Source organism: Conger conger, chromosome 10, assembly GCF_963514075.1.
Source record: "Conger conger chromosome 10, fConCon1.1, whole genome shotgun sequence".
Classification (NCBI taxonomy): Eukaryota; Metazoa; Chordata; class Actinopteri; order Anguilliformes; family Congridae; genus Conger; species Conger conger.
Genome location: NC_083769.1, coordinates 36371301 through 36487217, shown reverse-complemented (window position 1 = coordinate 36487217; position 115917 = coordinate 36371301). Strand labels below are relative to the sequence as shown.

At 43.1% G+C, this 115917-nt stretch overlaps 4 protein-coding genes and 1 non-coding gene across 11 annotated transcripts in view; 3 read left to right on the top strand and 2 right to left on the bottom strand.

The window, feature by feature from the left end:
* The first annotated feature begins 13672 nt into the window (after positions 1-13672).
* LOC133138495 (cyclin-dependent kinase 18-like) lies at positions 13673-56829 on the top strand. 2 transcript variants are annotated; one of them, XM_061257301.1, is made up of 17 exons: positions 13673-13931; positions 24327-24560; positions 27323-27458; positions 34717-34814; positions 35633-35764; positions 36476-36532; positions 39032-39146; positions 41232-41326; positions 41417-41479; positions 42851-42974; positions 43648-43768; positions 47404-47501; positions 50486-50591; positions 51810-51852; positions 53273-53363; positions 53686-53772; positions 54137-56829. In XM_061257301.1, exons 3-17 carry the CDS (start codon positions 27341-27343, stop codon positions 54169-54171), a joined length of 1383 nt encoding a protein of 460 aa, XP_061113285.1. In that variant the 5' UTR covers positions 13673-13931; positions 24327-24560; positions 27323-27340; the 3' UTR covers positions 54172-56829. The 2 variants fall into 2 exon arrangements, with proteins under 2 accessions (XP_061113285.1, XP_061113284.1); XM_061257300.1 differs by lacking the exon at positions 24327-24560.
* Positions 56830-58137: 1308 nt separating this feature from the next.
* Positions 58138-68248, top strand: mfsd4ab (major facilitator superfamily domain containing 4Ab). The gene is given in 12 exon segments (XM_061258598.1): positions 58138-58693; positions 61640-61838; positions 62170-62394; positions 63390-63549; positions 65728-65793; positions 65796-65842; positions 66108-66173; positions 66175-66278; positions 66626-66777; positions 67135-67205; positions 67366-67486; positions 67744-68248. Coding segments are annotated over 12 exon segments (1506 nt in total). The 5' UTR covers positions 58138-58463; the 3' UTR covers positions 67809-68248.
* A 2538-nt stretch (positions 68249-70786) lies between these two features.
* Positions 70787-81406, bottom strand: LOC133139429 (ETS domain-containing protein Elk-4-like). Of its 3 annotated transcripts, XM_061258962.1 has the most exons (7): positions 81306-81406; positions 81124-81200; positions 79455-79666; positions 76907-77698; positions 76397-76606; positions 74351-74470; positions 70787-73690 (listed from the first exon to the last, which is right to left on the bottom strand). In XM_061258962.1, the coding sequence occupies exons 3-7, from the start codon at positions 79659-79661 to the stop codon at positions 73592-73594; spliced, it is 1428 nt and encodes a 475-aa protein (XP_061114946.1). In that variant the 5' UTR covers positions 79662-79666; positions 81124-81200; positions 81306-81406; the 3' UTR covers positions 70787-73591. The 3 variants fall into 3 exon arrangements, with proteins under 3 accessions (XP_061114946.1, XP_061114945.1, XP_061114947.1); XM_061258961.1 differs by lacking the exon at positions 81306-81406 and having other exon boundaries at positions 81124-81276; XM_061258963.1 differs by lacking the exon at positions 81306-81406 and having other exon boundaries at positions 76397-76582; positions 81124-81276.
* Positions 81407-81745: 339 nt separating this feature from the next.
* trnar-acg (transfer RNA arginine (anticodon ACG)) lies at positions 81746-81818 on the bottom strand. The gene has a single exon. It is a non-coding gene; the product is annotated as a tRNA-Arg (tRNA).
* An 8047-nt stretch (positions 81819-89865) lies between these two features.
* The window catches only part of LOC133138647 (transcription factor EB-like), a 30080-nt gene continuing 4028 nt past the window's right edge, over positions 89866-115917 (top strand). The window contains exons 1-6 of one of the 4 annotated variants that reach the window (XM_061257577.1): positions 89866-90083; positions 103933-104198; positions 109421-109711; positions 110801-110893; positions 113641-113758; positions 114001-114057. In XM_061257577.1, coding sequence (XP_061113561.1) covers positions 104007-104198; positions 109421-109711; positions 110801-110893; positions 113641-113758; positions 114001-114057 — 751 coding nt within the window. In that variant the 5' untranslated portion in view covers positions 89866-90083; positions 103933-104006. Of the gene's footprint in view, positions 90084-97386; positions 97696-103932; positions 104208-109420; positions 109712-110800; positions 110894-113640; positions 113759-114000; positions 114058-115917 lie in introns of those variants that run through there. The other 3 variants (XM_061257576.1, XM_061257574.1, XM_061257575.1) reach the window with 3 other exon arrangements.

Below are 115917 nucleotides of genomic sequence, written 5' to 3'. Positions count from 1 at the left end.
TCTTTTCAGGTCTAGTGGTCGTTGACAGTACGTCAGACGACTTCCGGGTACTGAATTCAAGCCACAGTACACTGTGAAGACAGTGTGGCACAAAAGTCATGGTATGAGGATATTTTTCATACTACGGTGTTGGGTTTGTATACCAGGGATCATGGATCAGTTTGAATACATCAAAATACTTGAAGCGATTATGTTCCTGTATGCCGAAGAGGAAATGCCCCTGAAATGGGTGTTTCAACAAGACAACATCCCCAAACACACAAGTAAGTGAGCAGCATCTTGGTTCCAGACAAAAATGATTGAGGTGCCAGCTCAATCTCCCGACCTCAACCCCATTGAAAATGCAGTTTCTGAAGCAAAACCCAAAAATTAGCAGGAACTGTGGAATGTAGTTCATCCTGGGCTGAAATACCTGTTTCTAGGTGCCAGAAGTTGGTTGACACGATGCAACGCAGATGCGCAGCAGTTATCAAAAACAATGGTTATGCAACTAAATATTAGTTCACTGATTAGTGATTTAAAGTTAAATCTTGAAAAATGTACAGTTTATACAGTTTGAAGAAGGTTTGAAGAGAAAAATGTTGACTGTCAGATTAATATTCCTTTTCTTTGCTTCCAGTAAAAGAATAACGCAGACTTGATAAAATGTGTTAATGCTTTGATTTGGAATTGAAGGTATAATGTTTCCACTACATTTGAAATATGGAACTAAAAGCTATTAAAAAATATATGTACTTTTTTAACACAGTGCTATTTATTTGAACACAGTTGTACCTACATGCGTGCATGCACATGGCGTTCCCCCACACCTCCCCGTTAGCTCAACCCTTTTATGTTCTGTGTTTGTATGTTTATTTTATACATTTATTTTATTAAACCCGGTGTCTGTTACGTGCACATGAGAGCCAAGTCAAATCAGAATTGGCAACCTTCAGGTTATCTGAATATATTTGACCATTAATATTGGTAACTTTAATTACATTTCCACATTTTTGGTTAGTTTAGATAATAGTAATTTTATGAGATGGATTACTTTTTTTTTTTTGTTAAAAAGAAAGATGTTTGCTACACCAGATAATTGGTGCCATATGTGAGGATATTCTTTATTAACCCGTGCAATTCTACAAATAGTTTAGGGGCATATCCCTGCTTCATTTCAGATCTGCTAGGCAGTGACAAATTTGCATATACACTCAGTGAGCAATTTATTGGGTAGACATGTGCACCAGCTTGTTAATGCAAATATTTAATCAGCAAATCATGTGGCAGCAAGTAAATGCATAAAACCATGCAGATGTGGTTCAGCTGTTCAGACCAATGTCAGAATGGGGAAGAAATGAAGAAATGTGATCTAAGTGACTTTTGACTGGAATGATCGTTGGTGCCAGACAAGTTTCTAGAATTTGGGGAGAATGGTGTGAAAAATAAAAAACATCCAGTGAGCAGCAGTTCTGTGTGCAAAAATGTGTTGTTAATGAGTGCTCATTTTTCAGTGATCAGCAGTGTGTGTTTGGGTTGTGTGTAACTCAGTGTGTGAGTGCTCATTCTTTAGTGATCAGCAGTGTGTGTTTGGGTAGTGTGTAACTCAGTGTGTGAGTGCGCATTCTTTAGTGATCAGCAGTGTGTGTTTGGGTAGTGTGTAACTCAGTGTGTGAGTGCTCATTCTTTAGTGATCAGCAGTGTGTGTTTGGGTAGTGTGTAACTCAGTGTGTGAGTGCTCATTCATGTTAAGGAAGCGTGTAACAGTGTGTTCTCGCTGTGTCCAGATCACGGCGGTAACGGGCGGTGTTGTGGCGGTAAGATCCGCTCCAGGAGCTGAACATCCTGGCCTGCGACCCCCCGCTGGCGGGTCAGATCGGATCAGAACTCCTGGCCTGCGCTTGGCGGGAGGAAACTCACCCCCATGGCGAGGCCCTCAGATCAGCAGGGCTGCAGCGTGCCTACCTGAGGGGGGGGGGGGCAGGCGGGGGGAGAGGGGCCAGGCGGGGGGAGAGGGGCCAGGCGGGGGGGCAGGTAGAGGGGCCGGGGGGGGGCGAGCAGCGGTCCATCTGTGCGGCTCTCCTGGTGACTGCTTTAATTACACACCCCTGCCCCACAGAGGAGGTCTGAGAGAAGTGAAGGAGAAGAGAGGGGGGGGAGAGAGGGAGGGGGACAGAGGGAGAGAGAGGGGGAGAAAGGAAGAGAGATTGTGAGAGAGGGAGGAAAAAGAGAGAGGGAGGGGGACGGAGGTGAGAGAGACGGAGAGGGGGAGAGGGGGGAAGGAGAAAAAGGAGGGTGGAGAGGGGGGTAGGGGGGAGGGGGGAGGGACAGAGAGGGGGAGACCGAGAGAGAGAGAGGAAGTGAGAGGGAGAGAGAGACGGAGAAAGATGGAGACCGAGAGAGAGGGAGACTGACGGAGACGGAGGGGGAGGGAAGAAGAGAAAGAGAGGGAGAGAGAGGAGAGACGGGGGGAGGGGGGTGTTGAGATTAAGATTCCCCTCACAGCTGTGCTCTCGCTGGTCTCAGGCCTCAGACGGAAGGTGTTGGCTAAATGTCAGGCTTCTGAGATGAGATGGAGGAGTGCCGTTTTTCCCCAGCCTAATGCTCCAAATGTCAGCGGGCTTCCGCTGATAAACCCAGTGTGTGTGTGTGCGCGCGTATGTGTGTGTGTGTGTGTGTGTGTGTGTGTGCGTGCGTGCGTGTGTGTGTCTATACTATAGCATTATGCTGCACTGCTGGTCCGCACTCAGTTATTTATAGCGGTAGTGTGTATTCTGTTGACACTGCAGGGGTCATCCACTTCTGCAGTTAATTCCATATGATTCATTGACTTCATTCAGTGTGAATCATTGAGTTTATTTTAGTGTGATTCATTGAGTATGTGTAGTCTAATTCAGTTTATTAATTCCGTCTGATTCATTGAGTTGATTGAGTGTGGTTCATTGATGTTCTTCAGTGTGATTCATTCAGTTCATTCAGTCTGATTCATTGGTTTTATTGAGTCTGATTCATTGAGTTTATTCAGTCTGACTCGTTGAATAACAGGTGTGGAGGAATGGGGGTTTGTGGCTCTGTGGCAGCTGTAATGTTTCTGACCTGCATGAGGTTCCATTAATGCTAGTGTCCTGGTGTCAGATATGGTATGTTCAGTATATCAGCGCCTTTGTGGGTTCGCCTTTGTCAGGACTTTGCTGTGTTAGGTGTACATGTTCAGTAGCTCGCTGTGTTAAGATGACTGGGGCTCATGTGTTCAGTAGCTCACTGTGTTAAGATGACTGGGGCTCATGTGTTCAGTAGCTCACTGTGTTAAGATGACTGGGGTCCCATGTGTTCAGTAGCTCACTGTGTTAAGATGACTGGGGCTCATGTGTTCAGTTGCTCACTGTGTTAAGATGACGTTGGGCTGCACTGTGCGGTCACTCACACTGCACCCGAGGCTATTTGGCCATTTATACGAGCTCTCTGGATAACCCCCATAGCTATGTGACAGAGTAGAGTCTGGCCACTGTCCAAAGACTGCATCATTATAGAGCCATTCTTCTGCTACGAGCTCAACACTTATTAACCAGCGTCAATTTATCACCCGGCGCTGCGCACACACACTCCTCAACCCTGCAGGCACGGTGACACCTGCGCTGTGTGCACCGCAGGTCAAATACCTTCTTATTGCTCCCGGCCGTCCACGTTGGGCTGTGATGGAGTGGACCTAAGAATACCTGAAACAAAGTTACTGAAGCAAGCACAATATCCATTTTGATATCAGTGAATGATTTATTCATGATGTCTCTCTTGTCTCTGAGAGCAGATTCTTGTTTCTCTGAGGTGTAAATGTTTTTTGTTTTTTTATTCCCCTTTACTGTTGTTTTTGGCTTAACTTGGACTTAATTTGGAGTGTGATTTGTGGATTTTCTAAGTTGAGCGCTGTTTGTCTAGCTTTGTTATTGGCGCTTACTCTGTTAGATGCACGTCCTTAAGTTGAGTATCCACTAAATGGCTAAATTTTCAATGTACAGGAAATAGTTTAAATTGTGCATCGTTGGTTCAGTCGTCTTTGCAAAATCAGAGCGTTTATTTAAATCTTCATGAAACGCCAACCGTTCATCTGTGCTTTTACTGAGCTTGTCTGGTGTATTTGAACCTATGACATAATCTCAAAAAGGCAAACCCCACCTTCTGGTCTTGTTGGTTGGCTGAATTGCGCCCTGCACGACCAATCGAGCAGAGAAAGGTATTTGAATCCAAAGCAATTTCATATTTGACCCAGGTCTGGTACCTACTTATCATCCTCTCTGTGGAAAACATGGCTCAGTAAGAGCAGTCGTCTGGCAGTCGGAGGGTTGCCGGTTCGATCCCCTGCCCAGGCTGTGTCGAAGTGTCCCTGAGCAAGACACCTAACCCCCAAATGCTCCTGATGAGCTGGTCGGCGCCTTGCATGGCAGCCAATCGCCGTCGGTGTGTGAGTATGTGTATGAATGGGTGAATGAGAAGCATCAATTGTACAGCGCTTTGGATAAAGGCGCTATATAAATGCCAACCATTTACCATTTAGATTATTGTGTTTATAGTGGGATACAGGTACTGTGAGGTTGCACTGCACTCATCCCCTTCCCCTACACCAGTGCCCCATTGCACTGTGCCAGTCACGAGTGAGTCACGTCATGTATAAGAGAGGAGAGGCTACATACACTCAGCCAGCACTTTATTAGGTATTTATTAGACGTATTGGTCTTCTGCTTCTGTAGCCTATCCAGTTGGAGGTTTGACATGTTGTGTGTTCAGAGATACTCTTCTGCATGCCACTGTTGTAATGCATTTGCATTTGCATTACTGTCTCCCCCGGCGGCACGGATGGTGCAGTGGGTAGCACTGCCGCCTCACAGCAAGGAGGTCCTGGGTTCGAATCCCCGTCGACCGGGGCCTCTCTGTGCGGAGTTTGCATGTTCTCCCCGTGTCTGCGTGGGTTTCCTCCGGGTACTCCGGTTTCCTCCCACAGTCCAAAGACATGCACGTTAGGCCGATTGGAGAGTCTAAATTGCCCGTAGGCATGAGTGTGTGAGTGAATGGTGCATGTGCCCTGTGATGGACTGGCGACCTGTCCAGGGTGTATTCCTGCCTTTCGCCCAATGTATGCTGGGATAGGCTCCAGCCCCCTGCGACCCTGATCAGGATAAGCGGGTTCAGATAATGGATGGATGGATGGATTACTGTCTCCTTTCTGTCAGCTTCGACCGGTGTGGCCATTCTCATTCAAGTTTCACCTGCAGAAATGCTGCTCACTAGATGTTTTTTGCACCATTCTCTGCAAACTCTAGACTGCTGTGTGTGAAAATCAGAGGGGATCGGCAGTTTCTGAGATACTCAAACCACTCTGTCTGGCACCAACAATCATTCCATGGTCAAGTCACTTCAATCACATTTCTTCCCCATTCAGACATTTGTTCGGAACAACAGCTGAACATCTTGACCACATCTGCATGCCTTTATGCATTTAGTTGCTGCCACATGATTGGCTGATTAAATATTTGCATTAACAAGCTTGTGCACTGGTCTACCTAATAAATTGCTCAGTGAGTGTAAGTACTACTGACCGGTAGAAAGCCTGCAATATACCCCATCTTCACTATGTGTTATATTTAAACTTGTGTTCTGATATAACAAATATCAAATGTATTTTTCATAAAGAGCTTTCTCACATTGCGTTTTGAAGAGGAGGTCTGCGGATCATTTGAAGAGAGCCATGGAGAGGAGAGTCCTCTTTCTGCTTATCTTTTAATGTGAAGAGGCAGTGCCTCAGCTGGGACCTCTAGTGTTGAGACAAAGCAACAGCACCCTATCGCCATTAAATTAAACACAATAATCACATTTTCAGTGGTATTTCTAATGTAACACGACAAACGGATCACTCCCTTCTTGTGGAAGAAGTGAATGGAATCCCAAGGTTTTCCCAGAAACCCCCAGAAATGTATGCAGTTTTATGGTTGTGTGAACGTTTTCACTCGATGATGCAATCTCCTCTTTCTGTATTCACTCACTGTCCATGTCGGAATGCCTTACAGTTGGATCAAAGGCATATGATTTAATACCAGTGCAATCTTATTGGAATCTCTATATTCTTTCCGGAGGAATTAAGGCATAGAAAGGGATGTGTGCATAAGACATTCAGAGCAGTTGGCAAGTGGATTGTTGCAGGAAAAGACATTTTAAATCAAATTTAACCTCACTGGCCAAAGTTAACAGTATATTTGGCAATTGTAGTGGGTGGCTATTTTAGAGTAAGTAAAACTCAGGAAAAGAATAACCCACTATAAACTTTCAGTGAACTATGACCTTTTAAACTTATTGTAGATAACTAGCTGGACAGAATGGAACTTGGAAATTGTTGCTAAGATACTGGGGTTTTGTATGTTGAGCATGCCAAACAATGCTTGTTAATTTTCCCTGAAGTAAATATTATTAGAAAATGCTTGCGCCTCATGTTTTGTAAATGACATTAGAAGAAACAAAAATGTCCGACTCTCTCCTGTTGCCTACAGGTAATGACAACATGAAGCTTTTTGCATTTTCTTGCCAGCTGGTAGCTAAGCCGGCTCAGTAAAAGAACATGCGTTGTTGAGAAACAATGTGCACAGATTTTAGACCTGCCGCGCGTGTGATTGTGCATGCAGTGCAGGTGCGTTTGAGATGTGTGCGAGTGTGTGTGCGAGTGTGAGGGCGCACACAGGCTGTGCATTGTGAATGCGCTTCAGCACTGAGCATTGTTTAATCCCTGCCTTTGAAAGGATGATGTGTGTATGAAGCTTGGAGCTCATTATTTCTCACCCCTTCAGTGGTATGCTAATGGCTGGCGCTATCTCAAACACCACGGAGGGACTCTTAAACATGTTTTGAAACTGAGCCAAATGCTGACAAGTTATTCAGTAATATATACATCAGAGACAGGCCTATCAATCAAATACCAATCGCATGTTAGTGTGCTGACAATCTGCATCATGCCAGAACTGTTATGTGGATGTAAAATGCGATTAGTTTGGAGAAAACATGGGGTTCTGTTCAACGTTGGGGCTCTGAATGACTGTTAAACGTTAGTGGGTCACGTTCATTGTGGGGTGCACTCTTGGAGGGCTGTGGGAGCTTTTGGTGTTTTAGATTACTTTAAGCCAGGGACCCCTACCTAGGCTCAAAGGCATCCAGGGGACCCCCATCATAAGTTAAATATATATTTTTGTAAAGATTTTATTAAGATTGCGGATCGGGGGTTGGGGTGGGGGGAGGGGGGAATGGTACACGTAGACTGAGTCTGAGGGGGCGGGGGTTGGGGTGGGGGGTACCTTCATGGCACCCCGGCTTTAAACCAGTGATTGACTGGACGGTCGTACCTTTTTCTCCAAGGTGGAAATGTTCAGAAAGGGAGCAGCAGAAACTGGTAGGTACCGTGGCCATCCAGGACTGCAGTTTTCCTCCCGTGCATTAAAGAATCACCCAAGGAAGTCCAAGGACAAATCAGCCTTATTTATAAACGCTAAAATGTCAAGATAACATTCGCACTGCAGGAGGTCTGAGTGGAGAACAGGCCCTGAACATGGCGAAGGGATTTACAGAGGAAACGTGGTAACCTGGGAGACCGAGAGCATGTGGATGGATGGACGCATTGACTCTGTACACTGTGTGCTCAGTTACTAAGGAAGGCAGGAGACTGAAAAGGCAATGAGACGCATGATAGGAAATCTCCAGACTTTAAAAACCATTTCCCTCAAATGAATAATCTTAGCATAATTACAATTATATCCTTTTACCAGATATTCATATGAACAAGGTAATAACAATCTGAAGAAGAAGAAGAATACTTCTTGTTTAGTACTGAAGTTCACTTTCAATAGCTGGGGCTTTGCATAATTATGAAAAACAATTATGAACAGGCTGATTGGTTTCATTTTTTTTATAACATTTTTAGAGTTTCTTTTGAGGAAAAGTAACTTTTCAAAGTTTATTTAAAATTTTTCTACAGAGATGTAGCCCCAACAACCAGATTTGGGTCAACATTGCCCTCTATTGACAAACTGGGGTACTGCACTGTTCTCGCATGAATAGGACGCATTGAGAAGACTGCATTTCAGGCGATGATGTCATGCCTAAGTTTCTGGCTCATTGGAAGTGAGGATATATAGATGCTCAAGTTAAGAAAAGGGAAATACAGTAACAGAAAGATTCAAATTTATCTGAGAAACAGTGCTGTTCATTGAAATTTGATCCTTCTCCTTCTCCATCTCCATCGACACACCAGAGGAAATATTTTGCTTGACTTGCTTTGCCTGGAGCCAAAATGGATCCTGGCTCTCACATGCAGCGATGTGTAGCACGCTGTGCTTGTTTGCCCACATTAAAATGCACAGAATTCCCCCACAGTGAAGCAGGCGCCCTCACCGCCCCCCTCCCTCCCCCAAATGGCACAGTCTGATAATGAAGGTCATTACCATCCTCATAATGGGCACTGCACAACAGGTGCAGGGGACAGGGAGACTCTCTGTCTGCCTGTCTCTGTCTCTCCCCCTCTCCCTCTCTCTCTCTCTCCCTCCATCTCTCCCTCTTTTTCTCACTGCCAGTCGTTAGCACACACACAAACACATGCATACCTACATGCAGTCTGTCTTTGCTATCACTCTCCCTCTATTTCACTCTCCTCTTTTCACCGTCCCTCTCCTCTTTTTCTATTTGCCTCTCCTCTGTCACGTTGTTTTCCTTCTGTGTCTTCCCAGCTCCATCTCCCTTCTCTCCCCCACTCTCTCTCACTTTCCCTCCCTCCCTCCCTCCCTCTCTCTGTGAATAGAAGAATGTCCAGTGTCAGAATATTCACATGTCAGGCTTATAACAGCAGCAAAAAAGCAATATTTACACTATTTAAACACCTGCAGAAGGTAGGAAATTGGAGTGAGTCACGCAGACCCCCACCCCCCTGCGTGTGTTTTCTCTTCACCAAAACGAGTAGCTATTTTCAGGGAGCTACCTTTTCTAAAAAGTTGCATGCAGGAAGTGTCCGTGAGGTATTTTTTTTTCTTTGAAATGCTAAAATCCCTTTACTCTAGGTACTGTTCTTGTTCTATGAGTCACTCACTCTTCCCACAGATAAGATGCTAAACCAGGCAGACAAAATCTCTACAGTAGCCGGCAATAATGTCTCTGTATTTAGAGATTTATATTTAGCAGACACTAGTTTATACTCTTCGGCACCTGGGATTTCCTGGCATGCAATGAGTGCGTGATACGGCTTTATTTATTGAACAAAAAAATACAGCACAATAAAAATGTAATTGAGATTCAAAGGAAGAATCCAAGAACAGATATTTCAGGAAGTGCAATCTATCATTCAGTCAGAATGTTCCAATATGTTCTGCAAGCATTCTTTTATTTCCGCCTGAGCAACCATGGGAATTATGATTATGATTATGATTATTATTATTATTGTTGTTGTTGTTGTTATTGTCCTCTGCATGAGACCATCATTGTAAATCCCTTAAAAACCTAAAGGTTTGCATGTATCTAAAAGGAAAGGTCAAGATGGATGTTGACTGTGTACCAGCATTTGGGCTTAATCAGGGGTATATTTATAAGAAATAGGAGTCCATTTTGGCTCAGCCCATAGGGTGGCTGATTGCCATGTACTAATCCCTTGTGTGTTTGAATCCCTGTCATGGTACCTTCCACACTGTAATCCCGTCTCTATCTGTAAGCCTTTGCACCCCCCCCCCCCCCCCCCCCCCCCCACTCCTCTGTGAATAAAATGAAAAAGTACAAAAGGAGGATGGACTGCCTGCTGGTTGTAAAAATAAACAATAAAAAAATAACATTTTCAGCAGTTGAATCCAATATTTCGCTCCGGGACGTCTCATATGAACCTGCTGGGTGGGAGCCTGGTCTTTAAATTGATACCATCTCCGAAAATCTCTCCTTTTTGCCATATTGCAAAGTCTTCAACCTGTAGGGGACAACTTTACTTTTCCTTCAGATAAAGCACACAGTGCACTCTTATCACAATGAAATATGTTATCAAAGCACACTACTAAATCAACTACATACAGCTTGGCTTATTGTTGAAATTTATACATGACAGAACTCTGCTGTTTACTTGAGCTAATTAGCTCAAGTTTTGTGAAAAACACATCAGCACTTTTTTTTGTGGTTCTTGTGATTTCATAAACACTAGAAATCTTCCTGCTTTATTCTAAGTTTCAAAGAAGAATCAATGATGTGTGAGTCACAACAACCATCAATATTCCATCAAGGGGGATGGCGGATTTGAATTAAAAGAAAGTGTTTCTCTCCACTCTTTCGTGTTTCTTAATAGTTTCCCAAGATGAACTCGGATGAACAGCTTTGTAATTGAGGTTGATCCTACTGTGCGTCTATCTCAAGCCATAAAAGGACCCCTGAGAACTAGAATCAAAACAGATTTGCAAAGTATCTATGGCAACCACAGAAGAAGAAAAGACTAAATTAACATTTCCTATAACTCTGACTGTAAACTGGTGAAAAATAAAAATAATTTAATTGTGATCCCCACTGAAAGAAAAAGGTTGTTTGAATCCCTGTTCGTCTCTGGTATGGATGCCCAACCCTGTTCCCGCTCTGTGGAATGGTGGCCAACCAACGGTGATAAAGTGTAAAGTGTAAAGTATACGGCATACAGTGTATTTAAGGCGGTGCGGACAGTCCGTAAGGCGGTCTAATATTAGGGCCACATTCCCCCTTACGCACCTCAGGATTCTCGGCCTACGGCGACACGGCAAACAGCGGCGAGGGTGAGGGGACGGGGAGGCGTGTTCTGCGTTTGCCGTTCGACGGGCTCGGATGGTGGCGAACGCCAGGGGGATTCTGGGCGCGTAGGCGGGCTCGCCGATAAGGCGGCGTGTGGCGGCTCGCTGCTTAAAGTACACATTGTTCTTGGCCAACAGCGTAGACCCTGTTGACCTGGAGCCGCTAAATTCAGAAAGTGTTTATCTCGGCCATGGTAATAGAAGAGATAACCATCAGCGCCTAACAGACAGGCCCTCGCCGCGCGCCGGACGCGCAAACACAGCATAATCAATCTCACACTCCTGCAGGGGAGGTGGCACATTATCAGCACCGGGAAACTAAGCAACAGGATTTTCGGTTGTTTCCACTTCGCCCACTTCAATAGTTTTATTTCTCTGGTTCGTCGACATTTCCTCCTGTTACAGTGGGGTTTGTCCAGGTGTCACTCAAAACCTGTTTTATGACACGTTACTGAAACTGACATTTTGCACAGGTAAGTTCCCCATGCTGTGGAAAGGGGACATGATCAGTTACATCTGGACATCATGAGGCTTTCCCCAGCGTGTCGTGCATGGCTAGTGTTTGACACCGCATCGGTAAACTAAGCCTTATGTAGAGCCTTGCTCATAGGGGCAAGCCTAACCCTAGTATTCAGTACTGTACCTGCAGCCCTCTCCATCAACATATTGTGTTACATCTGATGGTTCCAGTTGGGGTCTGTATTTCTTCAGTTTGTTTAGCAGTAAATGTACAAGGCAATTCATTATGTGGTAACCCTGGCAAAGAGACGGTGATGCTGGAATGTTTACTGTGAAGGTTGTAATGGGGGAATGTTTACTGTAAAGGCTGTAATGATGGAATGTTTACTGTAAAGGCTGTAATGGGGGAATGTTTACTGTAAAGGCTGTAATGGGGGAATGTTTACTGTAAAGGCTGTAATGGCAGAATGTTTACTGTAAAGGCTGTAATGGGGGAATGTTTAGTGGAAGAAGTGATGCATTCCACCTGACCCGCTGCTGCTGTTGGTGGCAGAAGCATTGCGTTGTCATGACAGCAGACGCAGTGAATCAAAGGCGAAGATCTCTTGGTTTGTCCCTTGGTTTGTTGATTTTGCTGAATGGCTGGCCCTAAAAATAGAGGCATGATCGAGGGGATTTATACCATCTTCCCCACTGATGTCATTTCTCCGTGTTTCTCTGATTGGGCAGTGCACCAGCATGTGAAACGTCTTTTTGCGTGAGTCGGGTGAGGTGCACACCGATGGCATGAATATGGCTCATGTTGATTCCCGGGCGCATCTCTGGAGATGTTGAATTCTCCTCTAACCTGGGCCAAATACATAATTGTTTTGGATTAAAATACTTGTCTGTGCTCGATTGATCTTGCCTGCTGCAAGTGAGCTGACCAAGAGGACCGGAAGGCAGGGATGGCCCTTTTTGAGGCTATTTCATAGGTTCCAATACACCAGACAAACTCAGTAAAGCGTTGAACATTAGTCAAACTTAAGGCTCGTTCAAATGAGTGTTGCTCTGAGAACGCTCAACCACTACCGATTCACCCAGCCGAAGGTCTCAAATCCTTGCTTTGCATTGTAACATTGGACGGGAACAGAATTCCAAATTTCGCATTCCAGGTGAGAGCGCGCACCTGGAACGCCCATGATCTCCTGACGGCCTCTGGCCGCCTCACTTTATACTTTAATTGGCTGCCATTTTCAGTCCTTCCCTGATTGGCTTGGCTTGGAGACCCCCTCCCCCTGTTCATTCAGCAGGTGTCAGCACTGATTAGATTAACCGCACTGGAATGGGGAGGGGGCAGAATTTCACTCTGGTTTAATGAGGCCCTCTTCACCTTCAGTATGTGGGCTCTAACTGTGCACTAAAGACTGGACACTGCAGGGAGCGTGAAACTCCCTTTCTGTTTCATGCACCGCCTTTTTTCTTTTTTGCATTGCTACTGCATAGTAAACTGTATATTCAAGAGGTCAATTACATTTTTATGGTGCTTTTTGAAATTCAACATTTGTCCTCAACTTTGATTAATAATTAAAGGCCAGAATTATATTCTAGTTTATTTTGGTTACAAATTGTTAGGTCACCAATCTGAGATTGTGAGGAACTCTAGCTTGCTTCAGAATTCTGCATGGATTGAATAAAGGCCACTGTCACAAAGATGCTTTACAGGAAAATCTGCGCAAGTGATACATCTTCTGAGATATGCTATATACTGTATTGTATCATTTATCACCCTCTTTCTCTCTCTTTCTCTCTGTCTCTACCTCTCTTGCTCTTTCCCTCCTCTATGTCCATTTCTCCCTCTCACAGAAGAGAGGATTCTGTGATGTCAGAATCCTTGGCTGTGTGCTTTTTAAATAAAGCTAAATAGATGAAGGATTCTTGGCACAATGCTTCTCAGATGAACATCCATTAATTTACATGTCAATACCGTTTCCTCTCCTGTGAGGTTATTTAATTGGTCCAGGCGTCTTTTGAAAGTGGTATAAAAGATGAAATTGCTCTGAAATGGGGAATCATGTGCTGATTTGAAAAAGGAAAAGGATCTTAAAGTAGAAAAATAAATATATATATATTTATGACCAGTATGATTTGTTTATAAGTGAGTCAGACACACACACACACACACACACACACACACACACAGACAGCCACTTACACTAACATACAAGCAGGCTGAAATGAGCACAGAACATTTGCCACACAGCGAGACACTTTCAGCACTGTAGCACTGGTGAGATCAGCCCTGCACAATACAGTGCTGCCATTGGCCGTTGCTATAACAATGGAGGCGGAGCAATGGGCAAGTGGAGGTGGAGACAAGTCTTTATTATAAAATACTTCAGAGACACACGTTGGCTTGTGATATATTTTTTTGTTTGTTTGTTAGTGGTATTTTTTATTTTTTTATGAGGAACCTGCATCTCGCACACAGGCTACAGCGAGCGCACACACACGCGCACACACACACACACACACACACTCAGGGAAGACGGAGGAAGACTGATACTGCGCAGACCTGTGTGTGCTCTCTGCAGCCTCAGGCTCTGATGGGTGGAATCCATCGGAGTGAAAATTAGCAGGAACCTGAAGGCCCCTGTCACACATCTGAGACAGAGCTTCTCTCCTCTCCTCCGTCTCATTCCGGCTGTGAGTACCTCCTGCAGTCTTCATACTTGTGCGTCTGTGTATTCGCGTGTGTGTGCATCTGTGTGTGTGTGTGCGTGTGCGCTTGCCCATGTGTATGTGTGTTTGTGCGCGTGTGAAGTTTTAAGAGCATCAGACATGCCGCTCATATGCCGGTGTTGATGTTTTTCTGTCTGTGGGACTCCTGTGCTGATTTAACTTCACAAAAAGAAAAGAAAGAATGGAACAGGAACTCCCTCTTTGAATAATGTCGTGTGTCAAGTCCGGCTGGAACTTTTTTTTCATCTGCAACACACAGACCTGAATGTACATCATTCAGGACTCAAACCTGGTGGTTGCAAACCAAGTTTCCCCATGGCCTTAATTTCCTCAATTCTGCTATCCTGGACAGCTTGGGGGATTTGTACATGTGAAGTTTTTGTGGCATAGGGTTAAATGGTCACTTTTACAGTGTGGTAAGGTGTGGTTGTGTTGGAAGTTTTGGGTGGTTGAAAAGGAATCAAGAGCATTGAGATCCTGTTAATGAACAGTCTGCTATGTTATTCAGGCCACCATGTTAAGTGCAGTTTTGCATTTTGTTTTGAGTGTGTTGAGGCTGTTCAGTACATAGCATTCAGTAACTCAGTGTGTGTGATGCACTGGATCCTGTATGAAAAGTGCATATTGTTCACTGTTGTGATGTGTTCAGAAGCAGCTGAGGCAGCCTGTGTTCATTGGAATGTAAAAAATAAGCTGCATTATTTGGCTTTGGTGTAACTTAATGCCAGCAGATATCTCTGACTGATGCCCTATGGAGGAAACAGCTGCTAGTCAGTATCAGGTGACACAGACATGCATGAACACACACGAACACACACACATGCACACACATGCGCATGCAGACGCACACACACAAGCACATATGTACACACACATACATGCAAACACACACACACACACACACACATGCACGCAGACGCACACACACACACACACACACACACACACACACACACACAAACACAGAAGCAGCTCACAAAGGAGGAAGTGAGAAACTCGTAAACATTCAGTGCCAATGCACTCACACACACACACACGCACACACACAAATGAGGAACGGATCACGTCACTACATCCTCTCTGAACAGCTGTTCTCACCTTGCACATTGCTGTTGGCACATTGCTGTGAGATTGTGGGTACACCTGGGTTTGGGGACATGAGCATGAGTTTTGGGGTAAACCTGGGTTTGGGGACATGAGCATGAGTTTTGGGGTAAACCTGGGTTTGGGGACATGAGCATGAGTTTTGGGGTACACCTGGGTTTGGGGACATTGGGGGCATATTTCTCACCTGAGGAAAAAACTGATGGACGGATATGATGAAGTTAGAACAGTAAACACTCCAACAATGGCAGGGACATGGTTGGAAAAAATGGTTAGTAGTGTAAATTCGTTAGTTATACACTTATTTAGGCTATCGTACCACTCTTATCAAATAAATCTACAATCTCAGGAATTGTCCAACAGTTTATTTCTGCTGTGGAAATTGGGCTACACATTATAGAACTCCTAAAACGTAACTTGATACAAGATTTACAATGATTATCCCAGATGTGAAAAGGGTTTATTCTTTAATCCATATCACGTTTATTCGGAAACTCAAGAATCTTATAAGCTAATTAAAGGAAGTAGACAGGCTATTGATGGGCAGGGTTCAAGAAGCTTGCATTATGTCTGCTACTGTATTCTCTCCATTGAGAATGTATCTTGCATTTTTCATATAGTGTAACTTTAACCACGAAGAAAGCCAGCCAATTAATTTGGTCTCCATCCAGTGAGAAAACCCCAAGCTCCATGGGAGTGTCCCGGAGAGACAAACATTTCCAAGGAGTTGATTGGTCAGCCTGAACATAACCTGCCCTGGACCAGGTCAGTCTCACAGCACACGTTGCTCTGGAGATATGCATACCTGGATTTGAAGTAACTCAGCTTCGTAGTACGGGAAACTCAGGGTTAGAGCTCAAGTTACTTCGCTAACCCCATAATATATATCATAGAAGATAGGTATAGTAAGAGCAAGTACAAAACAAGAAAAATAAACAATGTGTTTTTAAAAGATCATAGCTGGAGGCGGAGCAATAAGATTAAACGATGAAAAGCATTTAAAAAAAGGCTGTTTGAGAACATATTTTTCAAACATAGTGGCTAATCTCTTGGGATTCTGATGGTGTGGTGCCAGTCATCTCGTAGACAGCTTTGAAAGGCCGTTATCCTTGGCAGTCATTTCACTCCATTAATGTGAGTGAAAGTACCAGGGATCAAATCGATGAAGTGTTTAAAAAGAAGTGAACAGAAAAGAAGATTTGAGAGGAATGAGAAGTGTAGCATTGAGCAGAATGGAGCAGGAGTAAAGGAGGGAGTTGAGCAGGAGTAAAGGAGGGAGTGGAGGAGGAGTAAAGGAGGGAGTGGAGGAGGAGTAAAGGAGGGAGTGGAGGAGGAGTAAAGGAGGGAGTTGAGCAGGAGTAAAGGAGGGAGTGGAGGAGGAGTAAAGGAGGGAGTGGAGGAGGAGTAAAGGAGGGAGTTGAGCAGGAGTAAAGGAGGGAGTGGAGGAGGAGTAAAGGAGGCAGTGGAGGAGGAGTAAAGGAGGAGTAAAGGAGGGAGTGGAGGAGGAGTAAAGGAGGGAGTTGAGCAGGAGTAAAGGAGGGAGTGGAGGAGGAGTAAAAGAGGGAGTTGAGCAGGAGTAAAGAAAGGAATGGAGCAGGAGTAAAGGAGGGAGTGGAGGAGTAGTAAAGGAGGGAGTAAGCTCATGCAAATTTCATCCCTTTTTCCTTCAGTTACTGGCATGTTTACACCCGCTGCCTCTGTCATGTATGTGATAGCATTCAGCTTTCAAAAGTCCAACAATGTGCATGTTTGTATGTTTCAGTCCAAATGAGGGCTCTCAGAACTTGTCTGGAGCTTTTAGAGTTTCAGCCATATTCACTGATGTGTGAAAACATACAGTGTGATGGCAGTGCTGGTACGCTCTAATTAATTTGGGTTGGGGGCGGGGCTAACCTTCTGCATTTACGTAACTGGGTACATAGGCACTTGGCCAAAGCCTTTGATAGTATTCCAGCCCCAAATGCATCATGGGTAGATGCTCGAAGAGAGCCACCCCTGGAGCTCTGTCAGCCCAACATCCTTTTACACAGAAGGTTATTAAAAACCGAGGGCAATTACACAGAAGTATACACATTTACGCAAGTAGTCACGTAAGGCCTAGTTTCGGAGCAGCATGGAGTCGGAGGTGGGGGTGGGGGGTATTAGTAATGATTAGCTGTGAATCATCAGCCGAACAATAAATATTAAAATCCCCTTCAACGTGAATGAAAATAACTAAAAATGGCACTGGATTGCAGCCCTATAATTCCGTTTCGTCACAAGTGTTTACAGTCAATGCTGCTCATCACTACGTAGGTGCACTTCCCACCCTCCCCGGGAACCAGTTATAGCCAGTTCTCACCTAATTCACCAGGTCGCATGACACCCTATTGTCAGTAGAACCGAGTGCCAATCCAAAATCACAAAGTTACTGAGCGAGAGACAGATAAAGAGTGATTGAGGGAATCGTGATAGTTTAATAATGGAAGGAATGACGAGTACGGAAAGGGGAAGGATGAAAGAAGACAGGAGAGCGGAGAGATGCAGGTATGTACAGTACAGCACATTCTGACACGGTGTACCGCGGCATGGGACAGGAAGCCGGGGGGAAAGGTCAGGTCAAATTTTCTTTGTGTGTTATTTTGGTCTTTTTTCCCCAAGAGCACGGCCTGTGAGTGCTGTGGTGACTGTAGTGACTACCTCCACAAGAGAGAAAGAGAGGGAAATCGAGAGAGAGACAGAGAGAGTGATAAGTGATTTACATTCCAGCACTGATGTACTGGACTGATGTTTCATCTCGCCGATTTCTAGTTGTCAGCTTCTTTTTCAGGTGTTACACCAAAGCATCACAGAATTTCTGAACACAAAAGTAAAGGCTACAAACAATGAATTGGCTGTACCTGTTAAAGCATACCACCATATACAGTTTACCTGGACTCACCTGTGTCACACACACTTCACCTGGACTTATCCGTATCAGCGTACACACTTCACCTTTATGAAACTGTGACAGTAGAGAGGCTGACTCCATGTCGTCGAGCAGAAACACATATGCAGGTTTTCAGCAGTCACACCACTGCATGCCCTGAAAACAGAAGGGTGACGGAACTGATGGACTGGAGGATGGATGAGAGGATGGGTGGTTAGATGGAGGGAGAGGAAAAAACATGACATTGGCAAGGTGGAAGTGGACAGACAGGGTGAGGAGAGAGGAGGGTGGTGTCAGGGAGATTTGACTGTGTTAAGGGATTTTGGCAACTCTCCTGTCTGCAGAGAGGGAGGATGGAGGTTGGGGGAGAAAAATGAACAGTTAGATGGATTGAAGATGGAGAACAGCTTGATGGATAGAAGAGGTTTGATAAGTCAGCAGTCCTTAGTGGAGATGACAGCTGATGCACAGACAGAGAGCAGAGACTGGTAGGTGCCCAGGTCAGCAGGGACCCTGGATTCACGTCGTTTCCTCTCTGATGTCTGAGGTTTGGTCAGCAACGTCTGGGGATGAGAAAGCAGAAGACAGTGAAGCAGCATCAGTTGAAAGATGACAGACTTGAGAGGTGAGAGGGAAGTAGGAAGGTTGGAGGAGAAGGTGCAGAGTGATAGGTGTGTGCTGTATAACTGTGGAAGAGAGGGTGGTGGGGGGGTGTCTGTACTGTGTAACTGTGGATGAGGGGGGTAAAATGAATGCCTTTTGAGATGCTGCCAGTCCAGGCTAGGTCAGATGAGACCGATGTTAGAATCAGAATTATCGGTATTAGGGGTGGATCCAATGCTGGATAACACGCTCAGAAATGTGCAGATAATACCTTGGATGTTTTCTGCCCAAAGCTGACCAGTGATATGATGAGATTAGTGGAGAAATTAAGCATGAAACAGGACCTGACATAGTAATAGTTTTAATGGTTCTTGCGGCACACTGATATATCCATCTATTAAATAACTGTACAACATGAAGAGATGCACAATTTCCTCAAGCACAGGTTGCATAGGAAACAGTTCTAATAAGATTAATTTCAATGAGATTAATCTTATTTTACAAAGATGATGGTATCAGAAATATTATATATTGCATGCTGGGCCAATTGAAAGCACACAGTTAAAGTGTCTGAGCCAATCAAAAGCATACAGTTAATCTGTCAGAACCAATGAAAAGCATACAGTTAAACTCCCTGGCTCAATGAAAAGCATATCGTTAATCTGTCAGAACCAATCAAATGCATACTGTTACATTACATTACATTACATTGCATTGCAGGCATTTGGCAGACGCTCTTATCCAGAGTGACATACAATAAAGTTCATAACCAGGGACTGTGTGCTGAGGAACCCTGGAGGGAAGGAGAGTTCCAAGTGCTAGGAATGACCACAACGATAAGAACGTGGACCTTGTAAATGGATCTGATGCGACAAACAAAGTGGCAATAAAACCTTTTGTTAAACTCACTGGGCCAATCAAAAGCATGCTCTACAACTGGCCATAAAAACACATATACTAATACTGGAACAATATTTTTTCAGAAACTCCAGAAGGAGAATCATTCATTGAGGTTGACCCACATTGCCGTCACCTTTTGCGCGCCATGTCTTGAGTACTCAGACTTAACAATGACTTTTCTTTGGAAGACTATGAAGACTGATGCATGTCCCTGTAGGTCCTGGCTCCCGGAGGTTTGGTGCAGACGGGGTGATTTGAATATCAGTGTGTACCCTGATTATTCATGAGCCCGCGATGCAGACAGGTCACCGCCAACATCAGGGACGGGGGGATGGTTTCAGGGGTTTTAATCATGAAACGGTGATGTAACATCACCATGGAAACTGGGCTAATTGTGCTCTTTGGAATAACGGGCTTTGATGATCTGCTTTAATGAGAGTGTCACATACCGGGGTTAGGATCCTCAAAAGAGGTGATTAATTTCCCAGCTCACAAGAACAAGAAATAAATAAACATTAGAAACTGTTCCTGAGACTTAAGGATGAATCTTTAGGGAGAGGGAAACAGTATAAATTCAGACTGTTAGTTTTATTTATTTAGATAAAGGTTGTTCGGGGGAGGAGTTCTACTCATATTTTTTGTATATTCATTGTTCTAGCAATAGAGCTGCTTCGCAGTATAAAAATGAAATATACAAATCCTGACTTGAACTTAAGTGATTTTTTCATACTTTAGCTTCACCTGTAACTGCCCACAATGACTTCCCTGAGGTGAGATTTGAACCTGGGCCTCTCACTCGCCAAAAGACTCCAAAGGTCCCTGCGCTATCAGTCAGCTGAAGGCAAAATCGCCCCTAGCCAAGGGCAGGTTATTTTGAACCCGAGGGCTGTGTAGCCGGAGTGTTGTCACGGTAACCTGCTACTAGGCCTTCTCTTCACCACACCTCACTGTGCTTCAGTAGTGCACTAGCCCCGCTACACCCGCTGCACAGGCATCAGAGATACATTAGATTGATACATTAAGCCTATTGGCCAGAGGAGGATGGCCGAGATTTCTTCCTATCGTGGAGTTTTTTCTCGTCACTGAGGAATTTTCTCCCCTGAGGGAGTCGTTTACGTCATATGTTATTGGGGGCTTAGGGCTGATATGTTTAATTCTCTTCTTCTGTGTTACTCTGTAAAGCATCTTTGTGTCTCCTGTGAAAAGCGGTATACAAAAAATAGAATTGAATTGGGATACACCCGTTCTCTCCTGAGATGTGTGCCCATGTAACTCTGAAATGGGTGCTTCATACTGAGGTGCACCATCCTGACACACAGCCTGAGATGGGAAATTTTTATATTTTCATTCTTTATTTAAGCAGGTAATGGTCATTGAAATTGAGAATGCATTTTGCAAGAGAGATCTGGCCAAGACAGCAGCATTAAGATACACATAGAACCTCTTGTTTTTTAGTTATGGATGTGTTGCTTTAACTTGTGGAAGAATCTATGCACTTGTAAATCGCTTTGGATTAAAAGCGTCTGCCAAATGACTAAAATGTATATGTAAATGTAGATGCTACAATGTTGAGGATCAATTTGTACAAGCAACACAGCAGAGAGATACAAGTAGAAGAGTTCAAGTTCCATTGCTTCTTTCTTTTCAAAACTCATTATAAGACACTAGAACATTAGGGTGACTTTAATTATGAAATAGTTGTTAGCAGCCTACGAGCTAAATTAAGCTAAAATAAGCAGTGTTAACTGGCATATAAGAAATAGAACCATGTACTGCTCCATTGTGTTGAGCAAATCATGAGATTTAAAAATGTTTAATTAGTTAACAAATGATCTTTCTCTTTGTAATAATTGCATTGATTGTACTCAATTTGGTTGAGAAATTTGGTAAATTATGACCGTAGATCATTCATTATGTTTAATTAGAACTGTTAGGATTGCGACTCACTTAAATCTTTGTGTGGGCAGGACAGTGGTGCTTGTGTGGGTGGCTTGTGGTCGCACTTATAAGTGCTGCCCCTAACCACCAAAAAGAAAAATGGAAGGTAAATGGGTAACGCCTAACAAAACAGAAAGTTTAAATTTCCAGACTGACATGGCATAGCTGTTTAATAGTTATGACAAGCTGAAATGGAAGTTAATAGCTTCTGCGGTGTGAAGTAGGCTACACGTGAATGAAGCGGCTCTTTTGGGGGGATTTTTGGAGGGTGTGGAGTCGATCGCCTCTGGGTGGAAGAATGCTCACCACTGTATGAAAGGATATTGATTGGTGCTAAATGGGAAACTGACAGTCATTTCATCTAAATACACACCCACTGCTACACAGTGATCAAATCTCATAAAATCTTGTTTTCCATGAAGTGGAGGGTGTAAAAATACACAAGTATTACAATTTAATAAATATGGAATATATGGAATATATATTTAAGACGTGTTCATATGGTTATGAAGAATTTTAATAAATTGAGGATTTTTGATTTCAGCTTGTCTTTTAGGATCTGGGCTCTCTCCAGCAAGGTACTTAAGTTCAACTTCTTATTATACATCCAGCTGTGTAAGTGGATACTAGGCAAAGAAAGAAACATTGTGCAATTCGTTCTTGGATAACAGTGTCTGCTAAATGCTAGCAATTTAATATAATGGTAAGAGTTTGCATTTCCTTAACACCAGTCCATGACTAACAGGGACTGGAGCCACTTAGTTCTGGCAGCACCGCCTGATGCCACGGGAGGTGTGAAACTAACCGGCAGAATTAAAGAGAATCTGAATTATTACATAATTATATATTTTTCTCCGCCCACCGCAGATTCTGGCAGCACTAATTAAGACTCAGACCCCCGTCGCGTCTGTAAATAAATGTAATAAGCCGATCAGCCGCGGCCGGGCGCGGAGCAGGAAAGCTCATCTGTTTCCCTCGCGGGTGGTTATTTTCGTCCCCTCCGCTTTCCCGCGGAAAGGGCGAATGAAAGATTCTCGCCACTTTTTTTCCTTTTTCTCCCGCAGCGTGAATGAAACCTCTGACAGCGCAATATGTCAGCCGCCCCCCCCTGCCGGCCGGCCGGTGCTGTGAACGGTAAACAAGACAAATGGCGCACATCTCCATTTTGGAAAGCGTTCCTGGCAGCGTCCGTGCGGCAGAGCAACAAACAAGAAAATTAGAACCCCCCCCCCATCTCCCCCCACCCCACAGCCCTTCCAGATTCCCCATCACAGAGAACTGCCTGGGAGGTTTTGACGGAGATTAAATCCTCCCCTGCTTTGTTGATCTTTGTCGGGGCTTTGAAAGGCGGATGTGCAAACACCCAGGGTGACAGAGTGATACCGCAAAGGCAAAGAGAAGGACTGCTATTAAAAATACCATACCGCCATCTTGCCAGTTCACTCACACTAACACCTACGCACACACACAAACCCTGGCCTGGATTCAGTCCATGTTTGTTAACTTTAACTTAACTTTCTGTTATAATTAGTTTTTCTCTTTACAAATACAGTTTGGCAAGTTAATTTTGGTGATTACTGAACTTGCTTGATTGAATTCAGAACTCTCTCAGTTGGAGGATGAGTTTCTCATCTCTCTCTCTCTCCCCCTCTCTCTTGCTTTCCCTCTCTCAGACACATCTTCTCTAACCTACTCTATATCTATCTCTCTCTTAAGGTTCACTCTCATTATGTAATATCCACTTCTTTCTCATTTCAAATTGTTCATCCTTCTCCAGATGAGTCTGATCTGTCAGTGACGCTCACTCTAAAGCAAACAGAAATTATTTTAAGAAACAAGAACCTGGCTTCTTCCGCTTGCTTTCATATTTTTGAAACCACTGATTTCAATGTGGTTAAAGCATAAAGGATATGCTGGATTATAACATCATTTTATACACTCAGTGAGCACTTCATTGGGTATTTATTAGACTTATTTTTCAGACGTATTAAGTCTTCTGCTGCTGTAGCCTATCCACTGAAAGGTTTGACATGCTATGTGTTCAGAGATGCTCTGCTGCATACCACTGATGTAGTGCGTGGTTATTTGCGTTACTGTCTCCTCTGACCTCTCTCATTAACGAGGCTCTTCTGGCTACAGAAGAAACTCTGGCTACAGACTGCAAACTCTAGAGACTGTTGTGCATGAAAATCCCAGATGATCAGCCGTTTCTGAGATACTCAAACCACCTGTCTGGCATCGACAATAATTCCACGGTCAAAGTCACTTAGATCACATTTCTTCCCCATTCTGACTTTAAAGTCTGAAAAACTGCTGAACCGCTTGGCCATGTCTGCATGCTTTTATGCATTTAGTTGCTGCCACATGATTGGCTGATTAAATATTTGCATTAACAAGCTGGTGTACAGGTCTACCTAATAAAGTGATCACTGACTGTATGTATAGTATATTAAAAGTAATAAAGTGATCACTGACTGTATGTATAGTATATTAAAAGTGTAATTATAATCATATTGCATATAAGCCGAATGTATAAGCATATGTACTCCCAGTACACACACCATGGAATAGCATGGTCATGCAACTTATAATCATTGACGACTATACTTTGTGCAGTCTATGTTGGTTGGAGTGATAATGAATGTCTATAAAGTGCTTATAAGCCTGTTATACTGGGTTGTATAGTTGGGTCCTATGTACTTATGGAAGAATGTTAAATGTCCTTGTAGTCAGAAGAAGCAGATATCCCAGCTAATACAAGATGCTCTCACAATGTTTCTGAAATGTTTGGTCTATGTAAACGTTGCCACTACATGGCAGTGACATTGTGATAATGTATTGTGTTCGGTGGAATGTTACCGATTGAATATGAAATTACCCACAAGCGCCATTTCTCTTTCTTCCAGCTCCGGAGCCCATTGATGCCCTCACACACTGTCACCGTTGGCGGGAGATGACTGAGGGAGTTTGTGCGAGATAAAAAGATAAAAAGTCGCTCAGACATCAGGCAAAGTAATCTTATCGAGTAGGACATTTAATTCTGTGCCGAACGAGCCCGGCTACCGGCTGGGGTCCCCAGACACCGGGATTCCTCTCCACTCTAATCTCAGTGGCTCATATTACGCCCGCCTCGCAGTGAGGTGAGATGGGAAATTGGACTTCAAACCGCTTTCCAAAATAATAATAAAAGAAACCTGTCATCCCTGACAGCCATTTAAAGAGCACTGTCACACACACCTCAAACACACTCCGGCTGCCGGTGACTGGCAGGGGGAACATTTATTCATTTATTCATTTTTTCTTGCGCCGATATATAATCGGTGAAACGTAGAGTCTGCGGCCTGGCCTCCGTTGGCATTTCACTCTGGGAGCCTGTGGGGGTGCCGATCTGCATGAAGAGCAGATAAATCATTTCATTTAAACGATTGTCTGAGTCACTGAGCTGCTTTCTTAGCTTTCCCAGAATGCCACGAGTGTGCTTCATTATGCAGCTTCTCGCAGACGACTCTCGTGTGATCCGGCTCTTCTCTTCTGTGGGACTCTTTTGTTGAAATACTGCATAAGTCTCCATATTTCTGCATAATCCTGGTTTAAACCCGGCCACCGGATTTGGCAGGGGGACTAGCGATCCCCTAGATATTTAACCACAATATGCTTTTTCCTTGAAACTGAAAGAGAATTGTAAGCAAATGTTATTTTAGGAATTATTGACGAACTGAAAAAAAAGTTGATTCATTAACCAAGGACAAAACCATCGTACCCAAGGTGAAACCCACCGTACATCAGTTCTGGATTATAACTCCATGTTTTCAGATGTTGCTGGTAGCTGTATAGTTTTCTTCAGCTAGCTGCTGAAGTAGACCTTGGATGGGAGACCTCCAAGGAAAACCGTGCTGTATGCTGTTAGTGGAAAAGATTTTGATGGGCCAGTAGGGGGCGCTCTTCCTTCTGAGTTTCTACGTTTGTCCATCACCCACACATCTGATTGGCTACATAATGTTGCACATTTCCTACCCACTTTGAGTTTCATCTCTGTAGCTATCATAAGAAATCAACATGGGATGATTACTGTTGAGGGAATAAACTACATGCTGTAAACTTAACCTCCTCTCCAAAATCCAGGCCTGATCTTGGTGTCTGATGAGTAGAACAGACCGTTGTGCTGTCCTTGGTTAGGCAACCAAATTCTCCTGTCTGAGTAGTTTCCAGAATGACAGGCTCTGCAGGCTGTTAGAATGTGTTTATGGTGGGGTGGGGGGGTAGGGGTGAAGGACTGGGGGGGCTGTTGTTATAACAAGGCACAGCCGTCACTGTTACACTGTCAGTTTCAGCAGAGACAAAGAGATACACACACACACACACACACACATACATACATACATACATACATACATACACTCCCCTCTCCCTTCTCTCTAACGTGGGTATCATTAGAGTCTGAGTTCTGGGGCTGTGTGTTTGGGTTCTCTGGGGGAGGCTATCCCCTTTAATTACTGAATAGGCCACAAAATCCCCAGCCCGTGGCAAACAGGGTGACCTTTGCACCTTCGGCAATGGCTCGGAGAGAGATAGAGAAAAAGAGAGCGAGAGATAGGGTGAGAGACAGAGAGGGAGAGGGTTTGCATGTGCTTTTGACAGGTACAAATCAGTGTCACTGAGTTGTCTTGGCAACACAAAACTACTCTGTATTTATAATGCAGAAATGGACATCCAAGGGGCCCAGGTCATAATGGATCTTAGTATTAGCACAGGTTGGGCCTCATAGCTGCAGGCTATAGTCATTAGCTGACTGTGATTGCCCTACAATGACAGGACTTCATTGGATTGGTCCAGTTAGAGGCAGGGAGGCGGTCACGGTTCCTGAATTAAGTTCCTCCAGATTCCCTCCTGAGACCTTCTGGCTACCAGTTGTCATGTAGAGCAGCATGGTAGCGTGTTGTTTAGCTCTGCTGTTTCATAAGAAGGAAGTACTGGATTGTAGTTAGCACAGCTGCCTTGCGAGAAGGAGGTTCTGGGTTTGAGTCCCGGCCAGCCTGGATCCAGTCTGCGTGATGTTTGCATGTTCTACCTGTGTTTCCACCCACAAGCCATGTAGCCAAAGGCCTCCAGGTGAAAATGAGCCTCTTCTTCTAACTCTGACACATTTACAGAAGTGTTATTAATGTGCATTGACCATGTGAAATAAACAAATAAATGAAATGTGTTTTCCCTCTCTGTGTTGTATTGGGGGAACGTGAAAGTACTGTATCCCAGAGAAGTGCACTCACTTCAACTGCAGGCTCGATGTGTGGATCAGCAGTGACCTGAGAGTTATTCAAAACTGAGGAGGAAACATTTTTTCATGAAAATGTGTCATAAACAGAGAGACAGTGGGAATATAAAACACACAACACTGATGTGAAGAGCTTCAGATGTGCACTGCTGAAGAGTGACAGTCAGTACAGACTTAAGGGTTCCGCGACACTTCACAAAACCCAAGATGGGAGTCTATCTATCTTCTGCTCACTGATGTGAACCAATCATTGTGGTTTGCTGTGAATAGAAAATTCTTTTTGATTGGTTCAAGGAAGTCAAACAAGTGATTGACAGCCCATTGGAGACCCACCCACACTGTAAAAAAAATGTTTCAACTTTAAAAAGTTAGTATCCAGGCTGCTATAAAATGTTAAGTTAAGTGAATTTGAGAAGACAAGTTTTTTTAGGTTAATTTCTTTACGGAGGTATCGTTTAAAATTTTAAGGTAGCCCAGACACTAACTTTTTAAAGTTGAAAACAAGAAGTATTTTTTGTACAGTATTACATCATGGACTTCTCCCCATCTGTATACATTTCTATTTTCGGATTAGAGCACTTGGGACTGTTTTGTAAACCAGGGTCTTTTTTCTCTCCTCTATCCCCCAAGGATCGTTGTTCCCCCGCGATGAACAAGATGAAGAATTTCAAACGGCGCTTCTCTCTGTCCGTCCCGAGGACCGAGACCATTGAGGAGACGGAGTTCACCGAGCAGATCAACCAGCTCAACGTGCGCCACAAAGCGGGTGAGGCCCTCCCCGAAACACACCTCCCATCCTCTGCAATTCGCTGGCTTGGTTCAAAAACCCTTTCATTAGGTTACAGAAGAGACTGATAAAAATGACATGTTGTGTCTGCTCATATTTCCTGGGTAGTGTCCTCCACGTGTGGTTCTCCACCTTGCTTCTGGAGTTCAAACATTCATACCAACCCTAATTTCGCACACCGCACTCGATTAATTAGCAGCTCAAAAAGCTCCCTAGCTGTTGATTGAGGTGTGCTTTGTGCCCATCAGTAGCACTAATTACCTGGGAGAAAAGAAAACCGGGGCCGGATTTGGATTATCCCTGGTGTGATGTGATGCACAGTTAAAGGAGAGGCACTCCTACACCTAAAACACAGCAGGTCTGAATCCCATATTCATTGTATGCTAGAGTGGAGCACTTCAAATGCAATTACTGTGGCAGAGAATATCTGAGATATCTGAGTGTTCCGTGCTCTGCATTCCAGGATAACAGAGATTGCTGAGCAGGGGAATTTTGGAGCTTTGCATGCAAGGCCTCAGTGTCTTATTTTAGAGGATTAGTGTGAATATACTTTATTCACAAAGAAAAAACAATTGTCTGAATGCCTTCCAACCTATTTCTATTGGCTGGATCAACTGGCTTTTAGCCACTGGTTTCCCCACCATTATTACATGCTGCTCTGTTTGAGGGATTTTACGATCTTTCATCATGTCTGATCACGGGCTACAGCACTCTTCATTTAAAACAAAAACAAACAGAAAAACAAGAATTGAGCTGTGCAGGTGTGGGGAAACACATGAGTGTGTTCGTGTGTGACGGGGCCCAAAGCAACACATGCAAACGGCATGCAAAACAGGAAAACCAAACACAGGAAAACCAAACACCGATAAGCCGTTTGTTTTCCTGTCTCATGCCGATGCGTTGTGTAGCACGTCCCCTTTTCACATTCAAATTCTGAGCAGGCGCTGCAAGCTGGACCCGGGTGCTGTGACAAATGGCACTTGAAGTCCATGCTGTTGAGAACATTTGAAATCTATTTTTATGCTACTGCTTTAATGTGAGAGTTATGCAGTAATCTGAACAGGTTATTTTTGCGCAGATTATTTTTACCTTTTTTGTTTGCTCTCAATGTCAAATGATGTCAAACGATTTAGTGCAGATTAGTTTTCTCTCATATTAGCTGATCTTACTTTTGTCCTTTAGAGGACGCCTTGCTTCTTTCTCTGTAGTGGGAGATTTGTTAACCTCAAAATAGATGAAGCTACCATGTGTAACAATAGATCTCTGCTGACTACAGCCAAACTCAGTGGCCTGGATTCAATCAAAAGGGTACTTACATTTTTTTACAATCGTTTTCACACTTGTCTCAATACCATGTCCACTTTTTCAAAACTCTTGGTGTGCTTTTGAAATGAGCACATCAGTTAACCTTTGATGCAAAATGCACTTCAACCACCAAAACACTTAATATTTCACCCAAAGGTGACTCATGCTGCCATAACTATAGCATATGCTTTCTCCCATAAGACTACTTTGTCACTCAATGTTCAATGAACTACAAAACAAAAACAACTTGGAACATTGCTACATATATTACATATATTGTGTGTTTCCCTTTCCTCTATTTTTGCATCCACAAATATTTCAAGCCAAGTAGCTAAAGAAACTTTTGATCTGTTGGTTTGCCTCTCACAATAGATGTCATGACTGAGTGTGGTAAATTTACAGTAAACTGTAAATGAATGAATGTTTTACTATATTGTAAACCCAGAATAACAATTTTTACTGTGTAATGTAAAACAATATATGATAAAGAAACAAATCACGAAAGCAACAGTATTCTTCAGAGGGTTTACAGTATTTTGACGTTTGTTCTCACAATGCAATATACTGTAATTCAGAAAAGAAAAATACAATACTATCAATTACTCAAAATACATTACAATCAATTACTCAAAATACATTACAATCAATAACAAATAGATACCAAAAAGCAATATTTTCACTATATACAGTAATTCACACATATATTATCTGCCTATCAGTATCAGAAGTCTACTGTTGGCCTGGCCCATTCATCCTGTCCTCTGCATTTGGCCATAGATTTTCATCAACATCACTCCGAAATGTTATCTGTTGCTATACACCGAGGAAAACATCTCTTTGCGTGCCTTATCCAGCCCTGGATGTGTTCCACTGTTATGTCCATACACCCAGCATCCATTGCATCTAGAAGTGACATCTGTTCATGTGGGTGGTGGTCCTAAACCTACACATATACCTTCATAAACTTCAAATTGGTACCTGAGTTCCTTGACACCCCCAGAGTTCCTGTTAAAGGGGACAGTGTACAACTGTTTCATCCTGATCTGATGTTTCTGTAGCACTCTTGATGGTTGTAGTGCTTACACTGTCAATGTTTGGAAATATGTTGTTGTCTGCAATTATGTTGTTGCATATTTCTCTTAGCCTGATGCTGTTATTGACAATGACCATCCCAACTATTGTATCCTCCTGTTGAGGCGTAAACATTCTTCCCCTTTCCCCTGTGTGACTGTGTGAGGTAACCACTGGGTCCTGTAGTGAGTCAAAGACAAATGTGCACTGATACATCTGCTTTTTCTGGAGACTTCTCAAATCACAGTACTGCTGTAATATACACATCAATTTATCTGGGTAGGTTGTTCACTGAAATGACAGCCAGGTGTTTCAACAGTACATATACAGCAGTAATAGTGGAAAAATCTCTTCAGTGACAACTACATCTATATTTACCCTATATACATGCACATTTCAATGCAAGTATGATCACTTTTGTATAGATGGTAACAAGGCTGCAAACTAAAAAATTGAATAAACTGAATAAACTTTCTGCTCAAATCAGAATGATCTGTCTTATGTATTTCAAGCATATAGTTTCATTTTTCTGCCAAAATGCAGCATATTTCCCTCCACAATGATCAGAATTTTATTGGGTTTTGAACTGAAAGTTAACTGTTTTGAACAGAGTATCTAAATGTCTGCAGAATTTGCTGTATTTGTACCAACATTTGCTGGTAGTGAACACTGACTGAGAGAGGTATTCATGAATTTTGGAAGAAGTGGTGATTGAATGCCTTTAGTATGAAAGCAATGCAAAAATATCCACAGTTTAGTTCACAGTCTAATGATATGGTGAATGTGTTAAGTGTTTTGAAAAAGTGGACATGGTATTGAGACAGGTGTGAAAACGATTGTAAAAAACTGTAATTTTGGATTACAATTAAATGAAAATTGCCATTTTATTTCTTCACAAACACAAAAAAAGTGGCCAAACTGAGTTTGTGAAGAAAAGCTTTTGATGCTTGTATGTACACATAAATCAAAATTAACGAGATTAAGAGAGATTAATTTATGTAAATCTGTCATGGGCAGTAGTCTTTTTATTGGTTCATTCATTGACAGGCACACATATTTATCCATACACATATAATTCATAGAATATCTTTCTCTCTAAAAAACAACTTTAGACATGAGATTGAGCAAGAAAAAGCAAATTGGCAGAAAATAAGCCTTATAAATAACCTGTAATTCTCAGAAATCTTATATTGCCAGTAGTCGTGGCTTGTTTTCTCACTATTGATTAATGTTGCACAGTTGGAAGTAATCCTTCCAATACTCAAATTTAAATTTGACATGAATCTGCTGGTATTGAACCACCCTGTGTGACACACACTACACTACCTGATTATTGTGACTGAATAGCCACTGGGATCCCACTCACCTGATATCCCAGGACTAAACCAGTCCCTGATTGGTGAGGATAAATGAAACAGGGCTGAACCTGAGTATCCCTATCCTAAATCATCCCGGTGAGGAAATGAATCTCTCCCGGGCATTGTGGGATTCCTGTGGTTCTGGCTGGACTGTGGGGTTTGTCTGGAAATAGCTCACGTGCACACATACACCCAGACACATACACACATACACAGACACACACACACACTCTCACACACACACACACACACACACACACACCCACATATATCACATACACACACACGTATCACATATACACACATGTTTTGCATTCACACACATGCACACAGTGTTAATGAAAAAGGAATGGGGGCTGTGCTTGTTGTGTGCATTCCCTGACACACACTGCATACTGCTCCCTCCCACGTTCTGGGAGAGATTAAAGAGCAATCCTCCCCCCACCGCCAAAGCCCCTCCATCTCCCCATCTGTACCCCCCCCCCCCCCCCCAGCCTAAAGCAGCTAAAAATAGGACACAGAGCTAGAGGAGCCTCAGCTGCTTCAAGTGAACTGAAGCATGGCTGGGAGCACATCATGCCAGGTGCCCCAGTGCATCCTGGGAGCTGCCAGGATGTTCCAGAAACACTTGACTTGTCTGTCTGTCTACCTGTTCCACAGAGCTGTCTGCAGACTCCTAGCACAGGAACTGCAGCAACATGTGCTTTTCAAAATTCTCTGTCCATGTTCTAGAATGTTGCTTTCAGTCACCAGTAATGATCATTACATCAGCATTGGAATGTTCAGTCCAGAGCCTTCTAATCACATCTTTGTGACCTCACATGTTAAAGAGTTAATATATTTCATTCCTAATGCTTAAAGTGCTGTATGATTGTGATCCTCCTGGGCAGAAAGAGAAGGTTTGGCTGTGAGGTTTGGGCTGAGTGGAGTTCCACAGTGACCCTCCTCATGTCTCTCCCGGTGTGTTCAGGAATGACCCCTGTAATGTGTCTCCTAGCATCCATTCCTCCCCAAACTCTCTATTAAACATGAAAGCCATTTCATCCGGTTTCCATTATTAAATGATATATTTCCAGTGCTGTTTCATATGATGATTCTGAGGCCGAGCTCCACATAGGCACACAGTCCAGGGCAATTATCGAATCGGGCCTTCAGACATTCCATCTGGCAGGTAACGGAGCAGAACTCTGGACCCCCTCTCCGCTCCTGGGCTCGGCCCGTTTGACGGGAGGCCATTAAAGGAGATGAAAATGGGTTCATCGCTCTGACCCCCTAATTACCAGCAGGGAAATCAATGTGTCCACCACAGCTGTGATATTTAAATTATAAAACCCATTCATGCCTGTCCCCCCCATATCTCCTCTCCACCGCTGCAGAAACAGAGCGCTGCTGCTTCCTCTGCTCTCATAGAGCACAGTGTCAGTGTGTGTGTGTGTGTGTGTCAGTATGTGTGTGAGTGTGTGTGTGTGTGTGTCAGTATGTGTGTGTGTGTCAGTATGTGTGTGAGTGTGTGTGTGTGTGAGTGTGTGTGTGTGTGTGTGTGTGTGAGTGTGTGTGTGTGTGTGTGTGTGCGTGTGTGTGAGTGTGTGTGTGTGTGTGTGTGTGAGTGTGTGTGTGTGTATGAGTGTGTGTGTGTGTCAGTATGTGTGTGTGTGCCAGTATGTGTGTGTGTGTGTGTGTGTGAGTGTGTGTGTGTGTATGTGCATGTGTGTGTGTGTCAGTATGTGCGTGTGTATGTGTGTCAGTATATGTGTGTGTCTGTGTGCTTGCGTGTGTGTGTCAGTATGTGCTTGTGTATGTGTGTGTCAGTATGTGTGTGTGTGTGTGTGTGTGTGTGTGTGTGTGTGTGTCAGTTTGTGTGTGTGTGTGTGTGTGTCAGTATGTGCATGTGTGTGTGTGTGTGTATGTGTGTGTAAATAAGGTGCATGGCTGGGGGAGGTTTGATTTAGGATGCATAGTAAAAACCCCTGGCTCAGACAGGCTCAGGTTCACAGACCTCTCCTCCATGCCACAGAGCCAACAGCAGTATTTCAGCACCTGTCTGCTTTTCACTGAACTCAAACACCCACGTGCCTCTGCTCTCTATTTCAGCCAATCATGGCGACCGCTGGTATGATTTAACCAGGTGTGAAGGAGGCGGCACATGTCCGTATAAAATTAAATAAAATAAAACGGGCTGTGGAGTTTTTCTGGAAATGGTTTAGTAGGGGCGAGACATTCCTTAAATTGCCCTAGCATTTCCTGACATTAATAATTTAGAGGAAGCCTTTGCCTTTCATTTATCGTGTCTGTTTTAATCTGCCATCCTGGCCAGCCCCCGTGAAGAATTACTTCCCATTCCTCAAGTCGACAGGCACATCCTGCACCTCTTAAATGGCTCATATTACATCCGTTTGTAAAAGTGTATATTTACCACAGCAGAGGATCTTGCTCTGGGTACTGAACTGGCAGCCTCTTGGTGGAGGTGCTGGAGTCTCCACTTATACAGGTGTGTGTGTGACACTGCTGCAGCGGCTGCTTGTCAGGAAATGGTCTTTATTCAGGAAGTGGTGTTCGGACTAACAATTCAATGCCTGAGTGCCAGACCAGGGCTTCCAGCTCAGCAGTTCGATTGGGAGAAACAGCGCTGTGTTTGGCAGTGTGTTTGGGTGCAACAGTGCTGTGTTAGGCAGTGTAATTGGGTGCAACAGTGCGGTATTGGGCAGTTTGATTGTGTGAAACAGTGCTGTGTTAGGCAGTTTGATTGGGTGAAAAGGTGCTGTATTTGGCAGTTTGATTGGGTGAAACAGTGCTTTATTCGGCAGTTTAATTGGGTGAAACAGTACTGTGTTAGGCTGTGTGATTGGGTGAAACAGTATTGAATTAGGCAATTTGATTGGGTGAAACAGTACTGTACTAGGCAGTTTAATTGGGTAAAACAGTGCTGTGTTAGGAAGTTTGATTGGGTATGGAGTGTATTAGGCATGGTCTGGAACACATTATTAAGGGTTTGATTAGGTGTAAGAGTGCCGTTATATAGAGAGAGTGTCCTGGGCATGTGGTGATGTTGTTCTTGTGCAAAAGCAAAATAATGAGAGTTTACAAACCTCTAGTTTCTGCTTCTCTTTCTCGACTCTCCCACCTCTCTCCCTCCATCTGTCTCTCTTTCTTACTGTATCTCCCCCTCTTTACCTCCCTCTAACCTCTGTAATGACTGCAGTGCAGTATTATATATATTTTAAAATTGTCAAATAAATTAATCATCATCCCTCTGTCTGTCCATCTCTCCCGCCATCTCTATCTACCCTGTGTAATGCCCCTGTAATTTGTATGCGTCTGTGCGCGTGTTTGTGTAGGTGTGCATGTTTGTTTGTGTGTGTGAGTGTGTGTGTGTGTGTGTGTGTGTGTGTGTGTGTAAATAACGTGCACAGCCCCTTGTGGCCACAGCTTCACATTAATATTCACACACCGCAGACTGCCGTGTCATTCCCGCTACCCGGGACGTCTGGGTTCTTTATCCGCAGAGAGCAGGAGCCTGCGGACTCTGCACCGGGACGGGGGTGTCACTCCTGGGGAGGAGAGGCCGCACTTCCCTGGCCCACGTCCACGCTTCCCCACGGAGGTCAGTCTGGGACATCTTCACTGCCACTGCCAACGTGTTACTGCTCTTCCCTCAGCTGCTGATGATGCATTGTCCTCACCCTTATGCTCACTACCGTCAACCTTATTGTTACAGAATCACTGCTGTCATCACTGTTACTGTGATTACCTTGGCTGCTGTCGTTAGCATTGTCGTCACATTCAATATCATTGACCTTATTGTTACAGAATCACTACTGTCATCACTGTTACTGTGATTACCTTGGCTGCTGTCGTTAGCATTGTCGTCACATTCAATATCATTGACCGTATTGTTACAGAATCACTACTGTCATCACTGTTACTGTGATTACCTTGGCTACTGTCGTTAGCATTGTCGTCACATTCAATATCATTGACCTTATTGTTACAGAATCACTACTGTCATCACTGTTACTGTGATTACCTTGGCTACTGTCATTAGCATTGTCGTCACATTCAATATCATGAACTTAATTGTTACTGAATCAATACTGTCATCACTGTTACTGTGATTACCTTAGCTACTGTCGTTAGCATTGTCCTCAGATTCAGTATCATGAACCTTATAGTTACAGAATTACTACTGTCATCACTATATTTAGCTCTACATTCGCAGCGTGTTTCAGTGACTCAGTTAGGGGTTTAACAGTGGCCTGTGCAGCATGTCCCTGTTGCATTCGTCTGGAAAAACGGAAGGTTCTGGGTGGCATGCAGGTGCAGTGTCCATGCTATGAAACCTGTGTGTAACGGACAGGATCCTGTGTGCGGCAGACACCGGGTCATGATGTCATTTCCTGTCCTGTGTGTGTGGCTGTTTAGGACGTCAGCAGACGCATGTCTCTGCCCATGGATATTCGCCTTCCTGCCGACTTCCTGCAGAAGCTCAAGCAGAAGATGGACACCTCCCCTCCCAGCAAGCCCGCCAGCAGGATGTCCCGGAGGGCGTCTCTGGTCAATAATAATAATAACAATAATAATAATAATAATCATAATGATGATGATAATGATGATGATCCATAAAAACCTAAGAAAATGTATAATGACGAGAACAGGTGACTGGATGGAGTGGATGGGTTTTAGTTAGCCTGTTAGCCTGGGGGGTTGATTAGATGGTGATTAAATGATTAGATTAGAGCCAAGGTTAAAAAAAAATTTTTTTAAGCAAAAATGTTTCATTAAGAACATTCTAATCAAAAGGGCTAAAACCTAAAATGATTTATAAAGCTACTTAGAACCAGGAAGGCAAATACAGCCCCAATTCTGGTGTATTTGAACATTCATTGTTATACACTTCAGTGTTTGCCGTCTCTGTCCTATTTCAGGTGCGTTTAACAGTGTGCTATGATGAATACTGACCTCCCTGCGTGGGTGTAGAAGGCTTCTCTCTGTGCTCTGAAGAGACCGCAGTTTTAGTGTCTGTCTCTAAAAGCCATTACTTTAATGACACTGTTGCACACCGAGACAATCGCTGATAATTGCGGGCTTGTTAGGAAGGAAGGGAATCAGTTTTCAAGCAATTTTCCATTTATGCGGAAAAGCTTCTAATCACCCACAAATTGTGTTCTGCCGAAATGATCTGTCTGTCAGCGTGACATTATCAGTGATACGGCTGCATCAGCTCATATTGTCTCTGTGCTCTTATTTATTTCTGTTTTGTTGCAGTCCGATATTGGCTTTGGGAAACAAGAGACCTACGTTAAGCTTGACAAACTGGGGGAGGTGAGTTATTATCTCCACAGTTATTATCTCCACATTTCCCATTTAATTAGGTACTTATGTGAGATGATACATTTTTGAACAAAGAATAATTAGTTTTGTGTTTGTTACAGTCGACATTTTGGCACTTTACTCAGCTTACGTTTTATTTACAATCTATATATGCCGTCGGATGTTTCAATGAAGCAATGTTTGGTCAAGTTCCTTTTGCTGAAGGGTACAAGAGTAGCACCCCAACCAGGGGTTCAAACCTGTCGGTTTTAAACCCAGTTCTCCAACAGTTGCACACGCTGCCACGCTGCAGTCAGTGATTTGTATCTGGACTTATCAGCATGTTTATCAAAACTTACTGCTGCACGTCTGCCCAGATCTTTCTTTTTTTCTTTGACTTCCTGGTTAAAGATGTTTTGGGGCTCTGAATAAGAGGATTTCAACAAATATGTAGAGTAAGGGGTGTAATTATTTAGACAGTGTGAGCAGCTGAATGTTAACCCAACAGGAGAGGCAGACATTGTGCCTCTTCAGTCAGCCCACACATTGATTTTAAATTTATCCTAAACCAGACGCAACAAGTGTTTTTAACTCCAATGTCCCTGAGTGGACATATTCCTTTTTTATTGAATCAGAGATTACATGATACACGACAGTCACTAGCCCCCATACTATATTTCAAGTGCACGATTGCACAACCTATTAATATCTTCATTATTCAATATCCAGGTGACATGAGTCAATAGCTGTTTACGATGTTCAAACGATGTACTGTCATTTCAATCATGCTGGCTTTAAGACTTGTAACATCTGATTCTAAGTAAGCCATTAGATTTTATTAATTTCACTCAGATCCAGGTCTTTAAATTCAATGCACTTTTTCCTGATTTTCTAAATTTTAATTAAACAAATGGAAATGCATGTAAATGACATTTTAATTTTTGACATTTAAATTAAAGTTTGAATATATTGAAATGTGTTTTCAATTCAAATTCATTTTCTCTGAAAATGTTAACTGGCCACAAGCTAGCAGTTATCATCAGTAAGAAATATATGCTCGGTGCTAGCTCCTCAGTGCCTTCCTGCGTGTGTCACTGTGTATGAATCTGTGTCTGTGAGTTAGGGCAGTGGCAGAGTGCATGAGCTACAGCACTCTTTTTACAAACTGGGGAGATTAAAGAAGTTTTGTTTTAATTGCTAGAACTTTTTATTCAGACTCACACAAGCTCAACCCCCATTCCCATGCATATATGGATGAATGTGAGCACATTCTGGAGCCACATTCTTCCCCATCTCCCACACTGAGCAGAGTGCAGCTCCACCCCTTGAGTTTCCTCATTGGTGGGCCTGTTAGCAGCCTGTGTGAGGGCTGATCTGGCCACTCTCTGATTGGACCAGAGTGCTCCATGTGCTTCCTCATGTCCCGCTAACCAGAACAGACAGCTGGAGATGAAAGAGCTGATGGAAGCAGCACAGAAGGCTACAGAGCCTGACTGTGGAGAGTAACAGGATTTTACAACTGGCTGATAACGTGAATTAGCCATGTACACCCCCCCCCCCATACGCACATAGACACACACACACACATAGACACACACACGCACACACACACATATAGACACACACACATGCACACGCACACACACACATAGACACACACACACGCACACACACACACATAGACACACACACACACGCACACACACACACACATAGACACACACATACACACACACACACATAGACACACACACACGCACACACACACACATAGACACACACACACGCACACACACATAGACACACACACATGCACACACACACACACACACACACATGCACACACACACACACACACACAGACAGACACACACACACATGCACGCACACATACATAGACACACACACACACATGCACACACACACACACACATGCGCACACACACACACACACACACACACACAGAGACAGACACACACACACATGCACGCACACATACATAGACAAACACACACATGCACACACACATATAGACAAACACACACATGCACACACACGCATAGACACATACATGCACACACACACATATACAGGCACAGACACACATGCACGCACACATACACACAGACACACACACACACACATAGACAGACATATGCACTCACACACACAAGTACACACACAGCTCATTTTCTGTGGCAGCATGGTCAATTTATCTTTTTTCCTGTTTTCTCATGACCTTTATATATCCTTATTCTTGCAGTTTCTCCTGGAAAAAATATCCTTTTTTTGCTTAGTTTTTAGTTTTTAGTTTTTAATAATCTTCTCCATTTATCTAAACTCATCCTGCGACAAGCCTTTCCAATTATCCAGGCTGGTCATTTTGTCCACCGTCTACTTTGATTTTGTCACGGAACATGCTTTTTTCCATCTCCATCTCCCTCTCCCTCTCTCTCTCCCTGTCTCTTTCTCTCTCTTTCCCTCTCTCTCTCTCTCCCTCGCTCCTCCAGGGCACGTACGCCACGGTGTTTAAAGGCCGTAGTAAGCTCACAGAGAACCTGGTGGCTCTGAAGGAGATTCGTCTGGAGCACGAGGAAGGAGCTCCCTGCACCGCCATTCGAGAAGGTAACGGCCTGAGAGGAACACTGGCTGTGACCTCACTCTGTGACTTTGCTCTGTGACCTCGCTCGGTGACCTCACTCTGTGATTTTGCTCTGTGACCTCATTCTGTGACCTCACTCCATGACTTTGCTCTGTGACCATACTCTGTGACCTCACTCTGTGACTTTGCTCTGTGACCTCATTCTGTGACCTCACTCTGTATCTTCACTCTGTAACCTCACTCTATGACCTCACTCTGTGACCTGTGACTGTGGGCTTCACCGCTCAGTGTCACTCATCTGGAGAAGGTAGATGGCCGATTCGCTGGACACGTGTGTGTTTATGCCCTGTACACGGCTGGCTCACTGAACACGTGTGTGTTTATGCCCTGTACACGGCTGGCTCACTGAACACGTGTGTGTTTATGCCCTGTACACGGCCGGCTCACTGAACACGTGTGTGTTTATGCCCTGTACACGGCTGGCTCACTGAACACGTGTGTTTATGTCCTGTACACGGCTGGCTCACTGAACACGTGTGTGTTTATGCCCTGTACACGGCTGGCTCACTGAACACGTGTGTTTATGCCCTGTACACAGCTGGCTCACTGAACACGTGTGTTTATGTCCTGTACACGGCTGGCTCACTGAACACGTGTGTTTATGCCCTGTACACGGCTGGCTCACTGAACACGTGTGTTTATGTCCTGTACACGGCTGGCTCACTGAACACGTGTGTTTATGCCCTGTACACGGCTGGCTCACTGAACACGTGTGTGTTTATGCCCTGTACACGGCTGGCTCACTGAACACGTGTGTGTTTATGCCCTGTACACGGCTGGCTCACTGAACACGTGTGTTTATGCCCTGTACACGGCTGGCTCACTGAACACGTGTGTTTATGCCCTGTACACGGCTGGCTCACTGAACACGTGTGTGTTTATGCCCTGTACACGGTTGGCTCACTGAACACGTGTGTGTTTATGCCCTGTACACGGCTGGCTCACTGAACACGTGTGTGTTTATGCCCTGTACACGGCTGGCTCACTGAACACGTGTGTTTATGCCCTGTACACGGCTGGCTCACTGAACACGTGTGTTTATGCCCTGTACACGGCTGGCTCACTGAACACGTGTGTTTATGCCTGGTAGATGGCTGACTGGATGAACATGTGTGTGTTCACATGCCTTTATGTGCAGTTGATGCACAGGAACATGAGCCAGAATGTCAGCCTCTCTAGCCAGCAGCAGTGCAGCAATGCTGCCCCCTTGTGTGGAGTGAAAATATTACACTTACTGCTCACAATTTTCTGTTCAACAATATTTCTCCCTTTTGGCAGGAAGCAGAATTAAGCTGTGTGTAGTAATGTGAACAGAAAGCAGTTGTATGCGATGGTTTGATTATGTTATGTTGATTGGCTACTTTAAAATGCATTCAGTGGAAAAACAGGCAACCCAGGGTAAGTTTTTGGTTTAATAAACCTATGCTTATATGATCACATCAAATTTAAAACTTTGGTGGTCGCGTACCAGGCAGTTAAGGGATCAGCCCCTGTATATATTCAATCACTTATCAAGACCTATACACCAGCAAGACCCCTCTGTTCTTCCACTTCGTGCCGTCTGGTCCCTCCCCCTCGCCATATCTGCACTTATATATGCCATAGACTGTAATGGCACTTATATAGTTGGATAGATATTGTTGTTTTTTTGTTTTTGTTGTATTTGCTATTGTATTGTTGTACTCGGGGTATTCTAGCTGCCAACTGTGGTATGCTAGTTTGTAAGTTGATGTATTCTTCAAGGGTTCCGATTGTATCTGTATGGTCACACTAGGACTCGGAACCGTACTGTCCTCTCAGGTCTTCTTCACACTTGTACTTGTGTTTGATCTGCACTTCGTTGTACGTCGCTCTGGATAAGAGCGTCTGCCTTGTAATGTATTGCAGTGTAATATGAGGCCTTGCATATAATCTTAGGTTTGACTGATATGTGATATATGTTAAATAGTGACTTTCAGGTAGACTGCTGTGTGGTTTTGGGATCTGTGGGAGAAGTGGTGACATGTATGATGAGGGTAGTGACTCTATCCTCTCTCTTGTCTCTCCAGTGTCTCTGCTAAAGAATCTGAAGCACGCCAATATCGTCATCTTACATGACATTATCCACACGGACCAATCGCTCACTCTCGTCTTCGAGTACCTGGTGAGTCACCACGCCACCCCTGGATCACTGGGTTGGTTAACGCTGCAGCTAACCTGCAGGCTAGTAACCTGTGACCCCTCTCCCACTCAGGACAGTGACCTCAAACAGTACCTGGATAGCTGTGGGAGCCTGATGAGCATGCACAACGCTAAGGTAAGCAGCTGGGAGTGTGGCCTGCAGTCTGAGTGCACCCCACAGGTGATGTGCTGTTCCCCTTCTACAGTCTACTGTGGGCTGCCCAACCCTGCTCCTGGAGATCTACCATCCTGTAGGATTTCACTCCAATCCTAATAAAACAAACCTCATTCAACAGCTTGAGCAGGGCTGTCCAACCCTATTCCCAGACATCTATTGTCCAATAGGCTTTCATTCAAATCCTAAGAAAATAAACCACATTCAATAGCTGGAGCAGGGCTGCCCAACCCTGTTCCCGGAGATCTACCATCCTGAAGGTTTTCACCACAGTCATAATAAAAGAAACTTAATTTAACAGCTAGAGATCTCTTTGAGCTGCTTATCAGCTGTGCCAAATTACAGTTGAAATGAAAATCTACAGGATGGTAGATGTCCGGGTACAAACACCCATATCATGATGCTTTTTCACAACACCGTAACTGTGTTCGACCAGTGAAAATCTCCTGAAAGGAGACGATCAGATCATTTGCGCATTTCAACGCTCAAGGCAATTTCAAGGCTCTTTGTTACTCCACGTCATTAGACGAGACAAGCGCTTGCATTCGCACATAGGCTCGTCCCACATTATTCTCAATCAGCCATTTCAGGTTTTCCCCCTTTTCTGCTTTTCCGTTCCGTTAATCTTGCTTTGTTAATATCGCAATACGATATTGCACAGAAGAATCAACAGCGTAGACGCTGCCTGCCGTGGATTTACTTTTCCCTTTTTTTGTGCTTCATGATGGAGCCGATTGTCTCCATGGTTACAGCCACTTTTCCGGAGACAGCTAAAGGAATGTTCTAAGACACAGACATTACCACTCTGTCTCTCAGGCGTTGATAACTGAACAGATATGTATCAGATATTTTAGATATTTCAGATATTTCTATCAGTAGAAATAAACGCCTGGGATCGGTGTAAGGATTTGCTCTATTTTTGCCGCTTCTGATAGCACTTGTGTAAAGCCATTTTTAACACTGCATGCTTTTACTGCTCCTTAGTTTAAGTAGATCAGTCGAATCCAGGAAAGAAAATGGGTTTTTTAATCCTGAGAGATTTCACAAATAAATCAATCTCATGGCTTATTTCAGCCTTTTGGATCATTGCGTATGCATTGAACTGGCACGCTTATCCACAGCAACTTACACAACTTGTATTTTTCATATTCTTTTGAGGCTAGATATATATATATTTGGGTTGGTTTTTGAGCTTGCTTATTGTATTTTAATTAGTGACGGTATTTTTCTCTGACCCTCTCTCTCTTTGTCCCTCTCCCTCCCTCTCGTTCCCTCTCTCTCTCTCTCTCTCTCTCTCTCTCTTTCTCTCTCTCTCGCTCTGTTAATCTGTAGATCTTCATGTTCCAGTTGCTCAGAGGCCTATCATACTGCCACAAGCGTAAGATTCTCCACCGCGACCTCAAGCCCCAGAACCTGCTGATCAACGACAGGGGCGAGCTGAAGCTGGCTGACTTTGGTGAGAGCTGTGTCACTTGTCTGTCCTTAATTTGTCAGTTTTAGTGGTTTGGGCAAAATCTCTGGTGACTGGTGCTTCAGCTTGCTTTCACACTCCAAATACCGGAGTTCTGTTCGGAAAGAAGATAGCACTGGGAGGGCATTGAGTGCTAGACGATAATCCAGCTATCCATGTATTTTGAAGAACGGAGACCAACAATGTCATCTCACGCGGGAATATTGAGCAGCAATATGAAGGCTAATTTTACCGACAATTTGTTCTTTGATGTGCACGTTCCTGAGCATCCATCACCGCAGTACTTGGTGGGAGTGCTCCACCCGACACCACCAGTTGCAAATAGGATATGTTTCCAGAATAGCAATTATGTGCAAATATATGATTGGATCGTATATGTAATATGTTTTCAGGGGGCAGAATTGGGGTTAGTAACGCAGGGACCGGTTGTACACTGTGTCATCAGCCATTCACATACTGTAAATACTGATGACAACCGTGCAGTAAACACTCCTCCCCTGTTTGCGGTTGCGGGATGCCGTCTCAGCTGAGTGTGCGGGCTGCCGCCGGTCGAGTGCCAGGGCGGGTAAATGACCGTGAAATCGTAATTGCGCTCTCGCTATGCTCGACTGAACTGCCAATCTGTTCCTGCCCCCGCCCCCGCCCCTGCCCCGCCCAGGCCTGGCTCGAGCCAAGTCTGTCCCCACCAAGACGTACTCCAACGAGGTGGTGACGCTGTGGTACCGCCCCCCGGACGTGCTCCTGGGGTCCACAGAGTACTCCACGCCCATCGACATGTGGTGAGTCGACACCCCAAAAACTGCTCCTGTCACATTAGGAAATGCAGAGTGAAAATGCACCGAGTGAAAACTCAGAACGTAAACTCACAGACATACTTATGATCCAGAATTTGGTCTAATGGCTACAGTGCTACTAGCATTATACTAAATGTTTGCACTGATAGGGGAATACATATTTGAGTTTTCCTTGAACTGAGGCTTTGTGAATATTAATTAATTAATTAATCAATTAATTAATGTCTTCTACTTCTGTAACCACAGATAAATACATAAACGAAATATGAATTCTAAAATTCAATTTCATGTTAATAATATACACTCTGTGAGCACTTTATTATGTATTTATTCGACTTGGTCTTCTGTTGCTGTAGCCTATCCATTTAAGAGGTTTGACTCATGTTGAGAGATACTCTTCTGCATACCACTATTGTAATGCGTGGTTATTTGCATTACTGTCACCTTCCTGTCAGCTTCGACCAGTCTGGCCCTTCTCTCTGATCTCTTTCATTAACAATGCGTTTTTGCCCGCAGAACTGCTGCTCAAGTTTTTTATTTTTCAAACCATTCTCTGCAAACTCTAAAGACTGTTATGCATGAAAATCACAGGGGATCAGCATACTCAAACCACCGTCTGGCTCCAAAAATCATTCCACGGTCAAAGTCACGTACCGTATCTCTTCCCTATTCTGACATTTGGTCTGAACAACAGCTGAACCTCTTGACCACGTTTGCATGCTTTTATATATTTAGTTGCTGCCACATGATTGGCTGATTAAACATTTTACATTACATTACATTATTGGCAATTGGTAGAAGCTCTTATCCAGAGCAACGTACAGTTGATTAGACTAAGCAGGAGACAATCCTCCCCTGGAGCAATGCAGGGTTAAGGGCCTTGTTTTCCAGTTTAAGAGGATGGTTTTCTTGGCGATAGCTAGGGCAATGAGTATAGGTTTGGTATTTTGATTTGGTGGGTTGATTGTTGAGAGGTCTCCTAGTAGACAGAGGGATGGACAGAGTGGAATGCTACAGCTCATAATGAGAGATATTTGGTTTATGACTTGTTTCCAGAAATGGTGAGTTGGTGGGCAGAGCCAGGTAGAGTGGAAGTAATTATCTGGGGTATTCAAATAGCAGTGAGTGAGTGTCTGAGTCCACAAATCCCATTTTAAACATCTTTTGGTGAGTGATATGAGTTCTGTGAATGACCTTGTATTGTATAAGTTGCAGGTTAGTATTGGTGGTCATCGTAAAGGTGTTCCTACAGATTTGAGTCCAGAAGTCTGAATTGTAGCTGAGTGATAAGTCTTTTTCCCAGGCTTGGATGGGGAGGGATATTGTTAGGTCTGTGGTTGATATTAGTTTGTATAATTTGGAGATAATTTTTTTGGGGTTGATTATTTTATTAATTTCATCCATTAGCGGAGGTGGTTGTAAGTAGTTGTTCATTATTTTCATTTTATATTTTAAACTGGAGGTATTGCTCTTTCCCAATATTATACTTATGGACCAAATCCTGGAAGTTGATGAAGGTGCCATCCTGAAAGATGTGTTGAAGATGTGTGATACCTTTTTGTTCCCATCAGGTGAAGGAGAGTGGTGTTTTGTTAATCAAGAAGTCAGGATTGTGCCATATTGGAGTGTATTTGCATGGGGTCATTGTGAATTTAAAGATTTTGTTAATTTTCCACCAGGCATTCAGAGTTGTTGAAATGACAGTGTTTTTGAAGCAGTTGTGGCGTTTTATAGAGGCACTGAGGAATGGTAGATCGGAGATGGAAATTTCTTTACATTCTGATTGTTCTATTTCTATCCATGGGTTGTCCTGTTGGTTGGGATGAATCCAGTTTGTGATGTAGTTTAGCTGGTTTGCCAAATAATATTGATAAAAGTTTGGGGCTTCCAGTCCTCCTTGAATTTTGAGTTTCTGTAAGGTAGAAAGTTTGATCTGGGGTCTTTTATTTTTCCAATAGAATTTAGTTGTGATGGTGTTTAATGAACTAAACCATTTTGTGGTGGGCTGGGTTGGAATCATTCTGAAGAGGTAGTTAATTTTTGGTAGTATGGTCATTTTTACAGTTGCTATTCTGCCAATTAGAGATAGTGGTAAGTTTGTCCAACGGTTTAAATCATCTTCAATTGTATTTATTAACGGAATGAAATTAAGGAGGAACAACTGTGACAGAGTGCGCCGAGTCAGTGAACGCGGTGAAAAATGTTGTTGATGATGTCCGGTTGGAGTTTAAGTTCTCGCTACATGAAGTCTTTAATTAATGCTTCTGGGTTGTCCGGTGTAGTTTCTGGAATCCCTGAGAATATTAAATTATCACACATGCTTCTGCTTTGTATGTCGATGATGGTTTCTTTGATTGTTTTATTTTCTTTCAAGACATAATCCATTTGGCTAGAGAGAGTTTTTGCCGTCGTTTGGAGTTCGCTGTTATCTTTTTGAAGCGTGTCAATCTGGTGGTGAGTGTAATCAAGGCTAGCACACAGCTCTTTTATCTCTTGATGAACTAAACCAAGGACATCTAATTTTTTGTTAATAGAAGTGAGTACACTGACCTCGATTTCGGTGGAGATAAGATAATCTGTGCTGATGGAGGAGTCAGCCTCCACCACATAGTTTCCACTGCTGAGGCCTGTTTGTATGGGTGAATCTTGCAGTTTCCTCCTTAAAGAAGGCAGATAGTGCCTTTCAGCAAACATAAACCACGCTGAGCTTTTTATTGACTTTTTTTGGAATATATTGAACGGCGTTGCAATAAAAAAAATGTTGAAATGAACGGAGTTCCTCTCCAAACGTGCGACAGAGGACTTCTCCTGGTCAATCTTTGACCAGGGGCACCGGATGTGTACGTGCGCTTGCATTTCATCTCTGGTTATGCATTATGGAGGAACAGTTGGGTTAAATAAAACACCACCATCCTGTCTGTCAGACGACTCCTCCGGCAGGTGTCTGAAATATTCAAGGAGCAAGCCGTTTAAAGCAGCTTAGCTGCGGGAGACACCTGCATTTACAGAGAATATTCCCTCAAATTAGAGCTGAATCAGTGATGTTCTATCCAGAATATCCAGATATTCTCAGAGGCTTGAGATGAATTGAACGAGGTGACTGCTCCTGAACATGGCTCCGGGCCATAGTTTCAAATCCAGGCTGTGTGCTTCGGCACTTCTTGACATTAGTCAACACTGTTCACCCGGAAGCAATGTACAACAATGACAAACATCAAACCAGATTTTGAATGACGGTTAATAATTAATATGATACGTGATGTGATAGGGTGGTTATTCCTTAGACTCCTTTTCAGAGTTTTTTTTAGGAGTTCTTTTGGGAGGTTATATCCAAATTTTGCAATTTCCTGTTTTTGTGACAGTGACAAGCTATAACCCAATACAAATGAAATGTGCAGGCCTAATTCATTTTATCTCCTGTTGAGAACAATGGTAACTGCCTCGGCTTTAGACTATGTGTAATCAGAGCGGGGTGATATGTCTTGTGTGTGGACAGTCTCTCTTGTTTGCTGTCCCTGAGATGGTGTCTGTGGTCCCGCTTTCAGGGGGGTGGGGTGCATATTTTATGAAGGATGGTCTCTGTGTTGTGCCTAAGACAGTGTCTGTGCTCCTGCTTTCAGGGGGGTGGGGTGCATATTCTATGAAGTGGTGACGGGCCGTGCCATGTTCCCAGGATCCACCGTGAAAGAGGAACTGCACCTCATCTTCCGCCTCATGGGTATGAACACACACCACCTTCTCACACAAAGACACATGCCAATGTGGCCTAATAATAAAAATAATAATAATAATAATAATAATAATAATAATAATGCATATTAAGAATAGCTATTATTATTAATAGCACTTTTCATCTTGAAAGCGAAAGGTCAGTAAAACTCTGCTCAAATAAAAATGTGTAGCACCCTCCTTGGTGAAGCTCAGCAGCAGCATTTTGTACCAGACTGGTCTGAGGCACTTTGCTGCCCTCGCTGAATCAGCCAATGAGCAAGCGGCAAGACAAGTGTTACAACAAAGAATATCTACAGTACATCAAGGTTGCCCAACCCTGCTCATGAACTATCATCCAGTAGGTTTTCTCTCCAACCGCTGGAGATCTTGTTGGCCTGCTAATGGCCTGCTAATGAGTCTGCCAAACTGGGGTCGGAGTGAAAACCTACAGGACGGTCCATCTCCAGGTACAGGGCTGGGCAGCCCTTTACTGGACACAGCTCCTGATTGATTAAGCAGTGCTGTTCTAACACAGAGGCAGTGAGTGAGGTCGTAACACAGTGGAGCCCACGGGCTTAAACTGAATAGCGTCATTACCAGGCTGGCTCTCATACTAATTGCTGCTGTACATGAACCAGATCTTTTATTTGACATTTCTTTCGATAAATGTCCTGCATTTTCCGGCTGTCTAATGGCTGGCTCTGGCTCAGGATACCTTCAATAATTATTCCTTTTGTGAGTCTCCTTGCATTAATTTCCCATCACAGTGTGTGCTAATCACCCAAATTTTCTTCAGTCACTTCATATTTAATAAGGTAACCATATGTTGCAGAGGTTAGGTAAGTGCTCTTGTCATCACAAGGTTGCCGGCTTTAATCTGTGGCAAAGCAAAGCTGTTGTACCCTTGATCCAAGATACTTAACCTGCAGGGCTCCAGCGCACATTGCGCTGTTTTAATGGATATATGTACTAAAATGTGAGAAACTGAAGGCAGCTTGCCCTGGAAGAGAGAGTCTGACACAGAAATGAACGATCTCTTTTAATGTGTGATGCATTCTTGAAATATTGTTGCAATTGAACCATTAGTCTAAAATTAGTTGAATTTTGAATTGTTTGGACAAAGGCCTTTTCCTAATGATGCAAGAGTGCCAATGATAAGAGAGCTGAACATCCTGAACATCCTCAGGTTAAAACTGTGAAGATGCAGCCGGATGTTGCACAAACACATTTGGGAGTTGTTGGTTTTTTTTGGCTGAGTTGCAAAACCCAGACCCCGTATTTCGAGACCGTAACTAGAGACTACATCCGTGTTTCCCGGTGAAAGATCCCAGTTTAATTTTAACAGCTTTGTCGCACTGGGCCCTGGGGGCGGTGGACGTTTCACCGTTTTACCGTCAATGAGTCACCTCTGTGTCAGGAGGTACGCCATAAAGGAAGTGAGAAAGAGTGGAGGGGTGTTAATCAATGTCCTTTATCAAAACAGCCATCTCCCTCAAACCCACGCTGAGGAGGACACAACCCCTTCCTGTCTCCACACTGTCCCATATACAGCCCAACACACTTTTTCTAAATGTTATTTAACCCTTTCAGGTGTGAGATCACACATCTGTGATTTGATATGCGATAGTGTCCTTAACTGAAAGGGTTCACCTGAGACTCTTTTGGAGTGGTGACCTGGGGGATCAGTGTGAGTGAGGCATGCGGGGGATTGTGGGATTGTGCAAGCAGACAGATCTATGGAGGTGATTGGGTGGATTAGAGAGCCAATGTTTCTGTTTAAATCTGGCTAGGCACTTTGACTGCAGATAACACCCACTATTCCTTTGAAAAGTGCTGTGAGAACTTTTCAGACTCACTATTGACAGCAGTGAGTCTGGATCTCAGTTAAATGACGGAAAAAATAAATCTGAAGCCTCCTCCAGCACAGTGTTCCCCTCATAGTACTGGGGCACTGGATTGGCGTTTGGTCCCGGGGGAGAGCGCCCCCCACTGGCTCACCAACTCTTCTTTCAGCTGGACCCTAGTTTTCCCATGCCTCCCATCTGAGCACAACTGCCAGGGACGATTCTAAGTTGAAATGGAAAAGTGCTGTGTTTAACCATCTTGATCACTATCTTATGTAAATTCAGGCAAGCAGACAAACAACAGCTCAGCCTTAATACAGCTGATTCATAATGTAGGCGTCTGGTGCTTTCCGAGGGTTTAAGAGGATAGGGAAATCGAGAGAGGGATTTTCTAATGCGCCAGACTGAATCAGGCAATTCCCCAAAGGACAGACAAGTGAAAATAGATTGCGTCCTTCGTTTGTGATTGCGTCGTTTGTTTGTGCAGATATTGCTTTGGCTGTTTTGTCTTTTGGTCTGTCACGGCTTTGAGTGGTTGTGCCTTTTCAAAGCTTGATGAATACAAAAACACATTAAATACTCATCGCTAATGTAGCTGTGTGACACAGCTGATGCTGTTCCACTTCCTGCAGTGGAGTGTTCTGATTGGTCATCCTGGTGAAAGCCCATGTTCTGATTCGTTAGCCTGGTGAAAGGCCATGATTACAGAAGACACCTCTTACATGTTTGATGAAGTCTCCCCACGCAGAAGCAGCGAATGCCTTTTTCCTCTCTTCATAAGCGAATGTTTATGGAAATACACGGTCACTCAGATATTTGTCTTTTATTCATATTATAATTTTATGTATTTTTATTGCGGCTGTTTTCCGCACTGCAAGTATTTTAGTCTCAATTTCTTACTTCTATTACTTTTTTGCTAAAAAAGCCAAAAATATTGCCAATGAGGTGAGACAGGTTGGCTCATTTCAAGATTTGCCAATGGTGTTAGGACATTTCACTGGCCAAGCAAGCAGTAACTTAAAACAAGAAAATATTTTCTACTTAAAAATAATATTTTAAGTCTTATTACAAGACAAAAAGAATTAAGTTTAAGTCTCAGACGTCTCTGAAGTCTTAAGATGTTTTTGCCCCGCCCCCCGCCTTTCAGGCACCCCCACGGAGGAGTCGTGGCCTGGAATCACAGCCAATCAGGAGTTCCAGTCCTACCGCTTCCCCCTGTACAGAGCCCAGCCTCTCCTGAACCATGTGCCAAGGTAAACCATGCACACAGGGAAAAACCATGGTACACAAACACTCATGAACCATGCATACAAGGTAAACCATGCACGCAGGATAAAATCAAGGTACACAAACACATAAACCATGCATATGGGGTAAAACCATGGTACACAAACACTTATAAACCAGGCACGCAGGGTAAAACCAAGGTACATAAACACTTATAAACCATGCTCACAGGGTAAAACCAAGGTACACAAACTCTCATAAACCATGCACACAGGGTAAAAGCAAGGTACCCAAACTCATTACATTATTGGCATTTGGCAGATGCTCTTATCCAGAGTGACGTACAGTTGATTAGACTAAGCAGGAGACAATCCTCCCCTGGAGCAATGCAGGGTTAAGGGCCTTGCTCAAGGGCCCAACGGCTGTGCGGATCTTATTGTGGCTACACCAGGATTAGAACCACCGACCTTGGTGTCCTAGTTATTTACCTGAACCACTACACCAGAGGCCGCCCCTTAAACGTATCACATCATGTGATAGTTTGGTTGATTTCAGTGTTTTCTACCTGATGTGATCATATCAGATGTATGGATTTTCCCTGCACTTAACCACATCATGTGATAGTTTGGTTGATTTCAGTGTTTTCTACCTGATGTGATCATATCAGATGTATGGATTTTCCCTGCACTTAACCACCCCCCCCCCCCCCCCCCAACACAGACTCACACTTAATCATACACACACACACACACACACCATACACACAAAGACACGTATTCACACACACACTCATACACATGCAGACACGAATTCACACACACACACATACGCACTGCACTGGACTAAGGGCTGCGCAGCTCAATTGGACATTTTTGTCATTTGGCAGACGCTTTTAATCCAACGCAATTTAGTGCATAAAGTGCATAGGTTCTTCCACAGGTAGGAGTTGGAGGAAAAAAGTTGGAGGGAAAAAAAATTTCAGCAATAAAAACTGGTGTGAAAAAGCGCAACAAAAGCACAAATATTATCCTCAAAGTAAACTATCATCCACAAAAAAACTTAAACTTTGAGATTAAGAGCCCCCAGAGGAAGCTTTTCTATTGAAAAGCCGTGGATTGCACATGCTGTTTCTGGAATAATAATAATGGTTCCAGTGACAGGACAGTGCCGTTTCTGCCTCATGGGATTGTTCTCTTCCAGCAGTGATTCAGTACCGTCCCAGCTGCTGTTTTATTCTGTTTCAGGTTAGACACCGAGGGGATAGACCTCCTCTCTGAGCTGCTGCTGGTAAGAACGGCTTTTTTCTCATAATTTCAGTGCATGTGGCCGATACCACGCTTTCTTTTCTCGTGTTTTTATTGAGAAACAGTTTCTTCCACAGTTTTATGAATTCTCTGAGCTGAATAGGGCAGAGACAAAATTATGAAAATAATTATGCACCACATATAGCAGCACCCTAGTAATTCTGCAGTTAAAAACATTTTTCTCTCTTTCGCATATTTGTTTGGGTTTCTTCTCCATGGGGAGCTGTGGCAGGAGACTTTAAAGAAGCAGGAAAACCCAATTTTCTGAGTCGCATCCAAGCAGCTCCAGAGGCTAGAGAAAAAAGGCTTTCTTCTCCTCTCTTTCATCTTCTCTTCTCTCCCCTCATCTCCTCTGCCCTCCTCGCCTTTGCTCTCCTCACTCTCATCTCCCTCCTTTTTCTCTCCTCTCCTCTCCCCTCCTCTTCTCTCCTCTCCTTTGCTCTCCTTGCTCTCATCTCCATCCTCTGCTCTCCTCTCCTCTGTCTTCCGCCATGTCAGCCACAGTCCACCCACCTGCAGCAACATCTCCCAATTAAGTGAAGTTTCCGGAGAAGAGGGCCTGGGTCTCCCACACGCGCCCCCACACACGCCGCGGCAGGGCTTTGTACTGAAATCACTATCCCTCTGGCTGCTCATCTAAAGAATTTAATTGGGAAACTTTTTCATAAAGAATTGCAAGTGCAGCAATTAAGTAAAGATGTGTTTTTTCCCCAAAATGCCGTAGGACGCTTTAGTACGCCCTTCTTCATTTTTTTCCACGGCTCCCTTGACGATCGCAGGGATGTTTTCAGAAGGAAGCCATTTCTCACAATAAAATGGGCAGAATAATTTCAGATAATTTCGCTACAGGGGAACTGGCAGTGTGAAATGGATACTTTGCTGGACACATGCTAGCAGTGTTAATAGACAGGCTTGCACCAAAGCTTCAGGCTTCAGCTTCAGAAGTGATGCCACTGAAGAGGGCCTGTGTTTAATTAGCCCCAGCTCCCAGAGCTCAGTCAGCACGCTCACCAAAATAGCCAGGAGTTACCAAACATGTGTAATGCAGAATTTAAAAAGACATTATTCTCGAAAAATGGCTGGTTTTCTATCTTTTAACACTGTGATTATCCTAATACCTGTCTTTCACTGAAGCATGTTTCTAACAGTAATCTCAAAATACATTTACACGCCTCTATACACACAAATGCACAGTTTAGACCGAGGGTGCTTGTGGTTGCCTTTCAACCAGCAGCCAATTAAGGCCTAGAGAACAAGGCGTGTGGACTCTTTAGCCAAAGTAACAGTGCTGAAACACCTAAAATCAGCCGACACTGCAGCCCTCCACGATATGCACAGGTGAAATGACTGTCCAGTTTTATTGTTTCATTTTTCTCTGTGTGGTGTCTGTGTCTCTCTTGCAGTATGATGCCAAACAGAGGGTCCCGGCCGAAGTTTCTCTCAGACACCCGTTCTTCAGGAGTCTAGGAGAGCACGTACACACCCTGCCGGACAGTAAGACCATGCCCCGGAGGCCCAGGGCACACAACACAAACACACGACTTTCAGAGAACGAGCGAGCGGGTGTTCAACAGGGGGCACTGTGACACCCCATTCAACTGCTCTCCTGTGCAAATACATTCACAGCTTTGTAACAAAAGCTTCATAGATTCTTAGACATTCCAGATTTCATAAGAAATTATTGTCAAGATGATTTCAGCTCTCTCTTTTAGCCCTGCAGAACATGTTATTTTGAGGTTAGATAGATACATATGGCTTTGTTTTTGAATTAGTGACTTTCTCTCCCACTCCTCTCTCTCTCTCCCTCTCTCCGTAGACTCCTCAGTATTCTCTCTTCCAGAGGTGCAGTTACAGAAGGATCCGGGTTTTCGGGGTTTCCGGGGTACAGGGTTTCAGCAGTCTGGTGAGCTGCCCCTCTGATCCACTCTCCTTTCTGATCCACACACACAAAAACACACACACACACTCACGCACACACACACACACATACACAAACACTCACACACACACACATACACACACACACACACACACACACATACACAAACACTCATGCACACACACACATACACACACACACACACACACACATACACAAACACTCACGCACACACACATACGCACACACACACACACACATACACACTCACACTCACGCACGCACACACACGCACGCACACGCACACACGCACACTCTGCACAGTGTCTCTGCATGTACACTGCTGTACAGACATTCATTTGTGTTTTTATTGCTTTAATTCCTCCAGCTCGTGGAAAGAACCGCAGACAGAGCATATTCTAAGCCCTGAGGCAGACTCTGAAGCCTGGGGAACTCAAGCACACAGGATGTTTTTATGTGTAGCGTCAGACCACGTGTCCTCCTAGGGGGGCGGAGGGGGGCCCCTTTGCCTCTTAAAACTGTCTTCTGCACCATGTGACACATGAATTCAATCATAAGCTTGTACATTTTAATTGACTGACTGATTGATTAACTGATTGATTAGAGAGAGAGAGAGTGAGAGAGAGAGAGAGAGAGAGTGAGAGAGAGTGAGAAAGAGAGAGAGAGAGAGGGCATTCAGTCAGCAAAGTACCTCTAAACATTCTGGATTTGTTGAAAAATTTATATTTCTGCTATATATTTATTAGATTACAAAGAGAAATGTGTACTTATTTTTTGTACCACATAATTGACTTAGCTGCAAGGCTGAAAAGCGAAACTAAAAATCGAATGGAGAGCTAGGGCCCGAGTTGCTTTGTGCAGAGAGTAGAGGAGTGTTTATGAGTCCGGACCCGTCACACAGGAGACTCACTGGAGCCACTAGTGACCGCTGAGATAGAGATCCAACACGGCTGCCCTGTATTACACTGGCAATGTCTGGGTTCATAAAAACAGTTCTCTGTACAAACAACTCGTACATATAGAAGCCTACAGCCTGCCTGCAGTCACATGAGGCTGCTCAGCTGACCTATGGCAGAAAGAGGAAAAAAGCATATTTATTGGGACATTAGTGCCAGTGTGCACACCTGCTGAACTGCCATAAGATGCTGTATCATGGAGATGAGCCTGCACATGGGCAGTGAATATTTTAACGTGTGAGAAAAGAAGGGCCACACAGTCAAATATTTATGTATTTATAACCAGGATTAACAAAGAGTGCAACTGTCCAGTGCAATTTTACAAATGTACTCACTTCTGTTGAATGCAGCCTTGTGGTGACCTGTTCTTGAAGCTAGTTCTTTTTTTCCCATTGGTGAATGCATCAGCTTTTTGTGAATGACTGAGTATAAGCATTTATTTCAAATCGAAAAAAATATTTATTGGGTATTTTTTTATTTATTGTGGTCATAGAAAAGGACTTCCAAATAAAAGAGTATTTTGAAAGCAAAAAAAAATAATATATATATATATAAGTATATATATTTCAGCACAAATGTCATTATTCTTGAAGCAATTCACTAGATGACATGAGACTGTTCTGTTTCTTTAAAAAAATGTGTAGTTACCATCCATGGCAACCATACAGGGTAAATTCACAGTAAAGCTAGCCTGGTATCTAAATGTCATATACTGAATACATACTGTAGAGTACCGATCATACGACAATCAGTATCCATAACCTAATTTACCCAGTGTGCGCGAATTAAACATCCAGAATGCATTGTTGCAGCTCCTCTTAATCACAGATCAGTTGCTGATCTTGTTACTGCAGGTTACACAGTCTTTACACAAGTCATCGATCACTTTGCATATTTGCATATTTGCAATAATAAAGATCAAAACACTTTTTCCAATAATAGATATAGTTATCACACCACACCATATTTACATAAGGTCGCAGGGCGGCACGGATGGTGCAGTGGGTAGCACTGCCGCCTCACAGCAAGGAGGTCCTGGGTTAGTATCCCCGTCGGCCGGGGCCTCTCTGTGCGGAGTTTGCATGTTCTCCCCGTGTTTGCGTGGGTTTCCTCCGGGTACTCTGGTTTCTTCCCACAGTCCAAAGACACGCAGGTTAGGCTGATTGGAGAGTCTAAATTGCCCATAGGTTTATATGCACCTACAGTACTGTGCAAAAGTCTTAGGCTCCTGTATAACATTCTGTACAGATAAGATTCTTTCAAAAATAATTCAATCAAAGGTCCTAAATAAACATACTATACATTTTATATTACATTTTAGTCATCTCAGACAGCCTTGATCAATTTTTTATGTAAAAAGTAGTCAATTGTTTACAGTAATATGTTACTTTTTTAAATTAAATACAAAAATGTCTCTGTAAAATTAAATCTTTTGGAAAATGAATATTTGGAAATCTCAAATGTGTTCTTTTATACTAACACACACAAAAAATAAACATACATATAATAAAGTCTAGGGTGCCTAAGACTTCTGCACAGTACTGTACATTCAGTGCATTAAAAGGAAAACAAGCAGCACAATGCATTTTGGGAATTTGAGGGAGACATGAATAAAGTGAGTTTGTTTTTAACTAAAAAATTTAAGAAACATCAAAATGTTCATTTTTAAAAAGCCATAAATGTTTGAGGAACACCAAAAGGGATGAAATTGGTTCCTTGCTTTTTAGAATGTAGAAGCTTTTCTGTGAAGTTACCTTTTCAAATCAGGCACTAACTTACCAGGCTGTGAATCTACTTGGCAACTCAGAACTTCAGCTGGTGGCTATTTAATGTATTGTAATTCTAAGCAAGGTTCAAGGTAGCATTTAAAAGCATGTCCAGCTTAATTTGTAAGTTCGCCTGATAAGTTGTCAAATCTTGAATTTGGTCCTAAATGTTTCATAAATGTAGTACTATATTATTTTTTTTTGTACCAAATGTGGTATGTTAATATTTTGTGCAGCTCCTTCATTAAGGTGTACTGAAGCTTACAGTAGTGTGACTGTAGTAAGAACAACCCTGATTAAAACCGCAAAGAATAAATGCAATTATTTTTGTGCCGCCATATTTGTACTTGTTTATTTTATTTTTAAAATGTTTTACCTGAGCATGCCAACTGGGTAATAAGTACATTACAGAGGGCACTGAGTGGAAAGTGGCTAATCAGATTCAAACGGCTTCTTTTTAACTACAAAACCCATCATCCGAGCGATGGGTGAACTAAATTTATCCATAAAAGCCGTGTCACTCTCCAAATGAAAGTCCCAGTCCCTGGAGCATTCCTCAGGCCACTCACACCAGCTGTCATATTGTGTTAATGTTCATAAACCAATTCCCTAAAAAGAACGGTAAATCAAGCTAATCATCATTCAAATACCACCTATGCGGAGAGTGGACTATATATTATTTTTATTTTTCATGTTTGTGTTTCCTTTTCTCCTGATAATGTTGCGCAATGTGTGTGACATGAATGAAGTATGCTGTGACCATAACATATTTCCCTGTAAACTGCATTTAGTTATATTGCAGCCACAGGAACACCAGCTCATTGAAATTGCATCAGCTAAGGGGGATCTGTAGAATAAGTAACAAGCATAAAATAAGCTAGGTGCTTTCCTGCTGAATGGCACAGGTGCAGAGTGTCTACTATAGAACATATTAGTGTTAGTGCACTACATTGACATCAGAATGATCAAGAGAATCAAGTTCATTTGTATACTTATCATATAATTAAATAGGAGTAAAATAAATTAAAAACCATGCAGGTGTCCCAAGTCTTTTTTTTTGGAACATAATACCATAAGGTTGTAAAGCACTTTTGGAACATGATACCATATGGTTCAACAGCCCCTTCCATTGATCGTTGATCTGTCTTTCTGTCTTCAGGGTCAAGGGGGGGGGGGGGGGGGGAGTATGAAGAAATATGAGCTACAAGGGCCTTATTCTCCAGACATTGTGTGGAATTGGCTGATGTCAATGTTGCCTGATGTCAATGTAATATTAAATATACTAAAATGTATATGTAATATAATATATATTTTTTAATCTCAAGAAATTAGATTTTGAATACACCATTTTGATAAGAACATTTTACGTAAACCTTGCACTGATTAACTGCCAGGAGGACGAACATAATGAATGACACACAAAATAGTGGTTTTCTAACACTCTTTCGACAGAATTTCCTCTGGTGAAATGATTAACTTGTTTTCGAAAGTCTCCTGAGTTTATCAGTGCAAGAGTCTCCGTTTTACGCATTAACTAAGAAATAACACTTTTACCATCAGACACTTCCTAAGGGGTGTGGTGTGAGAACTGGACTGCTTTATAAACCGTGCTCCACGAGATGTCCACCTGTCCCTTTTACGGAAAAACATAACGGTGTGGTAGTACGGTGGAGAAGCGGGAACCGAGAGGAGTGTCCAAAAGGGAGGTTAATAATGTGCCGTTTCGAACAGCTTTGACTGAGAAGACCGGGCTTTAACTGAACAAAATACAACTTAAGTCACGCGTAATTGCAGTGCCAAAAAGTTCCACTCATTCCACCTGAGGAATGACCGGAAGGTTGGCATCTGACAAGTAGAGTACTGTGCCCAGCTTTGCTTTTACAATCGCGTTTCTAGCATCCTTTTTGCCTTTCCGTGAAGAGGGATTCTGCGCCCGCGTTCAAGCGGTTCGGTGAGGCTCTCCGCTGCCAAAATGCTGGTGGACGAGCGGATTTGGACTCTCTTCAAACGGAACTGTCAGCACACTCTGACCTACTGGAGCGTGTTCTTCAGTTTTGGGCTGTGCATAGCTTTCCTCGGTCCCACGATCCTGGACCTGCGGTGTCAAACGCAGTCCACTCTGAAGGAAATAACGTGGGTGTTCTTTTCCCAGCAGTTCTGTTTGCTCATCGGCAGCACGATCGGAGGGGCTTTCAAGAAAACGTAAGTGGCGGTGGTACAGGCTTGCGGGGGTGCGCGCGGTGCCCAAGAATGCCGTAGTCACGAATTCATGCGGTAACACTTCATCACCTGTTATATAGAATCTTAAAAAGTAAAGATGGTCAGAAATGTGTCCTCTGACAAACGTTTTCGTTGCAAACGTAGTTGACGGTTGTGTTTTTAAAACACTGAACCAGTTTCCAGAACAAAATTGCAGTAATAAAATGTCGACGATGGATTCCAGTGTGAGAAAATAACACGCTAATGGGAAAATCGTGTTTTATCTTAAGCGAGTATCCTCCTCAGGCAAATACCAGACCGAAGTGTAATGGAAAGAAGATTAATATGCAGCATGCGTCGTATTCATTTCAGAGTGTATTTCCCCAAAAGACAGATGGGAGGAATAATCATTGACTACTAGATATGCACACCTAGGCGATTGCCAGGCCACACTAGATTGCAAAAATATTATAATAAATATACGATATTTTGGTCTTCTCGAACACTGTTTTCTGAATCAAAATTTTACTTGATCCTTGTAACTCTAAATGTTTTAATGATTGCAATGTTAAACGATTAAAATCCATAATGCACACAGTCTTTCAAGTGGCTGCGTGTTTCGGGTACTTGCGTTGCAAGCATTTGGATAGCATTCGTTTGCTGGGCAAATTCCCCACCGTGAATATATTTAAATCAAATGATCAATTAATCGCACTACTTACCTGTACAGATTTTTCCTGAAGTGGTTACGGTTAAGCACCTTCATCGAGGTCACAACTGTGCCGTGATGAAAAACCCCGCCAAAAAACAGCTCATCCTAGGTTTTGAAACAGCTGGTAGCTGGTTGACCAGTTAGACTAACTCTATACTCAACATGGTTTGATCAGCTGAAGACCAGTTTTGAAACAGCTGGTAGCTGGTAGTTCAAGTTGGTCATAGCTGGATTTTACACCAGGGTAGTACGACAATTTGGTTTTTAATCTGCAAGTTGAAAAAGCTCAACTGTTCATCGCACCAGTTGTACCCAAACTTTGGTTTAAAAAACTACAGAAAAGTTTTTGTTTTCAAATGTTAACCAGCTGATCAAGGAAGGCCCACCTCTTGTTTAAAACTTATAATTAAAGCTATTTAGCCGATGCTCTTACCAGAGGGACATTTACGGAAGTAGCGGGTAAGTAAGTACATCAGTGGCCCACTTGGGAATCTCACCTAAAGCCTAAGAGTAGCCTTTATGCTACCCTGCATCCATAGACATTGTATATACTGGCTATACATCTATCTATCCACAAATTGGGAAATTGAGCATGGGTTTAAAAAAGACAGCTGTGCAGTGTGTATAACTGGTGAATGTTTGATTTCACTGTGAATGGACAGAGTGTCTTACACAGAGAGCACCTGTGGGTCCTGACTGACAGTTGAGGAACTGTTACTCTGCAGCAGACTGCTGTCCCACATTCGTTAGTCAAAATAAGCTCTGCTCCGTGTATGTACATTTTACAAAGCAGTTTTTTCCCCAAGTTACAAATTAGCTTCCTTCTGTCCTCTCGGGTATGTGAGGCTTCTGATGGTTATGGTGTCTTAGGTCGGCGGTTAACCTGTGACATAACAGTAGGTCAAATGTGATTTTGAACCAATCAGATTGCAGCCTATTGGTCACATGGTGCTACAGGACAGGGATAGGACAGGAGGGAGGTGTGTCAGTCACTCATGGGAGTGGGAGACCTGGGGTGACCTAAGGACCCCTGGCCAAATTAAACCCTTATTAGTTTTACTAATACTGAAATAAGAGACTAAACTGCAGGCAGCAAATATCAGAATTAGTCTTATATCGACTATTTGCCTTATTTTGAAAGATCACTTAAATTATCCAAATGCTCCTGTTCACTATTAGTCCATTTCAGTAGAGGTTGTTGTTTAATGGTCAATTAGTACTCATGTCTCTTTTTGTTTGAAATGGGATAATGTGCTCACGCATGCACAGTTAGAATCTGCAGCCCCAGGTCTGGGACCAAGTGCAGGACACCCCTTTTTAATGATAAGTCAGTGTTCTAAAACCCCATCACTTTCAATTGCCAGTTACTTACATTACAGCCTTAGGTAGTTCAGTTAAGAAAATTCAAATGAAATATCTGTCGTCTCACACCTAAAGGGCTACAGGGTTTTACCCACCATGTCGTAGCCTTACTGTGTAAGCACTTTAGCGTGTTTACTGTTCCTATGGAGGAATGAGCTCTCAGTGTATCTCAGTATTAGCTCTCAGCTGATAACGTTAAGAGGAAAAGACTAAAGAGCAAAGGAACATAATGGCCGTGAGCACTCTTTCAGGTTCAGCCTCAGTCTGACTCCTGTTACCTGATTTCTCCCCGGAGCTGATATCAGGAGCGGAAATGAGCTGCAGTCTTTGTGGCTCCCCGGGTTGCCTAACCCCCCCCCCCCTTTCACGCCGCTGACCTTCGCTGATGGAGGGGGCACTTTCTCAGGCACCACTGCCCCCACCCCCCATTCACCAGCCCTGGGTCTGACTAAATAGATGCAGGCCGTATAAAGGACTTCAGTCTGGGGTTTTCTTTGGCCTGATAAAGGTCAAGGTGACCTTGCAGCAGCATTGTGGTGAATTAGGCCCAGTTCAAACACACACCTGGGCACCGGTATCACCTTGGAGGAGAGAGACCAGCCTCTCTCCCTCACCTGTTATCAGGGGCTGTGCTGCAGACGCCAGGTCTAAGGCCAATACAACTCTAACCACGAGTGGATTTGAAACGTCTGTAACAAAAGGAGTATCTGAGTATTTTAGTCTTAGTTCAAAACTTTTAGTAAACCTGTAACTGCAATATAATTTTTTCAATTTGTGTTATATTTTTTAAATATTCACGACATACGTATATCTCTCACTCTCTCTTTATTCCCCCTTTCATTCTCTCTTCCCTCTCTTCTTCTCTCTTTCTCCAGCTTGCTATGCGCCCTGTCTGCACTCTTTCTTTCCTCTCTGATGATTTCGGTCATCTTCGCCATCATCCCATTCTGCCACAACGTGCTGCTCCTGGCCGTTGCTATGGCGGTGGCTGGGCTGGCCATGGGCATCATCGACACCATCGCCAACATCCAGCTGGTCAAGATCTACCAGAAGGACTCCGCCGTCTTTCTACAGGTCAGAGGTCAAAGTCTAGGGGGAAAGCACACTTCAGCTAGGAACGTCCAACCAAGCACTTCCTCTGAGTTAGTTTTAACAACAAGCGTGTGGGAAGGAAACCCAAGGAAACTGATTTGTTGGACAATCGCCATTACAATGGAGATCAGCCAGGAGTGCTATAATTCTAACTATTAGAAAAGTAATAACACCAACTGCCCAATTGCGCACAGACACGTGTTCTAAATCGTATGCAAGGTGGTGGATGTGTCACGTTTTCTGTTCTATTCTTTTCTTTCCCTCTCACGCGTTCCATCCTCTTGTCTCTTCTCTCCTCCACCCTCCTCTCCAGGCTCTGCACTTCTTCATCGGGTTCGGAGCGCTGGTGAGTCCGCTGATCGCGGACCCCTTCCTGTCTGAGGCCAACTGCATGGTGGGCAACGTCACCGAGAACATAACCGAGATCATGCACCACCTGAGGAATGCGCCACCGGGAGCGGGAAGCCATGCCCCCGAGGGGGAGGGGGAGGAGGCCACCAGTGTGTCCTACGCCTTCTGGATCATGGCGCTGATAAACGTGAGGAAGCCGTGCGTCGTCAGCCGGCAGGCCGAGGTGGAGTGTCCACAGGTCAGGGAGTGAAAGTCCTGCCCTGTGTTTCTTCCACCCATTAGTTCTACCTCCTGGCTGAAGAATTCTTGCTAAAGCTAATTAGCAAATCCAGATGGTTGGAACAAAATACTGGGGAGGACTTTTATTTTTTGAACCTGAATTTTTCACCTCTGCCCACGGGGCCCAGGGTGGTGCTGCTGGAATGCAAAACTCAGGGAAGTGTTTGATTGCTTTTGTTTTTGTTCTTTTTGTTGAAGGGGAGGTACATTGTATGAGTACAGTGTGTGCTGCCACACTGTTTGATGCCTCTCACCTAGGTCTCCTGGACAGGGAGGCCGTTCTCTCCTCTTATCGCAGCAGCCAGGCTGTGACTGCAGAATTTGAATACTGAAACAACTGCCGCATTGTCCCCACAGGGGGGAAAGTCCACAGGTCAGAAAATAAAAGTCCTCTCTTGTGTTTCTTCCACCCATGAACCCAGCCAGCTGATTTCACCAATTAGTTCTACCTCCTGGTAGTACTGTGCCATTAGCAAAACCAGGAGATTGGAACAAAATACTGGGGAGGACTTTTACTTTCAGAACTCAGAACTCTGAATTTTTCACCTCTGATTTCAATGTAACATTACATCCTTCGATGAAAAGCGAATTTGTGGATTTAACATTGTACACAACCCCCACACCACAGTAACTGCCCCACGCCAGTAAGAGTGTGGATCTAACTACCCCCACACCAGCACTGTTTTATTGATGCTTTGGTTTGTTTGTTTTTTCCTCAACAGGTTACTGTACAGGTTCCGAGTTCTTATCTATGTGGTCACTTCTGGTACTTGAAAACCCTGTAGGGTTTTCAGCGCATTTGTAACTGATGATGCACTTTGTGTTGGATAAGAGCCTCTAAATGTGATGAAGTGTAATGTAACGTAGTGTGGGCTTAACGGCTTGTGTTGCCCCCTGCCCCAGGTGCCCGTGCCCATTGCAGTTTTCGTGCTGATGTACCGGGAGCGACTGATCCCCTGCTGCGGCAGCAGTGACCCCCGCCTGCTGGACCGGGACGAGCTAGCCTTGGAGACGCAGGGAGGGGTGGTGCAAGAGCCTGAAGATAAGGACACGGATGCTGGGGGTAAGAGAGAGGCTACCCCTGCTGAAAACTGCTCAAGCTAGGTTTAGGTACTAGGTTACAGCTGGGAGCTGGTAATTTCAAGATGGTCAAAGCTGGATTTTGACTGCACCAAAATACAGTATTCGCACTAGGAAATACCAGCCATATTGGCCAGCCATTCCGACTGAAGAAGTGTACCCTTGTCATAATTTAGTTTTGCACAGAGTATTGACATTGTTTTAAGGAACAAAATGATATATGATTTCAAACTCAGTGTGGTACACATACTAAGTGACAGCTGTAATTTGTCTCAGAAAATTGTCGAAAAAGTTGTGGAGCAGTCACAAAGTTGTTGAAAATCATGGAAAACCAGAAATCATGGGGATAAAAGTGGAAATAAATAATAGATCTCATAATAACACTGTAGGGTACGTTGAGGTTGTATTGTCATCCAAAAATCAGTAAAAGCAGTAAAAATAGTGCAGAAATGGCAAAAATTGGAGAAAGTCATGGAACCGCCAAAGAAATCACTGAATTTGTGACACCCATGACTTCTGTAGCAGCCAGCCTTACCTATAAGGTAATAAACAGTACACACTCTCATAGAACAACCATAGATACCACAGAACACACTTCATTCATATTTTCCAAATCTGGGCTCTGAACAAGTTTTCCCGACATTCCCATGTCATCAGTTCCTTCCCTTATTCACCTATCCAAAGACACTGTGCATGTCTCTAGATTATGATATGATATGACATGACTTTATAAATCCCCAGGAGGGGAAATTTGATGTTACAAACAGCATTGACAGAACAGCAATTGAAACACAGAGAAGTAGAAAAATAAAAAAATACAAATCAAATCAAATATACATACAGAATATATATAAATCAAATATACACATATACATGTACAAATCAAATATACAAACATCAAAGAATCCCCTGGACCAATGAGTGTGCACATCCACCTCACCATGGTCCTTCTCAGATGTGCTTTACCTTCAGCAAATGGAATAGTATGGCCTGGCTTTGTCTTATTTATTGACCTTATTTATAGACAGTAGCTGGATTTACTTCCACCTGTTGGAAGCATTACATTAACGGCATTTGGCAGATGCTCTTATCCAGTCCGACATACAGTTTATTAGACTATGCAGGCGACAATCCTCCCCTGGAGCAATGCAGGGTTAAGGGCCTTGCTCAAGGGCCCAACGGCTGTGAGGATCTTATTGCTGCTACACCGGGGATCGAACCACTGACCTTGTGGGTCCCAGTCATGTACCTTAACCACTTCGCTACAGGCCGAGCATGGTGTGTGGTATGCAGAAGGGCAGAAACACCCTTGGCTCACATGCCTGAAGGTCAGACAGGTTTTAAGTTCACGACCTACAGTAAATGCACTCAGGCGGGACTTTTATTGCGGGGAAAAGTCTAATGAAGCAGAACGGGTGTGGGGTTATTCGGGGGTGGCGGCTGCTAATAACTCTCTGAAGGGCCTGACATAAAAAGTTTTACTGCTTGAAAGTATGAGTTGAATTTGAATTGCTTTTCACTAAATTTCTCTCACAGAAAGACCGGAAGGTTTGAGGTGGGGTAGGAAGAGGTTGGGTTTAATATCTTGTAAATCTTTGTTTAAAGATTGTTGTTAAAGATTGTTCTCTGTCAAACTCCCAAACTACCAAGCTTTATTGGTAGCAATTACACCTATACAAATTGCCAAAGCATATAGCAACGCAAACAGAAGAATAATTAAAAGTAAATGTTATCCTGTATATAACATTCTTACTTTCAAAGTTCAAAGAGCTCTCTCTCTAACACACCCCTTAAAACATGTTCTTTTGAGGCTAAACACGTATGATACATATGGCTTGGTTTCTGAGCTTGCTTATTGCTTATTTTAATAAGTGATTCATTGTTTTTCCCAGCTATTAATCCCTCTCTCTTTCTCAAATTCAAATGGCTTCATTGGCATGAATAGAAATCAACCATTGTTGCCAAAGCACATGCACTATATAATATAGTCATATATATATACACATCCTCTCTCTCTCTCTCTCTCTCTCTCTCTCTCTCTCTCTCTCTCTCTCTCTCTCTCTCTCTCTCTCTCTCTCTCTCTCTCTCTCTCTCTCTCTCTCTCTCTCTCTCTCTCTCTCTCTCTCTCTCTCTCTCTCTCTCTCTCTCTCTCTCTCTCCAGGACATGGGGACCTGTTTAGTTGTTGCCAGAATGATAACTTGCGAGGGCTCCCTCCCTCTTTTTTTGGATCCACATTATGGGGGGGCTGGTTCTCTTCATGACGGATGGGATTGTGGTGAGTGACCCTGGGCACAAATTTACAAATTTACTTTAAATTAAATAATTTAAAAGAATTCAGCACACGCTATCTTGTCCAAAACATTAACATGACTGTGAAGTAAGTATATAAACAAAAATATTTAAGTAAAAACAACTCAAAAGTGTAATCATAACCAGACCTGGGTCAAATACGTAATTGTTTTGGATTCAAATACTTTTCTCTGCTTGATTGGTCTTGTATTTCACCCGACTGAGCCTGCATATCCACTCCCGTCCTCCAGGGGGCGTACGCTGGCTTTGTGTACACCTACGCCGTGTCTCCTCCCATGGCGTTAGCGCACAAGACCCGCAGGCTACCTGGCCAGTATCTTCTGGGCAGCCATTACTGCGGGCCGGCTGGTGTCCATTCCACTGTCGTATCGCTTCAAACCTGTTCGCCTGCTCACCGTCAACTGGTAAATCCTTTCTCCTTCATTCTGAGGACAGGATCAGTTTGGCTTCCAGGTGTTAGATTCCATCGATAACATTTCTCTTTCCCTCTCTCTCTGTATCTGAGCACATACTTTAACCACAAAATTATTTTAAATGTAATTTCTTTTAGTTAAATAAAGCTTTAAATATTGAAGAAAACCTGTAACTGCAACTTGTGTTGCGAAATGGGGACTCTCCCTGTTTTTGTCTCACTCTCGACTCCTTCTCTGTCCGATTCTCTCACTCCATCTTCCCCGTCATTCTCTCTCTCTCCACACACTCTCTCACTCTGTCTCTCTCTCTCTCTCCATCTCTCTCTCCCTCTCTCTCAGGCCGGTGTCATCATCACAGTGTTGCTGCTGCTCATCTTCTACACCAGCAGTGTGTTCCTGTTTGTGGGGACCTGCCTGCTGGGTCTGTTCCTCAGCAGCATCTTCCCCTGCATGCTGGCCTACACCGAGGACATCCTGGAGTACCAAGGTACAGCAGTCACTGGAGACAGACCACGCAGGGACCTCGGGGACCACCACTGTATAGTGGCTGCAGTGTCACCGCATTGCTAACCACGTGCGCCGTCTCTCATTCAAAGCTGTTCCCACAATTAGCATGGTGTACCAAAAGCCTCTGCTATCACCCAAACATAAAAATAATGTTTAATGTTTGTTTAGTGAAGCAATTGCTCGGGTTACAGCATTGTCAAAATGATAACATTGGTGCAAACATTGGTTAGTTACTGACCAATGCTGTTTAGGAACATAAAGAGAGATGGTTGTTTGCTGACTTTGAGAGATGTATTTGTGGGATAGGTAATGACCTTTGACCTATCTGATCCCTTAGGATGTGCCACCACAGTCCTGGTCACCAGCGCTGGCATGGGGGAGATGGTGATGCAGGTTCTGGTGGGATCGGTAAGGATGGCATGTCTCTCTGTGTGTGTATTTGAAGAGTGTGGTAACTGGGCTGGAGACAGTTTGATAAAGAATGAATACTAAAGCACCCATGTGAAGACTGGCTATGTTTGAAGGTGTAATTATTTTTTAAATCTTCACTGCCTCTCTCTTTCTCCAGGTCATTCACAGTGACGGCAGCTACAGCTTCCTGTTGTGTGGGATGATCATAGGCTGCATCGGATTCGTACTCTTCTTTGGCTTGCTGCTATTCCACAGGATGCACACTAACTACCTCACAGGTACTGAATATATATATACACACACACCCGCACACACACACACACACACACACACACCACATGCACATACACACACACGCGCACACACACAGGAACTACTTCTCCGATTTTTATCACTGTAGTGACCTCACAGAGAGGCACTTAAAGTCTGATTTTGAAAACATGTAGACGAGAAGCCATACAGCCATACAGTTAATGCATCAAGGCCTACTCACCTCTGATCTCCTGTTTGGGAACATTTTTGGGCTGCCTTACAGGTACCTCCAAAAAGACAGTCATGGTGGAAGAGCCGGTCACAGACTGTGTGAAACAGGCGACATGAAGGGAAGGAGGAGGAAGTGTACAAGTACTGCTGCTTCAAGGGATTCTGTGGAATGTCCGCACTGACCAATCAGTGACAAGATGGACAGGAAGTACTGTAGTCAGTGACACAAACACAAGCCACAGCCACCTCACCCCTCTAGAAGTGCAGTGGGACAGAGGCAGAAGAAAATTTTAGTAATTTATTAAAAAATGATTTTATTTTTTTTCACTCTTAGAAAAAAAAAATGTTGAAACACACTTATGATCAAGCATTTCAGTGACAGAAATATATGTATGTTTTTATTCCAAAGCAAGATCAAAATGAAGAAGTGAGAAAATAAACATTGCTGTTGCTCCATGTAAATGAAAGTACTTTGGTTTTATTTGTATATTGGTGTTTTGCTTTTCACAATGCACTGTTTCTTCTCTGAATAAATCATGAATGGCAGATGTATTTTTGTATCCCAGCTTCATTATGAATGAAACAAAAGAAATTAATTTTGTATTGAAAGTATTAATAAAAGAATTAAAAGAAATGTGTGTAATACTGCTCTTTTTTTATGGATTGAGGCGTTTTCTGAGTCACGGCTGAAAGACACAGGAACTGGCCAACTGATCCTCGCATTTGCATAATTATTGCCCTCACGTCAAAATGCTATGTCATCTATGTCTGTGTTGCTTGGTTACGATGCAGGGCGAGGAATTTATTGTATTAGTTTAAGTCCATGCACATTAATAACATTTCTGTGAACGTGCCAGCGATAGAAGAGGCTAATGTAGACTTTGGGCTATTTGTCTTTGGATTGTGGGAGGAAACCCACATAGGTACGTGGGGCGAACATGCACACAGAGAGGATCCAATCGGGCCAGGACTCAAACCCAGAACTTTCTTCTTGCGAGGCATCAGTGCTAACCATCCCACCCCGTTACTTTATGCTAGGTAGATGCTAGATGCTCCAGGCACAGGGTTGGGCTGCCCTGCTCTGTTTTATAAATCAGTATATGTAAAGTTTGTCTTTATTGATCCAGTACTGTGTTTCAGCAGCACAGGCTCTTTCACACAGGAGAAAAGATCTGGTAGCGATGTGACCCATGGCCTGCTGTGTAGATCACACCACAGGGAGACTGTCACATTCTAGAGCAGCCAACCCGGTTCCTGGAGATCTACTGTCCTATAGGTTTGCACTCCAGCCCTAACAAAGCGCTCCTCGTTCAACAGCTAGAGCAGGGCTGTCCAATTCCTACAGGATGGTAGATCTCCAGGAACAGGACTGGGCAGCCCTGTCATATTCATTCATACAGGAGTCAATTTGTGTACTCATATTCTTCTGCCTGTTACTTCCATCTCCACTAGGTGGGGTAGATGCCTCCTGCCTGGCTCACTATAGCTTGACAAAACATTGATGGAAAAGCTTACAGACTGATTTTGATTAAACATTCTTTGGTGGAGGGCTTAGGAGAGATAAATAAATTTGTTGATTCTATGGCTGTTTTAATAACTGCCAAGGGCAACCAAGTGTCACTATATTTAACTTATTGCTTCCAGCCTATCAAGGGTGGTGTAAAGCATGAAATGGATCAAGCCGACTATTCCAACAATTAATTTGTTTTAATTTTTGTATGGTCTTCTGTAGTGGAAAGATAGGAAATAAATTCCAGCTCTTTGTAATATGAATACAGACTCTCCCTTACTATAGGAAGGTGACAGACACTATGAGTCTGTCATACTGTTGCGACAGCTGGCTTTACTGACAAGTGGCACATTGCTTGAGTGGTGATTGGCAGTTAGAAGAATACTCAAGAACTCATGAAAATTGCACCAGCCCGGGGTGCCGGGGTGGCGCACAGCTAAAGCAATGGACCAGGATGACCTTGGTCCTGCCAAACCCGAGGTTGGCCAGCACACATGGAGCAGCTCCGAGGATGGGGGGAGGGTATCGGCAGGGGCTGTAGGATTGCCCTGATTGCCCTCCCCTTAGAGTCAAACTTCAGACGATGCGGCTTGTAGAAGGCATATCGCTCTCTATTATCCTGCTATTCCTGGGCCGCTGAGCGAGGGGGCCGTTGCGGTGTATCCACAGCAACATGGGTGATTGGAATAATTGGCTACCAAATTGGGAGAAAATGGGGGAAGGAAATCAGAAAAAAAGAAAAGACAAAAAAAAGCATGAAGCATGAAGTAGGGTGAACTCTGAACAAAAAAGGCTCATGGAATCCAGCCACTGGTGAAGACCGAGGTCCTGTGAACTCAAGACCCACAGAGGCAAGCCGCCCCATTCTGAATTCACAAGTGCATAGCTCAGGTCCTACTACTACTGAAAACTCTACCTGAGCCCTTCACCTGTGTGACGGCTCACCTGTCAGTGTCCCTTTATAAGTCTAGAGAGAGAGAGCCAAGGATTCTGCCACCATGACCACTGTGGAATGTTCATTCCATTACTATACAATAGCAGCTGGTTAACACAATCTGAGCCTTTGCTTCATTTCTGCTCTTATACTGATTTTCCCTGAGATTGGAGACACTCTGCTGCAGCTTAATGTAGAAGTGTGAGTAGTGATATTTCTTCATTAAAGCTATTAAAGGTACAGGTCCCATCCCTCTCTACCTCAGTTTCACTCCAACTTGTCTGTTGCAAATATTCTGGAGGAAAATACCTGCCTGAAGTCAATGGTAACAGAGGTGCGTTTAACATCCCTTCACTAAGCACTCGGATCCTGACTGGCGCTATAACATTGTATTTTTTCTCGATTTTACGTGTTACTTATGGAAAAGTGAGGAGGGGAATGTATTGTATTGTATTGTATATTGTAATTAAATTGTATTTTTTCTCGACATAAAAATCAACAGAATATGACAAATGTTAGTAACAGTAATGCATATGGTGATATATGTCGCTATATCAAGGTGTCGGTAAACAATAATGAATATTTATAGGTCTCAGCCATAAAACTGAAAATGCCATTGTGCTGATTACGAAAGAGTCCCCACAGTCAAAATAAAATAAAATATTTTTATTTTTTTCGAAAAATGTAAACACTACCCCTGCACACAGCCCAAAACCAAGATTTGTAAACATTGGAAAGCGTTGCTTTAATGAAAGACAGGGAAATGCCTTTGTTGAGGCTATACATGTATGACTGTGTATATACACATTACAGATAGTTAGTATATAGTCAAACTATATTTTCTGCCTCAAGCAAAAAGTAAATGTGTTTCTGATCATCTTTGTTTAATATTTAACCATTACAAAATTATGAACCTCTCCATGAATGATATGAAACTTGAATTCAAACCCAATTGCATATTACAAGTACCAGAATTTAAAAATACAGATTGTAATTATCTCAGATAAGCTCCACCTGATGTAATCACCTCAGATAGTTATGTCAGTTATATTCATCTTAGAAATATAGTATTCATGGTATTCATGGAACTGCTCAAAACCCATTTAATAAAAAAGCACCTGGAAATAGAAAGCCTTGGAAACATTCCTAAAAAACATGTCCAGTTTTAATTGTAAATTCCACAGCGTAAGAATCCTTGTGCACAGACATCACAATTAATTAAACAATTTGGCAAAAGCTCAGAACTTTGTTCCATTCATGAAAAGGATATAAAATACAGTACAGCAATTATAATGTACAAGAAAATGTATGTTCAACATACCACAGCATACACTGCCTACATACACAATGTATACTTCCTGCATACACAATGTATACTACCTGGTAAAAAATAACACACAAAGTGAGAAATTCTTTCCAGAAAATGGCAGCATTCATGCCATGCCACAAAGCGTCTCCACAGTGGGAGTCATTTTTCATTGCTTTTTCAAGCCACAACCAATCAAATTCCCACTGTCATAGGCATGGAGAAGGGCCAGATAGTTTTGCACAAATTTGTTATGAATTATGCTTAAATCAAAGACAAATGGAGAAGGAAGACTGAAACAATAACAAATCAAGACAAATACATGAACACTGACTATATATACTGATCAGAAGTAGAAGTTGCAGTCTTAGTATTCAGGCAGCAACACATTTTTTGTCAAATTGGGTCTGTTCTCCAGCACATCGGATTTGAAATTAAACAATGAGTTTAAATTGCAGATTTTGAGTTTCTAATTTGAGTCACTTACATCCATATTGGGTGAACCATGCAGTCATTTCTATACATGGTTCCACCAATTACATCACTGTCCAAATACAGACTGCCCTGAAAGTAGCATTTTTTTGGTCACAAGTGCTGTGTTGCAATAGGCAGTACATAGATAGTACACTGGCCTCTAGCTGTAGTAAGCTAAGGCAGGATGGTATCTAAGTCACACATGTACAGCACCTTCCTTTCAACGGCTATATTTAAACCGCTCATCCACAATTGAATAAAGTGAAACACCACCTCTGAACACAGGAAACATAACCTCATGACAATGTGTAAAAATGAAGGGATGAATCATTTTTACTGCACAGTTGTGAAATGATAATAATATTTAGGCGATACTTCAAAAGGATTACCTTCACCAAAAAATAGGATATAACAATACCTATCTATATAACAATACCATGTCCATTGACTTTGTCATCCCAATGTCCAGATGTAAAATATTCATCATACGTAAGGACTAAGTTTACAATAAGCACCATGCAGGTCAGAGTAAATTATACCGAAGACCTCCGAGAAGAAAGGCACATTTTTCTGCTACATTGCCTGACCAATGGATAAAAAGGTTTAAGGCACAAAATACAAACGCATGTCATATACCATATGGGCTTAAATGGAGACCAGGGTATGGTTACAAAACTAATTTTTCACAGCTGAAAAAATATATAGTTATAAAAAAGGCATGAGTTGCATCACTTGGGTCTTGGCAACCATGCTGTCCACCAATTATGACATCAAACAGCAAATAATATTTTATACTGAGAGACCCAACGCTACGCGAAAAGTACAAAATGTACAAAAACTTGAGTTCTTTTTAGAAGTTAGTTAGTGTATTGTTGGATCACTTACTGAAGTAATACAGTGCCAACCACCCACACAACATAAAACAGAGATTAACTAATGGGATAAAAATAACACATGCCGCAAACTCTGAAATGTCATTTGGAGAGCACAGCATGTGATCCTTGTTAGGTGAGGGATTTTATCTCTGTACTACTTACACTTGTGAGAGTAAAAAAGCATTTCTAAATGTACAATATTTTCTTAAATCTTAGACACCGACAGATCCACTTTTAAAGCCTTTGTTGTCTGTTTCATGGACTAGTTGCTAGTACAAGTAAAACATATATACAAAATATGTGGTGTAAACAGGAATATGTTCAGTTTAAACAGTTTGGAACTGTTGCAGAAAACTCACTTTCCCATAATCCTTACATTGAGGGGACCTGATGTTGCCATAGAAATGTGAATAACATCATGCCACTTTTCCCCCCACATCAACTGAAGAGTTCCGACAGCCATTCCGATTCTTGTATCGAAAAGACTCCATAGTCTCCAAGAAATATCAGGTCCTTCCAAAAGCACTTTCCTTGGCAACTTTGAACTAGTTTGTTCTGGTTTTTCATAGGGCAGGTAAGTAAAAAAAAGAAGTTAAAAGCAAAATAAAAAATAAAAAGATTTAATCAGCCACCAGTGTGCATCCCTTTGGCATCTGATTGGCCAGGACAATGATGCCCCCTCAGCCCCCCTCTTGTGTGGGGGCAAGCCCAAGAAGGGGGGGGGTGGCTTGATTTTTAGGCCAGGAACTGTGTAGTGTGTGTTTGTGTGTGTGTGTGTGTGGGGGGGGGGGGTCTGCTCCCCTACGTCTTCTGTGAGTCGGGTGAGAGGGGTGCAGGGGTGTTGGAGCCGTCCACACCAGACATGGGCAGCTGGAACTGCGTGTTGAGCACTGAGGGAAACTAGAGGACAAAAGGAGGGAGAAATATCCACTGAGAACGGCAACGTAGCTCTGGCAGTGATGCAACACATGCAAATGCAAACAACAAGGTCGTCATGCTTTAAAGGCCTGTGATCGACTAGACTTCCTTATCAAAGGATTGTCTCTGGTCTCTGATACCAGTGAACCATGTGACTGCCAACATTATGACATTGTGACCTTGTCGATGAGGTCAAAAGCACTATGACTGTATGGGCTGTGGAGTTGCACTGTTCAATCCCGTCAATTTTTATGAGACACATTCCACATAAATTAAACAACAGTTCAGTCAACAATACTTATAAAGATTAAAACATACTAGCTCTGAGTACTAGCTATAAATGTCTGCTCCTTATGTCTGACTATTCCTGTTAAGTATCAGATCACCCTGTTAATATTTCAGCCTGGTTTGACCTTCCCTCAGAATACGGTAATCATTTAAAAATGGAACCTCAAACAACTGCTCCTAACCTTACAAAACTAATACATTGCTAATATTGGTAAACAAGTGATTTTATGTCACCATTGACAACTCTTTAAGCAGTCATGCCATATCTGCTAAATTGACCAATGGTGCAGGTTCAGTGTTCACTGGGTTTCACCTGTGAACAGAATAAGGGAATGGAGAATGAGAGAGACTCACCTGGAACAAGGTGGGTGTGGCCTGTCGCCAGGCAGGGCTAAGAGGGGCCACTGGACTGAGGGTGCTCCAGAAGTGAATGTTGGACAGGAGAGGGCTTGGCGTGAGCAGAAGTGTGGGGGTCTACAAGCACAGAAACAGACGGACACATTGGTATAATCTAATTCACTGAAAAACACAACAACTGAGTACCAGTCTCAGTACAAGTGGTAACTATCAAAATAAACAATGTATTTCCGTCTGTTTCTATGTGAAGCATCTGTGACAGTTTTATGTTAAAAAAAAAAAGCGTTATACAAATAAAAATGTCCACCTATATGCGCGGCCGCTCACTTCTGCATTCACTTATAATATTTATTCTCTATTACTGTAACCTATATCGGTATAGCTCGCTACGTTTATAACATTTTCTTCCTTCGTCACTAATTGGCCACAGCTGCATTGTGAATCAACTGGCTTGGTACGTTGGTTCAATTACCGCACGTGAGAGAGAACTTTTAAACAAGCCAGCATCACGCAAAAGCTAGATAGATATATAGATAATGAAACCGCTAAATTTACAGATGGCTCCTCGGCAAATATGTACATTAACAGAATATGTTTTCAACAGTAATTGCCCTGCTGTTGAAGAGTGTATTGGCAAAGGTAATGCGAGAGACGAGTCGTGTTCTCCAATGTTAGCTAGCTAACATTACCAAGCTAGGGAAACGACGCTGAACCCTCCATGAGTTAAAGAAACCGTCCTGGGTAAGTAAGTTACTCAAATTATGTTCTGTTGTCGTTGACGAAAATAAACGCAGGGTTTCAGTTCCTCAAATATAATGAGGTTAAATGGTCGAAATGTGATAACGCATTTCACTCTGTAGGTACGTTCCCGTGCGAGTAACATAGCTAGCTAACTTAGCTACTGTAACGTTAGTTAATCTGTAACCATTAGTCTAGGCCTAACAGACTAATTATATCAACATTTCTCCACATTTCCACATGTTTGAAGGGGTGTTCTGCTGTGCATGTAGGGAATGCATACAGCCAGGAGAGGTAAGTTACACCTGGCAGATATATTGAGGTCCCTAGCCAGGCAGAAAAGTTAGGCCTCTATATGGCAGCAGACTGCTCAACGTCTAACACAGGCACTAATGTCATATTCACTTGTGGTCCTGTAATGTGTTAATTAATCAGCAAACTTCAGTGACACTTCAAAAGATTATTTTTAAAATAGTTCATTTTCATAATTGTGTATTGGACATGAACCATCTTTGCTATTCCAGTTCTCCACACTTTCCTCTGGTGTGCACTTTTAAATAGCCCTGGTGTAAGATTGCAATGCTTGAGAGTTGTCACAGGGGAAAAGACAATGCTGCACAGAGTATGGTTCACTGTTGCGTGCTGCTGCCACCACCACCCTGTCATAGAACCTGGTGCCCTGTCTTGCGAATCAAAACAGGGAAAACAGCGACATGATGATATGGACACAATGTAGCCCTTAACCCTGCATTGCTCCAGGGGAGGATTGTCTGCTGCTTAGTCTAATCAACTGTACGTTGCTTTGGATAAAATCGTCAACCAAATGACTTTTAATGTAATGTAATACAAAAATCATAGCAAAGTACTTTAAGTGAATGACTGTTAAACACAAAACTTTTCTTTTTTTTTACAGAATAAGAATGTTCTTACAGATTTGTATTTTCATCAGTATATTTTGTGCATCAGTATAATTCTACAGATTCCCATTAAAAACAATACTACTACTTCTACTTATTGTGGATAAACAGTAAAATCTACAGAGTGGAGATGCTGTCAGAGGTGAGGTCTGAGCCCATAAGCAGAAGGGTCACGTATAAGAAGTAGTACTCCTGTGCATCAGACCTGGGGTCAAATAATTGTTTTGGATTCAATTACTTTTCTATGTTCGATTCATAGTATTTCATAGGTCCCCAATACACCAGACAAGCCCAGTAACGCAATTTGAATCCAAAACAATTGTACCTAGGTCTGGTACATCAGGGTATAAGGATGATGCACAAAGCCAGAGCTGGGGACAGCGCAGACCTGCAGGAACGGAAGGGAGGCCAGGGAGGGGCTGGCCAGGTTCATGGTGCCGAAGTCAGAGCTGGTCAGCAGCAGAGGGGTGCTGAGCTCCAGACCCTTGGGCCTCCTGGACTTCCCGCTGAGGCTGCCCTCCTGGCTGCTCTGGTCTGGAGAGCTTTTGGCCTCCTCCTCGAAACCCCCCATGTCCTGGAGAGAAGAAGATTGGGTCACCTGGGGGGATGGAGAAGGCGCAGAGTTACCCCCAGGGAGCAGACGGTTGTCTTTGGCGGAATGGCGGTGCAGTGGATAGCACCCTCGTGTAACAGCAAAAAGGTCCTGGGTTCGAATCCCAACCCAAGGCCTTTCTGTGTGGCGTTTGCATGTTCTCCCATGCCTGTGTGGGTTTCCTCCCAAAGACATGCAGGTTAGGTTAACCTGTCTGCTCTCTCCTGAATTGACAGGGAAAGTTGAGGATTTTTGATGATTGCTGATTTTTGACTTTATAAGCACATTGAACACATTTTCACTGACCTGCACTGGCTGCAGCTCAGAAGGCTGGGAGGAGATGGACTCCATGTCACTGTCAATTATCAGCTCCTGGGAGGAGTCGGGAACTATGCTGTGGCAAGGCGATTGGTCTGGGAGGGAGTGGCCAGGGCCAGAGAGGCAGAGGATGGGTACAGTCTTTGCTGTGTGAGATTCCTCTTCCCTTTCCTGTGTGCGTGGAACCTGAAGAGCAGGAGAGCTCCTGTGCTCCAGCTCCCCAGCCTGAGGTATGGTCTTGGGTGGCTGCTGTGGTGTGTGTGCCCTGTATGGGGGCGGGGCCCTGGGTGGACACAACTGCTGGGGTGGGTATGTCCTGTTCTGGGGAAGGGTCTGGGGTCCACTCTCCAGAAGGACTAGCTGGGAGTATTTAGGAGGGTTAGTCCCGAATTTAATGACGGACTGGGAGGGGTCGAGGGAGGCCTTCTTCTCAGCCATCTTGCGCCCTGGATTCTCCATCTTGATGGACTTGAAGAGCTGGGCCCCGGCCTGCAGGGAGGTGAGGGTGAAGGTGGTGTACAGGCCGGAGTTGATGTAGTCGTTGCGGTTAGAGGGCTTGTTGGAGCTCTGGAACAGGCCTGGCGGGCCGGCCTTCTCCACCCGCTGCTCCCCGTCCTTTGCTGGGCTCCCCCTCTCATAGGGGGGTGGTGCCACCCCTCCACCCCCTCCAGTCCCCTCCCTGGCTCCATCCACCTTGGCCACAAAGTCTCCGCTGAGGATGTCCGGGTACGAGACAAAGCGATACACAAACTTCTGTCCGTTCACCTTTTTTATAATGTTCTGTGAGGGAGAATAAGGCAATGTTTATTAGCAAGTGATTACCTAGAAAACATCAATCACAACCATTCATAAGCTCTGTTAAGCAAAAGGAAAGGGTGAAAAAGGTTGAGAGACTTCCCTCCTTGCATTAAATAATTTCATACTGATTTAGCATACGCTCTTTTACACGCATTTACCTGAGTTGCATGAGTATCACTGCCAGAGCTGGCTAACAAGATTCCAAAAAGACTAACATGACTAAAACACTAGTGTAACTAAATAAGATGACAAATAACCATATTATTTAAATATCGGGGATGATGCAGGGCAGAAGTGGGGGCAATGCTTGTCACCTTGTTTTTTGTTTTGCTCTCTTTCTGTGAAAGGTGCGCATTGGCAAACTATGCACTGTCATAACCCAGTAAAATTAGCTCTAATCTACTTTGATGGTGACCCAATCCTGGTTAAAATGTAGAGCTTTTCATCTTCTCCAGTGCAGTAGCTCAGGTTGTAGCGGCATTAGCACAAGGCTTGGCTCGCGTTGTTGTTGTTGTAGTACTAAGGCAGGGCGTGCCTCACCTGGCCTGCATAGTGTTGCAGGGGATGGCTCAACTAGCAGTCAGGCAGGGTGCAGCTCGCTTTGTCATAGTAACATAACATAACATAAATGGGGAGAACAGGCCATTCAGCCAAGCAATGCTTGCTTTTTCCTTTCACTAAAGTATATCTACTGCTTAGTCTGCCTAAAAACGAAATGGTATCTAATACCGTATCAAGCCTGGTCTTGAAAACCCCCAGTGTTTCTGCTTCCACTACATGTCCTAGCAAGCTATTCCGCACAGTGACCACTCTGTGTGGGGAAAAAATATTCCTATTGTCTCTAACTTCCATTAATGCCCCCTCGTTCTGCTAACCAAACCCACGCTGAAGAATTGGCTGTAGTTAACTTTGAGGATTTTAAATTCATTAAAGGGATTAACAATGAAATCACCCCTGCATCTCCTTTTACTAAACTTAAAGAGATTAAGCATCTTAAATCTTTCCTCATAATTATTATATTTTATACATGGAATCAATCTGGTTGCCCTTCTTTGAACCTTTTCCAGCTCCTCTATATCTTTCTTATAGTGTGGTCTGACAAGGGTATTGTATAGTACATCTCATCTTGCCAGCACAGAATGTGGCTCACTTCATTGCAGTAGTAGCAGTACTGGGCATGACTAGCCTTGTCATTGTAAGCGAGCTCAACTAAGGGCACATGGTCGGTAAGTGTAGTAATGGAATGGGCAGGATTTTCACTCTGGATTTTAAACTGGTCCCTCCCAGTGGGAGGCTGCCGACCTGCCCGCTCTGATCCAGCGGCAACAGGCTGAGATACCAAAACAAGACCCCGTGCAACAGACAAACAACCTCAGAAGTCGGTACAACACAACTGCAAATTGCATCACAGCATATGAAATTGTTTAACTGGCTACACATTCATCATCATCAAAAATAAATAAATCATAGAATGCCACTGACATCCACTAAACTTGGTTAACTAATGTGTTGAACATGACTTTTTGTTGATGTATTCTCTGTTGATTGGTCATATTTATGGAAGTAGAGAAGCCGCTCATATACTCATTACTGCCAAGTGCCACACCCTTCCTAGCAGGGTACCGGTCGTCCATAAACGAGCGAGCCCAAAAGAATGCAGGGCATGGCTCAGCTTGTCATAATAAGAGCACAGGCCGTGTCTCCACTTGTCATAATAAAAGCACAGGGCATAGCTCACCTTGTCATAGTAATAACGCAGGGCCCGACTCAGCTTATCGTAGTTCATGCTGGGCTTATTCTTGCGAGCACCCCACAGCCTGGCTACCTCCTCTGCCTGCAGCAGCTTGAACTCTCCATCCTCATTGGTCCAGCAGATCAGATGATCATTGCTGCGGTCCAGGAGGAGCTGAAGCAGGAACTGCCATAGAGTCACTGAGCTGTCCATGCCTCCTGAGAACACAAGGGGGGAGTGGAGCAGGAGACCGTGGTACAATGTGAAAGGGGCAGAGATCATAGATTTGGCGGTATATAAGGAAGCAGTGTTACGGACTTAGCTGGATAAATTCAGAGTAAAACCTGCAACCTTCCCAAAATTGGAACAGCCGTTTCCAGGTTTTACTCTGTAACTTATCCAGCTAATTCAGCAACCCTGCTTCGTAGGCTATATTTACTTTATCCTTCAACATTTTGTTGATGTCACATCTTGTCTACACAGCTGACTTTAGCCTTTACCTTTCTTGAGAAAAGCAAGTCACTAGTTTGCATTTTGGCATTCAGCAGATACACAGTACACAGATTACTGATCAAATGACAAATCTGTTTATGGTCAGCCTCAGGCGTAAAATAATGCCCGGCATAATGTATTCTGGAACAGCACACAATTATTTACCACTGCAAAATAAAAAGTTCACATTCACTGTCAGTACAATATGACCGGAGGGTTATTATATATGGCCATCCCCGGGATTACAGTAGGTTTTGTATTTAAGGATTGCAAGGTTATATATTCGTCTATGTAGGCTATATACATTCTTAATTACTGCTCCATAAATTAATACTGGTCTATTTATAATTAAAGAGTTGTAGACTTGTAAAGATTGAACAGAAATACTTGTTGCAAATAACGCATTTATTATGGAGAAAGGCTTGAAACAAATCACCCTACGGTAACATCGTAGCGAACCTTTGCAGACCTTTGGTGAAAAACTGCGCCAACTTGATTGTCACTGTTATTAATTACACGGTCAATGTCCAAAATGTGACATCGTGGAGTAAGTAGTTCGCTATTTTTGGGGAGCTGGGCATGGTGGTATTCAGTGTACTCCAATTTATCGCATCGTCAAATACGCCGCCCGAAATGTCAAAAAGGCTACTTCTTTAAGAGAAAATGTTGAGTTGTAGGACTTTACAGTATTTACCACGAAATCGGCCAGTGGCTTCAAAGTTACTATTACACATTCAAGCCACAAGCCGAAGATACAAAGCAGATCGACTTCCGGTATCGTACCGCAATAGAAGTTTTTGAAAATCATTGGAAGTTTGAAAAAGCTTCACCAAGTTAGCGTTCCCCGTGCATAACCATTTACGCTTGTCCTACTTGCGTATCTGGGCGTGTTGTTGTAAATTTGGGCCTGTTCCGGCCTTGGTTGGGAGTCGATATAGGGAAAACGTTAGCCCAGTAGCATTTTAGTTGTTTCAGAACTAATTTTGCAATAACGCTCCCTTAAATAATTAACGGGGAAAACTAATATTTAAAGTAGTAACTCGCTAAACCGACATATATTGTAAACGTTACCGATGTACAGAATGTTGAAAGTTTTCAACATACTTCATGTTAGTTGCAGAAGATATTGCATGATTTAGACTGTTGCTACTGAAAACTAAACACAAGATCCGGTGTGACTCACCTAGCCTAGATCCTTGTTGAGGATGGAACCCAGAGCTCCACGTTTGCAGTACAACTTCATGCTATAAACGTCCAAGCCTAGTAAAGAAAACACAAACTCATTTTGTGACAATTACCAGGAGCGATTACGTTCAAAACGAAACGCGTACAGAACAGAAACCTTTAAGAACAGGAAATTAATACCTATGAGATCACTTCCTCTTATGTTTGAAACTTCAAAAAATGTATGCCATTTACAAAATATGATGCTTGCTAAGATCGAGACATGTGATATGTTATTCGATAATATTTTCAGTCAAAGTACCAATGTGGAAAGCATAGATTTGAAAAAGTAAGATATGAGGTTTCTGTTTGAAATTATAACTTGTTTCAGTGTATACAGAAGACTGCACACGGATTTCTACGAGTTTGCGTGGGTGGGAGGTGTTGCGTGATGAATATTCATTACGGCCTCTGTACAGACGAGTACAGACATTACATCTCACGGGGTATGTTTTTTTTTTAATCGAGACATGCATTCCCATGTATAAACCCCCGCTTCATATTCTAGAGCCGACATTGTGTCACAACCGTTCATTTTTAATTAGTAATTTTAAAACGGCTCTATCAGTAGGTAAAATCCACGAGCCAGCCAGCAGTCGAACCTGGAATCTTCTGATTCGTAGTCAGACGCGTTATCCATTGCGCCACTGGCCCACCTATATTTTTATATATGTATATAAACGGAGCAAATGCATTGCTTCAGTTCAACACAGTCCAGGAAAGATTGGTTTCTTATTTGTAAATCGGGATTTATTCACATATTTTTGGTTAAAATAATAATTAACTTGAGATGCAATTGTGGTTTTAAGCTACTTCCAAACGATATTGTTCCGTACTATGGGGTAATTATACTGACAGTTGGGGGCAAATATGATGAATGATAAACCTTGAAGGTTACAGTAATTTTGTAGGAGGGCAATACCAAAACAAATGTAGTATTGTTTTATGTGTATATACTTTATGTTCTTCACAAAAAGCACAGTTGATATTTAGCAAATGTTGCAAATAATGACTGGATGAAACCTATGCTTCATCTTAAATGAGATTTACAACATGAGGTATTGTTGTAATAGCATGTTGAAAGAGCATCCAAATAGCTATATTATTGTTTATGGAGTGCAGTGAAAAACAAACATAAACAAAATTGCATTAAATACTATAGAAAATTCCTCAGGGGTGATAGGTATCTTAAAATGCGCAATACAATCAGTATAGTTAAAGAGTTGCCATCGTGATTAAAAATGTATGACTAAAATAGTTTTATTCTCAAACCATCTTTGAAGGACTAATTATTTAATTTCATATAGGAGTTACTATTATTCTAGATGAAGAATTGTGTGAGTTGAAAATGTATTTAATAAAAAATTATTTATTGAAAGATTAGGAATTTTGTCAATGTCATAGTTACATAACAAAGTAAAATTAAGATCAATAAAAGAAAGACCGTAATGAGGGATAAAGTTCCAAATGGAGGTTCGATATTTAAAGTACCTCTTAACCCAATTGATTTTGAAGGTGTAATTTACCATATTGAAGTTCAGAACAGGAAATTAAGGCAACCATTCCCATAGTTCCATAATGACTTTTTTCAAGTAAGGAGTGTGATATTTTTCCATATAAAATCAAAGAGCATGTTATCCATTGTTTTGCAAGTATAATTATCAAAATGTAAAGATAAAACATCGTATGTTATCCTCAATATCCCCCCAGCCTTTAAAAGTAGAACCCTGCCTATTAACAGATCTATTAAAATGAGTGGAACATTTTTTAACTTGTCTTTTATCTTTGTCAGTAAATGATACCTAGGCATGTAACATGATATTTAATAGGAATACTATATATTGAATTACCATCATGGTTTTTAATATGAGTTCACACACACCAAGTTCCATTATCCATAGTCTTCATTTAAACCTGAAGGAGGAGGGAAAATATATTTATTTTTCCCCTCCTCCTTCAGGTTCCCCGCGCGCGGCAGCCGCGGATAGTTAAGCTTAACTTTCCTTAACCTTTCCCATTCATTCTCAACGGAAGTTCTTATCACTTCGGATGTGATATATTCTTGGCCGCACGTTGATATCGCGGCGCTGTTCCGAGATAAACGAATGACGTCTTTGGAATGTTCAAATTGTTCGTTTTTTTATGTGGGAAAATGACAGGTAAACGGGATAATGTCTCTGCATGTCTGTTTCTCAACGTCCTAGCCAGCTACATTAACATGCTATCACATTACGCTTTAAAATATCACCGTCATTTGTAGTATTGCCACTGTATATTCACTGTGTCATGAAGGCTTAGACAAAAAATTATTATTGTTACTCTTATTTCACTGCTATTATAAAAAAAATAGTTTATTGTCATAGGCCTAACTTACTGTCATTCAGACATCTTATTTTGATTCATGTTCCTTTATTTACCATTAATATTTTATTGTTGTTGTTGTTAACATGCCCATATTATGTAGTTGCCCAGCTAAGTACTTAAATAATACAGCAGTTTCCACAATTATATTATATTATACAATGTTTACACCCATGTTACCTTAAATTATATGAATGTGCAGTAAATGCATACTTATTGTTTTGTTTTTTCTTTGTTTAGTACATTAATGACTGTAATGCCAGGCATTGCAGTATAATTAGGCACACAGTATAATTAGTACAGGTCTCTTGGTTAGTTTCATCCTAACTAATGTTACTTTGATATCTCCAGGTGATCAGCATGTGGAGGCGTGTATATTTTCTCCCAGGTAGGCTACAGATGTGCTTCCGAAGAGGTCTGTGAAGTCCTTGGCAAAATCAGAACAATACCCGTACTTAAAACCAGTCCTGAGAAGCTTCAGGAGACCCAGCAGTTGTGGCAGCATCTGTCTGTCGGGAGATGGGCTGTGTGTGTGCCAGTTGTCACCTTCCTTCCTGCCCTGGTTATTCCACCTGCCCCAGTCCCAAGCCCAGTCTCCCGTCATACCTGTGCATATCAACCCTGCTAATATTGTTACAAACAACAATATATAGTTATTTGTTTATATTTTTGTTGCTGTTGTTGTGTTTATACGTTCATAAGAATTGTAATATGCAATGCCCTCCGTAATGCTTGGGACAAAAACATCAATTTAGCTCAGTACACCACAATTTTATTTCATAAACAAACGATTCAAAGTGCAAGTTCTCATCTTTTATTGAAGGGTGTTTTTATACATTCTGGTTTCACCATGTAGACATGACAGCACTTTTTATACATAATCCCCCATTTCAGGGCACCATAATGTTTGGGACATATTTATATGATGTAAATTAGTCATGTTTACTGCATATTTTTTGTATACATGACTGCTTGAAGTCTGTGACCCACTGAGACATTACTGTAGTCTTCTGTGGACAGTAGTCTGACACATCCACGCCTGCCTCCTGAAGAGTGTTTCTGATCGGTCGGACACGTGTTTGGGGATTGTTCTTCATTATGATGAGAATTCTTCAGCTATCAGCTGTAGAGATCTTACTTGGCTTGCCATGCCCTTTGCCCCATTACATGTTCTCTCTGCTCTCTTTAATGCTGTTCCAAAGAGTTGATTTTGTTACACCTACCTCATAATGGCTTCCTTGACATTCATTGGAACAACTCTGGCCCTCATGTTTAATGACAATAATACAAACCAAAGGCAAGAAAAAGCCTAGAAAAAATATGGTGTTCATGGTTACCATGTATAAAACACACTGTAATTTCAATATGGTGACCCAAAGTCTGTAAACAAGCCCTTCAATATTTGCTGAGAGTATAAGTTTTTACTGCATGTCAATTTTTTAATTGTACAGAGTCAAATAAGAAAATATGTCTTTGTCCTAAACATTTCAGATTTCATTCAGGCACTGTATATAACATTGTAATCTTGTTTTGTGTATGTCATGTAATAAATTGCAATAATTGATCTTATGTCAGTACTTTGTAGTATATTGATATACACTGCTTCACATACATACTTCTGTACTACTTTAATGTTGCCTCATTGTGTTAGTGTAAATATGTTTATACAGTTCTGTACTTATACAATATACACTCAGTGACCACTTTATTCGGTATTTATTAGACGTATCGGGTCTTCTGCTGCTGTAGTCTATCCACTTAGAGGTTTGACGCATTGTGTGTTCAGAGATATGTTCACTGATGTAATGTATTGTTATTTGCATTACTGTCATCTTCCTGTCAGCTTAGACCAGTCTGGCCCTTCTCCATTACCTCACTCATCCTAAAGCCATTTCCGTCCGCAGAACTGCCGATCACTGAATGTTTTTATGTTTTTGCGTACCGTTCTGAGTGAAAATCCCAGGAGATCAGCTGTTACAGAAATACTCGTACCTGCCCGTCTGGCACCAACAATCATGCCACAGTCAAAATCACAAAGATCACATTTTTATTTTTTATTCTGATGGTTGATATGAACATTAACTGAAGCTCCTGACCCGTATCTGCATGATTTTATGCATTGCACTGCTGGCACGATTGGCTGATTAGGTAATCGCATGGCTAAGTAGATGTACAGGTGTTCCTAATAGAGTTCTCTGTGAGTGGATGTTTTGGCAATTGTTGTCTGTATCTGTGTGCTTGGTTAGTAGAAAAGTTGTAAATCTTGTTCTCTTTCAGTTGCCATAAAAACTTTCACCCAACATCCAACCAGCTGCCTGCCTTTCATTTTATTTCCTGCTTGTTATTATTCATTTGAATGTAAAGTTTGTCAGGATTAGAAGAGATTCAATTATATACTTTTTTTACATGTCACGACCTGGCTCACTGGCCGTGACAAAGAGGGAGACGCACAGTGACGCATTTAAAAAACAAGGTCAAATTTATTTGAAATAACCAGTTAACAAAAATGTGTAGTGTGAAAGTCAGTTGCATCAGGTGTGTGAGTGAGTGGATGTGTGAAAAGTATGCCAAAGCAATGTTGTCTGATGCAAACCCAAAAAGAACCAACAGGTATGTGGGCAGAGAGTACCCTCCTTCAGACAAAAGACACATTTTAACATCTGGTCACAGGTGCTCCCAATTGCGCAAACGACCTGGTACCTGGTGCCCACTAGGCACCTGTGAAGTAACGCCAGAATAAGTAGCACAGAGCAGGGGGCTGTAACATATCCCTAATTTTATTGTTTACTGTCAAGCAGCAGTAATCAATAGAATAAAAGAATGTACAGTTACAATAACAGCCATTAAAAACAATGTACTTAAAACAAATTGCATATACCATATTGTTCACAGTGAACAGTTGGGGGACAAAGCCAAATACCTTAATTGCAATGTGAGATCATTATTAAGTAGAATGATGGCAGAAAGGATTTCCTATCCATAGTGAAACAGAGCTGGAGATCAAATCTACTGAACAAACATGATTATGGGACAATTCTACAGGAAAATAGTTTCCATTATTTATGTCATGGTTTACCAAAGGGCGGATTCGAACCGTAGTGACCACTGTAGGGCTCTATACCTATACACGGCTGCCCCCGCGAGAAATCTATGGATAATGGAACTTAGTGTCTTCATGCAAGGAAGAACATTCGCTGCAATGCTTCCGTTAAACATCTCAAGGAGGAAGGGCGCCATCTGCTGGGTAAACAATTTATAAAATCTATTCCTGGGCCAAATTATTTTTTAAATATTCCCTGGATGTACTAGCTTCTGATAACTATATAGGTAGGCCACAAAGATATCTTTCCTCTTCAGTAATCTTACTGATGTTTTACAGTTCATTTAGGAATGCCATAGTATCAACTTCAGAACATTCCAAAGTGTATAACTTGCTATAAAATGTAGAGCAAACGCTTAAAATAAGGGTGATCTGTTATGATATAATTTGTAACTGAGTAATACAACTATGTTTGGCTTGATGTCTTTCCAATTTAAAAAAACACTGTATAAGGAGTTTTGTTCTCCTTCCCCCAGCCATCTTCTAGATCTAACACACGCTCCTCCTGTGATCACTTTGTATATTTGATCTTACTTGTTTTGTAAGTCTAATAACAATAATAATAATCTCTTTTATTGTCTGGAGATATCTGACATAGGCTAGTGATGAAATCAAATTTTTTCTCCTCTAATCTTTGGGTTCTAGCGAGATTACTGCCATGCTTCTTCAAGTACTTAACTGCCTCAAACAGCTCCCAAATTATATCATGTTCATTTTTTATTTTGGTACCTTGGTAAATAAATAAATGATGAACTGCAATATCCATGACTTAATTCTTTCATATTTAAGTATGTATATAATTTTTTTCTCCAATTTGTTGCATTGGAGGGAATTCTGTCCAAAGGAAGGTTAATGGATAATGAATAATTGCTGGAGGTAAACAATTCCCTTGCTCCACTGTCTTTCTGTATCCTCAAGGTTGATTTTAAGATTTTACTCCTTGTTTATAAAGCATTAAATGGCCTGGCCCCACTTCTAAGTTATGAGCAGACCAGGTCCCTGCGGATCTGGCACCCGTCTTATGGTAATTTCTAGAGAAAAAACAAGATCTGGTGAAGCTATTTTCTGCTATTATGCACTCAAATGCTGGAATAGCCTTCCCGTTACTTAAGAGCAGGCTCAAAACTTTCATCTGGCCTTTGACTTGTGTGCTTTCTATGCATATTTAATGTGTTTTTTCCCCACATTGCTTTTTTCTCTTGATTTTCTATATATGTACAGTATTTCAGAAACTATTCAGACCCCTTCACTTTTTGCACACTTTATTGTGTTGTAGATTTAATTTTAAATGGATAAAACTGATATGTTTACCCATCCACCTACACTCAATCAAAAACTGAAATCTCTAATTCAGATTGAAGTATTTAGACCCTTTGCTGGGGCATTCCAAAATGTGGTCAGGTGCATCCTGTTTACTTTAATTATCCTTGATGTGTCTAGAACTTGATTGGAGTCCACTATATCATATAATATAAAGCACATTGGATTTCCATGCATATGAAATGTGCTATACAAATAAAGATCTTGTTGTCGGTCTCTAAACACAGGTATTGTTTCTTGTCCTGGGCACTGAGGATTTGCCTCATCCGTTTTACTTTTTCTAGTCCTCCCCACCCCATGGAACCACTTGACTGCAGATAAAAAATGAGACTGAGATTTTGCAATGGTTTACTAATTTTAAAGGTTTCATGTTTTCAATGAAATTTGCGATTCCACGGAGATTTCCTTGCATTGTAAGTATAGGTTGTAGAGGAAGAAATATCTTTAAAAAAACAGGAGACGCAAACTACTTAGTAGTCACAGCGAGCAAGCGATTGGTTTATGCTTGGTAGCGATACGTGTCCTGATGCGCTTGATAAATTATTGTTGGGGATGCATGCTCCGATTAGCTGCCTCCCTCAGTTCTTGGTAGATTCTTGGTAGCGAAGGATTTGATTGGATTTCATTACCAAGAGTTAGAGAGACTCGGGGCTTCCTTGGAGAAAGGGAGATAATAAAATGAGAAAAAATTAGTAGAGGAAACTTTAAAGGTACAATCGGTAATTTCGGACATGCACTGTTTTGGAAAGTTGACAGTGACAAACGCGACAGAGCCTGCCGTCTTTCCGCAGTGTTCTAGTAAGATAATGTTCGCCGAACAAGTGACTTTATGACATGTTTAGTGTGCCGCACAACTATTTATATGTTTCGTCTTTTTGAAGTTTTCACTTTAGCTAACCAACTATAATCAACGTATTTGGCTATAGAACTAGCTGGCGATATAACTAAGATGTGATGGTGTGCCACAAACGATGCAACTGCAATTTTATTTGTTTGAGACAACCAAAGGTTCAGCTAAACACGCATGATTCAACACGTAAAGAGATAAAAGGAACGTGTAGCAACTAGAAAATTTGCGATTAGTTAGCTTTAGGACTATGAACACAGGCAGAGGGTGAGCCAACCTGTCAGTGAGCCTATTTCAATCTAAAGGATTTTACAATAGCCTTGTAAAAATGTTTAAACACAAAAATCTTACCTATTGTACCTTTAAGAAAGGTTAATGAGTTTAGGGTTTTGCGCAAACAGCGAGCTCATCGGTCCAGGAACTTCAACAGTGATTGTTTTTTTTCTTAGAAAATTCTATAATGGCTCTGATCAAATTGATTCTTGGTAGCAATACATGACAGTGATAGACATATGATGCCAATTAAATCTTAGTAGATTCTTGGGAGCGAAAAAAGATTTGGAATCGCAGGGACTCACGACTGCCCTCGTGCCATAATTTACAGATATGTCCCTACTGGTGAAAACGTAAAACAAGCATTTCAAAATGTTGCTTATAACGAAGTGTTGAAAGTATTTCTAATAAATGTCAACCACTGAACAAAACTCGGTTGTTCTGTGGCACTGTTTCAAATTCAAATCACAAATAATATTGAGCAGATTTAAATGTTTTACAAACATGAATAGTCTTAATAGGTAAACTGAATTGATTCATAACTAGATGTATAAACTATACGACAGGTTGCATTCTGAAAACATTTAATATTGATTCTTGGAGTTAGGCTATGCATTTCATTTTCAATGTGTTCAAATACATTGGAATCAAGTCCAATTCCCGGCCCTGTTAACCACAAAAAAATACGATAACCACAATGCACTGCTCAACTGTCATTGGTGGCCGTGTTGTCACAAGTGAATACAGGTGACTAGAGTACTGCAAGCGGTAGCCTACTGTAATTAATATCGTGGAGCTCCCTAAAGTACACAAATAGCTCCTCGAGCGCGGCTTCGTTTTGAAGAATCCGTGTGGTTGATTTATTGAGTTTAGTGGAAAGCTGGGAGTCTGGCTAGCTCCACAGGTGGATATTAATCGGGAGATTTGCACAGGGACACATTATTGCTCTGCGTGATAACTGCAACAAAATTGAAATTCCCTTTACTTGATCTCGGCTCTACTGTCTGACCTTCAGCGGGTAGGTGTTCTCCAAGAAAACTATATAGCCTACTTAGCTAGCTGAGTCCTCTCCATTGGAGTTTGGGCTCTTAAACTGGCTAATTCGATTATTCTAGTTTTTTAGTCTTTGGCGAAATTTCACTTGTAAATGCGAAACTGTTGGGAGCCTATTAGGCTATTTGCTGAAACTTTTTCCTGTTGAGTAAGTTAGTTCACTGCTGCAAGCTAGCTCATTCTGTAATATCAAATCGACACCACTGCACGAAGTGTGTTAGAGGAGCGGAGGCGAACGATTGACACTTGATATAGCTACATTTCTTTTTAAAGTTTTGTGTATCGAGGTGTTGTTACCTTTCCAGTATGCTCAGCGGATCACATACGTTATGAATTGGCGTATAAGTACGATAATTGTGTGATTTTTCTTGCTCGGAAGAAAATCAAACGGGCAAATATTTGTGGCAAAATGTGCTTTCTGCGTGTTCCTAATTACTAAGTCAGGACTAAAGATGGTTCACATTGTAGATTTTTGTCAATGCTATGTACTGTATTACCATCAAGTCAGCTATAGGCAAGCTTGAAATTAAATTACTTGCAGTATCGTATGGAGTGGTTCTGTACAGTCAGGTTCCTGCTCGCCGTACTAATGTCACCACCTAGAAAATCAGCGAAGATAGACCTCTGACCGAACCCCACTGAGGGGTACTCTATTTACATCGCATAAATATAACCCCTCGAATTATTTTTAAGGCGACCGGAGTTGGTTTCAGAAATGCACTGCCGCGCACCAGCTGTTTGTATTTACATGGAGAGCGTGTAGTCTTTGCTACCTACAGTCGGCCTGTTACTGTACGAATGCAAAGGTGTTGTAAATTAGGCGTTGTACTGCCTTACCTGCAGTCTAATGGCTTTCGGAGTCGTAGGAAGTAGGAGTGCTGTGGCACATGTGAACTTGTGCTCCCGAGCAGCATATTATTATTATTATTATTATTATTATTATTATTATTATAATAATTATTATTATCATTGTTATTATTATTATTATTATTATTATTATTATTATTATGAATTGTTATTGTGCATTTTCTCGAAAAAGGCCAGAGAGTTAAAACAAGAAAACGACAGGCAATGTGAAGAAGAAGCTAGATGGAAACTGTTCGATTGAAGTGTTTTAAAAATGTATCTTGCAAGGCTATTTTTGGGTTTATCGTGATGTGATATGCATTTCACTAAAGCATAAACACTTGCAGTTTCAGGCAGGATGTGCAAGTCTTTTTTTAACCTAGCTCTTCAAAGGATGTCTTACTCTAAATCCAGCCAGTTACAGTAACTGCTGGGGTCCTGTGAATGCAATGTTTTGTAGGTGGAAAACAGGACAAACCTTTAGTTTAATGCGGTCGAGAGATATGACCACATCGAAACAGACAACCTGCAACTTTTTATTGTTTTGAAACCAGATCCAATGTTTAAGATGGTGATGAAAAACGGTCTTAAATGAATCTCTGCTAAGGGATATGCTGTGAGCGACAGAATTTCGACTGTATCCTTGGACATACTATCAACGCCCACATTGGTGCCCCTATAAGGCTCTGCTTCTTAGAGATATAAAGATATTATGTACTCTGTACCATTCAACTCTATATTTGATGTGCACCTCATGAGGCCTGTAACAAGGTCCAGCTTGGGGGAAAGTTGAATGGTAAAGGTTAGTGACATGTCTATTTTAAAGTGAAACGGCCATTTTTGGATTCAGAACCCAATCTCTGTGGTCATATCTCTGTTGAAACCATAAAGAATCTGAACCATGTTGCAGTCCACATTTTGAAACTGGCCAGGTACATTTCCTTGGTGTGTGTCTACATTTGTTATTGTTGCTCATACTTACCCAGAGGTTTAGCACTTATCTAGAAAATGTGAAATTGATTTCAAGGAAACTGCTGAATATTTTGCAGATAACGGCTCTAGGTGACTTAAGCTCCTGACCTTACTCAAAATATTGTATACACATTGGATTTGGTGTAGGTAGGCTACATAAACTTTTTCTTGGTTATGATTAAACCAGTTTTTATCATACTTACCATTTACTTGCTTGAAATTGCACTTCATCCTAAATTCTCAAATGCAAGATAGAATCCAAGGTTCTGTTTTTATACATTTGCCCACATTTAGGGCATGCAAAAAAACCTTCATTGTTCATGCATTATGACTGTGCTATCTTTGTGTCATTAAACCTTTTTTTTCTTTAAAAAGAGCTTAGGCTCTTGGTTATTATTCGATATACAATAACTGATCATCTTCAGCAAAGAAGCGTTGAGCAGGTGTGACATTATTGCCATTGTTGGTTCTATTATTTTGCACTCTTTCTATTTTAATTTTGACTTCTTTTTTCATTATTTCCTGAAAATGGTATCATTTACAGTAAATGTGAAGTATAAATTGGTCCCAGTCACATTGTGTATACGTGACATTACATCACAATATATTACATCACATTGCATTGACATTCATGTCTAAGGGGAATTACATGCCTTGTGTTTTAACCACAATCGTGGGGATTGTTGGTATGGAAGATGGAGGTAGAATCCACATGCTGCTGTAGAGCTCCTATGGGATTAATTTAGCTTGCGTGCTCTCCAGGGATAGCGCAACCCCACTCCTCCAGCACAAAAACAGGCAGTTTGGAAGCTGTGGTGCCCTGGAATGAGGAATTGAGACATTTTCATTTGTACACCCTAGCAAGTGTTTTCCGTAATATCTCTTTGCAGGAAACAGGGGTCTTTGTATTTTGAAAAATGACCACAGGAAGCATCGCAAAAAAAAACGGTGGCCGCATTATCTCCCAAATTTCTCCCGAAGTCTTTTGCTGTTGGCTGCAGGTCCACCTAGCGTGTGTCAGCCAAGCTGGACCGTCTTGTTTAATAACACATGGTAGTACAGTATCCTGTTTGTGCTATGATGTGGCAAAGCCTTTAGGCAAGGGCAGGCTCATTAGTTTAAGCAAACAGACGGTGTTTGGCTTTGCTTTGTTGGAAAAAAAAACTGAGAAGGAGCTGAGAAAGTGGACAGATGTTTGGAGCCTCGGACTGGCGGTGCGTGTTGGTAATTGGGCACGGGCTGGTGTGAGCTGAGCTGATGAAGTGGGGCCATTTGTGAGGCTTTTAAGGTGGCGTCTCCGGGAGACGGACTCGGCCAGGAAAGCACGCATCATCCGCTCACGCTTTTGAGGAAGATTTACTCCACTGAAGAGACCAGTGAATCGGGTCCTGAACGACAGAACCGTAATTAGTGTTAGTGTGTGGTTAATGTTTAGTTAAAACAATTCCTACCGTTTTAACCACAACATCCTCCATTATTTCAAAGCACCAGAATATGATCATTGAAAATTACTCGGAGGAAGCCCTTTCATATGCGGCTTCACCTGTAGTTTATCACTTTCTACAAAGTGATAAACATGGACCCCTAACTTTGATTTGCAGTGAAAATGAATGGTTTAGCAGGACGTACAACTCAGCAGCCCCAGACAGGACACATAAGTGGGCAAGGCTTGCTGTAGTTCCGTGGTCATGTCACAGTAGGAGGAGTTTTCAGTCTCCTAATCTTATATTGACATTATAGACATGCAGGGAGGCCTGTAGCGTAGTGGTTAAGGTACATGACTGGGACACGGGGCAAGGTTGGTGGTTCGATCCCCGGTGTAGCCACAGTAAGATCTGCACAGCCGTTGGGCCCTTGAGCAAGGCCCTTAACCCTACATTGCTCTAGGGGAGGATTGTCTCCTGCTTAGGCTAATCAACTGTACGTCGCTCTGGATAAGAGCGTCTGCCAAATGCCAATAATGTAATGTAATGCTCTTCCTTTTCCTGTAACATGGGCTGCTGCGTATCTGAAACAGATATTTCCCTACACTTCTCCTTAGGACTGTGTGTGTGTGTATGTGTGTGCATGTGTGTGTGTGTCTGTAGATTTCTACGCATTTATGTGTGTATATATGGTTCCATGCCTGTGTGTGCATATGGCTCTGTGTTTGCATGGTTTATATTTTATGAGTATGTTCGGTTCTCTTTTATTCGATGTGCGTGTATGTGGTGGTGTCTGTGCATGTTTGTGTTTTTGTTTGTGTCAGTTGTGTGTGTCAGAGGCCATTTGCTGTTGCCATTTTAATGTAGCAAACATAAATCGACTTCCTCTTTTGTTCTCAGCTCAATGCCTTATTTCTAAATCATTTCCTCTTTTGCAGGAGTAAAAGACTCTTACGTTTGTGTCCTCAGGCAGCGATCCTATTCTTTCTCAAAGCCCACTGTGCCAGCCAACTGAAACCTAACACACAATTCACCTTTAAACTGCCTGGCATGCAGGCACCATATATGGAATTCCAGTGCAGCATTGCACAGATGACCAGCAATGGACAGTGGCCACAGCCTTCTAGGCCGCATGCCTTTCAGAATAGTTTCCATCACAAGTCTGAATGCATTATGGGTAATGTAGTTTGTTATACTCTTCGTGCTCTAAGTTTGGTGGCAGGGTTGCTTCACACATTGATTTGTTTTCTAAATCTGGAAGTCTGAAAGTGAGAATTTTACCAATTAATATGTTAAGCCATATGAGTATGTGTAGTTCTAGTTTTTAGTTTTAGCCTGCTGTGGTAAACCGCTTACAGACTTTGTCTTTCCTATTCATTTTTCCAGCCTGTCAGCTTCAGAGTTGAGTGTGTGTGTGGATATGACTGTGTGTATGTATGTGTGAGACTGTGTGTGTGTGAGAGATTGTGTGAGAGATTGTGTGTGTGCCTTCTCATTGAGCCGCAGGAAGGCCAGACGTCCATCAGTTGGCTGCGTTTCAGGTGCACACTGATATGTGTTTTGAAGGCTGCAGCATTTGTGGCCAAGTCAGTGTAAAGTATCGTGTGAAGTGTTAAATCCCTGAGTCCACCATGCGCCCAACCTGGGGGCGCTTTGAGATTCCAGGAATCCATTAAGGATTCCTTCTGAATCCACAGGATGCCTATGCTGACCTTTGCCCCCTGCTACTGTGTCCATGCAGTGTCCAGCCCAGAGAATGAGGCTGAAGTCCTTATTTTAAAACCTTAAACAGCCCCTTTCTGGTCCCAGAGCGTGCTCTGGTCAGGGCCAGCTATCGGAGCCTGGCTGGGTGTGGCCATCAGCTGCAGCGCGTTATCTTAGCCACGCCCCCACCCCCAGCATTCTCACCTCCACCAATCCGGGTCAGGAATGCCGCCCAGCTTGTTTCTGTTGTGGTACTGCACATTCTGAACGTTGCTTTTTAAAATTTGTATTTTGACATTTTTTAAATCTTTTTCGGGAGAGCTGCTGTGCACTATCACAAGGCAACAGTGCGTAACGTGTCCAAAAATGGCAAAGTGGCGCACGTCATAGGCGTTGTGTAAGCACAGGAGACACCCCCCCCGGTGACCTCAGTGGCGAGTGCAGGCCTTCAGCAGTGAATGTACTGCCTGCTGAGGAATGCTGCATTTAAAAAAAAATTGCTCGTTTGAGGAAAACGGTCTGACTCAACCTTGGTGTCCCTCTCCGGGGGGAGATCGTGAGTCTGGAAGCTCAGCCAGAGCATTTTCTGGCTTTCCAAAGCCCATTGTCCTGCTCTCCAGCAACTCTGTTATGAAACTGCCCACCTACAGTCTCTGAAACACAGCAGTGTAGTGAAAGACCCCAATCGAAATGCAAATGCCGTGTCTTTCGGCCCACAAGCTACGGCCCAAAATATTGCTGTTATTCTACAGCACTCTCTCACTGCATCTACAGCAATGCTCAAGCAGTGTAATATCCCCGGTCTGATATTTTATGCAATGTGTTCCATCTGCATTTAGTCACCTTGGTGCATGTGACTGTTGGTGTGTTGTTTCTGGAAAGTTTTTAAAAGTTTCACTCGTACCTTTTTGTTGTTGTTGTTCTTTTTTTTGCCTTTGCTTTGTCAGATCGAAAGCTCCAGAATGTTAAGGTTATGGTAAATGTGTAATTTGTGCAGTGCAGACTGTTTTCAGACTGTCAGTAGCAAACCTACTTTCAGCCCAACTCAACTCCACGGCTGGGGAGATAAACACACAGCCATTAGAAGTCGGGAATGCTGGAGAGAGCAAACTGAAGCAGCAGTCATGTTCACGGATGGCGTAGTGTAAGGGCTCCTCTGCCTGGGGGCTTTATAATGGCTTCCCGACAGCAAGAAATATCAGAGGCAGTACGTCGAGTGTCTGGGAAACAGACAAGACACGGGGAAAGGCTATAGGAGGGCATTCTGCCCCTCAGAATAGAAATAAAAAAATAAAAAACAGTTATATCCCTTTATCTAGGTTCCCACAGGTCCTTGGAATGTTTCACAGTGCTTGATTCTGAATGTGTGAAATTCCATGTTGTGAATAGGGTTTCTTTATGTTTTCTAGGTTTTTATTCAAAAAGCCAGACTCGTATTGAATTCCGCATTGTGAACACGCAGAGCAATATATTGTTTTCATAGATGTATGCATCGGTAGCTTCCAGGTCCGCCCTAACCCCTCCAGCTTTTGAGGGAAGGAAAATTCCAGGACTTTTCACCAGGTGATACCAAACAAGCCGAATGTCTTGTTTACCTTGTGCAAGTCATGCTGACTGGTTAGTGGAATCTGAGCACTTTTCCTGCATGTTCATTAGAAAACATGGAAAATAAGTGTTTCCTTGCAGTATGCAGCTGTCTTCAGCTGGTTTCCAGTATGCTATTGGTGCTGTTGAAAAGCATGTGGGTCAGAAACCTTCAGTGCTTGGAAACAGTGATACAGTGTATGACTCTCACAGACCTCAGAAAGAATGCATGCACACTCATGAATACACGCACGCACGCACTCACACGCACATGCACACACTCTCTCACACACACACGCACACACACACACTCCGATATGTGTGGGGACATGAATTTGAATTTGAAAGAGTGATCGTTTCTGCATGGGACGTTTCCTACTCCCATGATTCCCGGCATGCATCGGCCTCCTCCGCATCCTAATAAGGGGCGGGAGGGGGTGTAAATTATGGACGGGGGCGGACCCGGCGCACTGAGGGCTCCTTGTCCTTCAGATGGAGGCGACTACGACCTTTGACCTGGTTTAGGAGAAACGGCGGAGGCGCGCGGCGTCCCAGAATTCACGGCGGGCAGAGCTGGGAAGCCGCGGTGACTCAGGCTTTCCTCCCCGGTGACATCGTACACCGACATGCGCACGCACGCAGTGCAATCACCACGGCAGCCGGGCGGGCAGGGGGAGGAGCCAGCGTAGGAGCAGGGAGACTGGTGCGCTGATAGGAGCACACAAGTGGGGTGGGGACAGCGGAGAGGAAGTTGCTCGCAGAAGGACGCTGCACTGTGGTTAGGCTACTGAGCACCATGCCGTCTCCTCTGACTCCCCATGCCGTCTGCGCCCTGCCTGCTCGGTGATAAGCAGCTGTGCTCACGCTGACTTTAAGTCTGCTACTCTGTTCGGTTGATCGGATTGGTCCTGTAATTCCTAAATCGACCACATTGCTTTGGGGAGAGTCTGGCGTGGCGTTATCTGTGCTGTGGCTCATAAGCAGCTGGTCCGTGGTCCAGGGGTTGTGGGTTTGACTCCCTAGTGAATACAGCTGTTGCACCTTCAGGTAAGGCAGTCTACCTTAACCGCTACAGCGCCTACAGTGTTCTGCTCTTGAATAATGCTGTGTAAAATGTAGGCTGTTGCATCAGTCATCAAATGTGAAAAAGTACTGTAGATTGCATATCATCAAAGGTGAAATACTGATAGATTATACGATAACACATATGACAACACTTTCAGTTACGGGATGTTATAATTATGCTGTGATTTAAAAAAAATCTTTTTCAGCATTCATATAGAACTAGTTATTTTGTTCTAACTATTCCGGAGGGTGGAAATGAGGAAATGGGACTTTTGTTGGTGTGATTTCAGCACTTTTATGTGTAATCACAGCACGCAGATTATTTTTCTGAGAATGACGCATACAAGACAGTTCTGTTGTCCAGTTCTCTTATTTCACAGATATAAGCAGTGGACTGTTGCACATTTTTATTTTGTATTGTAAGTATTTGTAAGAAATTACAATTGGAAGTTTGTTCCAAAAATATCTCAGACTGTTTACTGTTAGAGGTGTGTTGGGTGAGCCATAGATGTTAGTTTGTGAATTTTGTGCTCACAAATGAGGAACTTTGAATTCCGTTGTCATCTTAACTTGATTGTGAAACTAACACTCTATGGCATCTAGGGCTGCACGATATGAGCAAAATATGCAATATGCGGTAGTGTTCTTGAATATTGTGATGATGATACGACTTGGGATAAATAAATATTGAAGAGTGCAGTTCTGTGTGTTTCTTTCTGCTTTAGGTACACGGCTAACATTGACCCCAGACAATGAATAGCCCATGCCCACTGAATAAAAATAATTAAATACATTATTTCCACCATGCTTTTTTTGAACCAATTGCACATGAACAGGTGATCAATTTAACAGAACATCAGTTTTAATATACGCAGTTCCAGTAGTCTGTTGCAATGTGTTGATATCTTGATGGCGATAAATATACAATTTATCGTGCAGCCATAATGCCTAACACTGTTTTGCCTGATGTGCTGTCAGACCTGAAATAAACTGCTGCTCTGTGAAGCCATGGTTAACCCATTTATAAACCACACCATGCATTATCCAAACACCTGCCCTTGTGTGCAGGAGGCTGGCTTTACAGAGTTGTATATGTTTTAAAATTTGAGTGGCAAGCAAGTCCAAAGCAGTTCCGATCGATGAGTTAAAAATAGGAGAGTAATCTGTATTCCGCACTATCACCACTTCCGTTACTACAGATGTTAATGGGCGCTACTATCAGTACTGCTACTATGGATATGAGTATTTTTACATCCTCTACTCCTCCTAGACTACTGCTGCTCCCACTGCTACTCCCTTACAACTACTGGTGTTATCACCAGCCTACTGGGATTGATCATAAGGTCTCTATTGAGTCATGTGATGGTGATGTAATGATGATGATGCGGTATATTATATTCATTGATCCGACATATAGAGAACTTTTCCCAACAAAAAGTAATACGATTACAATAACGTTTTTAGATTTAGAATGTGCTGATGGTGACTCTGGTGAGGGTTGACTAAGAAGAAGAAGAAGGCGGTGGTGGTGGTAGTGATATATGTGTTTTGTTGCGCTTTCCTTTGGCATTTCTGCTGTGAGAGGTAGAGGCCAGCAATCAAGCACACACTGTTCTCGGTGCTCTCTCATAAATAGGCAGGCCTCAAACCTTGCCATGCTGAGCAGACCTCAGCCGTGTCCCTCAGCGGACCTCAGTAGTCGCTGAAAGACTCATTTCTAATGGCATTATTGACATTGAATAAATGTTACTGGAACTTGATCATCGGCAGCGGGCCCTGTCGGCGTTTCTCTGGGCCCCGCGCGGCGCCTGCAGACCGGTGTTATGTACGCCGTCCTGCATCTGGCGCCTCCAGGTTGTCAGCAGCGCTGAAGGTCATAGCTAGCCTGGGTGGCTGTACGGGGAAACCTGCAGCTATACAGCAGAACTTTGGCAGCTGCGGGAGAAGGGACATCCATCAGGGGGGAAAGTGTGAGAACTGATCTCAGCTCCGGTCCCGCTCACTGAAAGTTGATTGGGGAGGAATATGGAGGTAACGGGAGAGGGGGCTGATGGGTGCGGGCCCGGCTGGACGTCCGTGCCCCCTGCCAGTGCCCCAGCTTTAGGGCAGCGGCCGGGTCGGCCAGCGTTAGAGTGTAAATACGTGGCATGCCTGTGGTGTGAGGCAGTGTGTCTGAAATACAGCAGCCCTGCCGGGGGGAAGGGGGGAGGGGGGGTGTTGAGCGCAAGGTGTTAGGCCTGTGCTCTGACATGTCTTTCTGGGGAACATTTTTACCTTTTATTTGTAGCTACTCGTATAAGGCTTTTTTCTGGGATCGTATTATCTGTGACCACTTCATCAGGTAGATCTGTACATCAGTCATAAAAGCTCATTAATGCAAGTCTCTAATCGGCGATTGCGGCAGCAACTCAATACATAAACACATGCAGGCATTGTCAAGAGGTTCAGTTGTTGTTCAGATCAAACATCACAATAGGGAAGAAATGTGATCTAAGTGACTTTGAGTGTGGAATGGTCGTTGGTGCCAGACGGGGTTGTTTGAGTATCTCAGAAACCGCTGATCTTCTGGGACTTTCACACATACACAACAGTTACCAGAGTTACCAATGGTGCAAAAATACATAAAAAACGTCCAGTGAGTGGCAGTTCTGTGGGCAAAAATACCGTGTTAATGAAAGAGGTCTGAGGAGAATGACCGGACTGGTTCAAGGTGACAGTAACTGAAATAACCTTGCGTTACAACAGTGGTATGCAGAAGAGCATGTCTGAACGCACTACATGGCAAACCTTGAAGTGGATGGCCTACAGCAGCGGTCCAAAAAAGTCAACAACAAGAAAAGGCTAATAAATATTCTTCTCAGAAATAGAAGACAAATGCAACAATAAAACAATTTTCGTGAGAGGTGAAATTTTGTATACTACATTCATGTTTCAGTGTTCAGCTAATACATGCAGCAGATAAAATACATGTCTACAGTTTTACTGTAATTCAGTATATCTGTAATTATCAGTAGCAACCCAGCTGGTAGTCAAACCCACTTGAAGTTACCGGCCCATTTCTCTTACTGGTTGTCATTTGTGAAGTTGAAATTGTGGCAATTCCTAGATATTAGGAGTATTTTCTTCATGACGGGGAACTTTCTGTGGCATGGGTGCTGATCCATTGCGGTTGTGTGGGGTGATGCACTAAAATCAGTAGTCACCCCATGCAAAACACTTCCCTTTTCTAAATTCCTGTGAAGATGGTTCATGTTGCATTGACAGTGCAGATCCAACTCCAACTCCACACGTGTGTTCCGTGTTCCTTTAGCTCTGTGACCGGCATATCTGTAGTGCAGATGCTTTTACCCAATGCAACGTATAACTAGCACATTTCACCTGATAAGCACCACAAGAGCTGGATAATGACTTATATTCCATCAGTGCTGCCATCAAGGTGCATGCCTCCAGACCTGCAGAACACAGGCAGGCTTCATATTTCTGCTTCTCTGCTTGGCAGATCACCTTTCCTCAGGCCATGTTTTACACGTTAACCATTTATACCGCTGGGAATGTACCGTACTGTTCACAAGGGCGACGAAGGACGCGACAACAGGACCCACCCCAGGGCTGCACCCTGTGACCCCCGCACCTTGTCCCAGTGCCCCAGTGCCATGGAGACCGTGACCACCTGCAGTCAGCCATGACAGCTCTGGGAATGACTCGGGCGGGAATACTAGGGGCAGTGTGGCTGCTTTGCTAGCGCATTTGCTACGGTTACCAGGAGAGAGGGGGCTGACTCTGATTCACTCGGCAAGCGAGCAGGGGAGTTACTGGAGGAAGCAGATGCATAGAAAATAGAGGAAGAGCCATGACTCACAGTTTAGTAACCCTCCTGATGTTTTTCTGTCTGTGGGGGATGGGGGGGGCGGGGGGTTGTGTGTTTGTATGTGTTCATGAGTAGCACAGGCCTCTTAAACTCTGTAGCCTTGTTATGAATCAGTCAAATAACCTTTAGTGTATGTTAACACATGGCGTGTAGCTCTAGCTCATGTAGACTGAAAAGGCCCCAGCCAAAAAATAATGCACTGCAGTACTTATACAATATACTGTCAGTTTAATACTTTCTGTATTATCTGTATTAGGGTATTCCTTTGCGATTGGGGTATCACCGGAGAGCTTTGCTTTTAGTTGAACTTTTGGGCGTTTACCGGTTACGACAGTTTTGAGATTTTGGGCTGTTACGACTGAGTTGGGGTGTTAGCATTGTAGGTTTTGGTTGAACTGCATAGGAGGGGTGTTCCTGCAGTTAAGGGACAGTGGAAGCGTAGAGTAGCTCTCTTGTCAGAGTAGTTCATAGTAGCTTTAGCTCCTTTAAGGTACGCTTTGTATCTTCTAAGTCATTTTGGCTAAAAGGGTGTGCTAAATGTAAGCTGTAAGTTTAAATTGAGTACTGGTGCTTTGGGGTGGTGTCGCTATGCTCAGTACCGTGGAGAACAGACTTCTGCTAAAAGGGGAACAGAAAGAGAAAGGGCTATTTTAATCCACAGTGTCTTACTCTGTAGAGCAGAGAGCTCTACCTGCACGCACTGTCTAATGCAGTGCTTTAGAACGCACAGACTTGTATATGTTTCTGTCAAACATATTGTATAAAGATGAATTAGGCTTGGCATCATCATGATATCAAACATTTGTTTCCTAGAAAGTTTTTAGGAATGTTTTTTTTAACAAATGTACACTCACTTAGCACTTTATTAGGACCACCTACTTATTCATGCGATGATCTAATCAGCCGATTGTGTGGCAGCAGTGCAATGCATACAATGATGTAGATATAGGTCAGGAGCTTCGGTTAATGTTCACATCAACCATCAAAATGGGGAAATAATGTGATCAAAGTAACTTTGACCGTAGAATGATTGTTGGTGCCAGACAGGGTGGTTTGAGTATCCCAGAAACCCAGAAACTGCTGATCTCCTGGGATTTTCACGCACAACAGTCTCTACAGTTTACAGTAAGCTGCAGTTCACCAGGCAAAAGGTGCTGTTCATGACAGAAGTCTGAGGAGAATGACTTTGACTGTGTAACTTGGTTTGTGTTGAAATTGAACTTCTACAATGTGGCTGGCTGATGTGGCTGTTGACTGAAAATAACCTTTTCCATGGTTGAAAATATTATCTTTTACCAAAAATGTGATAGACAGAATTAAAATCACTTCATATCCAATGTCAGCCGCATAACGATATATTGGTAGTGCAAAGTTGAACTTCTGCTGAGATGAGACTGGTTTGGCCCTCTGAGCTCACAGCTTTGGGCATGCCTGCTGGGTTTTCTCTCTGACACTTCCTAGTACTCACCACTTGGGGCAGCATGCATTGCCAGGAAACTCTGAACAGACTGTGACCCCTGTCATGTCTGAGCTAAATAAAGTGAGAACAACACAGGCTGTTGGTAAACAGACTACAGTGACATACTTTACATTTCTGCGACAGATCAAACACCAGTAAAAATACACGCATACAGAAATACACATGAACATGAATACATGTTTATGTACTTGCATGCATTCATACTGTGCATACATACATGCACATACACTCACATACATTCATACACATGCATAACATACATACACATGTGCATAAAAATGTGGACACAGCATACGCACGTATGTTTGTTTCTGTTTTCTAGTCACAACAGACCGGCCTGCTCGTGGTCTGTGTTCCCTAGTGCTGTCTGTGCTGCTCTACCTCTGAGAAAGGGGAAGCCCTGCCGTGGGACTGTCCGAGAGGGAAGGGGGGAGTACGCGACACACGAGTGTGCTCGGTGGAAAAGGTCACCCACGAGACGCGGCAGCACACCACACATGACCCTGCCGTCAGTTCCTCACTTTTACCACCGACCGTATGCTGGCACACTCACGCAAAACACTGTTTGAGCAGACGTCCTGTGATGTTCGCAAATGTTTAAGCACACACATGCCGGCCTCCGTTCAACAACATTGGCTTTTACTTAAACTAAAACTTAAAATAAAATAGGTTGGTGAGTTAACTCTGGCGATACGAATGGCTGCTGTATTTAATCGTCAGTATTGACTAAGGGCAGAGCCGAGTGATTCCCGGTCACGTTTGAGTCAGCGTACTGTAGGCATATGGGGCTGCGGCTGAGGCACGAGCCCCAGACGTATCAGGGCCCCTGTGTGGAATTCATCATGCTGAAGGTGTTCTTCTCTCTCCTCAGTGACCTCCAGGGCCTGCTGAGGACCCCCGCGCCCCTCGCCCCGCGCCCCTCGCCCCGCGCCCCGCGCCCCGGCCATGGCCTCCCGGATCGGCCTGCGCCTGCAGCTCATGCGGGACCAGCTGCAGCAGGAGGAGCAGCGTGAGCGGCAGCAGCAGCAGCAGCAGGCCGCCGCCCGCCAGTACGCACAGCAGCGCATGCCCGCCCCGCCCACGCCCGCCATCAACGCCCCCGCCCACTACCAGGCCCCCATGCAGGTCCCCGTGGAGGTGCTCCGGGTGAGTGTCCACACCAGCGGCCAGGGACTCTGTAGTGTCGACGGCCTGCGGGCGGTCTGTAGCGCAGTGGTTAAGGTACATGACTGGGACACGCAAGGACGGTGGTTCAATCCCCGGTGTAGCCACAAAAAGATCTGCAGAGCCGTTGGGCCCTTGAGCAAGGCCCTTAACCCTGCATTGCTCCAGGGGAGGATTGTCTCCTGCTTAGTCTAATCAACTGTACATCGCCCTGGTTAAGAGCATCTGCCAAATGCCAATAATGTAATAATGTAGACTACCCAGAAGGACATATTTGTGTGGTTAGTTTCATGTCCAGGGAAATGTAAGTTTCTTCCTCTTTCTAAACCAAGTGTGGCTGGATTGTTAATCTCAATATTACTCTGGATGTTCTCTGCTTGGGTATTTATGGGTATTTCTTACATGTTACATAGCACCATAAATTCCTATTGCCAACTGTCCTCCTACTTCTGAGAGAGCAAACGTAGGGAGGACTTAAGGAGCTGACCATCTTGGGTACCATAGAGAATCTGTCTTGGTAGCATTTGGTACATGGGGAGGTATAATGGAGTTATCAGTGTGTAGGGGCTGGGGAAGGGCTTTGGATAGATTTTGGACTGAGTAACTGTGGCTTTCATCTAATCCTCATGGCAGCCTCATCACTGAAAACTCCCCAGTGTGCTCCCAGAATAGACTCCTCTGTATGGCCACTGTACTCCTGAGACCAGTGAGCAGGGGGCGGAGTTACATTGCATTACATTACATTATTGACATTTGGCAGACGCTCTTATCCAGAGTGCCGTACAGTTGATTAGACTAAGCAGGAGCAATGCAGGGTTAAGGGCCGGATCTTATTCTGGCTTACCTGAATACACACCCTAGTGTGGGTGGAGCCCTTGCGCAGACCTATCACAGAGCAGTGATGCTCTAGCCCTGCAGGAATGGTTTTAGCCCTGATTCTGGCATGGCGTGGCCGTCGATCACGAACAGAGGCAGGTAGGCGTGCTGTAGGCGACTGTGCAAAAATGTGGAGGGACAGCTCACTGGCGCCTCACAGAAACGCAGATAACATCCATAGATGGTTAACAGCATTTATTTCCTCATGCAGGATGATTTAGGTAAAGTTTTTTTTCAATTTGTTCCCACCCTAATTTGGAATGTCCAGTTAACTATTTAGAGCCGTATTCATGCAGCTGTCCACACTTCTGATTCAGTGCAGTGTAGAAATCTGTGGTTCTCCTCCTGAAACATGCTGCTTCACACACAGCAGTCGCCAGCCAAGCTCACACAGAGGTGAGTCAGAGGAAGACCTTTCATGTGAAGCTGTGCCTAGGAGAGATCCCACACACAGCACTACCAGCCATTCTGGCTGAACTGGGATTGGTCGCTTTGGGCCTTTGGGTTGGTAGTTTTAAATGAGCTTGTTAGAAACACTATTCGGCTCTGCCTGAATGATCAGATTAAGAGTAGTGTGCCAGAAGAGTGTGTTGTTTGAATATGTAGATATAGCATATTTATTTCAGCAGAGTTCTCTTTCAGTTTGTGTGGATAGGACATGGGGCAGGAAATGAAATGAATAATGATGAATGGTTACCATGGCTGTGATGTTCTGACATATCCTGAGCTACCTTTTGCTGATAGTGGCAGTGTGTTTTTCCCCTGGCACTAGTGTTTAAAAGAGCAGGGCTCGCTACCGCACTACTAATTTCAAGATTTGAGGCAAGTTTTTCCACCTTATCACTATAAGCACTTTGAGTGTCAAGAGTAGTGTGAAAAGCGCTGTGTAAATGTAAAGTCTATCTGTCGAACGTTTGCCAATATGGTAAGAAAGTGTCAGTAAACGGTAATGTAGAACAAACTAATTTTTCTGCTTGAGATAATAACTCTCTAAGTACTTGTTTGACCTTCTGTTCAGACGTTGGGATGTGTGTGCTGTTCTGGTTTTTATTATGAAAGGAATGTGCCAGTCATCCCTGACCCAGTATTCGACCCTCCTTATATTCCACAAGATGTATCTGACACCTCCTCTGATACCCTGTAAAATTGAAGAGGGATCATTTTAGTTTCCATAAAACACACCCATAATTAGGCCTAGAAGGAGAAAGCACTATATTTTATTGTGACTATGTGTGTGTGTATCTACTGTATGGTAGCTTTAATATTTTCATGGGTTGAGAAATGAAAGGCAATCAAATGATAGCAGGACAATATAGTTTATGATTCACACAATGACCTGTGAGAAACAGTCATTACTTGACATAACTCTGACAAGCTGCGCTGATTAGTTTGCTCTGAAATCTCTGAAAGAGGCAGCAAGGAAGGAGTTCAGAGAGAAAGACTTTGAACAGCATCCAGTGTGGTAGTTGAAGCCACTCAATAAACTGAAGGGTAGGTGGGGTTGAGTGTTCTTTTAATTTTTGTTTATGTAATCAGTGTCTGTGTGGATCACTGGTCAGAGCACTAAACCCAGCCTCAGGGATTTAGGTGAACGCCTTCCTGCTCTACCGGTGACAAATAGATTTTTCCAGAAAAACTCCCAGCAGTCCCACTGAGGTTCCTGCTCTTAGTGTGGCCTGCTGATGGCCATATTGTCATTGAGAGAGGGAGGGTTCTGGTCCATACTCCATTACACACCAGTGTTTTTCTCATAAGTATTATTTAGATATAACCTTCAGAAGAGGTAAGATGTAAAGCATGGAGTGTGTGCTAGGGGCCCTTCTGAGCGTAGACAGACACACAGGTGTAAGGAGACACTGCTGATTTGTTTTTGCATAGTTCTTTGGGACTCTATGTTGATGAAAAGAACAGACAGCACCAACTGAAATGGGAGGTAACCGAACACTGTTCTGCCCTTTTAACGTGGCGATTGCTCATGTTGCTGTGGCGATGCCTCGAACCCTGTGTCATTGAGGGAATACCCTGTCAACCATCCCTGGACACGCGGTTGGGTGAGGGATTTCAGAACTGTTTGGCCTGGTTAAAGCGGTCTGCCCAACTGAGTATCAACACATGGCTATGGCTGACCTCATTCTCATAGGAATCCAGGAGTCTCAAGGTGAAACGTTTGGTTGGTTTTTATAGTATTATATATTTGGGTAGGGGAATTCATACGCACACAGAGAAACTGACATGTTGGGTTTTTTTGGCGACCTGCTGTATGAAACTGCTGATGGGGTTTCCCCCATGGCTTGTCTCATGCTAGCTTTGCCCTGGCTGTAGAAACATCTTGCATATCCTTTGTAAACACCATCCAGGCACTACGCCTGCCTTAAAGCACCTGGCACCACGAGCGGCTTCTCTGCAGTCTCATACACATTATGCACACACACATGTGGGCTCCTGAATTATTTAAACAAAAAGGGCTGTATTTAGTGCGCAGCACAGGTAATAATCACAGCACAGGCTATTTTCAAATGTATATGAAACGATATACTTTTATTTAAATACATTTATTGTCATGTTTCAGTGGGCGGTTTTTTTTGTAATGTAATTTTTTCAGAAAAACATCTCAAATAGGTCTCAAAATTATTGCCACCCCTAACAACTATTGTAAATTGTAAAGTGAAATTGACAATAAAATTTTACTTGATTTAGTTCATCTCAGTCTAAAGGAACTATGTGTCATTCCATCACTTCCTGTTTCACTGGAGTATAAAAATGAGGTAGAAAGCGTGCAAAATCCCTGTGTCATCAATCAGAATGTGAAAAGAAAAGATAACAGAAGAGAGATATGGTAATTGACCATCACATGGAAATGGGTACAAAAAAACCCCATAAAATTATCTACACATTTTGTCCTGCACTGGATAAACTTTTACATGGCACCAGATATATGGATATTGCCACATGCAGTGAAGATATTCAATGCACTTAACAGGTGTATTAACTTTGCTGTTTCAATTGCAAAATGCAAATTCGTAGGCAGTCCCATTGGCTGATTGTGAAATGAGCTGTAACCTGTTGCGTAAATAAGACATTCATTTTTGTGTTCTGCTCTTGTGTTACAAGTCCATTGTAAATCTCTTCCTGTCATTGAAAAAGGCTCACTAACATGTTGACTCACCCTCTGCCTGTGTTTATAGACCTTAAATTCGGGTTTCAAAATATACAGTTGACGGCCCGACACTGTACCAAAACATTGTATAGCTGTACAAAAATTGGTTCTGATTACCACACTCAATGGCATTTCAACATCTGCCCATTTATAGAGAAGGAGGAGGGATAAACAGTGTTGTGGTTTGAAGGTGTTTGTTCCTCTCTTGTCCAAAATTACCCATTTTACCTTTAATTTTCATATCGTAAAAGCGTCAATAATGAATACTTTTTTTTTTTCGTAACTTTTTTTTTGAGTTACAACTTCACCAGATAACTGGAATGACCCGTGCCAATGATAAGGATGCGGCCATGGTGCTCTTTAGCAAGGTTCCTGAACTGCTTCAGTATATATGCAGCTGTATAATTTACTGTGTATAAAAAACCTGTGTATGCTGCTCTGAGTACACCTTCTACATGCCTGTAAAACTCTTCATTCTGAAATGAGATTGTGCGCATCACACCTTTTATAATGAACTTAATTTTAACAGCATAGTGTTTGAAAATCATCAAGTGTCTTTCCATTTTTAACATTTACAGAACATTTACAAGACACTTTCTTCCTGTGAACTTTAAGCGATGGTGGATTGTTTTTTATTGTTTGCTAAAGTAAGACAGTCCTTACTGTTGTTAATCATTTCAGTGATACAATGTGAATAGCCCTATCATCTTTATGAGATGTGATTAGCAGGTTGATGAAAGTTCTGAGGTGTACTGTAGTGGAAATACAAAGCTCATTTTGATGTGAGCTGATAGGAGCATCATGCTGTTTAACAGACTGATCGTGAGGAAGAAATCCTTGCTTTCTGGAGAGGGAAAAAAATATATGTTAAATTTCTGGATTATTGCTCAGCACAACATCCTCAGTGTCCAGGCTGTGGTAACCTATTGCTATATTAGCACACTCTGATGAGCTGATTTGAGCAGATTTTTGTTTTTTGTCTTTTAAATGAACACGACATTTCTTGTTAACGAGTAACCAAATACCCGTTAAAATTGAAACGGGCTCACTGAATAGCTGACTAGCTATTGCTAATTTTTTATACATTAGCTAGTCAATGGGTAGAGCAGTGAAATGAACCCCCCCTCCCCCCTTTCCGATCCCCCCTGGTGTGTCTCTACAGGTGCAGACCCACCTGGAGAACCCCACAGACTACCACATCCGCCAGTCGCAGCGGCAGCAGCTGAAGCAGTTCCTGTCCACCACCTACGCCACCAAGCAGGCCGTCCACGCAGTGACGGGGGTCCAGCCCTCGCCCCCGCCGCCCCCGCTCATCCAGCCCGCGTCCGCGCCCTGCCCCGCCCTCGTGCCCTCGCCCCGCATGCGCACCGACCAGCTCATCACCTCCGCGGGCAACAGCGCCCCCAACAGCCCCATGGCCATGCTGAACATCAGCTCCAGCCAGGAGCAGGAGGTACAGGAAGGAAGCGCTTGTGTCCGTCTCTCTGGGTTATCTGAGCAGACAGCGAAATCAGTAGCGCCTCTCGTAGCGTTTCCTTTCCTCCCTTTTGAACATCGCTGGCGGAGGCGCTCCAGCAGTAAACACATCACAGTCCTGTAAGGACAGCACTTACATTAAAGGAAGCGGAGGGCCCCTCCTCTGACAAAAGAAGAACACCTCAGCATGTCACTTCCTGTACTGGAGGGCAAGAGGGTCTTCTTCCTCAGCACTTTCACTGGAGCCATTGTTTGGACAGGAAGTGACCTCATCTGACATTCCGTGTGTAAATGTGGCTCTGATTGGAATAGGGGAATGTAAAACTAGTTATTTTATTGCCTCCCTCTGTTTTAAGTTACATTAGGGCTTGAAGCTGAAGTTTTACAATTATTTAGTGTAATTGGAGTAAAAATAAAGTACATGATTGGATGCATCCATCAGACACAAAGATGACCATGACTGGGGGGTCTGGTTAATGACTCCCTGGTTCATAAAAAACATTTTTAATTTCATATGTGAAAGTGAGCAGTCTGAGATGGCCTTGAAAGACAGTGGAGACCTTCCAGAGTGTTAACTTCATTGCCATGGCAGTTTAACTGCGCAATTACTGCACGTGGGGTGTAATTATGGTTTTAGGAGTTACTGTGCACCCAGCCATCACTTATGAGTCCTTTTTAAATGCTGCAGACTTTGATCCACTGAACTCTTACACCCTCAACCACCACCCCCCCCCCCCCCCCGTCTCTCACACTCTCTCTGTACCTTGATGCTGGTTTGGCACTCTGTGGATGCAAGTTACAGTGCTGAGGGACCTGCATGCACACACAGAGAGTAGCCATCAGAAAGAATGAATGTGAACATTGCGAGAGTCAGAGGGCTGTATGCAGGTCCATTCCTAACTGAATGTGTCTTTGCTCATTGTGAAGTAAGGATTGTTTCAGCAAGCACCATATTCATTTATGAATATGATGACTCTGTTGTGACAAACCTTTCTGTTATACAGTGTATTGTGAGATCTGCCTTCTGAACAATACTCATTTTATTTTCTTCATCTTCTGGTGACAGATGGATGAGGTCATTGATGACATCATCAGCCTGCAGTCCAGTTATGATGACGTCTCTGCCTATATTGACCCTGTGGCTCATATGCCAAACACAGTGAGTGCTGTTCCCTGCTGGAATTAACTAATTAATGAATGAGTGAATGAATGAATGAATGAATGAATGAAGAAAGGTTCATAATGAGACACGCTGGCAAAGGCATCATTATGCAAACCCCCCCCCCCTTCCCAAAGGATGTGATACACTCTCTGTCTAACTGAACAAGTACGCTTTTACGCTTTTATCCAAAATGACATGTCAAAGTGCATTTAACACAGTAATTATAGAGACTGGCAAAGTCACAGGCATATACTGTAAGTGCCACCATCAAGTCGCATACCTCAAGACCCACAGAACGGGAACAGGGATCAGTTTTAGCAGCTGTATTTGAATTCGCCAGGCTCTATTCTTCTCAGAAGTCTTTGATCACTGGATAATTGTCACTGTACAGTAGGTGCTACAGACTTTTTCCCTGCACTTGCATTTTGCACTTCTGCAAAAGTAACTGTAAACATATTTAACTCATGACCCTGAGACCAGATGTGAGTGTGGAAATGTGATGATCTGTGCTGATGTGTGCACAGTTGAAATAGCCAAACAACTTGAGTTTCTCTCCACAATGTGGGGGAATGGCTGTGGGTAGCACTGTCAGAGCGTTTGAAATACCTCGGTGTAAAATCATCAGAAAACATTGCTCCTCACAGGGCTGTTTACGCTTCTGAGAGACCGAGAGGGACGGACTTCTGCTACTGGGTTATTTCAAGCAACTTCTCAAAATTAACAATTAAACTGCAGCCAGTTAGAGTTAAACTTGTTTACAAGACATTTTTGAAGGGGTGGGGTGTGTGTGAGGGGGAGGGGTGTGTGTGTGGGGAGGAAAACAGGCTGAAAGTCCAGTGGGAGGAAAGTTCAGTGGATGGAGAGACACAGCGGGGGCCAGGGCTATAGGGGCAGTGGGGGGAGTCAGTCTCTTTCCTGGGATATGATGTCGCCGGAGGTGTACAGCGACAGCCACATGCGATCAGACTGCACGCACAGGATGAAAGACTCAGGGAAAAAGTATGCCATCGTGGAGCTGGTCAACGGAGAGCAGTTTCATCTGGTAAGAAGTCTGAAACTTCTACTGACATTTTTTTTTAAACGTGAGAACTGCTTTACCATTCAGCAGAAGGTTCAATCCTAAAACTTGGACCATAAGAGGCCATCTTTGAGTTGTGAGAATTGCTTCACCATGCAGTATTAGGCTGGTTGCGATATTTGTTTTGGCACATGGTAGCTTATCCTTGGTGTAGGCTTCCGCTGCTCAGTGTGGTCCTGACCCACTTCTCGGTGAGCAGTCTGATCAGGTCTTTAGCTCTTTGATCTACGAGTTGCTCACTGTTGTGTAATTAAGCAGAATCAAAGGCTTTGATTGATTCATGTCATTGATTAGCCCTGTAGGTACTCTGTCCATGTAATATCCTCTGTCTCCCAGGCTGAGTCTCCTGCTCATGATAACGCTATGAATGAGAGACGGGCGTCATTAGGAAGAGAGAGCAGTTGAATCCTTCCTGTCCACCTTTAAATGCACTCACAAGTGGGAATTAACTTGGATAAACTGCCAAAAAACCATACCCTTTTCCACTTGCAAAAGATGTGATTTTCTGATATCCTACTCTTATTTTTGTTTGTACACTGTTTTTGGCAGTTATTTTCTCTTTAAATTGAGTAGAGCACTGTGAGGATTAAATACAATCCAGGCGTATTCAATTGCAGTGGAGGATTCAAGCAGATAAAAACCCAGGAATCTGAACAATGCGTCTCTGAAGGAAGCGTCGGTCTTCATTTAATAAACTTCAGCACTGAGTCACTCAGTACAGTAACTAATCTCAGTGCCTAGCAGAAATGTTCCCACCATTTTTGCTTTGTCAGGACAGTGCGGTCTGCTCGTAAACACGCTGACGGTTCCTCTAATACACACATATCAGCGGATTTTTCAGGTCTTATTGATATCGCAAACAAGCGTCTCATTTAACCCCAGGCCTCTGATGCTGCATTATCATAATGGAACATTCCGGAACATTCAGAAACTCTTCCCTGCTGCAGGAGAGAAATGTTCTTTTGGAGTTTTATTTACAAGAAAATGTCATCTATACACAGACTGCAAGGTTTTTATACTTTGCCTAAGAGCCCTACCTCAGTGCGTGCAAAACATTCTCATTACAGGAGAAATGAATATACATTTTATTTTTGTCTTGTGTGATTTCGACTTTAAACGGTGAGTAAATGTTTTAGTTTTATGCATTTTTTTAGAGCTGTGGTAGCATTTTGTTTGAAGTCTTTTAGAAATAGTTTGACTTGTTTTCCTCCCCTTGGGTCTTGCGAGTGGCTGCTCAGTAGTCAGAACAATAAAGTACTTGTTGGTAGATAGGAGAGCTTATCTTTGCAGGCTCATTAGAAGCTCAAAAGGTCTCTGCAAGGTAACATTGACGGTGAAATACGCCAGGATATAGCAGGGATAAGACCAGCGATAAGAGATCCTCTGATAGTCAATGATTTCTTCTGTATACGTCCACCAGGCGCAGTCAGAAGGCTATAAGCACTTGCGCTTATCTGTGGGTTATCTGAAGGCTATCACCGCCTTACAGCTCTCCACTAAAGATACGCATCCACTGTGTGTTGAGCCCAGTCTTGATTTGAGCTTTAGCTGTTTACCAGTTTTACGCAGAACTGGTCAACCGTTAGTTGGGAATCACAGGCACCATAACCCATGTAGGATGTAGACTCTTTAGATGTTCAGAGGGGTTTTTTGTGCTTCCTCGCAGCTGCCCCTGTCCAGCAGTCACCTGGATGTGTACACGGGTCCTGGGATGTCTGGTCCAGCCATCGCCATGACCAGCAACTCCTGTCCCGCCAACCTGGCCGTCAAGAAGGAGATGTCGGGTAAGAGCGCCTCATAGAGACAGCTGAGCATTACTACCAGGGAGATTCTGCACAGCTGCAACACACACACTCACACACACACATACACACACGTCATGTACACATCATTAGAGCCTGAGCTTGAGATGATTTATTTCCATTCTGACATATCTGTGTTTGGTGCAATGCATGACGCCGTAAACTGACTGTTTAGAAGGAGCGGCTCAGTCCATGTCTCCTGACTCCATTTTGTTTTTGCCAAGATGCAGAAGCACGTGCCATGGCTAAGGAACGACAAAAGAAGGATAACCACAACCTGAGTGAGTGTGTTTACTTTCTCTGACTATAACCACAACCAAGTATATTTACCGTCTCTCAACTGAGCAGTTGTGTTTGAAATCACACCGCCATTCTGCTTGAGCATAGTTCTGTCCTGTCATTTTAAAACCACAACCAGAGATCGAGTTTCTGCTCTTTTCACACACCATTTATGGAGCATTTGTCCGGCAGGTATACAGGCATTTAACCCCATACCACCATGGGGAAGTAGCTGACCATGTACAGCACTCTTTTGGGTCATTGATCTGGAAGGTTCTGTTGTGCTGGCTTAGGAATGGCATCCTTAGCTGATTGGCAGAGGGAGGTGCAGTTGCTGTGCTTGTTCCATGTTCCCTGCTGGCATGGGTAATAAAACAGAGATATAGTGCTGGTGCTGTCACAGTTCTCAGAATAGTCAGAGGAGCTCTCCACCAATCACAGAGTATGTTAGTGACAACGAATAGAGCAAAGCCATTGCTACCTATTGGCTAGAATGCACCAGAACCTTTGTGAACTTCCACTTATCGATTGATCAAGCTCACTCATATTGTTTCCAGGACCTAAATTGGCTACTAGTTGAACAGAAACAGCATTCCAGATATTGACACCATGTTCTGCAGTCTACCCTCTCTCTACTTCCCGTAGTTGAGTATTTGTGCTGACATAAGCAATTAAGCTTTTAAAGCAGGCCGTGTTTAGGCCAAACTGGGATGGATAGTTGGTTTTCAGAATGCGTTTTAGACTATTCAGACTTATAGCTAGTTTTCAGAAAGTGTTACAGAGTTTGAGCTGCTTTACAGAGAGGGGTTTGGCCATGCTGAGGCTGATAGCTGGTTTGCAGAGAGGGGTTTGGCCATGCTGAGGCTGGTATACAGAGAGGGGTTTCTCCATGCTGAGGATGATAGCTGGTTTACAGAAAGGGGTTTGGCCATGCTGAGGCTGGTTTACAGAGAGGGGTTTGGCCATGCTGAGGCTGGTTTACAGAGAGGGGTTTGGCCATGCTGAGGCTGATAACTGGTTTACAGAGAGGGGTTTGGCTATGCTGAGGCTGATAACTGGTTTACAGAGAGGGGTTTGGCCATGCTGAGGATGATTGCTGGTTTACAGAGAGGGGTTTGGCCATGCTGAGGATGATAGCTGGTTTACAGAGAGGGGTTTCACCATGCTGAGGCTGGTTTACAGAGAGGGGTTTGGCCATGCTGAGGCTGGTTTACAGAGAGGGGTGTGGCTATGCTGAGGCTGATGGCTGGTTTACAGAGAGGGGTTTGACTATGCTGAGGATGATAGCTGGTTTACAGAGAGGGGTTTGGCCATGCTGAGGATGATTGCTGGTTTACAGAGAGGGGTTTGGCCATGCTGAGGATGATAGCTGGTTTACAGAGAGGGGTTTCACCATGCTGAGGCTGGTTTACAGAGAGGGGTTTGGCCATGCTGAGGCTGGTTTACAGAGAGGGGTGTGGCTATGCTGAGGATGATAGCTGGTTTACAGAGAGGGGTTTTGGCCATGCTGAGGCTGGTTTACAGAGAGGGGTTTGGCCATGCTGAGGATGATAGCTGGTTTACAGAGAGGGGTTTTGGCCATGCTGAGGCTGGTTTACAGAGAGGGTTTTGGCCATGTTGAGGCTGGTTTACAGAGAGGGGTTTGGCCATGCTGAGGCTGGTTTACAGAGAGGGGTTTGGCCATGCTGAGGCTGGTTTTCTGGGAAGACGTCATGGTCTTTGTGGCCTCGTGCTGATGTGGTTTAGGAACTGGCATTTCTGCTCTCTGTGCTGACTAATCACTTCTTTATTCTGTTGCGGTAACATCAGCTAAGAATCACTTCAGCTCACAATGTGGCATTTATTACATAATTTATTGGCAT

Coding starts and splice junctions, on each gene's coding strand:
- LOC133138495 (XM_061257300.1), top strand. CDS start 27,341: ATGAACAAGATGAAGAATTTCAAACGGCGCTTCTCTCTGTCCGTCCCG. Junction 35,765..36,475: donor TGTCCCGGAGGGCGTCTCTG/GTCAATAATAAT, acceptor GTTTTGTTGCAG/TCCGATATTGGCTTTGGGAA. Junction 39,147..41,231: donor CTGCACCGCCATTCGAGAAG/GTAACGGCCTGA, acceptor TTGTCTCTCCAG/TGTCTCTGCTAAAGAATCTG.
- LOC133139429 (XM_061258962.1), bottom strand. CDS start 79,661: ATGGACAGCTCAGTGACTCTATGGCAGTTCCTGCTTCAGCTCCTCCTG. Junction 74,471..76,396: donor CCTCCCTTCCGTTCCTGCAG/GTCTGCGCTGTC, acceptor CTGTGCTTGTAG/ACCCCCACACTTCTGCTCAC. Junction 73,691..74,350: donor CCACACCCACCTTGTTCCAG/GTGAGTCTCTCT, acceptor TTTGTCCTCTAG/TTTCCCTCAGTGCTCAACAC.